This window comes from Orcinus orca, chromosome 9 (genome assembly GCF_937001465.1).
Source record: "Orcinus orca chromosome 9, mOrcOrc1.1, whole genome shotgun sequence".
In the NCBI taxonomy this organism is placed as follows: domain Eukaryota; kingdom Metazoa; phylum Chordata; class Mammalia; order Artiodactyla; family Delphinidae; genus Orcinus; species Orcinus orca.
Window position 1 is genome coordinate 22,201,959 of NC_064567.1, and position 142,736 is coordinate 22,344,694.

General features: G+C 41.1%; 2 protein-coding genes across 6 annotated transcripts; one reads left to right on the forward strand and one right to left on the reverse strand.

Moving 5' to 3' along the window:
• Positions 1-4,078: 4,078 nt before the first annotated feature.
• KLHDC10 (kelch domain containing 10) lies at positions 4,079-63,189 on the reverse strand. 2 transcript variants are annotated; one of them, XM_004272201.3, is made up of 10 exons: positions 62,775-63,189; positions 34,593-34,679; positions 19,347-19,568; positions 17,812-17,966; positions 16,464-16,612; positions 14,801-14,885; positions 13,872-13,938; positions 12,773-12,820; positions 10,829-10,968; positions 4,079-10,197 (listed from the first exon to the last, which is right to left on the reverse strand). In XM_004272201.3, the coding sequence occupies exons 1-10, from the start codon at positions 62,947-62,949 to the stop codon at positions 9,988-9,990; spliced, it is 1,338 nt and encodes a 445-aa protein (XP_004272249.1). In that variant the 5' UTR covers positions 62,950-63,189; the 3' UTR covers positions 4,079-9,987. The 2 variants fall into 2 exon arrangements, with proteins under 2 accessions (XP_004272249.1, XP_049570460.1); XM_049714503.1 differs by lacking the exon at positions 34,593-34,679 and having other exon boundaries at positions 62,871-63,048.
• A 12,046-nt stretch (positions 63,190-75,235) lies between these two features.
• ZC3HC1 (zinc finger C3HC-type containing 1) lies at positions 75,236-93,548 on the forward strand. 4 transcript variants are annotated; one of them, XM_004272202.3, is made up of 10 exons: positions 75,236-75,631; positions 77,114-77,225; positions 79,327-79,477; positions 80,254-80,337; positions 86,867-86,994; positions 87,999-88,156; positions 88,918-89,161; positions 89,988-90,200; positions 90,664-90,870; positions 93,106-93,548. In XM_004272202.3, exons 1-10 carry the CDS (start codon positions 75,486-75,488, stop codon positions 93,172-93,174), a joined length of 1,512 nt encoding a protein of 503 aa, XP_004272250.1. In that variant the 5' UTR covers positions 75,236-75,485; the 3' UTR covers positions 93,175-93,548. The 4 variants fall into 4 exon arrangements, with proteins under 4 accessions (XP_004272250.1, XP_012389348.1, XP_033288357.1 ...); XM_033432466.2 differs by having other exon boundaries at positions 75,446-75,631; positions 89,958-90,200; XM_033432467.2 differs by having other exon boundaries at positions 75,493-75,631; positions 77,114-77,243; positions 79,320-79,477; positions 89,958-90,200.
• Positions 93,549-142,736: the final 49,188 nt, after the last annotated feature.

Sequence of the window (142,736 nt, forward strand, 5' to 3'; positions counted from 1 at the left end):
AACATTCTTCCTCATGGCGCTTTCTAGCTCTTCCTGCTCATTCACTGGGTTCTTAAAATGGCTTTATCTAACTTTTCTATGTAAAACGTAAAATAGTATTCACATTAGCCCCCCACCCCGACCCGCACCCAGATGCAAGCTCCCTGAAGGCAGGGCCATATTCCCTGCTGCATCCCCAGCACCCGGCACTGCGCTCGGCACGTAGTAGGTGCTCAGTTAGGAACCGACCCAGAGGTAGTGAGCGCCGGACCCCCTCCACCACCACCACTTCTTTCCGGGTCCAGCCGGCTGGCGGTTGCCCGCTCCGGGAGGAGCTCCGCCGGCTCCATCCCCGCTAGGGGGAGGCAGGGGAGCCACCGGGACGGCTCTTCGCGACGCTTGAGTGCAGCACCAAGTAATCTTGCTGCGGACGGAGAAACTCGACTCTCGACTGCCCCGCCGTGTGTCCAAGGCCCAACCGGGCAAAAGCCGGGGCGGCGGGGGTCTCACTGCAGGAGTGGAGGTGGCGCGTCGGGGATCCGGCGTCCCTGAAGCTGTCACCCCAGCGCACCCCGAAGTCCTGACAGCAGAGCCCTTCCCTGCCCCAGCCCAGGGCTTCATTGCCCGGAACAGCCCACCCCCGGGCGGCTAGGGTGGGCGGATGTGGTTCTCCAGACGCCCTTCGATAAGGGTTCTTTCGGTAACGACTTGCTGCCTGCAGCCAGGCCCCGCCCGGCGGGTGGCAGTTATTACAGAAAACCTCTCGGAATTGCAGGCAGGGCGCCCCTTTTCTGGGCTTTGCGGTTCAGGCTAGCTCTCGTGGCAAATCCTCTGACTTGGCTTGTCTTGGCTTCGCAATCTGTGAATGGGGTAAGGCTTCCCCATCCTTTGAATTACCCAATCATTTACAGCCAGACTTGGTCAGAAGGGACCCAGATTTACGGTATCCTGAAGAACTAAATTGAAAGAGCTGTGAAATTCTGCTTTATAAAGGGGAAAAAAGGAAAACAAACAAACAAAAACCAAGAACACACTTGAAAAAACAGCAGCCCCTGCTGCAGCTCTTCTTACCTTCCAACCTGTCTTACAACTGTTAGCTCTTTTGTCTTTCTCTGGATACCTTTACATCTCTAATTAATGTGTTTCCTGGTTATTTGAGACATTCTGTATTTTTCCTTCCTGGTATGGAAGATGAGGATTTATCTCACTTCCATCACTCCACCTCTCCTGTCTCATCCTCTCATATTTAGTTTCTTTATTGGTTATTTTTATAATTTTAGTAAGTAAAAGTACTTCACCTTTATTTCTTATTCCTTCAACTCCAGAGAGCAACCTAATAATGCTTACTATGTGCCAAACATCGTTCTGAGCACTTTACATGTATCTGCTCATTTAAGGCACACAATAATGTCAAGAGACAGGTTATTGTTATTAGCCCCATTTTAGGGAAAAGAAAACTAAGGCCATTTTACTATCATTACTAGTGGTTTTCCAAGGGGGAGAGGAGGAGAATGTGGGTGGCCAGTCTGCCATCTTCACACTGAGTTCTAACAGAGCAAGTTTTGGGAAGCACTTATTCTGACCTTTGCTCTAGTTCCCTGTTGGGCAATGAAGTGTGACAGTGACAAGTAAGGTAGGGAGGTCTCCTGGTCATCTCAGCCAGTACCAGACAGTTAGCTCAGCTGTGGGACAAGGATTCCCAAATGTTGTAAACCAGCTAAATTGTAATCAACTGAGGAGTATGTTAAAATAACCCACCTACAAGAACAGAATCCTTGGGATTTGGGCCCGGGAATCTGTTTTTAACAAGCAGGCCTCGTGCTTGGAAACCAGTGGGTCATAGGTGAGTCTGGCAGCTGGCCTTGTTCTATTCCATACTCCATTTTCAGCACTCTTCCTCGGAGCCTGCAATGAGCAAGTGGGTACCCTTTACTGTGTCACTCACTAAGGAACTACCTGGCTTTTGCAGTAGACCTCCTATCAAAGTAGGATCAACGATTTTAATATGAAGATCAAGGTGAAGAGCTAATGCAAGTCCAGTCCTAGTGTGGATTCTCACGTATGATGTTCACCATTATGCTCCAGGCCTTTGGTCATAATCACAGAATGTTAGGTCTGAAAGGGACCTTGGAGATTATCTAGCCAAACTCCTCACTTGACAGATGAGTAAACCAAGGCCCAAAGGAAAGCAAATTGCATACAGAACTATTATGGACTGAGCCAAGAGCCAAGCCCTGGTCTCCCAATTCTCCAGGATGTCTTTTTCTAGAACTGTACTGTCTAGGTAGCCACTAGCCACGTGTGACTATTTACATTTAAATAAATTTAAATCAAAAATTAAAAAAAAAAGTTTTTTTTAGATTTGTTTTATTTTTTTATTTTATTTCTGGCTGCATTGCGTCTTTGTTGCTGCGCGCGGGCTTTCTCTAGTTGTGGTGAGCAGGGGCTACTCTTTGTTGTGGTGCGTGGGCTTCTTATTGCAGTGGCTTCTCTTGTTGCGGAGCACGGGCTCTAGGCACACAGGCTTCAGTAGTTGCAGCACGTGGGCTCAGTAGTTGTGGCTCGCGGGCTCTAGAGTGCAGGCTCAGTAGTTGTGGTGCACGGGCTTAGTTGCTCCGCGGCATGTGGGATCTTCCCGGACCAGGGCTCGAACCCGTGTCCCCTGCATTGGCAGGCAGATTCTCAACCACTGCGCCACCAGGGATGCCCTAAATCAAATTTAAAATTTAGTTTCTCAGTCACAAAAACCACATTTGAAGTGCTCAAGAGCCAGCAGCTAGTGGCTACTACATATTGGACAGTGCAAACACAGAACATTTCCATCATCATGGAAAATTCTATAGCCTAGGGCTGGTCTGGAACCTGGGCCTTTCATCTGAAGGTAGTTTGGGAACTGGATAGTTTTATCAATGTCTTCTCCCCTCAAACAATTACTGCAGAAGAGTAACTCAAGAGAATGTGGTTGTACTATTCAGTTAACAGTAGTTTAGTGATAGCATTTTGACAAACTAGAATTTTATGCATGAAACTGGCAGAACAAACCCACCCGAACCAACTAAGCCACTGAAAACTCCTCCTAAGCTACAATGGGTCTCATCTAAGAACCAAATCAGATACTAACATGAGTTCATTTTGAAGCTCTGGCTGGTTTAAAAGGTGTAAGGTCCATTTCTTATTCCTGGGAGGTCTGAGGGGAGTATACTTTTGAAGAGACAGGAAAAATAAACCAAAGGAAATAAAATTGCTCTGCATAATAACTGTAAAATGTTAACTGTAAGGTGGGCTGGGAAGGTTTATGAATTAATTAAGGGGCAGAAATTATATCTTTTCCTCCTTGTGGATTTATAATATCTAAGATTATTCATCCCGGGAAGGTGTATTTGATCCAAAAGTTTGTCAATGGAAACACTGGAAAACGAAAGGTGCATGTGCAATTCTGGATGGGAGACCTTAAAAGTGACCAGACTTGCGAGTGTCCACCCTACTTCACACTTAAAGAGACATGAAGAAAAGTACTACTGGGAGAGGGGATCTCATTAGAAGTGAAACTACACAAAGCAGAGGTCTTGGAGAAGGAAGCATCTGGAAGACCAGTTCCAGAACTAGGAACTGTGGTTTCATTCCCAAAGGACCTTGGCGAAGGGCTCAGATCCTCCTGGGGCTTTTCCCTTGAATCATACAGATAGTCGTGACTCTGTATGTAAAGGTTCACATTCTTCCTCTGAATTCCCTGTAGCTCCTCCAACCCTTCAGAAGTCTTGATACATCCATATAAACTTGTGTGGAGGTGGTCTGGGGAATATATGGGAGGGGGCAGTAAAAGGGAGTATGCCTTGCCCCACAGTTACTCCCTTGCTGATGTCCTGGAGGGAGCCACGTTGCGTTGAGTGGATTACGTGTGTCCAGGAGTTGCAGAGGGGGAGCAGAGAGAAGGCGCCCACAGTGGGTGGGTGTGAAAGGTAGACGACACAGAGAGAAAACTGGACCCTGTGGGGTGGTAAAGGGAGTGGCGGAGGTAGGTTGGACTGACGCTTGGGTCATAGAGGTGAGCTCACATACACAAGTTACTGTCAGACAATCAAGGTGGCCTTGAACCAAATAGATCTGGATAAGATTTATTGATCAGATTGTTTTAGAAAACCAACAGCAAAACACTGACAAGATACATAAATACAGACTGGACATTTTAGGGTAAATTCACTATATTTCCTACCTGCTTGTAGGAAACCAGGTAAGGTGGGAAAAGCTGTCCTGATCATATGGCATGCACACCAGACTGCAAAAGGACTTCCACACTATTTAACAGGACTGTGGCAAACAGCTTTAAAGTAAGGCAAGCATCGTGTGTGGCCTAAGCATACCCTGTACCAAGAGCCAAGCCCAGGCTCGCCTCAGAGACTGCATGTGAGTGAGGTTTCCCTTTCTTGCCTAGTTCTTCCAGAAATATCCTCATTGGCAGGTGCCTTTACAGGGAGATGCCTGGCGCTGTCCCTGCTCAGACTCTGTGTACAAGGAAGTGGCTTTAGAGAAAATCAGTGTGTTTCTGATGCCTCCTTTGTATTCTAAATGTGCAACTAGTAAAACAGCAATTACTACAGCTTGGTGAAACTGCCTCTGACTCACCCTGTACAGTGACTAAGCAGGGCCTTTTAAAAACTTCTAAAAAGTGAAAAAAATAAAAGATAAAACATGAAAGTTATGTTAAAAAGATGGTACCACTTTTGAAGCACAACTCAAAACTTCTTTCCATAACACCAGATGAGGGAAGAGGTCGCTTTCCACCAAATCTAACGACCTTAGAAGGGAAACGCCACTGCTGGGCATGATCTGGTGGCGATGCACACAGAGGTTACAGAACTCTACCAAGCCTACCTCAGGCCCTGCCAACGCTCCTAGAGCCCCGAGGCATTTGGGGAACCTAAGCAATTTAAGCGAATGGTGACCAGTTTTGGAAGCTTATGATCATAGGACCATAAACCCTCATCCATCCTGGAGCTCAATGCTAGAACAATGAAGAATGAGGAAATTGACTTTTTGTGCTATATCAGAGTGCTGGCAGGTGGACAATTCAGTAACCTATGCCACCTTCTAAACATCTTTAAGACCACATAAAAACAAACTGGTTTTACAGAATTAAGACCAACGTAGTCTTAGAGGATAATTCAACCTTTCCTACAAGCCAAGCTATGGGTTGTAGGAAAGGTTGAGGCTCCTTCAAGAATAGTGGAAAAGCAAGTATTTGCAAAGATCCAAAGAAATGTATTCAAATGATGGGATTTCCTCTGCATCATACACAGCTTTTTTCTTCCAATATGTGCTAAGAGTTCTTTGGTGGTTATAGGAGAGACAGCCTAGAACTCAGGGCAGGAGACTATGCCAAAGCAGAAGAATGAAGAGTGACATCTAAACTCACCATTAACCACTGTCATCAGGTTGACCACCTACAGCTAACTGGGCTGCCTATATGTTTGCTGGTTTCTAGCCCCTCCGTGATTCCTGCTTTTCAATTTCTGACTACACATTAGCCCCACTCCACTGAAAAGGAGATGCTTGTGGGAAAGGGTAGGGAGAAGGAAGAACTATAAATCAATCAATTGTTTGATAGAAAAGTTGAAACACTGATTATCTATGGATTTCAATTATCTGTGCTTTACTCTGGGTAATGAAAGGTCACTGTTAATATACCTTTTGCTTAGAAATGTTAATGTTTATTATTATATTTTTAAATCTAGCTATGTAATGGACACGAATAGCTTAGAGCAAATTTTTACATCATGTCACCAGGGCCCTGAAAAAAGAAGATTTGCCAGTAGAAAGGGTTTCAGTTTGGCCCCTGAACAGTTAAAATTTCAATCTATTCTATATTGGTTTATAGATTTTCCAGAATATGGAAAATACCTTATTAAATGAAGAAAGCATCATTTTCTTCATTTAATAAAGTATTACTTTCACAGATAAATTAGTATATACATGGGAGAACTCATAGTATTAAATATTAGGTTTTAATTCTCCATTTAGAAAACTCCTTACAGGTAGACTTCCTTGTTCCTAGGCAAAGAAATGTAAGAAGATATGCAAACATGAGATAGTACAAATATGACTGGGGAAAAGTCTCAATTCTAACAAACCCGAGAAACAACAAGTCTCTAAAGAGTTGGAGTAAGGAGGCACTGGACTTGAAAGTCCAGCTTTACCAAGAGTTGGCCTAAGCCAGCCAATCACATCTCAAATTTTTGGTATAATTTGACTCTAAAGTAATGAGCTGGCTTCCCCAAGACAGATACAAAATAGTAGTCTACCTGCTTTATAGTCACACCTTATATATAATCTGTATATATCCATATGTGTTTCTATATATTGCACTTAAACTTATAGGACTGCAGTAAGATAGCTGGGAGTACCTCAAAGAGGCAGAGAAGCAGCAGGCATAAACTTTCCTAAGTCAAGTAACAGTGTCAGGAATTCAGAGTGCTGGTTTTGGATATACTAAAATGCCTGGTGACTCCCTATATAAAATTCTAGTCATCTACATTTAAGTCATCATACACACAGTCTCATTTGGCATTCAGAACACGTGCACATGTGTGGTTCTATAGCACTCAGAGCTGATCATACTACATCATTTTCACTAGTGTTATATTAAAAGAAGACACTTTAGACCAAAGATATGTACTTTTATGAAAACGTCACACACAAGGTCTTGGATGTCAGGCCTCCAAAGTCTACCTCAAAGAATACCGCCTTCAAAAGGTTTTAAAAAGGATGCTAGGGGCTTCCCTGGTGGCGCAGTGGTTGAGAGTCCGCCTGCCGATGCAGGGGACAGGGGTTCGTGCCCTGGTCCGGGAAGATCCCACATGCCACGGAGCGGTTGGGCCCTGAGCTATGGCCGCTGAGCCTGCGCGTCCGGAGCCTGTGCTCCGCAGCGGGAGGGGCCACAGCGGTGAGAGGCCCCCGCACCGCAAAAAAAAAAAAAAAAAAAAAAAAGATGCTAGCAAGTGTGGATTGAACCAGTCTCTCTTTCAGCTCTCTGTGTCACAGAATTAGAGACCTGCTTATATCCCAAGGACTATGGAAGGATAAGCACAGAGGCTGAACATTCAGTCTTTGATCCCTATAAATCCAGGACATTGTAAATAGAGCTGCAATGAACATTTTGGTACATAACTCTTTTTGCATTATGGTTTTCTCAGGGTATATGCCCAGTAGTGGAATTGCTGGGACATGGAAGCAACCTAAGTGTCCATCAACAGACGAATGGATAAAGAAGATGTGGCACATATATACAATGGAATATTACTCAGCCATAAAAAGAAACGAAATTGAGTTATTTGTAGTGAGGTGGATGGACCTAGAGTCTGTCATACAGAGTGAAGTTAAGTCAGAAAAAGAAAAACAAATACCATATGCTAACACATATATATGGAATCTAAGAAAAAAAAAAGTCATGGAGAACCTAGGGGTAAGACGGGAATAAAGACATAGACCTACTAGAGAATGGACTTGAGGATATGGGGAGGGGGAAGGGTAAGCTGTGACAAAGTGAGAGAGTGGCATGGACATATATACACTACCAAACGTAAAATAGATAGCTAGTAGGAAGCAGCCGCATAGAACAGGGAGATCAGCTCGGTGCTTTGTGACCACCTAGAGGCGTGGGATAGGGAGGGTGGGAGGGAGGGAGACACAAGGGGGAAGAGATATGGGAACATATGTATATGTATAACTGATTCACTTTGTTATAAAGCAGAAACTAACACACCATTGTAAAGCAATTATACTCCAATAAAGATGTTAAAAAAAAAAAAATCCAGGACAAAGATCCTTTTGCCACCCTGGGTAGTGTGACTTGTTTAATTATGGACAGTTTCTGCCCAAACATCCAGAGACTAGATTGGAGTCATGCAGCAAAGCTTTGTTTTGAACTAATGGAGCTGCTCAGACTGACCTGCTCTGGAGAGAGCTCCTCATTGGAACAAGCCTAGCAGTGGGTGGCAAGAAGTTAAAGGCCAGACTGGTCATGGCAAGAGGGGGATGGGGCCTCTGGAGGAGTTGCTGCCTTCCCTGCTTCCCCCCTACCCCCTCATTCCCCAAAAGGACCCAAACTCACAGATGAAACGTTGTTACAAGACCTTGCAGAACACAGGCTCTATGAACTCAACCCCACATGGATGGGAGGTTATAATAAGGCCTGGAGGTTAGGAGTCCAAGTCTAGAGGCCACATTCTTCTCTTCCCCAGAATTGAACACTAGATGGTAACTTTTTAGCCATAACTCAAAGGTGATTTTCAATCCACACATGAGCCTAAGAGATTCCCTTCTGGGACGAAGGGAGAAGAATAATTTTAAAAGCTAAGCGAAAAAGAGGCACTTAAAGCAAAAACATGTCCCTAGTCTCCCATCTGAGTCTCCTGTTATGACGTAACCAACGGAATGATCAGCACTGTGCCCTCTTGCACACCTTTAGCACCTTTCATACACCGAAGGACTTCCAACTGCTCATGTCTCAGTGACCACTCTAGCAGCCTGATGGCAAAGCAAGTAAAAACTTAGGTCATTTCTTTTTTAGAATTAAAATACAACACAAAACAAACCAGAACTAAAATTTCACACCAAAAAGTGAATGATCCTCAGTTTCATTCCTTCCTCATGCTAGTTTTAAAAATGATACTTAGTTCTTCAGGAAGAATGACCTGTGGCTTTTCCCCAAGACCTTTTATCCAGTTACTAGGCAATTACTCACAGCACCATGCACATTAAAGCAGACAGAAAATGAGGCAAAAAGCTAAGAGAAAAATCAAGGGCCAACTGGTTTTCTAGAGATAAAACCCATTGCCTGAGAATACGGCAGGTGCACGGCCCAGAGTGAGAAAAGAAAACAGTTCTGGAAGAGATATGGGAACATATGTATATGTATAACTGATTCATTTTGTTATAAAGCAGAAACTAACACACCATTGTAAAGCAATTATACCCCAATAAAGAAAGAAAAAAAAGAAACAGTTCTGAAAGGAAATGGCCGATATGACAGTCAAAGTTCACAGCCCAGAGCAGAAGCCCTCCCTGCCCTGCTCTATTCAGGCCTCTCACGAACTTACATTTATGTCCCACAGCATTTATGCCACACACTTAGGGTCTGCAATTCCCCACAGTGAAGTCAAAAAGATACTTGAAACCATTAATAAGCACAGGAGAATTTCAAAACTGCCCAGAACGAAGAACTGTGACCACCATAAATTTCTTGATTTGACATGTTGTTGGTGCCATAATTTCTAAGAGCAACGACAAACAGCACAATTACAACACACAGTAAAGTCTTTAGACAAGTCAACTCTAATCACTGCTGGCACCATAAGGATGAGAAAAGAAATCACTAATCAAGAGCTGCTGAGCTGCTTAACTTTTCTCCAAAGTCAAAGGATCGGTTTGGGTACCTAGGCAGCAAGACATCAACCACCGCTGCCATTAGATCCAGCTACTCAGTTAGATGTACCTTTGAAAACAGGAAGTTAAACATCTAGCTTTCCCTATAATATGCAAGAGTCTCAAGGTTAGCCTTCTTGTTCTATCCCCAAAACTTCTTGTTGTTGTTGCTGGATTTAATTTTTTAAATTTTATTTTTGTTTTTATCGATGACGTTGCTTTAATTTATAGAGCACTGCCTGACAGGGTCATATCCCTAGAGTTCCTCTAAAATTTTCTTTATCTTATCTTAATTCATAACATTATTAAGGTACTTTCAGACTTGCCCTCAACTCCATCAAGGAAGAGGGAGTATGTGAGTATGTGTGTGTGTACTGGGGCAGAAGGGAGAGAAGCAAAGAAAAAAGCACGAGGGAAAGTGAGATTCCATAAACTTAAAACAATTTACAGAAAGGCATCTGATGTATTTTCTGAATAAGGCCTTGATCAGGGTAACCAATCCTCTCTGTAGCACATTCTACACTGCCCATAAATAAAGGAGTCTCTTTAAATTAACATTTCCAGTATCAATGAACAGTCCAGAAATCCTCATTTCAAGCGCTCGATGAGTCCCTGTGTGAGTCCAAGGTGCAGAAGCTGTGTCCGGGAGAGGTTTGCTAGGTTGGGGAAGGCCGCAAGCAGCTTCTCCCACGCCAGTTCCAGCAGGCTAGGAACCACCAGCCAGATCTTAAACAACGACCCAGTCCGTTTATTTTCGTGGATGTTCACCACTCCTCCATGAATGTACATGCAACCAGCCTATGAACAAATGGCAGTCAAAAGAGGATAAATTCACATGGGAGAGAAACAGGTACTTACGCTGAAGATTCAGCCAAAAAGTTCATAGTAGGCTGAATTAGACAACAGGAAACAGAAAAGTTTCTCACTGATCCCAACACAGTGCAGAGATCAAGAAAGGCTTAGATACTGAAGGAGTTACTAAGGGAAAAGCAAGAGGCTGGTTTTACTTCAACAACAACTCCAACAACGGTAAACTAAGACTATATTAGGCATCCCCTGTGCCCAGTACTAGGGTACAAGGTGAAAATAAAGGTCTTTGCATTCAAGAAACTAGTAGAATCTTCAATAACATGGCATCTTGGGGGTAAAACTGTTCTGCCTTCCCAGGAAACACCTTTGATGTCACTGTCAGGGCCTGAATGCCACATGTAGCATTGCTTTTACATTTATGTTGCTCTTTTAAGCTTGTATTATGATGGTTTTTCTCCCCTTTTCTCAGAGGAAGAGCTAGCTTTGGAAGAAAGGTTTTAAAAACACATTCTTAATCCAAGCTTTGCTAATATCAGAATCTTCTTTTCTTGCTATATCTCTAAAAATATCTCCTTATCATCTGCAACTACATAAAAAAGATACGAAAATGAAAGCTTACTGGTGTAACAGCTGCACAGTGAAAATAAACTGGCTCTGGCATGGTAGCTGGGAGCTTTACCCATTGAAAAGTCTGCAGATTCAGCTTCCAGATATCTCCCAGGATCACTTCTCCATTATAGCCCCCGCAAATGAACACATCTATCAGGAAAAGAGAAAGCCAAAATCACACAAAGGAAAAGGGCCACGGTGACAGCATGTCCTGTAGTAGCTCTCACGGCTAGGTGACACGGGACCAGTTCAGTCCCCATACCATACAGGACTCCAGCTGGCGGGCCACTCATGCTGCTGTCCTGTCCCTCACTAAAGTTCGGACACTATGTTGGGATCTTTGCTAGGGCTAAGAATGCAAGCCTCTGAGGAAGCTTCATGTCTAGGTTCTCAACTACAGGTGCCAGGCATAGGAAGTGAATGAGCAAGAAGGTTCAGGGAAAATAAACAAATAGGTCCAGGGAACAAACAGGAGTGCACATGCTCTAACGAGGAAGATGGCGATGCAGCTCCAGCTCATTGATGCCATGCAGGACTTAGGGTCAGCAACTGCCAGATCTTCCAATTTTTTAAAAGACGCTGGAAATCCAGATTTTTTGAAAAGTGAAACATTTTGATTTTTAAATATTGGCCACTAATTCAAAAACTGTAATACACACATGAGCCAAAGAGAACACATCTGCAGGCCACCAGGCTGCAAACTCTCCTTTTAAATAACATCCTGAAAAGGATAGACATTTTTCTGCCCATAGAGACAAACATTCTCTACTTAGACAATTAACCTGCAATGTTCAGTTTGGGGGCACAAAAGAGGTTTTTCCAAGCTTTCTTCAGCCCAAAGAGGACAGTTTGAAGTCCCATTTGACCTGTACCAGTTATTTATGTCAGGAACAAAACCTTCCCAAAATCAAAGGTTTTTTTTTTAATTATTGTTCTTGTTGTTCTTTTTGTTTTTATAAAGTCAGTTAGTTATAACTAAGTAGACAACATGTAACAAAGGCTATGTGAACCTTCAAGCTAAATGCACACAACTATAGCTGAATTCCATTTGTATGGTGCCTGGACTCAAAGAACCAAATGAATACACGTGTTAACTCAAATCTAGATCAAGTTTAAGTCAATACAATTAAACTATAAAATACACTGGAAACTTTTCTGGCTAGGATTTAAAAAAAGTATGGATCCGTTCTTAGAGAGGCAAAGCTGAACAACGCCACTATCTATAAATCTTGTCCAAAGAGCAGAAGCATAATAAAAAGCACCTCTGTACTAGAGATGGCAGCATAATCCTAGTAAAATCTGAACTAAGCTGCTGAAAGGATACAGGCTATCAAACTCATTTACACACACCTTCCTCCCCTCCAAAAATTTAAGGTGGTATATCCAACTATAAAATAAGCTGTAAATTAAAAGACAGGACGGTTGTCCAAAGAGGAGTCATTTATCACACTCAGATAAAGTAGCTGCAGCTGCTTTCTGAAGCCATACAATGCTTGTGTTGTAATATGGCCAAAGAATGCGCTAAGAGTTCTATCTGGTATCAGATAGAGAAGAGAATAAACTTAATGAAATAACACTCTGAAGGAGCCATTACAATTTTAATACAATGTCTACCAAGGTTTCTACTGTATGTCAGGATTATTAGTGTTACCCACCAAAACCAGAGACATCTGTTGAGGTGGGGTGCTGAACGATTAGGTGGTAGAGTAAAAGCTTATTTATCACTTATTTTTGAGTTCTGTGATAACTGAGGGAACCCAAACAATACATTCGTTTACTTTATGAAAATTGCTGAGAGACGCAGAACTTTATGGATTTCCCTTTAAGTCTAAACTAAAAGAAATAGACCCTCCCCAAAGTTATGCCTCTTTTAAAGAGTTATCATTAAGAAATAAAATAATCTCAGTATGTACAATTACAAAAACGGAACCAGCCTGTTATTTAAAATCCTTACCATTTTTTATCTGAACACAACTGTGACACCTTCGGGCTGCAGGAAAACCTGCCAAACACATAAATACAGAAATTCCATTATTCACAGAAAGACTGGGAGTAATGGTGATCCGACACAGCAAAAGACATACTATGAACAACTTGCTTAAAACAATCCCTTTGTTGCATTAAAGCAAACATTGACTAGTCCTTCCAATCCTGCCTTATTTCACACTAGAATAAAGCCATCATAAGTTTCATCATAATGATATAATGTTAAGGTGTCAGGAAAACAAAGTGAGGTGGCAGTGGGCAGGGGTTACTAGTGGCTTTCCCAAGCCCTTTTACCCACAAAGAGACAGGTAGATCTTGATTTAAGGGCCTACTTTTATCCTACCCAGATTTCCCCTCTTCCACAGAATTCACCAATCCCCATTAAAAGTCTGTGCTCATGGGCTTCACTGGCGGTACAGTGGTTAAGAATCCGCCTGCCAATGCAGGGGACACGGGTTCAAGCCCTGGTCCGGGAAGATCCCACATGCCGAGGAGCAACTAAGCCTGTGCGCCACAACTACTGAGCCTGCGCTCTAGAACCCGTGAGCCACAACTACTGAGCCCACGTGCCTAGAGCCTGTGCTCCGCAACAAAAGAAGCCACTGCAATGAGAAGCCCGCACACCGCAACGAAGAGTAGCCCCCGCTCACTGCAACTAGAGAAAGCCTGTGCCCAGCAATGAAGACCCAATGCAGCCAAAAATAAATAAATAAATAAAATTTAAAAAAATGAAATAAAAAAAATAAAAGTCTCTGCTCAGTTGCTGAGGAAGAATAATAATTGGGCTAAGGAATACAAGTAATTTCTTTTCTTTTTTTCTTGGCCACGCCGCACAGCATGCGGGGTCCTAGTCCCCAGACCAGGGATCGAACCTGTGTGCCCTGCAGTGGAAGCTTGGAGTCTTAACCACTGGATCGCCAGAGAAGTCCCACAAGTAATTTCTAATACCAATTTAACAGATATTTTTCTTCTCATATAATGCAATAAAATTCCTTTTTCTCTTTCAGAACAAGTAAAACTATAAAATACATTTATTAAAGATAAATGAATCAATATTTTAAATTTACCTATTTTTTCATGGGGTTTTGTTGCAATTTCCTCCCATGCATTCGTTTCAAGGTTATATGCATGAATCTTGGAGAGAAAAGAAAAAAAGAGGATACACAAAAAATTTTAGCTAGCCTGAAAACTGGATTTTTCATAACAGCCTGTACAAACATATTCTTGGTTGAAAAGCCTTCTTTTCCTTTGCTATTCTCTGATCTTTCCTAATTCTAATATAAGGCAAAACATTAAATGAAGCAATTGAAAATTAAGCACATACATAATTTTATTATTTTTAAATCATAGAAAAGAATGAAGAAAAAAGTTGGAATTCTGCAACTTGCACATTTTCTACAATGAACATGTATCATTTTTATAACAGAAGAAAGCAAGTGTTGGTAAGAAAACACGGAACTGCAGTTTTGACAAAACTTGAAAAAGACCATTAAGGTTCCCAATCAGGAGCTCTGAGGCCTACAGATTTCCCCTGGGACATATGGATTTAGAAATGCCACAGAGACAGATGAATCAAAGCCCTTCAGAACGCAGCTTTCTAAAGGTAGTGATGTGCAGTCCTAAACATGCCTGTTCTTTTTAGATACACAGCACTGACAATGAGAGGGATGTGACATTCTGAGAATCCTGGTTCCAAATCTAATTAGTTGCTCCATTTAACCTACTATTATCTTTCTTTTAATGTCTTTTCTCATCTAGCATAAAGAGATAATTCTAATAAAGTATTTTCAGTGCGTAATTATGCAACTGTCAACTGGAAAGCATATCAGAGGCACAGAGTTCAACCTTATAAAGAGCGTCTAACACAAAATAGGTGTTGATGAAGAAACTGCTTGAAAATTACAATATCTACAGTAACAGAATTGTTACTTATTATGCTTAGTATAACACATGCCTCTCTCTAGCCTTCTTCCTCTCTCTCTCTTTTTTAATATACCTTGTTTAAGGAATAAGCTGTCCAAGAAGTACCACCTCCCAAGATGTAAATCCTCTGCCCATCATGTGCAATTTCATGTCTGTATCTGAAAATATACAATAAAATACATTTATAATTATGGGAAAAATGATCTACCTAAGATTTGGCTGCAAGACTTTTTATTGCATCATTATTTATAATAATAAATTATTGGAAATAACCCAAATGTTTAATAATAGTGAATTGGTTAAATAAATTATACAATATATAAAAAATGGATTAGCATGCAACCAATAAGAATGTAGGAACAGAGGATGGTTAATATACTGAGAACTTCTTTTCATGTCATTAACTGAAAAAAAAAATCAGTTATATAAGAGCAGATAGGCTATAATCCTACTAAGAATTTATAGATATACAAATATGCACAGAAAATGACTATAAGGATACATGCAAAATGTTAACCCTGGTTATCCCTGAGTTTAGATTTTGCTTTTTATTTTCTTCATTTTGCTTATTGGTATTTTCTAGATTTTCTATAATCTTTTTGTGATAACTTTGTATAAGGGGGGAAATTATTACAGTTTTAAAAAGTGATTTGCCTACATTTAATTAGAAAGCTTAGACTATGGGCTTTCAAATTAAGACACTTATTTAACAGATATAAAAATATCAGAAAAATTATGCTACATAAAACTGTGAATATAATATGAAACACCTACCAGAACTTTTATCCAAGCAGTCTAGCTAAAAGCTGAAACAAGTTATAATATGTCCATAAGATGATTCAAAGAAGGCAACCATGTGAAAATGCTTTGAAAACAATCTATTTCCTCCTTTCCCTGGAGGCCCTGGTGCTGATAAAATAAATTACATCAAAATTGCTCCCCATACGAAGCCAGCTCCCAAGTCCTCTCATGGTAGTTCTGCAATAATCAGCCCACTAAGATACTACAATAGAAATAAGTCTTCCTTGGCACCCATATGTCGTTTTTTTAAAGGCAACAAAGACATAATAGTCTAAACAGTGAATAAAAAATTATTTACTGTCTTTGCTTTTAAACTAGAGGGCAAAAAAACCTCTTTAAGTTTTCCAGTGAGTTCAATTCTAAGAAGAGGCAACTGCTATTAGGAAAAAAAAAAAGTGAAAGATCTACGACTGCTACTAGAAGGCAACTAAAGAGAATCATGTGATGTTTGAGTGTTTAACAGAGCACTTAAAATAAATGACCTTCCCTTCCTTTCTTCCATCCATCCAACCAACACTCACTGAGTACCACTATGGGCAAGGCACTGTGTTCTTACTGGGGATACGGTTGTAAGCAAATAAGCCAAAGAATCCTAATATGCAAGTTAAGAAGGGAAATCAAAAAGTAACTAGAATGTAATTATTTTGCCTGTAATATGAAATTTAGTTACAATTGTTACCACTGGTTTCACTATTTTCCTAATGCAGGAAAACTGAAGTACAAGAGGAAATAACAGGAAAAAAATTCTTTAATTCAGAGGGAGATATCATTCCCTCACCAGAAGATCCTTCTTTAATGCTGAACTGGGATCTAACAGCCAGTTAGCTATTTTAACTAGGCCAAAGGGTCTTCTTCAAACCATACTGCCAATATTCTGAAAAAAAAGTAAAATCTTAGCAAGAAAGAATAAATATGCTTTAATCCTAGAATCTCACCTCTCTTCTGGTAGATCACAGGATAGGTTGTTTGGTTTCAGTTGTGTCCACTCTCTGGTATTGAGATCTAATTTGTGCAGGTCTGTGCTGTAAATATAGCCAGTTGTCCCTCCAAAGACATAAAGGGAGCCATTGATGATAGCCATGGCCTGGATAATGAGGAAAGGTGAACGAGACTTCCTCGTTAACACTTGATTGAAGAAGAATGTAACCTTATTAGATATCCCCAAATCAGCTTTTATGAAATTTTCTTGTATTTTTTAACTTTCTAAAAATCAGACCCTTAAAAAGGACTAAAGATCTTAGAGAAACAGAGATTATTTTTAGAAAAGTTACCTTTGCTCAACTGGAAAGAAAGTTCTATCTAGATAGGCAAAGGGCGTCAGATGATCCTTAGGGGTCCTAGCCAACCAAAGAATTTATAGATCATGGACATGAGCATTTCCACTGAAAGCTGCTTCACTTTCTAAGCAGTCTGAAGAAAAATGCCCTTAAGGAGAAGGAGCAAATATGAAAATAAGGCACCAGAATCCCTTAAGTAAGAAGTCTAGAGGTGGCAGTCCCCCAAACTTGACATTTTCCACCAGACTCTTCTCAGTGTAAGTTTTGCTATTGTTATGGTAATTTCTTAGAGTTTAAATGCCTCCTGTGGTGGGATATGGTCATCCAGTATGTGCCTCACACATAGTTCAGAAGCTATGTATCAGCACCAGTGCCAGCCAGTGCTAGTTGAGAAAGAAGCCACAGCTTTGGTTGTTTTAAGCTTAGCCCATTACTCTCAAAGGGTCCCTGAAGTATGGTGAGTTGTTTTCCTACCTTTTTAGATACAACTTTTCAAACCTAAGGTTTGAAGCACTAGAACCTAACTGGAAACTAATTTCTACATAATCTGTGTTTTAGCTCAGATCTGTATAAAAGTCTCTTAACATCACTGCCTTAGCAAAGACCCAGTGGGACTCAGTAGATAGGGATCATCTACCCTATTACTTAGGTTAGAAAGCTCTTCAAAGCATCATAACACTCTAAAGAGGATAGGACCTGGGCCATAAATAGCCAAATCTCTCATTGGGGGTGGGCGAGGTCCTGACATTTACAGAAACCTCCATACAGGTCTAGATCATTGATCTTAATCAGAAACAAAGAGTAAGGGGAAAAAAAGGAAAGAAGAAGGCAAGCAACCAGATTTACAAACTACAATTTCACATCAGAACTGAAATATCAAATAGTAACCACAATGAATTTATTCTCCGTTAACAAAAATTGGTGGCAATATAAATATTCTGACATTGTTCCTGGAACTAGAAAATCTGAACAAATACATCCACAATGACTGGCTATAGATTGGTACCTGTCCATATATACGACTGGGTTTCTTCCCCCGACAGCTGAGTAAAGCCCATCTCTTATACTTCACGTTACAGACATGGACGTCATTGCCGTTGCTCTCACCAAATGGGATGCCTGTTCCTCCAAACACCAACAGGTTGTTTCCATGCAGCACAACTGGGAAAGGAGAAGCACAAATTTCATTTTTGTACTGGCTACCTGCAATGTGTTCCCACATTAACCCAGAAAATCTGAGAAACTCAAAAATGTCCGCTTTAATACTTTCAGAAGATAGCTCAAACCACTGACATACAACTACTACAAAGTTTTACAGAAAAAGATCTAATTCACACTATTTCACATAGCTCACTGTCTGATATGTGACATGTATTGTGAAATGCATGAAACACTGTATATAACAATACAGAATGATATGAACTACAATCCACCACTGCTGCTTAACACAGTTCAAGTACACAGTAAAGCAAAAGAAAATGAAGGATCATCGCTGCCTTAGCAAAGACCCAGTGGGACTCAGGATGAAGGGATAAAAGGACCATTCGGTTTTTGCCAGGGGAATGATCTCTACATTTTAAATCATAGTTTCTGTCATCTTAATCCTCCACCAGATAAAAAGAACACGAATATCCTGCTAGTAACTTTCTGCTCCTGTCATCACACACACTTGTATATACTTTTTCTCTCTCTGATGGCAAATATTCTGAAAATACTGCTACTGTATTATTTCAGTGACTTTTTTTTTTTAAACCAATTATTCAATTGATGTAGTGTAAGAGTCAACAGCATGAGCTCTGGTGCCCGTGAGAGCTGGGTTTAAAGTCTCGTGTGACCTCAGGAAAGTTATTTAATCTCTCTAAATTAATCTTCCCAACAACCCTATGAGGTAGGAACTATTATTATCTTTTCCATTTTTATAGATGATAAAATAGAAGTGGTGAGAGGTTTAAATAATTTGTTGAAGGTTTCCTAAAAAGAACCTTGCCAAGCTAGGGTTCAATCCCAGGCAGTCTGGCTCCAGAGCTTGCACTCACAGCCACTGCCCTTCGGGCCTCTCTAAAGCCTCAGTTTCCTCATCTGTACAATGACGATAATTCCAGTGTTGGCATCATAGAGATGTTGTGAGGATTAAACAGATACCACATGTGAAGTACTTTGCTCAAGAGCTGCAAACCCCATTTGTTGGTCTTCTACTACATTTTGCCTAGCATATATATGATACTTTATGTTGAACCCTCTGAGATATTATTAATTCCATTTTATAGGTAAGGAACTAGAAGCTAAAAATCATCTGTCAAGTAAATGACATACAGCTAAGTTCAAACTCAGGACTATCCAGCTCACAATTGATTCTGAATCACCATGCTATAGTACTGACACAGTATTATCACAGGAAGAGTCTATCCATTAACAGGGTTTAATTATATTACTATTATGATTTAGTATTATTAAACATTATTAACAAGGAAAACATGTGACACTGAGCCAGACCTCTCAGACATTTCATAAAGTCAAAAGTTCAGAACTGCTGGCACTCACGTGACATAGATGCCAACTCTCGGGGCATGTAGCCATCTGTGCCCATCTGGTGCCATACTCCTGTAGCAAAATGATACCTCCAAAGCTCCCTGAAGAGAGGATAGTCTTCATTATCTGGCCCTCCTGATTCATCATAATCTGGGTTATAACCTCCAAACACATACAGATTGGTATTATCTGCCACACAACGATGTCCGCTTCGTGCTGGTGGAGGTCTGTGGCCTAGGAGAGAAGAGGACAGCTTTCCGCAGATGACCCAGCACATTAAAAGCACAAACAAAATTTGGCAACAAACATTTCATCTTTAAAAGGAAATCAGGGAAAATTTATAATGTGGATGTACTTTTTATTTACTTAGGTTATTTTATACATTCACACATACTACTTAGGATTTTAAGGAGCTAGTCTCCATTTCTATTTCATAGGACTATTTTCAGATTTTGATAACTGTGAAAAGATTTTTCCCAAGGGAGGCAAAATAGCATCATAAACTTGAGAAAATGGCTGGTAACTTGGAGTTTTCAAGAAAAGAAGGCGGAGGGGTTTAATAATCCAAAAGCTAAAAGGACAGATTTTCTATTTTCTTAGAGGAGAAGAAAACACAGGCCAACGAAATTAAACTGAAAATATTAGAGAACTACATAAATATAATCACAAATGTGAATGAGTCATGTATAAATAAAAATACACATACATAAAACCTGTGATTTTTCCACAATATATAATTACACACTTAAAAAGAAAACTGGCTTTCAAAGAGTTATAGCAATGTCTGGAATTTAAATACCACTCCAGACATTATGGTAGTTAACAAAGAATATCCCTGTATTTATCTCAAAGAGCATCTTTCATCCTATTAAGAACTTTACTGAGAAAAGCTATTTCAGGGAATTTCCTGGTGGTCCAGTGGTTAGGACTCGGTGCTTCCAATGCTGGGGCCCCGGGTTCAATCCCTGGTCGGGGAACTAAAGATCCCACAAGCTGCACAGCCAAAAGAAAGGGAAAAAAAAAGCTATTTCTACAATTTGTATTTGTAAGCTTTCTGAAGTTTAAATTATGTCAACTAGTTTACTAAAAGTTACTTCAAGATTATTTTAGAGTAAAAAACCCCGGGATTTACATTACTTCTATTATCCTTACAATTTTTACACCAGTCTACACAAACCCTTATATAGCTACAAACCAAAGATGCTTAAATACACACTGGATGGAATAAGCTACTATGGTCATCTGTTATCCTACAGATTTATCTACTTTCATATATTAGGAATAGATACTAGTATAATATTAATATTTATGACAATGCTGGACACCTAATAAACATTTGTTATATAAACATTTATTACCAGCCTAATATAGGCCTCACATATTTATACTTTAAATCAAAATCCCACTTCCTACGGTATGCTTTTAAACAAGAACTGAAAAGAAATTGCACAGAGCTAGAAAAACTAAAAACCAAATGAACAAACCACGAATCACCCAATCACTTAATTCCAACCTGTTGGTCCTGAGAATCTTTGATGGCTCCTTACTGCTCAAGCTTGAAGTCTTCAAACAACAATTCAGAGCCTTTCCTGATCCTGATCCCTCACATTCCTGCCTGTTTACGTCTGTCTCTCTGCTTAGAAAGTCGAGTCCTTCCCTTAGCCCTTGGCCTGGTCTACCTAGCCTTCAATGCCTGGAAGTTCCCTGGTGGCCTAGTGGTTAGGACTCTAGGCTTTAACTGCCATGGCCTGGGTTCAATCCCTGGTCGGGAAACTGAGATCCTGTAAGCCGCGCAGTGCGGCCAAAAAAAGAAAAAACCTACAGCCCTTACAATTCAGTACCATACCACTCAAATAATAAGACAGACATGGACAATTAATAAGACGATTACACCATAACTATGTAAATACATAATAAATATAATTTTAGGCAAACTATAATCACTGAGGAAATTTACTCACAAGCTGTGATTTACCTCAAGTGAACTCAATTTCTCTTTCTAAAAATCTTGAAACACAGAAAACGTGGTGTGGAAGAAAGAGCAATAACTTCTACAAATATCTAGATTTGAATCCAGGTTCTTTCTAACTGCTTCCTTGAGCAAGTCACTGACCCTCACTGAGTCTCAGCTTCTTCATTTGTATGAATGGATTATTATTCCTGTACTTTACAGATTTATTATACTTGCTATTATGTTAAAATGTTTATTGGTTAATAATATATGTATCTTCCCAGGAGGCTATAAGCTATTTGAGGGAAGAGGAATTATTTGCATTCACCTTTCTATTACCAAACCTAAGGCACACAGAAAACACTGAACAAATTTACAAATTTAATTTTTCTCTACTCATTTAGTTAATATTTATTTTTCTTCTCCAAATAATTCTAAGTTTCTAAAGGGCAAAAATCATGTATAGCAATTAGCCTGTATCACCCACAACACCTAAAACAGGGATATATAACAGACACTAGAAGTTTCACTGATACTAACTTCAGGTCAAAGTTAACAGTAACAGGGATGATCAAAACAGTGTAGAGCTCTCAGTGGACTTTGATATTGTGCTTAAGAGAGATACAATTTTGGGGATAGGGGTTGGATTATGCAATGGTCTTCTCAAAACACAAATGTTTCTAAGAATTAGCAAGACAAATTTTAAGAAAAAAAACAGAGTTGCTATGGTCAACAGACAGGAACTCTAAGAATCTCTATAATGTCATTTGTTTTATTACCTGGAGACAAAAGATACTTTTTGAAACTGCTTTTGGGCAAATATGAAAAGACATACAGTATATTCCAGGATTTTCTCTAAACGACTGTACAACGGAGAAGACATTCCATTCTAAGTTTACTGCCAACTATTTTTGAGACAAATGTAACTCACATGGATTAAAGGTTGAGGAGTCAATGAAAGATGATTTTATATTTACCCACTCATTCATTCATTCATTAAGCCAAAAATATTACTGGACGCCTCTACATACCAGGTACTGTACTAGTTGCTGAGGATACAATGGTAAGACCATTACTCTTTCTGTCCTCTGCAGCTTACAGTCTAGTCCTGCGCTGTCCAACACAGTGGCCACTAGCCACATATGACTCCTAAGCATCTGAACTAAGGCTGGTTCAAACTGAGCTATGCTTTAAATGTAAAATATCCCCTGGATTTCAAACACTTAGTATCCAAAAATAAATGTAAAGTTACTGATTTTTATATCTGAATATAGGTTGAAATGACATTTTTGATCTCTTGAGTCAAATAAAAATTAAGATTAATGTCACCTATTTTTTACTTTTTTCATGTGGCTACTAGAAAATTTAAAGTTTTGTGGCTCACATAATATGTCTATCAAAAGTGCCTGTCTAGCTCAATTGCTGGCTTCTGTAAATAATGCCATTATCTATGCAAATTAAACTGCTGGGTAAAGAGCATCTGATCAACGTATGATAAATATTATACATCCTGTCAAGAAGTCTTATAGCTAGGAGTAAAGAGGTAACTATTCTTTCTCTTTAGTCAGTAACTAAAGATTTCTTTGTACATATTTATAGTCCAAGAGTGACTAACATATTAGAAAGCCATATTTTATTTTGAATAAATCATGGGGATTTATCAGGGTCAATGTCACGGAGACTACACATTAATTTTCATTATAAAGAATATAGCATAGGCTCCTCAACCTTGACCAAAACTTAACTGGGTTTTAGATTCTTAAAGTAGTTCTCTGAATCTTGTCCCAAATTCTCCATGTGCAAACCCCACTTTCCTAAAAAGTACTTGCTACTAATAAAATCAGCCACAGAATTAGGTTACCTGATTGAGGAACTCCAATTAGAAAATGCAGAAGTCAAAAATTAAAACTGAACCTGTGGGCTTGCCTGGTGGCGCAGTGGTTGAGAGTCCACCTGCCGATGCAGGGGACACGGGTTCGTGCCCCAGTCCGGGAAGATCCCACATGCCGCGGAGCGGTTAGGCCCATGAGCCAGGGCCGCTGAGCCTGTGCATCCGGAGCCTGTGCGTCTGGAGCCTGTGCTCCGCAATGGGAGAGGCCACAACAGTGAGAGGCCCGTGTACCGCAAACAAAACAAAACAAAACAAAAACTGAACCTGTATGCAGAGGTGAACTCAATACCCAGAAGGGAACATGCAGCTGAGGGAGTATGTACCTGTGGTAACTGAGCCATCTTTTTGCTTCAGTGTGCTCATCATGTGACAATGATGAGCACACTTGCTCTTTACCCCAGGGAGTAAGCCAGAGTTTACTGTAACCAGGGACATGGGCTTTAGTTTGCAGCCCAAAGGAAGAAGCTGTCCGAGATAAGGCAATGATGAGGTTGCGCCAATGTTATTACTGTTACAAATAATTTTGTAACAAAGCTTTCTTTATGTAGATTTATATGCAAATGTCTAAAAATTTCTGGAAACATAATTTCTGGGGTCAAAGGAATATACACTTAAAATTGACACAGATAGGGGACTTCCCCGGTGGCGCAGTGGTTAAGAATCTGCCTGCCAATGCAGGGGACACGGGTTCGATCCCTGGTCCAGGAAGATCCCACATGCCGTGGAGCAACTAAGCCCGTGCGCCACAACGACTAAGCCTGCGCTCTAGGGCCCACGTGCTGCAACTACTGAGCCCGCGCACCTAGAGCTCGTGCTCCACAACAAGAGAAGCCACTGCAATGAGAAACCTGTGTACCACAAGGAAGAGTAGCCCCCGCTCACCACAACTAGAGAAAGCTCACGCACAGCAATGAAGACCCAACGCAGCCCCCCCAAAAATTGTTACAGATATAATATTGTTATAGAGCCATATTGCTTTCCAAAAAGACTGCAACAATTTATACCCCCAACAACAGTGTATGGTAGTGCCTATTCCTTTATGCCCTCTTCAACCTTTTTAGTTTGTGCCAATCTGATGGGTGTCAGGTTACTTTGTATTTCCCTGATTTTTACTAGTTCACATGTTTATTGGCCCATTTGTATTTCTTCTTTGGGGAATTGCCTGATCATATCCCCTGTCCACTTTCCTATCTATTGTGTTGCCTTCTCACAGATTTGTAGAAATTATTTATTTATTCTATTTCTTTCTTCCAGCCTGCTATTGGGCTTTTAATTTTGTTTATGGTCCCCTTTACTGCATGGAAGTTTTTGTGTAATTGAATCTCTCAATCTTTTCTTTTAAGGCTCCTTTGCAACAACAACAAAAGGCTCATTTGCTTTACATCTCATTTAGCTCTGCATCATTATAAAATTACTATTCTTATTTATTTCTAACAATTTTTTAGTTTTGATTTTTAATATTCAGAACCTGAATACATTCAGAACATATTTTTGTGTATTTTATGAGGTAGTAGGGCTCTAATATTTCCTGCAAAATGGATAGGCTATTGTCCCTAAACCCCTTATGGAAAGTCATCCCTTCTACACCGAAATGAAATGCCATCTTTATTGTGTACTAAATTGACATGTTCTAGAGTAGAATTAATAAAATCCCAATATCCAGGTCTAATCACCTTGGACGCAAAATCTATTGCTCTTTAAGAAGGCACACAATTAAGACACATCACACAATCTTAAATGCGAAAGCTTGCAAATAAAGTAGCATATAACATTTTTGCTTAATAAGCCTATCACAAGATGTAGCCACCTCTAGATGTGCTATAAAACATTTGTGATAAAGCCATTGTAAAAAAAAAATTAAAACCTTTATTGCTAAAAGTATTAACTAGTTATATATATCATACAGCCTAAATGATAAATTCAGTTTAACTTAACTGGTCCCTTCTTTCCAAATATAAAGCCCAGCATTACCTCTACCTGAGAAGACAGGTCTTCTATTGTACACCTGGAAGCCTGGACAGGAAAGCCGGGGAAGACTGGGCCAGCTGGTTCCTATCCCTGACTGGTACGTAGACCGTTTTACTACTCCCAGAGTCCAAGCTGCTCAGGCAAAGGCCATCCATCCACAGCAGCACACAATATTCTTGGTTATGTAAGCATCTCCTGCCACAGAGACTCCATACACTGTATGAGATTCATATATAAAGATCTGGCTTCTTAGGGCAGAGTCATCTTAAGTCTAAGTTGGCAGCAGTAAAAGAAACTTGCTTTGACAGACTTTGGTGTTACCATGAGTTAGTTTCAAGTGCTGAGCAAAGCATACTGGAGACAGCTGTCACTACATATCAGCCTGGGCTTCTGGGCTCTGTTCAGTCCCACTGTTTATTTATTGATTCCTGTACCATTACCACACCGTTTTAATTACGAAAGCTCTGAAGTATCTATCAACATCTAGTAGGACAAATTCCCCTTTGTTACTCTTTTACAAAAACTTCTTAGCTATTTTCCCCTATTTACTCTTGCATTAGGTTTTAGAATCAGTTTGTTAAAATCTGTAAGAGGCCCCTTGGGCAGACACCATCTTATCCAGGTGATCAAAGTTAACATCACCAGTAAAGGGACAAATCAACATCATGTGCAGTGAAATGAACACAGCATTACTTCCGTAGTATTCCAGCCAAAAATGTATAAGTTGAACGTAAACATGAAAAAACACAAGACAAACCCAAACTAAAAGAAATTCTACAATATGACTAAGTCCCTACTGTTCAAAAATATTAAGGCTAAAGATACATGAGAACTGAATGCAACACATGATTCTGGGACTTTATTTTACTATAAAGGACATTATTGGAATAATTGGCAAAATCTGAAATGAGGTCTGTAAATCTGATGATAATGTTAATTTAATCCATTATTTATAGTGTTAATAGTGTTAATTTCCCAATTTTGGTACTTGCTCTGCAGTTACATAAGAGAATATCTGTTTTCCAGGAACAAACACCAAAATATTTAGGGGTAAAGGAGCATAGTGTCTGCAGCTTAATCTCAAGTGGTTCAAACAGAAAAACAATATGTATATGCATATGTATTACAGATAGCGAGGGGAGAAAGGGAAGAGGACAGGAGAGAGAGAGGGAGCAGGATAAAGCAAATGTGATCAAATGTTAACATCTGGGGGACCTGGGTGAATACAGGACAATTTTTTTACCATTCTTGTAACTTCTCTGTAAGTCTGAAATTATGTCAGACTAAAATTTAAAACTAAATTTTAAGCACGTCCCTTGAGGATTTTACTTGAGATGACCCATGAAGAAATATAGTCTCTAGCCTTTTATCCTCATCTTTTTGATATCATCAGTATAGTTTCATTGTTTTCTTGTTTTTTATTCCTAAGTACCTCATAATTTTCTATATAATTGTGAATAGATATCTCTTTTATTTTTTAATTTCTTGTTGTTAATATACAGGAAAGTAATTTATCTTTGCAAGTTTAAATTTTATCCAGCCAATTTTCTAAACTCTAATATTAGTTATCATTAGTTAATTATCTTGAATTTTACATCAGACAATCATATCATCCTGTTATTAAAGACAACTTTCAGTTATTTCTTTCCAATATATGTACCTTTTAATTTTTTCTTCATTGTATTGGCTGAAACCTCCAGAACAAGGTTGAATAGTGGAGATGATAATGGGCATTTTTGTCTTGTTTTTTACATTTTTAATGACGATACTGGTAATGTTTCACTATTATACATGATATTTGCTATTGGTTTCTTGTAGATAGTCTATCAGTAAAATAAAATTTCTTTCATTTCTGGATGCAAATTTTTTTCTTAACCAGGAATGGTTTAAAATAAAGTCTTCATTAAAATGTATGTATAGAAAAGTACATATATCATAAGAGTATAGCTTGATGCATTTTAATAAAATGAACACACTGAGTATCAAATTTTATTAAATGCTTTTGATAACGGAAAAATCAAACTGTTTCTTTTAACCTTTTAAAGTACTAAATACATTCCACAGATAAACCCAATTTGATCTTTATTTTTATTTAGATTTATCCCTGCCATCATATATATATATATATATTCTTAACCATTCTTTCTTATGATTTCATTTTCCCACTTTTCTAATTTTACTGAAATAATCAAGCTTTCTTTTTTCCTTTCCTTTTTCCCTAGAGAGATCTACATAGTATTACCCCTAATATTTTTTAAAAACCCATAAATTGGTATTTCTCTAACAACAGAGTAAACCACGTCTGGAAAGAACTTTGGCTATTAACAGTGGTTACTTCTGGATAAGGGAATAAGGTGAGGAGTAAAGATGCGAAATGGGACCTTGCTTTTTTAATTTAACCTCTTTCATTGTGAAATACAACACATGTATAGGAACATAATTATAAATGTATAGTTTAACAAATTATCAGAAAAGTAACATGTTGTCATCATCCAGGTCAAAACATAGAATACTGCCAGCACACAGATGCCCTCTTACCTGCCCCTTTTGATCACAACCCTCTCCAACCCACCTCCTTCACTTCCAGAGGAAACCTATTTCCTCATTTTTATGGCAATCATAAAACCTGCTTTCTTTTAATAGCTTTATTATACCTAAGTATGCATCCCTAAACAATATTGTTTATTTGGGCCTAGTTTTGAAGTGTATTTGTATAGAATGGTATAGTATGTTTCCTTTATGGGATCTTTCATTCAAAATCATGTTTCTGAGATTCATCCACATTGCTGGGGTTAGAGGTAGTCTGTTCATTTCCATTGCCAAATAGTATTTCTTTGTATGAATATATACCACAATTTATCCAGTCTATGTTGCGTGAATGGACATTTGGGTTGTTCAGATCGGTGGCTCTTAATGCTGCTATAAACATTTTTGTACATGTTTTCAGGTGTACAGGGGCCCATATTTGTTGGCTATAAATGTAGAAATGGAATTTCTGAGTCATAATGTATGGAAATCTTTATCTTTACCAGATAAAGGCCAAACTGGTTACAAAATATTTAGTATTAGTATCATCATTCTTTTTAGTTTAGCAATTCCTGTGAGTTTGTAGACCTAGCTCACTGTGGTTTTAACATGCATCTATCTCATTAGTAGTGAGGTTGAGCACATTCTCACGCTTGTTGGCCAACTGGATTGATCCTTTTGGGAAGTGGCTGCTCAAGCCTTTTATACATTCTTGTACTGAGATGTCTTTTTCTTATTGATTTATACAAATTTGTTATATATGCTTGAGATAAGGACATTCATTTTTCACCCTATATATTTCCATATTATTTGAATTTTAATAAGCATATATTACACCTAGAAATTCTAAAATGAAAAATTATAAGATCTTTAGCAGAGTTTTACTTTCTTCCTATCCCCAGTTTGTTTAAATCATCTAAAATGTTAGTTACAGAATGTTATATATATATATATATATACACACATACACATACATACACATATACTAGATTTACATTATTCTTCTATATATTTAGAAAACTTTTCTTATCAATTATACCAGGCTTCACAGTCCCTGTATTTAGACACAACTCTTAAGTTTTTCTGCTTTTTTTATACACTACTGCTTCTTATGCCCAAACCTTCCTTTTTCTTGGATTTTTCATTTTACTGGGAACACCTCTTCAAGTAATTTTCTCAAAAAGGGTGTGTTCATAAACTTTCAGAGTTCTTATTTATTTTGACCTCCATTTAGACATTTAAATATTAGTGAGGCTGGGTACAGTTCTGTGTTCAAAATAATTTTCCCTCAGAACACTGAAGGCACTTATCTTCTAGCAAACTATGTTGCAGGTGAGAAATCTCAGTCTTGAGTCTTTCTATGTAGCCTGTTTTCTATCTCTGGAATCATAAGTAGTTCAGTAATGTACAGATAGATGCTTTTTGCTTTTATATTTTTCTAGCTTGTTCCTTGGTGGGCCCTTTATACTTGAAAACTCGAGAGTCTTTCTTCAGCATAGGGAAATATTCTTTATTTCTTTATTTTCTCTTTTCCACTGTCTTTCTTTATGTAACATTATAAAATGGATACTGGATCACTTAGATCTATCCTCAAAGTATAATTTTCCTCATGTACTTTCTCTTTTTGTCCTCTTGCTTTACGGTCTGTAAATTTCCTTTACTTTATTTTTGTAAAAATTGGTCTTAAGCCTGTGTATTATTTAATCCTCCAACTGCATCTTTATTTCAGCAAGTTTCAATATGGAACTAATTCCTTAACCATTCCTTTTTTTTGCATGGCAGTTGTCTTTTTATTTGTGGACCCAATTCTCTCTTGACTCTGAGGAAACCTGCTGTGATCAGAACAAGTTTAGTTTCCCTAAAATGTCTGGTAAGCCTTGATCACTGATTCATATTAATAAGTGAAGGACTACATTGATTAGTATTCTAAGAGATAATGAATTTCCTCCACAGTTGTATTACTCTGTCTCCAAACCTCCAAATGGGAGATGTGTTTGATTATGGGTGTCTTCAGGTAAGTGGTACATTCACAGACAGGTTTCTCTTTAGAAGTGGAGAAAAAGCAGTTTTTCTAAAATAAGGAAGGCTGTATTTTGTTAGCATGGTCGTTTAATGTACATCAGTCCTTGGTGGAGTTTGCTTTCTTCTCCTCCCCCTATTCCACCCTCCTCATCCAATCTATTGTGGAGGTCCATTACCTAAAGCTCTGCTTTGTGCGCACACTCTTTCCAATCCCAGTCCATGAAAGCACTGCCTGTTCAACCCTCCCCTAAACAAATCCCCTACTTTGCTTGAAGAACTGTTCTTAGAGCTTTATCTTAGAACTAATGCCATTGCCAGGGAGGGAGGGAGAGAAGTAGGAGAAATAACAGTTCTGAAGGCAGTCCCTTAATTACTTGCCCTGCTGTTCCATCTTACCCCTACCTGCTCCCTCCTCCTACACTTGCTGATTCTAGGCTTGAGTTTCAGGAAAGGAGCTCTTTAGGAAATTATCTGATTTCCAGCGTGCAGCAGGAGTACCTATTTGGGGTTGCATTTTATTCTGTTCTGGTTTCTCAATCACTAGAATTCCAACTGCTTTCTGTTACCCTGAAATTCCTCAAATTTGCTGGTATTATAACAATAGCAAGAATGACAGCAGCTAACATTAAGTCAACGTTGGCTAAACAGACTGTCAGTATAAATATTTGTTATCCTGGTCTTTAGCTAGTTGACAAGCTAGAGTTAAGGCAATTAATTTGGCTTGTTACGCTGACTTTGTTTCTGATAAATAAAAGTTTTCAATTATGGAAAAAAAAAAACATTGGCTAAATGTAAAAACTCTTCTTAGTGCTTTGCACATATTACCTCTCTTGATACAACAAACTTAGGAGGTTGATACTATTATCATCATCCTAATTTTACAGATGAGGAAACTGAGGCAAAAAAAAAAAAAAGAATAAGCAACTTGTCTAAAGTCACACAGTTGGTAAATGGCAGAGCCTGGATTCAGACATAGGTAATCTGGCTTCAAAGCCTCCCTTTTCTGTTTTTCAATATAGTTATGATTCATTCTTTTTTGTAGGTCTGCTTTGTCATTTTCAGTAATAAGTGAGAAGTATGGGAGGGTAAATGGGTGTAATCGGTCTATCATTTTGTAATGAAAACACACTGTTTTCACTACACTGATACTGTTTTCACACCACTTATAATGGGTAGCAACATCTTTTAGAGAATATGCAGGATCTAGTGAAGGAATCTAGCGACAGAAAATGAGCCCTATGAAACTGTTTAATCAGAATCAAAAGAGATAATGTGTAGTAGGAGTCCCAAAACGAAAGGCTTGAAAAAGTGGCAATATCAAAAGTATAGATAAGTTGTTTTAAAAATCTAAGGAAACACTAAGTAGCATTTTCGTATTCTCAGCAACTTATTAGTTTACTGTCACCACCACCAGAGAGAAGTTGAGAATGTACTAAAATTTTAGTCCCATCCTATTCCCTGACAGCAGCCTTACAAATAATTCAGTTCAACTCAAATACATATGATATACCTACTACATGCACTGAGCTACAAACTGGAGATAAAGAAATGAAAGGCACTGTCCCACTGTCCCTGCCCTTACAGAGCTTACAGTCTATGGCAGGCAGGAACAAGTAAACAAATGACTATAATTCAGTGTGGTAAGTGTTATGATACAGGCAGATACACAGAGGGTGCAATCAAAACAAAGAGACAAGCCTTCCAAGGAGGTTTCTCTAGAAATAACTCATAGACTGAGTGTTCAAGGATATGCTATTATTGGCTTGGGGAGATTAAACTGAATTTATCATCTTTTCTCTCAATCTGCTCTTCCATCCATCTATATAATACCTGGTAAAGAGAAAATGGTCCACACAGAAAGCTGGAAGCTTTCTTGACTTTTCCCTCCTCCTCTTGAATTGGTCATCAAGTCTCATCTAATTCCACTTCCTTATATTTCAAATCAATTAGCTACTCTCTATTCCTACTAAATATAACTACCTTAGTTGCAGCCTCTTATCATTTCTCACCTTGATAACTCTAATAACCCTAACTGGTCTTCCAATTAAATCTCTTCATTAATTAAATAAACTGATCCTGAAAACTCCCCTTGGGTGGTGCTCCACTTGATATGGGCCCTCTCCAGCTTCTTCTTTCGACACTCTTTCCCACTCTGCCAAACTTCCTACAGTTCTCTGAAAGACCGTGCTCTGTTTTGCCTAACTGCCTTTATTTAAGCTGTTTGGTCCTTGTTTTGGTCCTTGTTTGAGATGTTCCAACCTTCCCCTGTTAACACATACTCAGACTACTCAATACATCTCTTCTGAGAAGTCATCCTGATGGCTACTTATCTTCCCCTGTCCTTCCCACATGCTGAGTCAGGTACCTCTTCTGTGTGCTCCCATATCACACTAACTCATCAGGACACTTACCACAAAGAATTACACTCAAATTATTCTGTAATTGTTTCTTTACTTGATTCTCTATAATCTAAATGATTGAACTAGCACAAAGCCTGTTACACAGGAGGCAATCAAAAAATACTGAAAGAATGAAAGCATGAACAAACGAACGAACGAGGTTAGTTAAGTCTGTGAAATCTGATGAGATAACCAAAGGAGATAATGGAGAGGACAGAACGTTGGAGCAATACCCATCTCTAGTGAGTAGGAAGAAAGAAGCCAGTAAAGGAAACAGAATGAACAATCAAAGAGGCAGGAAGAAAACATCTCAGATTGTACAGCAAAGTATAACCCAAAAGAAGAGAAAACGTTAAGAAGGTACAGGTGGTCAACAGATCAAACACTACAAACAGGTCAAAGAAGGTGAGGACTAAGACAAGGCCACTGATTTAGAAGCGGTCACTGGTGATCTTGCTGTTGCTAATGCTGAGTTTACTCCCGCCTCACTCTTCTCAGCACTGTCAGAGACCATCTTCCTCAGAAATTTTTTGAGGCAATTTAGGGCTTACGAAAATAACCAAAGATATGAAACTTACCTGTGCTAATCTCTTTTTTCCATGATTAAAATATTGAAAAACAGAGAATATAAAGAAAATAAAATCCCACCATCCAGATATAATGTTATTTCACTATTTCCTTTGTTTTTTATGTTTATATTTGTATAAAACTGATATTATATTGAATTTTACATCCTAATTAAACAATTTCTTAATTATACTTAAATTTAGTCAGCCCCCAAGTTAGCCTTCTCATTGTAAATCAAAAAATTAGTATTCTAATTTTTAAATAGAAAAAAGAAAAATTTTATCAAATTAGATGTACTGCTTGGCTACGTGTGCACAATGGTTTTTTTGGTCACATAACACTAAAATTACCTATTAGTTTCTATCAATAAAATTATTTATGCTAAAAGGTAGCATAGCAGGAATTCCATGGCGGTCCAGTGGTTAGTACTTGGTCTCTTCACTTCCATGGCCCGGGTTCAATCCCTGGTCAGGGAACTAAGATCCCACAAGCCACACAGCGCGGCCAAATGATAAAATAAAACAAAATAAAAGGTAGCATAGCACCCTAAGTATGTTATCTTGACCCATTTAGGCTAGATTTTTTTTTTTTTTCATGATCTGGACCTTGGCCACTAAAAATAGGTTAGGCACTAGATATAGAAACATCTTTAGCTGCTGCAGGTCTTTTTTCTAGTCTTTTTGTTTTTTTTTTAAATAATCTCTTCAGTCAAAATTAGATACACTGGGGGCCTTCCCTGGTGGCGCAGTGGTTGAGAGTCCGCCTGCCGATGCAGGGGACATGGGTTCGTGCCCCGGTCCGGGAGGATCCTACATGCCGTGGAGCGGCTGGGCCCGTGAGCCATGGCCCCTGAGCCTGCGCATCCGGAGCCTGTGCTCCGCAACGGGAGAGGCCACAACAGTGAGAGGCCCGCGTACCGCAAAAAAAAAAAAAAAAAAAAAAAAAAAATTAGATACACTGGCTTATAAATAATAAGGTCTAAACTATAACAATAAAAACGCTTGTCTGACAATTTATTATATCTAGAAAAACAGTATGAACCAGAGTTTTCAACCCTCTTCTGAGATTTTCTTTTTTCAGTAGGGAGTATGTTTTACTAGAAGAAGTAAAAAATAGAAAGAATGAAACATTTCTAAAAGTAAGAATTACTAGGTCAAAGGATGTGAACATTTTCAAGGCTTTTGATACATATTGCCAAATCAAATCCAGAAAGGCTGTGTCAAATTTACACTTCCTTCAATATATGAGCTTCATTTCCCCATACCCTTGCAACACTGAGTATTCTTATTTTTAGTCTTGCCAATCTAATAGGTAAAAATGATAACCTTATTATTTTAATTATGTTTATAACAATAGTGAAAATAAACATTTGTTCATATTTATTGAGCTTTCTTTTTTACAAATTGATTATTCATGTTCTTTTACCTATTTTTCTAGTGGGTATTTGCTTTTAAACTATTGATTTATAAGAGCTCTTTATATATTCATGATATTAACCATTTGTTACAAATATTTCCCCCTTTTATCTTTTTATTTATGGTTTCTGACATAAGAGGTTTTTAGTTTTATAGTCACATAAATTTTATTTCTTTCTTAAAATCATATTTAGAAAATTATTTCCCATACCCCATATTTTATAAATTATTCAAAGTTCTTTTTAATATGTTTACAGTGGAATAATACTGACATCAATGAGATGATTTATTTCTACGACCTAATACACATTAAGTGATTCTAACTTCCTAAAACTTATAATTACAATTCCAACAGTGGTCACTATGCAACACAGGTTTAAAATTAAATTCTAGATTTTCTTTCATCCAATTTTAGCTGTTTAGACAATTTTTTAAAACCAGAGTTTTGAGTTTAGAAAATTCATTCAAAGTTCCCTTTAACCCATACGAAGCACAGTTCTCTTGCTAGTTATCACCCACCTCTCAAAAACCTGTTAGGGATCCTTATGATGGGACAGGACTGAATGAAGCGCCTCCTAACTGGGTCCCATCGTATTTTCTTCTTACCTGTTACCACAATTATCAGCAATAAGTCAGACACATACAACACATGGCAAATAATACATAGTAACTGTAGTTATAAAGACAGAAAAACAGGAAACAAAACAATACTTGAATACAGAAAGAAGTGATGTAAAGTAGCATTTAACCCTGTTTCGGAAGTCAAAACAAAATTTAATTAATACATAAGCAGTGATGAAGGTTTTCAACTCATCCCCAAAAGAATAAGAACAATTGTGTGCACCATTTTTCAGAATTCTGGTTCAACAGACATGCATTCAATAATCACCAATGCCATCTTGTGGCAAAAATTCACCAGGAGCTTTATAAACAGATTAGAAACGATGACATTTTTACAAGTCAGTGAATGTTAAAAAGAGAGCTCTGACTAAAATTATTTTGGCATAACGTAGGCTCCTGTTCTCTTCCAGGGTTGGTATTCTTTTATCAGTTATATGGTTAAGAGGATAAAGCAATGGGCACCATTCTTTAAATATGAAATAAGCTGATCTTGCTATAATTAAAATTGTGTGGTAGCAACCAAATAAAACAAACATTTAATATCGTGACACTTCCACTGTGGGGGGAGAAAAAAAAGGAAATTCCTCTGCCTTCACAGGAAGCAAATTAACTGCACATTAACCCCAATTAAAACTTGTTTTCTTATAACATAGAAGAAAAGTGCAAAGCATAGTAGAAGTGTTAAATGGAATAATTTTGTCTCTTCCCAAAGGTTTGATAGCTCCCAAAGACAGCTCTTACAAGCAATAAAAACAATTAACACTGGTATAGAATTTAAAGTTTAAAACAGCTTCTACAAGTGTTATCTCATTTGATCCTCACAACAACCCTGTATGGATTCAATAGTCATTTCATTAAGCACCTGCTATGCCTTGAGCCCTGCTAGGCTCCACGGTAGCCAAAGGAGGCTATGACTCCTAGCCTCAAGAACTCATGTGAGGAAGGCAGATGCCTAAACTAATAATTACATTACAGTGAAGTAATTGCTATAACAGGGGCTATAAAAACACTTTGAGGAAGATATTATCATCTTAATTTTACAAGTAAGGAAGCTAAAAAAAAATTAAGTGACTTAATGCCAAAGCCAGGAGTCAAGCCTGGGCAGTTTGACTCTAACACCTGCCTTCTTTCTACTATACCACACTTAACCTGTCTCAAATTCCTTGGAAAGCATATAGTTTTTGGTTTTGGCAATTGGAAATATCTGAGATGTTCATCAGCAAGGTCTGGTCTGTTTACTAGAGCACTTGTACATAGAGATACATAAATTCAGTGTAATGAAATAGCATTACCTGCACATGTATACTTAATATTGTGGTGGAGACAGACTCGTGAGCAAGGGAAAGAATTATTTTGCAAAAGAGTTGCAAACAGGTTTATCTATTAATCCTCCAAGTCTTTTAAATCAGTAGTTCCCAAATGCTGGTCTACAGACCACTGGTGGGCTAAGGTGAAGATTCACCAGTCCAACACAAAATGAGAAAAATATGGACAAGGCAATGAGTTTTTAAAAATGCTAAAATGTTCCATTTAAAAGTCTGTCCTTTTTTCAGAAATTAGAAACTTTTTATTAAATATTCTTTTATTTTAAGAGATGAAGAAGATAGAAAATGGTACTTGATTTTGTTTTTTAATATTCTTTCTCGGAAAAATAAAAAACTTGCAAGCCTATATGTATCCCCAAAATATACATATATTTAAATTTATAGGTTTATGACATCCAAAGACTGGAGAAGCACAGCTTTAAATCAATACAATATTTGTTGATCACTCATAAGTCCAACATTGTCAATCACACTATCAAAGGATACATAAGATGTATAAGAAACTTCCCTTGCCCTCAAGAAGTTTATATTCTAATTAGGGAGACAAGACAAACACATAAAACAATTAGATAGCAATACAAGACAGAATATAACAAGTGATTAGCTTAAAATTTGACATTTTTATGTATCAAAAGCATTAAAATGTACATACCCTTTGACCCAGCTATTCCACTTCTAGGAATTTATTCCTAAAGAAATAATCATAGATGCATGGAAAGATGTATGGACAAAGATACACACTACGATATTATTTATAATGGTAAAAAATTAGAAACACTTTCAGTGTCCAATGATAGGGAGATGGTTAAGTATGCTAAATAAACATATTTAAATATATTCATATTCTATGTACCACTAAAAAAAGTACATACAAGAATATTTACTAACATGAGAAAACATTCACAATATATTGCAAATGAAAGGTGCAAGGTACAAAATAGTAGCAGTGCATGATACCATATCAACAAAGAAAAAAGTATATATTCATGAAAAATACAGGCAGGATATACATCAAATTTTAATTGTGGTTATCTTTGGGCAGTTATTATGAGTGATTTTGGTTTTTTCTCCTTAGTGCTGGTGTTTATTTTCCAAGCTTTCTCATTGAGTAGGCATTACTTTTGGACTGGAAAAAAAAAACAATACCATATTACTTTAATTTTTTTTTGAAGCTATGATAAGAAAATACTATAAAGAAACATACCAAAGTATTAACAGTGGTTATGATTCAGGTTGAGGATTATCACCCCTTTTATATTATCCAAAAATTCTAAGACATATTGTTTTATAATGGAAAAATATAAAACAAATTTAGATAACAGTGAGGGAGTAATACTGAAAATTATTGAACCAAAGTTGTAATCAAAAATCCTTTTTGATGTTTTCTCAGAGCTCTGTCAGACATCTTTGGCCTGCTTTTCTCTCAGCAACCAACATAAGTCTGTCACAGGCACAGGCTAATGTTGACTCTACAGAGGTTATTCACCCAAAGTAGGCACTAAGTTCAGAATCCATATTTTCTTCCTTCAGCCAAAGAGCAGAAAACAAGAGAAACCAGCAACATAGCATACATATGCCTCTCCAATTTCATGTAAATATATTCCTGAAAACTATATTTGTTCTTGAAGCTTTAATTTTTATATATTTGAATGCCAATGTTCATTTGTGATTGCTTATACTCTTCAAAACAAAAACCATAATTTTTTCAATCATTTCATCAATATTTTATTTTTTGCTAGCTTTTCAATTTTTCCTTTTTATTTCACTATAAATATGACATAGTCATTGACAGTCAAGATGGTAGGCTGAGCACACTGCAAGCAAGCTCCCCTCTCCCCAAAGCCCCACAAGTAACACAAAAGCCATTTAAAAAAAAAAAACACCTAGGGCTTCCCTGGTGGCGCAGTGGTTGAGAGTCCGCCTGCCGATGCAGGGGACGCGGGTTCGTGCCCCGGTTCAGGAAGATCCTACATGCCGCGGAGCGGCTGGTCCCGTGAGCCATGGCCGCTGAGCCTGCACGTCCAGAGCCTGTGCTCTGCAACGGGACAGGCCACAACAGTGAGAGGCCCGTGTACCGCAAAAAAAAAAAAAACCAAAAAAACCCCCAAAAAAACTATAATCAAAAGAAAGCAAGAAATGGTCTTAGTCAATCACTGAAAGATGTAAGGCTGACAGAATCAGCTTAAAGAAGGAAACCACAGTGCTATACACCCAGAGTAGAGGGCTACTGCAAGTGATCTGAACAGCCCTCAGAGTAAACTAAGCCCAGAGGTGGAAGACAGCAGAAAGAACTGAAATAATTTATAGAATTTACAGCATAACTGGTTAGGGAGTGGCATGGAAGTTACAAAGCAGGTCAACCTCTCCCACCATTTACCATTTTGGTTCAAGCATTATAGAATAGAGGTACATAATTTGCTCCTAGATGGGAACAGTGGCATCAAACAAGAAAGGTGTCACTCCCCAGGTAGGAACAATGAGTAATAAACCCTTGGATCAGAAAGACAGGACAGAGCCCTGGGTGGATATTAAATCCCAGGAAAAAGAGGGGACAGACACTAAAGAAGTCTGGCAATTGGTACGCTCCATCTCATTGCACATTCCATCTCTACCCACAGTCAGTGGAGACCTGCTGCAATAAACATATGTAACATTCACAGGAAGGCTAACAAGGGCTCTCAAATAAAGGTGAATGAGCACAAAACCAAGACCCAAACATGAAAAAGTTATTAATGTGACAAGCAGAACTCGTACCCAAAGAAGGAGAGTTGACAAATTAAATAGAATAAAACCTTAGACTAGGTACAATTACTGCCCTGAGATATGCAAGATGATAATACATTTATTTTAAAAGAAATAAATTGGAACTCTTAGAAGTTAAATTTTGATCATTTAAATAAAAAAACTAATTAAGGACTGAAAAAAATAAAGAACAAATTAAATTAGTAATCTAAAAAATGGAGCCAAGAAATGCACCAGAATATGGTATAGAAGGAAAAAGAGGTGGGAAGCATTTTAAGAAGTTAAGATATAAAAGGGGATTGAGCAACTACTATCAAAATGCCACCTGCCTTTTTTTGTAGAAACGGACAAGCTAATCTGAAACTTCATACAGAAACACAAGGAAACCAGAAAACCAAAACAATCTTGAAAAAGAACTAAATTGGAATACTCACATTTCCTGGTGTCAAAACTTACTAAAAAGATATAGTATTCAAAACTGTAGTCCTGACATAAGGATAGACATGTATATTAATGGGACAGAAATTGAAGGGTCTACAAGTAAACCCATGTATCTATGGTCAATTGATTTTTTTTAACATCTTTATCGGAGTATAATTGCTTTACAATGGTGTGTTAGCTTCTGCTTTAAAACAAAGTGAATCAGCTATACATATACATATACCCCATAGAATAGACTTATGGTCAATTGATTTTTGACAAGGGTGACAAGATTACTCAACGGGGAAAGCATAGTCTTCAACAGATGGCCCTGGGACAACTAGATATACTTTAAAACCTAGAATTCTGTATCTACTCAAACTCTCAGTCAATTGTGGGAGTGAAATTAAGAATTTTTTTTTTTGGCTGTGCTACATGGTTTGCAGGATCTTAGTTCCCCGACCAGGGATCAAATCTGTGCCCCCTGCAGTGGACGTGCACAGTCCTAATCAGTGGACGGCCAGGGAATTCCCAAGACATTTTTGAATGTACAAGGACACAAAATTTTTGCTTCCCTCAGAGTTCTAGTGAACGAATTACTCAAAGATATACACCTGGAATTTAAAAAAATAATCCAAGAATAATAATCAAGGTATAAGAAAAGAGTAAGCAGAGAAATCAGTAAAGTAAGTTTAAATAAGTGCTGACTGGAAAACAAAACAAAACACAAAAGCTTACTAACATTCAAAACCGTAATCTCAGTGATACCGACAGGAGTAATTATGAGGGTAAGAACAAGGGCTGGAGAAGGGAAACCAGGTGAATGGTAAAGTCCTTGTCTTGTTCAGAAGAAAGATCCAGAAAGTGATTAATACAGATACTGATAGAAAATATAAATTTAAGTATTATGTAAAAAATTTAAGATGGCTTCACTCCAAACATTTAAAGAAGACACAAATTCTTTCAGAGAATAGAGAAACTCATTTATGAAACTAGTAGAACCCTGATAGCAAAGTCTGATAAAGACATTAAAGATCATTACAGGTCAACATCCTTTATAAACACAGGCACAGAAATTCTAAACAAAATATTATCAAATCAAAGTTACATAAAAAGAATAATACATCATGGCCAAGTGAAATTTGTTCCAAAATTGTGAGGCTGTTATAACGTTCAAAAATCAGTATAATTCACCACAAAAACAGAATAAAGAGAAAAACTACGCAATCATCTCAATAAATGCAGAAAAAGCATTTGATAAAATTCAACACCAAGCCAACTGGGGGAAAAAAGAAATTTATGCTTACACAAAACCTTGTACGTAAATGTTCATAGAGGGACTTCCCTGGTGGCGCAGTGGTTAAGAATCCGCCTGCCAATGCAGGGGACACAGGTTCGAGCCCTGGTCCAGGAAGATCCCACATGCCGCAGAGCACCTAAGCCCGTGCGCCACAACTACTGAGCCCGCGCTCTACAGCCCGTGCTCCACAACAAGAGAAGCCACAGCAATGAGAAGCCTACGCACCGCAACAAAGAGTAGCCCCCGCTCACCGCAACTAGAGAAAGACCACGCGCAGCAACGAAGACACAACACACCCAAAAATAAATTAATTTTTTTAAAAAGATAAATAAATAAATAAATGTTCATAGAAAGTTCATTCATAATAGCCAAAACCTGGCAACAACCTTCCAATGAATCAGAATGGGTAAATGAACTGTGGTTCATCCATACCATGGCAGACTACTCAGTTACCAATGAACTAACAATTGATGGGGGCAATAACTTGAATGGCTCTCAAGGGAATTATGCTGAATAAAGAAAGCCAATGTCAAAAGGTTACATGATTCCACCTATATAACATTATTGAAATCACAAAATATAGAGACGGAGAACAGATTAGTGGTTCCCAGGGGCTTGCCAGGGGGAGGTGGCTATGCCTAAACAAGGGCACATGAGGGGCCCTTGTAAATGGGTCTGTTCCATATCTTGTCTAGGTGGCCATGCAAATCTATACATGTGATAAAATTACACAGAACTCAATACAAACACATGCACAGACACACACACAAATTAATGCACGTAAAACTAATGAAATCTGAGTAAAGTAAGTTGATGGTATCAATGTCAATTTCCTGATTGTGTTACTGTGCAGTAGTAACAAGATATCTGGGAAACTGGATGAAGGGTGTATGAATCTCTCTGTATTATTTCTTACAATTGCATTATAAATCTACAATACCTCAAAGTAAAAAGTATGAAAAATTAAATAAATAAAAACCAAAATGCAGAGGAAAAAAACCTGACTATGTTGATATGGGGCAGATTGCATTCAAAATGATATATCTGAAACAATTATGAATATTTTAACAATTAGAACTATTGATAGAGAACATGATCTAAGAATTCTGGTTTAGGTGATATGGTCCTACTGCATTATACAATTCAGTATCTATAAAGAATTTCAAAAGAGAAGCAAATTAACACTGTATTCAGAATCACTGCACAGTTGTACAGACTGCTTACTGCACGAGAGCTCCATGCCAAGTGGCTAAATTGGGACTAAAATCCAGCCTGCACTTTGCTGCCCAATGTACTCACAGAACTATGTCTACATGCACCATGGCACACTTTGCGCTGGCAGTGACCAACTTGTTAAGTGAATGACTTTCTTTTAAACATAAGAGAAATAACATTTATTGAGTATCTATTCCTAGCACTTATATACACTCATTTTTAAATTTCTGCCTTTGCCTTTCAAAATAAGATCTGAACCCATATCTGAGTTCTTCTGTGCTGCTCGGGTATAGAGTATTCCTCAGGAGGCTTCGGTTCTGTCTCAAATCCTTTTTGAAACAAAGTGGTGTATAAATTAATACAAACCAAAATATGAATTACAGTACAATATTGTACTGTTATGGCTTAATTAGTCATGGCATTATATATATGTATGTTTATGTGTGTGAAAACAGCTGCATTCCTTAATAAAAATACTGTTCCAAGAACTCATTTAAATCCTCACCACAACTCTTAGATAAAATTATGATCCCCAATTTACAGATGAGAAAACTAAGACATAGAGAGATTAAGTAATTTGACCAAGGTCACTTCGCTAAGTAAGCAAGTAAAAACTCTGGGATTCAAACCCATGCAGTTTGGTTCCAAATCACTCTTAACCACTCACAATAATGCTCATAGTCACAATTCAATCTGGCACCTGAAAAAGTATGTCTGACAGAGGCACTTGATAAATACTTATTAAATGAATGAATGAATGAATACTATGGCAGTAATTCTCAACCAAAGGTACACTCTCCCAACTCCCTAAAGAAGTTGCTCTCCTCTCCCAGGATTCTGGTATTATTCTCCATTATACAGTCATTCCTTGGTATCCACTGGGGATTGGTTCCAGGACCCCCGAGGATACCAAAATCCTAGGATGCTCAAGTCCCTTCTTCTATAACATAGCTAAGTGTTTCCACACAACCTACTCGCACATTCTTCAGTATACTTTAAATCCTCTCTAGATTACTTATAATACCTAATACAATGTAAATGCTATGTAAGTAGTTGTAAATACAATGTAAATGATCTGTAAATAGCTGCTGGAGTGCAGCAAATTCAATTTTTGCTATTTGGAACTTTTATTTTCCCCAAATATTTTTGATCCGAGGTTGGCTGAATCCATGAATACGGAACCCGCGGATACAAAGAGCCAACGGTATCATTATACTGCCACTTAATTAAGAATAAAAACCTGGGACTTCCCTGGTGGCACAGTGGATAGGACTCCACGCTCCCAATGCAGGGGCCCCGGGTTCGATCCCTGGTCAGGGAACTAGATCCCACATGCATGCCACAACTAAGAGTTTGCATGCTACAACTAAGGAGCCTGTGTGCTACGACTAAGGAGCTGGCAAGCCGCAGCTAAGGAGCTGACAAGCCTCAACTAAGGAGCCCATGTGCCACAACTAAGGAGCCCGTAAGCCACAACTAAGACCTGGTGCAACCAAATAAATATTTTTTAAAAAAGGAATAAAAACCATAGTAAGTCATAGCCTATCACAGACTTCTTTCCTCCTATAAAAATGAAGTAATCACAGCACACTGAGAGACATCTTCAAACCTTAAGATATTCTTTGTCATTTTGGTTTATATCATTAGTTATTAAAGTATGACTTTACTGAAAAAACAGCCTTGTAGGGTGAGTAGTTTTGTCTTTGGGGGAGGGAGAGAGCACAGGAGGAGTTGTATCAGGCTCAAACTGTTCCAAAAGGCAGATGTGATACTGAAACCACTGTTCATAAATGACTGAATTCTAAGTTATACTATCCTTCCTTAGAAATAGTAAAAACGAAAGAGGCTAAAAATTTTACAGATTAAAAATTAATCAAAAAGTATTATAATTCATAAACCTATGTTAGATTAAAATATTAAATCGGGACTAACAAACAAAAATTCTAGGAATACTCCTGACTTAAAATAGCGCCATCACATTCCTAATGTTTATGAATGGCTGCCAAGACTTTGAAATAAAGTTTTAAATAAAAACCCCACCCTTTGGGACCAGTTTCATCTTTTGATAGGAAGAATTAACTATAAGCACACCACAAACTATATGTATACTAGATGGTCTCTAAAGCTCTAAAAATTCTACAATTTTCAGTGGAATCAAAAATGCTCTAAGAATCTTAGAACTTACCCAGTGCAATGGTTCCTGACATGCTGACTAGACGGCTCGTTGCAAGCTTATTAAAAAATATAAAAATAAAAACAAAAACAAAAAAAGCAGATTACCAGGTCCATCCCAGGTCTGGTATATTAACTTTGGTAGGGAATCAGGTTCTATTGAGACTAATTAGAATTATTGGCTCTCTTCCCAGAAAAATGCACATATATGCTCACAATTTTACATACGATATAATCCTCTGAAGACTATTCACAGACTTTGAATTGAGGGACTCCAAGTTAAAAAATTAAAAGAATTTAACCCAGAATGTTACAATTGTTTTCAAAGGGTAGTTAAATGGAAGAAGGAATAAACTTATTCCATATTCTAGCAGAAGACACAACTGGGAGAAACTCATAAAGTTGCAGCTGAATTTAAGGCAACAATTAGAGCCAACAAATAATCTGACAGCTCTCTCCACAAATAGGCAGCCCATTAATTTAAGAGGTCAAAATAAGTAGACCTCTTTAAAATAGAGGTTAAAAAGATTAGAGGTATTGTGGAAAGGATTCCCACACTGGGTAGAAGATAAGGCAAGATGACTTCCAATGTCTTTTTCAATTTTATGATTCTAAGGAATTTTAGAAGAGGGGAAAAGGGAAAAATAAAAAGTCAATCTTAAAACTTTCTTTTTTACTCCTTATAGGTTGTTTTCCACATTTAAGATTAAAAGAAAAAGTCTGCATTTGCGCTCTATGTTACCTGTGTCGATGTGCCTGTCTTCTTTATTTTTTAACTGAAGTATAGTTGATTCACAATGTTGTGTTAATGTGTGCCTGTCTTGAAATGTAAACCACAGCCAAAGGATCTGTTTTTCTTAATTCAATATTGCCTCCTTCCTTTTTATCTCAAGCAGAACTTCATTAACAAGCAAACAAAAAAAGCCTATAGAATATATCCTACAACCCTAGAAAATAACCCAATCAGTTTCTTTACTAACAACTATGTATTTGAATCTTAATTATACTGAAATAAAAATTTATAGTAATAATTCACTCAAAGAGCCAGACTACATTATTTGATCTTTTCTTGTACTCTATAACTTGAGTTTCCAGAGAATAACCCCTCTCCCCAAAAACATCCCTGAGAGACAGAGGAAAAAAAAAAGACTATATACTGGGTGAGTATAGATGTAGGAGATTAAATATGAAAAATAGATTTTTAAATCAATACATTTTGGCAAAGCCTACTGATCTAAAATTTTGCAACCTCCCTCCTTTAAGGAGCACCAAAGATGGGTAGCTCTTTAGAGGTACAGAGTCCATGCTCTTTCTGCAAGTGAAACTGAGAAACTAGAGAGAAGGAAATCCACAAATTCTAATAGTTAAATGAATGTACTCAGAAATGTCATTTATTACTTTTACTATGCATTCTGTTCCTTGATTAAGACTAGAAAAGTGATCCGTTTTGAAAGTGAAGACACAGCTGTTCCCTTCTCTCAGGTAGCCATTTTCTGTTGGCAATTGCAGTGTCTTCCTAAAAAAATACCTAGACTTGACCAAAGGCAATGAGAACTTGTGTTTGAACTTGTGTTCAAATCTGGCAAAAAGCAACAAAACATTCACTAAATAACAAAATTTTAATACCAGATATTTTTAAGAACTGTTTTTAAAAGTCCAATATTTAGAAACAAGCTATCCTGAGAAACTGATAATAATCCTGTTATGTAAAAAGCAGAGGAGCCAATAAGAACATCTTAAATGCAAAACTAAAAGATGCCAGATATGAATACAGCCAAAGTACACATGATTTCTAGTAAGACATTTGCATGAAGCATTATATTCAGAAATAACAGCTATTCTTTTTTTTTTTTTTTGGTGGTACACGGGCCTCTCACTGTTGTGGCCTCTCCCGTTGCGGAGCACAGGCTCCAGACGCACAGGCTCAGCAGCCATGGCTCAAGGGCCTAGCTGCTCCGCGGCATGTGGGATCTTCCCAGACCAGGGCACAAACCCATGTCCCCTGTATTGGCAGGCGGACTCTCAACCACTGCGCCACCAGGGAAGCCCCTGGAAATAACAACTATTCTTTACTCAGAAACAAAAATTTCAAAAGATAACATTTCACAAGAACATTTACATTGAAGCATTTTTTCTATAAGTGCACAGATCAGTTTTGGACTTAAAATCATAATTGAAAAGATTTTGATGTAGCTTTAAGAAGTTATTTCTCTCCCTGAATGGTTTTCTCAGTGTTTTCTTTTTATATGCACGTTATTAAAGCTAAATACATTACCTCTTTCTAAGGTACACAGTTCACATTATAAAATTCATATTCCTGCATCAAGTTTGTGTGTTTGTGTGTGTTTTAAGGAATTTATTTTATGTGACACCCAGATATTTGTGGTTGGCTTTGGTTTGATCAATTACACATCTGATTCAAATTAACTGAGTTGACAGTTTGCTGATGAAACCATATAGCAAGAACTACTGTGGGTAAAAAGGGAAACAACTTTTTCAAAAAGTACCTTTCAACTCCAATGACTATCTACCTCATTTTTTTTTGGCTTAATTACTTCTAATTTCACTATCTAGTCTTATAGACAAACTCAATGATCACACTTTAGATAAAGCTTGGAGCAAGTTCACTGACAGTATAGCATATATAAAAAGGAAGAGTATTAGATCGAGCTGAATTCTAAATGCAACAGGAAGCCACTAAGGATTCTGATCTTGGAAGCAATAATAGTTATGCTTTGGGGAGATTAATCTTGTTTCCGTATATAGAATGAAATAGGAAGACTGAGAATGACAAAAACATTACAGGTTTCCCCTGTTATTCTAAAGTAGAGTGTTCCTAATGAAACATTTCCTAAGTCGAAATGGTGTAATGCACAGAAGCAATTACCTTAATTACCTTTGTGCTAACCGATGCACAAAATAAACCCTGAAAAAGCACAGATGCTCGCAAACACAGTGCAAAGCTATACGGCTCGATGCTGAGATGATGAGTACAGTTCCCAGGGAAGGAGCTTGGCAAGGCCACTCATGCTGCTTGGGGTGCACCCTGCCTCTATAACAGCTAGCTGCAAAACAAATGCTGAACCAAGTTTTGCTTTTCACCTTTTTTTTATAAAAGTGAAAACCCTCTTCAGATTTCTTTCAGTTAGTGAAAACAGATACTCTCTTAAAAATGAAGTGGCGTGGGCTTCCCTGGTGGTGCAGTGGTTGAGAGTCCACCTGCCGATGCAGGGGACGTGGGTTCGTGCCCCGGTCCGGGAAGATCCCACATGCAGCGGAGCGGCTGGGCCTGTAAGCCATGGCCACTGAGCCTGTGCTCCGCAACGGGAGAGGCCACAACAGTGAGAAGCCCGCGTACCAACAAAAAAAAAAAAAAAAAAAAAAAGAAAGAAATGAAGTGGCATAAAGCAAACTTTGTAAAAGCAGGGGATACCTGTATTAATATAGTCCTATTTGAGGCACTGAAGGCCTGAACTACAGCAGAACTGGGAAAGACAGGCAACAGAGACGAGGATGGCACAGTGGTTAAAAGCATGGACTTTGGAACCATCCTGCTGTATCCAAATCCTGTATCCAAATCCTGGCTCTGTCCCTTGCTAGCTATATGGCCTTGGACAATGTCTTATCCTCTGGGTCTCAGCTTCTTTCTCCATGAAAAGGGGACGATAACATTACCTACTCCTCATTAGGTTATGAATAAATGTTTATAAAAGTGCTTAGCTAAGAATATTATTTGGGGATAAAGCACAAGGACTTAAAGACTAGCTGGATGGGAAAGCTGAGTAACATAAAGAGATAAACTATAAGTGTGAGTTTTTAAATTCTGTAACTTAAAGAAAATTTTAAAAACACAGATACTATGGGCTTCCCCAGTGGCGCAATGGTTGAGAGTCCGCCTGCCAATGCAGGGGACACGGGTTCATGCCCCGGTCCGGGAAGATCCCACATGCTGCAGAGCGGCTAGGCCCGTGAGCGATGGCCACTGAGCCTGCGCGTCTGGAGCCTGTGCTCCGCAACGGGAGAGGCCACAACAGTGAGAAGCCCACGTACCGCAAAAAAAAAACAAAAAAACCAGAAAACACAGATACTAAAGGGTAAGTTGGCAATATTTATCACTATGCATTGCACAATGCTTTTAAAGAGTAAAAGACCAGAGACAATTTAAATATCTATCAATTGTGTGGCTGGCACCTTGCTGTACACCTGAAACTAACACATCATTGTGAATCAACTATACACCAATAAATTTTTTTTTTTTAATTTGTGTGGCTGGTAAATTAGTGTACATCCATACAATGCAATACTTTCAGCCATTAAGAAGAATCAGATCAATCTAAATGCGCTAATATAGAACAGTCCCCAGAATATATTTTCAGTAAAAAGAAAAAAAAGAGGAAAAAAGGGCAGGTGCGGAAAGAATACTTTATGTTCTACTCTAATTCGTTTAAAAATAAAGTTAACATACACCTATATGCATGTATATGCGAATTCTAATTCTGGCAAGATACACCAGAAACTAACAGATGATACCTCTGGGGAGAGACTAGAGAATCAAGGATCTAGGGAGAAAAGAGATTTTTGTCTCCCTTGTATACTATTTGATTTTATCATGTGTATGCAGTGTTTTTTAGTTTAAAAAATATTAATGAAAAAACAATGACAGGCAGGGAAGGTTGAGTTCAATAGTAAGAAATCATATTTACATATTTAAGTGAACATAATTTTATGTGTTCTACAAGTTTGCCCAGTATAGATTCTGGTAACAGTCTAATGATCTGGGGGTTCAAAGACACTAAAGGCTTTTTTTAAAAAAGATGGTCTTAAAAATAGCTCAGGGAGAATAAACAAAATGAACCTTAAAAAGTATACAGGCTGGGGCTTCCCTGGTGGCGCAGTGGTTGAGAGTCTGCCTGCCGATGCAGGGGACACGGGTTCGTGCCCCGGTCCGGGAGGATCCCACATGCCGCAGAGCGGCTGGGCCCGTGAGCCATGGCCGCTGGGCCTGCGCGTCCGGAACCTGTGCTCCGCAACGGTAGAGGCCGCAACAGTGAGAGGCCCACGTACCGCAAAAAAAAAAAAAAAAAAAAAAAAAAAAAAGTATACAGGCTATTAAAAACTAGGCTGCATTTCAAAATTCTAAATTTTTATGTCAGTTTGTGATTTGAAATTCTGAATATGGTTTCCCATGTTACATATAGTTAGTAAGTCTCTAGGCCACCCCACAAAAGCCTACTATACCGACAATGATAACTACAGTACCGCAGTAATAGCAGTACAGAGTCCACCATTTTTTTTTTTTTTTTTTTGCGGTACGCAGGGTCCTCTCACTGTTGTGGCCTCTCCCGTTGCACAGGCTCCGGACGTGCAGGCCCAGCGGCCATGGCTCACGGGCCCAGCCGCTCCGCGGCACGTGGGATCCTCCCGGACCGGGGCACTAACCCGTGTCCCCTGCATCGACAGGCGGACTCTCAACCACTGCGCCACCAGGGAAGCCCCGAGTCCACCATTTTAAAACCTTATTTTACTCAAGTTCTCAGGCACATCTGACAAGGTGAGCTCTCCCTCCTTGGAACAATTTCTTCTCTTGGCCTTTGTGAAACCAAGCATCCCTGCTTTTCCTCCTATTTTACTGACCTTCCTCACTTGCTTCTCCTTTCCTTCTCACCTTCAAGAGTTATAGTCTTCTGCCGCTATTTCTATTTAATCTTTCTTGGTGATCTCACCTAATTCAGTGACTTTAAATACCATCTGTATGCTAAGAATTCCAAACTTTATATCCTGAGCCTCCACCTCTCCCTTGAGTTTGATTTATATATGAAGACTGCCTCCCTATATCCTCTACTTGGAGGTCAAACAGGCATCTCAAGCTTAACACAGCCAAAACAGAACTCTCGATTGACCCCTCACAATCCTGCTTCTCTCAGTCTGCTCCATCACATTTAATGACACCATCATCCATCAAGTTGCTCAAGACAAAAACTTCGGAGTCATCCTGATTCCTCTCTTTCCTTCATATTTCACAGTAAATCCTGTTAATGCTACTTTCAAAATATATCTCATACTCAATGACTTCTCACCACCTATACCACTGTACCCTACTCCAAACCACCATCATCTTTTTAGGAGGCTACTGCAATACTTTTCTAAATGGCCTTGATGCTTCACTTTTACCAATTCCCACAATCCATTCTCCACCCGGCAATCAGAGAGAGCTTTAAAAAATGTAAATCACATCACATACTCCCCTGCTTAAAACTGTCCAATAGCTCTCCTTCTTAGAATAAAGAAAGGTCACAAATTCAGTTTTAGACATGATAAACTTGAGGGGTAAAAGCCATATAAGCGCAGACATGGAGAAAGCAAGTATTTGGCCCTCAAGAGAGATCCGGGCAGAAGTTACAAAGTGACCCTACTTATTAGCATATGAATGAAAAAATGAAAACCATGGATTTGGAAGAGAATACCTAAAATAAGTTGAAAAAAGAAGGGCAGAGGCAAGGGACCAAGACTTGAGAACTCCAATAACTTAAAGGTCTGGTAAAAGAAAAGGGATCAACAAAGAAGACTAAGTATGAGAGGCCAGACACGTAAAAAGAAAACCAGACCTGATGCCAAGGAAGCCAAGGAAAAAGGACGTTTCAAAATGAAGAGAGATCAGGTAAGATGGAGACTGAAAATCAACCACTTTACTTGAGAACATATAAGTCATTTGTGACTTTAGCAAGAGCTACTTCAAAGACAATGGGGAGATATGGCAATGAAGACAGCAACTCTCAGTCAATGCTGTCACGAACTTGGTTATGAAAGAAAAGGGAGAGACCAGAGATATAAAGCTTGAGAAAGCTCAAATTCTATAGGGATGATTTGATGGAGAGAATGAAGTTGAAGACACAGGTAAGTGATAAAAATGTAAATTTTCTGAAAAGGCAGGAAGGGATGGAATCAAGGCACAGATGGAAGGATGCAACAACTATTCTGATAATACTAAACATAAAATTGTACTTGGAAAAAAAGTATTTGGAAAAACCATACAAAAATTGTATGTGCTAAATTCCTAGATTAAAAAAGTGTATTAGACTTATGTAATGTAATGTAAAATAATCTAAACTCAACTCTTTTGCATGAATAACTATAGACATTGACAATTACTAACTCATTCAATAAACATTTAGTAAAAGTCTGCTATAAGTGGGGCAGTGTTCTAGTCTCTGTGGAAGGTGACAGAGAATAAGACATTATTTTTGTCTTTAAGAAGCCCATTGTTAGTAAGCAGATAAGTGTGAAAACAAATACTTGCAATTCAGTATAATTACTGTAATCTTTTGTATATAGAAAGGAAGGTGGTGACACAAAGAAGAGGCACAATAGCATGGACTGTGAAGTCCAACAGACTGGGTCTGAATCCTAACTCTGACATTTATTAGCTGTATAAACTTTGTGCAAGTTGTGTAGCTTCTCTCTAAGCCTCAGTTCCTCATCACAGAAGGGGATGAGAAAGTTAATTACCTCATAAAGTTATGAGAATTAAATAAATTAATACCTGCAAAACACCTTGAACAGAGGCAGATACACAGTAACTACTCAGTACAAGTAACTTATTTGTATTAAAAGAGAGAATAGAAAAAAAGCTGTATAAAATATACTTGGGTGGGTCTTAGAAGACAGTAGGAGAATGGCAATCTAGGAAGAAAAACCGTTATGTGCAGAATCATGACACAGTGTGGTACTGCAGGAAACTGCAACTCAAAATCTCTCCCAACCTAACTTCTTCCAAGAATTTATGGCAACTAACGGCAAATAGATCTATAGCTGAAATATAAAATGAAAGACATAAATGGCGAGGCTGGAGAGGTAGAAAAGGACAGACAGAAAAGTTAGAGGAAAAATTGACACGACTTTATGACCAATTGGATAAGGAGTGAACAAAAGAAAGGAATCTAATGTGATTCTCAGATTTCTGGCTTGATTCACTAAATTGATGAGGTAGCCATTAAATTAGAATAAGGAGCATAAAGGGAAGAACAGGTTTGGCAGGAAAGATAATGAAATTGTTTTCAGACATGCTGAATTCAAGGCACTCATCAGTCATTTGGGTGGCAATGGCAAACAGGCTAGGAAAAGAGGTCTGGATTGGAGACAGATTTGGATGTTGTCAGGATAGTAATGATATCACCCAGGGGAAAACGTAAGAATAAGGAGGGAAACAAACAAACTAACATATACTCTTGGATGTCAATACTAAGGGACAGATAAAGAAAAACTAATGAGAAATTCAAGCAATAAAAAGGATAACTAAGAGCTCTTTAGTAACTAAGAGGAATACAGACGTGTCTGGTTATGTATTCCCAGGCTTTAGTACAGGAGGTAGTCAAAATCAAAATCTAGAGAAACTGGGTAGGATGAAGACTAAGAGATACTAATGGATTTGTCAGTTAGGAAGTTATTATCTTACCAAGAGCAATTGAGTAGAATGATGCAGGTAGAAGTGAGACTGCAATAGACTGAAGAGGAAAAAAAGAAATTAAACAAGAGAGTCTATTCTTTCTGAAAGCTTGGCTGTGAAGGAAAGAAGTAAAATAGCACATCAACTAGAAAAAAGCCTAAAAAGTTATTAATATGATAAATTGAGAAGAAACAGATTCTACTTGATAAAATAACAGAAAACATAAATGTTTATGAGTAAAACATTTAAATATAGAACAGCTTTAGGAGAATCCCAAGTTGCTACTAGTAATATGTACTTATTTATATTGTATTAAATAAAACACAATTCACTGATAAAGAACTAAAAGGAAAGCAAAATATCAAAATGTTGACACAGTTGTCTTTATGTGGAATTGCTATAGATAATTTTCCCCTTGTTTCAAGTTTTCAATATTTTCCAAATTTTAATAATGAGCTTGTATTCCTTTTTTTAATCAAAGTATAGTTGATATACAATATTATATATTTTACAGATGTACAATATAGTGACTCACAATTTTTAAAGATTATAATCCATTTATAATTATTATAAAACATTTGTTATATTCCCCATGTTGTACTATATATCCTTGTAGCTTATTTTCTACCTAATAGTTTCTTAATCTCCTACCCCTATATTGCCCTTCCCCACTTACTTCTCCCCACTGGTACCCACTAGTTTGTTCTCTGTATCTGCTTCTTTTTTTGCTTTATTCACTAGTTTGAGGTGTTTTTTTAGGTTCCACATATAAGTGATGTCATACAGTATTTGCCTTCCTCTGTCTGACTTATTTCACCTAGCACAGTGCCCTCCAAGTCCATGCATGTTGCTGCAAATGGCCAAATTTCATTCTTTTTTATGGCTGAGTAGTAATCCATTGTATATATAAGCCACAACTTCTTTATCCATTCATCTGTTGATGGACACTTGGGTTGTTTCCTTATCTTGGGTATTGTAAATAGTGCTGCTATGAGAGCTTGTATTCCTTTTATAGTGGTGGTGGTAGGAGGTGGAAGACAATAAGCTTTACCAAAATTAATGATACTTCAGGGGCAGAAAAGACTTAAGTGATTCTAACTTGAGGAAGATAGATAATAGAGAAAGATGAAATATTAGCAGGCAGAGAGCAGAAAAGAAATGGAAGGAAAAAAATAAAACCAATGCAGAAATGAAATCTTCATTGTAAGTAGCACAAAGGAGTACAAATACTGTTGAAAACACAGTAAAGGACCTGGACAACAGGACTGAGAAAGGCAAGCAAGATATAACCTAAATGGGAAGGAAATCCAAAAAAGAGGGGATATATGTATAAGTATAGCCAATTCTCTTTGCTGTACAGTAGAAACTAACACAACATTGTAAAACAACTATACTCCAATAAAAATTTTTCTTTAAATACTGTTTTCACCCCCCCAAAAAAAGATATAAACAAACTCTGAAAACCATAAAATATTGTTGAAAGAATTAAAGAAGATCCAAATAAATAGGAAAACATCCCATGTTCAGGGATTAGAGGACTTAACATTATTAAGATGGTGGTATCTCCAAACTGATGTACAGATTCAACACAATTCCTATGAGAATGCCAGCTGAGTTCTTCATACAAATTGACAAGCTGATTCTCAAATTTATATGGAATTGCAAGGGACCCAAAATAGCCAAAACAAACCTGAAAAAGAATAAAGTAGGAGAGGGACTTCCCTGGTGGCGCAATGGATAAGACTCTGTGCTCCCAATGCAGGGGGCTGGGGCTCAATCCCTGGCCAGGGAACTAGATCCCCCATGCATGTTGCAACTAAGAATTCACATGCCACAACTAAGGAGCCCTGGAGCCACAACTAAGGAGCCAGCGAGCCGCAACTAAGACCCGGTGCAACCAAATAAAAAATAAATATTAAAAAAACAAAAAGAATAAAGTAGGAGAACTCACATTTTCTGGTTTCAAAACTTGTTCCAAAGCAACAGTAACAGAAGCAGTGTGGTACTGGCACATGGACAGATATTATAGATTAATGGAATCAAGAATCCAGAAATAAACATGTTTAAAGTCAACTGATTTTCAACAAGAATGCCAAGACCATTCAATGGGGGAAAGAACAGTCTTTTCAACAATGGTGCTGGCACAACAGGACAGTCAGTTAGGATAACCTTTACCACAAACCAAACATAAAAACTAACTCAAAATGAATCAAAACATAAGTGTTAGAGCAAAACTATAAAACTCTTAGAAAAAAACAAAGGGGTGAGTTCTTCATGACCTTGGATTTGGCAAAGTCTTAGATATGACACCAAAAGCAAGAGCAACAAAAGAAAAAAAATAAGATAAATTGGACTTCATCAAAATTTAAAACTTTCATGCTTCAAAGAACACAATTAAGAAAGTGAAAAGACAACCACAGAACAGGAAAAATATTTGCAAATCATATACCTGATAAGGGACTCGTACCTAAAATATACAAAGAGCTCTTACAATTCAATAATAAAGACAAATAATCCAATTAAAAATTGAGCAAAGGATCTAATAGACATTTCTCCAAAGACATACAATTAGTCAACAAGCACATGAAAAGATACTCAATGTCAACCATACCTCAAAAAAAAAAAAAAAACAGAAAGAAAGGAAGAAAGCAGGAAAGGAAAGGAAAGGAAAGAAAAAGAAAAAGTGCTGGACATCATTAGACATCAGGGAAATGCAAATCAAAAACTACAATGGGATGCCACTTCATTCCCACTAGGATGACTGAAATCAAAAAGTCAGATAACAACAAGTGTTGACAAAGATGTGAAGAAACTGGAACCCTCTTATACCACTGGTAGGGATGTAAAATTCCAGCCACTTTGGAAAACAGTTTGACAGTCCCTGAAATGATTAAACATATAGCACAGAGTTACTAAATGACCCAACAATTCTATACCTCGGTATATACCTAAGAGAAACGAAAACGTATCTCCACACACAGATCTGTACACAAATGTTTACAGCAGCATTATTCATAATAGACAAAAAGCGAAAACAATCTATATTTCCATCAATGGATAAACAAAATGTGGTATATATCCATACAATGGAATATTATTTAACCAGAAAAAGGAATGAAGTACTGATACCTGCATCAAATGAATAAACTTTGAAAATAGTATGGAAAGTGAAAGAAGGCAGTCACAAAAGACTCTATGATTCCATTTATATGAAAAAGTCCCTAATAAGGAAATCTATAGAGACAGTAGACTATGGTTGCTTAGAGCTGGGATAGTGGGTAGGGGAGGATGGGACAGGAGGATAAGGGAGTGACAGCTTAAAGGACACGGGGCTTCTTCTTGAAGTGATGAAAATGTTCTAAAATTGACTGTGGTAATAATTCCACAAATCTGAATATACTAAAACCCACTGAATTGAACACTTTAAATGGTGAATTGTATAGTATGTGAAGTGCATCTCAATAAAGCTACTAAAACCACAGGAATGAAAATGTTAAAGTTTAAAAGGACTAACCACTATTGTGCCAAAGAAAATAAATAAATAATTGAACTGCAAAATATTTAGAAAATAACTACAAGAAGCCTACAACCTACAAGACACAACTCAAGTAGTATTCAGGAAAAAACTCATAATTTAAACACTTAGAAAGAATGAAAAGAACATTAAGCAACTAACATAAGAAGACAGAAAAACAACCACAAAATAAACCGAAGGAAACCTAAAGGAAGGATTTAAAACATGAAAGAAAAAATAAGAAAAGAGAGAAAAATAATAGAACTAATTTTTTTAAAAATCCAAGAGTGGGCTTCCCTGGTGGCTCAGTGGTTAAGAATCCACCTGCCAATGCAGGAGACGCAGGTTCGAGCCCCGGTCTGGGAAGATCCCACATGCCATAGAGCAACTAAGCCCATGCACCAGAACTACTGAGCCTGTGCTCTAGAACCCACAAGCCACAACTACTGAGCCCGCAAGCCACAGCTACTGAAGCCTGCGTGCCTAAAGCCCGTGCTCCGCAACAAGAGAAGCCCCTGCACCACAACCAAGAGTAGCCCCCACTCACTGCAACTAGAGAAAGCCCGTGCACAGCAACGAAGACCCAACACAGCCAAAAGTAAATAAATAAATAAATTTATTAAAAAAAAAAATCCAAGAGCTGGTTCTAAACAAAAACAAACCAAAAAAAGGGCAAGGCCTCACATGTACAAAATAAGAAGTGATAATGAGTAAAGTGATAATGTAGTCACAGACACAGGAAATTTTTTTTTAATCGTTAAAGAGTATCTTGCCTACTTCACACAAATAATTTTGAAAACTTAGATGAAACGGATTATTTTCTAGGATAATATAAGCTAGCAAATCTTCCTCTCAAAGATATAAACTATAAGCAGTCGAATTATCATAGAAGTAAGGAGATAATTGTCAAAGAGCAATTCTCCCCCCAAAATATTCAAGGTCCAAGTAATTTCACAGGCAATTCAACCAAATCTTTAACTTCAATGCCATTTAACTGGACAGGGAAAGACAAAAGCATAGAAAAAGAAAGAAAAGTTTGAAATTACTTTTATGAAAGTGGCATAATCTAACAAAGATAAAATACATAAAAGAAAACTACAAAGCAATTTAGCTTAAGAAGAATGATGCAAAATTTCTAGATAAAGTTTAGCAAATAGAACCCAGCAGCACATTTTAAAATAATAATACACAATAACAAAGTGAATTGATTCAGGAAAGCAAGGATGGTCCAGTAATAGTAAATCTACTAGTACAATTCACCACAATAGTAACCAAAGGAAAAAAATTACATAATTCCCACAGAGGCTAAATTTTCCTTCCATATTTTAAAAAATCTTAATAAAATGGTAAGAGCTGACTACTTCAACATAATATGTGTACTTCAACCTAAAGTCAGGTCTAATCTTAACAGGAAAGCCGATGCAGGGGACACGGGTTCGTGCCCCGGTCCGGGCAGATCCCACGTGCCGCGGAGCGTATGGGCCCGTGAGCCATGGCCACTAGGCCTGCGCGTCCGGAGCCTGTGCTCCGCAACGGGAGAGGCCACATCAGTGAGAGGCCCGCATACCGCAAAAAAAAAAAAAAAAAACTCGAATTGATGTCAGGAATAAGGCAAAGATCCACTACTATCTTATTGTTTAATATTTTTGGAAAGTACTAGCCAAATCAATTTGACAAAAGAAAGAAATAAGTATAAAACCTGGAAAGGAGGAGATAAAATTATCTTTACTTGGTAATGATATGATTATTTAGCTGCAAAACCCTAGAAAAACAACTGGGAAACCATTACAGATAGTATGAGAATTCCAAAGGTGGCCAGGTACAAAATTAATACTCAGAAATTAATAGCATTACCATATTCAAACAACAAGATAAAAGACATAATAGCAATAGAAACCCCATTTACAATAGCAACAAAAAAGATAAAACACCAGGAATAAACATAAAAGAAATGTGAAAGGTCTACATGAAAAAAACTTTAAAATGTTATGAGGGCTACAAAAGAACTCTTGAACAACAAGAAATGAATGTACACCCTGTTCCTGAACAGGAGACTGAACCTCAAAAAGATGTCAATGATCTCTAAATCAGTTTACAAATATAATGCAGTATCAATAAAAATACCAAAAGATGGGGGAGGGGAGCTCGATAAACTAATTCTAAGTTTTACAGAACAAGCAAAGAATATTCAGGAAAACTCCAAGAAGTAGAATGAGAGAGGACTATAATCAAAGAATGGGGTCACTAGGTATAAATAGGTAAACTGATCAATGAAACACAATAAAAAGTCCAGTAAGAGTGCCAAATTATATGTAGGAACTAAGTACACCTATAGATAATATTTCAATACTGTGATAACTGGGTAGCCACCTAGAAGAATAGTAAATTCCTACCTGAATACTTTACATAACTTAAATTTTGTATGAATAACTTAACTTAAAAATAAATTATAAAATTACCAGGAAAAACACAAGAATTTTAATTAGAAATAATATTGAAATAGGAAAGGCCTTTCTTATGACAAAAAACCCTAAAATCCAAAAAAAGATTAATAATTACAACTACAAAAAAACTTTAATTTCTGCTGAAAAAATATACCATAAACAAGGTTAAAAGCTAAATGAAACTGTGACAAATATCTGCAACACATAACCAAGGCAACTAATTTCCGTAAAACAGAGCTCCTATAAACAATATTAAACATCCCAGTAGAAAAATGAACAAAAAATATAACCAGATGAATAAGAATGATAAGCAGATGTTATAAATAAAGGAAACAAATATGGCTGTATGGTTCTTATACAAAAGATGAAGAAAAATATACCTTTTAAATTGGCAATGTAAAAAAAGTTTAATAACCCACAACGTTACCAAAGGTATGGAAAGCCAGAACTCCAGCACCAATAGTGGAACACAAACTGGTACAACGTCTCTGAAGGGCAATTTGACAATATCTATCAAAATTTAAATAGCACATATCCTTTGACCCAGCAATTGTACGTCTAGCAATTTACTCTAAAGGGATATTAACTGTATCATCCTTTGGATTAGCAAGACTGTAAACGTTTTAAATGCCCATCCAAACAAAGAAATGCTACCATTTTTCTCCCCTCCTACACTCACACACACACACACACACACACACACAAGCCAATTAGCTTGGGTCAAAGGAAGAAGGAAAATCTGCCTTTTACCATTTGTACCATTTGTATCTTATATCATGAACATATATCACATTGAAAATTTTTAAGTTAAGATTTTCAGTATTATTTTTACCCAGCTTTACCAATTGTTGTATTTTTCCTCCTCTTTGTCAGTTTTCCAGTTCCTACATTAGCAACAATGTTTAACTGTTTCCCCAAGAAACACATGGCATTTACTCAAATTCACACAGTTAAATCACAATAGTAATGTGGGTTCATTGTCCCCATGATCTCCTTGCCCCTGAGCTCTACACCTGCATACTTATTCTACAGAGAGCACTGTCCCTGTGCTTTACTGTGTATATGGAGATTATGAGTTAGGAGAAATCCAGGACTAAGAAGCTATGAATTTCTTGGCCCATGGGGCAAACACATAATCACTACTGTATTTTACGAGACAGAAAAAAAGTAAGAAGCTGCTCAAACAAGGTTTCACAAAACATTATTTGTGCTGTCACCGTGGATGCAGAGTCTAGTCCACTATTTTTATGTTTAAGAAATTGATTGTATCCATTTGTCCAGAGTCAATGGGGCTACAGGGAATTGAACCACACTAACCAATCACATTCACAAGAACTTAGTTGCTTACACATAATGCCAATGTATTAATTTAGAATTTAAGAATATATATGTGTGTGTATGTATACATGTATATATACATATATATTTGATGTATATGTGTATATGTATATATAAAGAGTAGCAAATCATGCATATCAAGGAATCACACACAAATGGTAATACATGCCCAAGGAGAACCACATGATAGCATGAGTGTGTATAGGGAGAAAAGAACAAATAGAAGGTCAGAGAAGACTTCCCTGAAAAACAGTGTGATCAAGCTGAGATCCAACGGAAAATAAGTTTAAAAAAAGAACAGGAGAGGGCTTCCCTGGTGGCACAGTGGTTGAGAGTCCGCCTGCCGATGCAGGGGACACGGGTTCGTGCCCTGGTCCGGGAAGATCCCACATGCCGCGGAGCGGCTGGGCCCGTGAGCCATGGCCGCTGAGCCTGCGCGTCCGGAGCCTGTCCTCTGCAACGGGAGAGGCCACAACAGTGAGAGGCCAGTGTACCGCAAAAAAAAAAAAAAAAAAAAAAAGAACAGGAAGAGTAAGAGGGTTGCTGGATGATGGAATAGTAAGTACAATGGCACTGTGGCAGAAGGGAGCATGATCTAAGGAGGCAGAAAAAGATCAAAGAGCAAGACAACATGATGTAGGGTTATCTGGAGAGCTAGAGAGGGGCCAGACCATGCGGTGGCTTTTGGGCCATGTTAAGGACTTTTGCCTCATCTTAAGAGCGATGAAAAGCTAGTAAAGGGTTGTAAGCTGAGATGAGAACAGACTTGTGCTTGCAAAAGATTAGTGTGCTGTACACACTGCAGGGTAAGAGTAGAAGCAGGAAGACTGCTTAGAAAGCTGGTGCAGGAGACCTAAATCAGGGATGATGGCAGCATGGACTGCCACAAATAAAATAAATAGGACTTGGTGACTGATTACACCTGAAATGCAAGGAAGAGGAAACCCTTAAGGAGGATGCCCAAGTTTCAGGTGTGTATAACTGCAGGAATAAAGATGCTATCACTGAAAGAGAGAACACTCCAAGACCAGGTTGTTTTGATTTTATTGTTTTGTTTCTTTGGGGGCTAGAGAGAGGGTAGATGTGCAAAAAAGTAAGAAAGGGTTCTGAGTGCCCAGTATCTGAAAATCTTGCTAGAGAAGGATGAAAAATGGAAAATGGGATTAGAATTCAAAGGCGGGAGAAAGTTAGTTCAAAAACTTATTATTTTTTAACCTCCATGGTCAACCATAAAACAGGCCTAGAGATTTCTACCCCTCCCCATCACCTAAAATCTTTTTAAACATATCAAAATAAAATCTTTCAATCAAGGGGAGAGGTAAGGCTTAAACTGCAATACTTGTAAAAATAAAGAATTGGTGTGAAAGAATTTCAAAGTATATACTGAAACATCAGATGTTCTTAATTCTGAGAGTGAAGAGAAGACAGAGGCTTCCTACTTGGGAAAGGAAGAATTAAGTGCCAGTCAAGGAGAAAAGAAAGCAGAAAAGAAGAGCTGATGGTTCCACTGCATGAATTTTCACAGTTTAAACACATTTATCTTTACCTCTGGGCAAATGGGTGTTCTTGGCCTTGTGTGCTAAGAGAATGCAGAGATAGCTCCACACCTAACCCCCTTTTCAGAAATTATGGCCTCCACTGCCATCAGGTGGTGGCAGTGAGGAAGTGCACCAACCAGTTTCTTCGAGCCTATATGAATGCCTATATGAAGCCTATGGTATAATTAATCTAAGATCAAAGACCTAAGATTGCAGTAGTAGAGGACAAACTGGTTATAGTCTTTGGTAACAGATTTATCTTCTAACCTGTCAATACACAAAAATGAAATTTTTTGCTATTAATTTGGGGTAAGAAAAAAAGATTTCTCCTTTTTTTCATGTTAAAGAGCATATATTTAGCAATTTTAAGAATACCCAGTCTGATACTATCATCTCAAATCCAACTTTTGGTGTATTATATATTTGACTAAAACTGCTTCACTGTTAATTTTAATGGCACATATAAATGGTGCATTTCTAGCATACATCAATAACCTTATCACAAACACAAGCAATTGTCTCATTGAATATGCAAAATTCCCTTTACCTTCAAATTAATCAAATAATAATTTTTTACTACTTGGAAGTACAAGGCATGGTAGTAAACACAATTCAAAAACCCTCATATTCTCAAAACTCATCAGCTAAACAAATATATCACTGGTAAAATCAACTTCAATCTTATTCACAAAAAACATGGTGAAAGATTAACACACATTCTTGATAGTTCTCGTCATGGTAAAAATAAGCTTGCCCAATATAATACCTGACATTCTGGGCAGTACACCTTTATTCTACTATACTGAATATTCACTTACAAATGTAGTTCTTTAAATTTGCTGCACACACACATCGATTTGATTTGTCTGTCTTTCAAGTCATTTGAACACAAGGACACAAGGATAGGAAATCGTAGGCAAAAACGTGAAATAATCACACTGGGTACATTTTTCCAGTTCTCAATCAGCTGTTTTCATATGGTAGACACTGCATAATTTTGTCACTGAGTATATTCCTGATCTTCATTTTCTCCCATTAAAATCCATACACACTATCTATTCTGTCTCTGTACCTTCCAAAATATTAATAATTCAACTAGTTTTCCCTAATTCTCTTGGTTCTGTTTCCCACCCACCTCCCACCCACCCCACTTCCTCCTCCTTTCTTGTTTCAGAATGCCTAACTCTTACACACTCGAGGTGGTTTTTTTTTACAAAAATCACTCTTTGGGATGCTCTTCCCTTTTCTCTCCTTAAAAATATTTCCCACAGCTAGGCGCCAATGTCTTTCTTTTACAAGATCAAACTGCGGAAGAGGACGAGACTGGGAATCGAGTAAGCGAAACATCTGAGAATGTCAATGAGACAGCGGCCTCTCCTTTGAAAAGAAAACACAACTCTCAGCACAGACCTTTCAACAGAGCAAAAATACTTTTTATTTTCCGCTGTGTTCCTGTTCCCTCCCCGACCTCAAAGACACCTTTCCTTTTCTCTAAGCCCCAGTCGCTTTGCTATGCGTGGGGCCTGCCTTTCCTCCTCCCAAGGAAAAGAAAGACAGGGAGAAAAGGAAAGGTAGCAATCACCTTCCCGCCGCGCCCGCGAGCTGTCAGGATCGTGCCCTACGACTCACCTGGCAGGTGCGGCCGCCCGGAGAGTTGCACGAAGCGGTTGAGCTGGCCGGTCCCCCGACCCCCGCTGCCCCCACTGCCCCCGCCGGCCCCGCTACCTCCGCCGCCGCCGCCGCCACCGCCTGCGGCGCCTCCTCCCCTCCGGCGGTTCCTGTCCCAGCCCTGGGCGGCCGACATGACCCGCTAACGACGGCTGCAATCCGATCGCGGCAGCCCGTGGCCCGGCGGCACTAGCTGAGGCTCCTTCCTGGGCTCCTCAAGAGACCCGGGAGACAGGGGAAGGGGGAGCGCCCTGTCTCACCAGCGGCCAATGACTGACGGACTTGGTGACAGAGAACCAATGGCCAGTCGTCTTCTTGGTAGGTGGAGGGAGGCGGGGAGAGACGTGGTAACCATAGCTATGGCTAAAAAAAAAAGTGGGGGGAGAGAAAGGCAGAAGCAGCCACTCATCACTCGCATCCACCGCGCTAAGCAAGACCGCGTCGTGGTGACTCCTGCGGGATCAGGCGAGCCAATCGAAGGCCGAGTGAGAGAGGCCACGCCTGCAGAGAGTCCCAGTGGCGACTCCAGGCGTGTCAGGATTCAGGAACGGGACGCGCACATAATACAGATATTTTGAGGCAGTACTGTGTTCTGCCAGCTTTACAGGCTGAGATCCCTTTCCCACACTACACAAAGAGCTCTCTTCGAGGGGAAAAAAACAGGGGGCGGAGTCAAAGCTTAACTGTAAGAATGAGGTTTCATTTGTCTTGTCTTTCAGTCGACTGGCGGAACTCCTCCCTAATTCAATATAAGCCACGTCCCAGGCAAACAGTTTTAAACCTGGTTAACAAACATGGGAAGATGTTCAAGCTCACCAGTAATCATAGAATACAAATTAAGACCCCAATGAGAAGCCGTTTCGGGCTTATTACGTTAGAAGGATTGTTAAAATAACACCCAGCAGTGAATTAAGAGTCCCAAGAAAAATGTTCTTTCATAGATGACTGATGGCTATGTAAATGTTTTTGTTCAAATTCCTTTTTGCTCATAGAAAATTTGAATCAGCTGGAAGACAGGAACAGGTACGGAGGATCAAGATCAAAGAAAAATGTAGATGTACAGATCAGGAATTCCTATTGTTCCAAAATTAAACAGAAAATTTGGCTTTGAACTTACTGGGCACAGTGCAAAGTGGGAAAATAGATTGTTCACTGACGTTTATGAGTGGTAAGGGAAAACCATATTAATTCCTCAAGGGAAACAAAACTTTTCAAGATTCTTAGATCTGGTGGATTTTTTTTTTTTTTTTTTTTTGCGTGACGTTTCATGTAGGAGAACCTTACGTGATGAAAAGAAAAAAGAAAATCTGCTGGAGCTGAGGATGCGTATCCTCTTGGTGCAAATTTCATGTCCCACTGGCCCCGCCTCCTTATTTTGCTACTTTCAGGCCCTGTGGGCAGGTATTTTACCCATGAAGCATTAGAAAGCACTGCTTACAAAAATGTTTGAGACCTGAAAAAAAAAGTCTATGGCTCTAAAATATGAAAATCAAAATTAATCAATATTAATTTTTATAAAGAAACTGTAGCATTAACCAAATAATAGATGAAGAAAATTTTCTTTTTATAGGAGTATTCCAAGTAATAAATAATGAGTGATAGACTATCACCATTTTGCAATCTCTAATGAATTCAGAGATCAACCCACTGAGCATCAACCAGTGCTGTTATCACAAAAAGAAAGTTGAAACATACATGACTCTAGAATGTAAACATGACTATGAAGTAGTCTTGTAGGAAAAAATTGAACCTGAATCCCATCAGAGGTCTATATCTAACCACCAATTTATAGGAAATATGGAGGACAGAGGAACATTAAAAAATACTACAGAGATGCAAAAAGCAAAATCCAGACTATGGATATTCTACAGGATAAACAAGCAAATTTCTTCAACAAAAATTCCAGAGGAAAAAGATTTGAAGGGAAATAAAATCTATAGATTAAAAAGAGACTTGTGATGATTGTATAACTCTGTGAATATATTAAAAATCTTGACTGGCATTGGTTACACAACTTTGTTAACATATTAAAAACCACTGAATTGTACACTTGAAAAGGGAGAATTTTATGTTATGTGAATTATATCTCAAAAAAATTTAAATAACATGGGAGGAGTGGATGGTGAGATAGATGAAACAACACTGACTTCATCTTAAATCAGTAAATTATATGTTATGTGAATTATATCTCAATAAAGCTGTTTTAAAAGAGAGCAACTTAAGAGGTATACCAACGAATTGCAATAACATTCACCCTTTAGTAGCATTACCAAACCAAACTTGGGTCCACTCACCCATGCACAGTAAAGCCAAGGAAGGAATGTGCAGCGTTTACTGCAGATGCCGAACAAGGAGTAGGGGCAGCTAATGCTCAAAAGACCTGAACTCCCAGACGGATTTTAGATAAGGGTTTTTAAAGGCAAGGTGAGGGAGAGTCACAGGGTGTGTGATCAGCTTGTGCATAATTCTCTGATTGGTTGATGGTGAGGTAACAGGGGGATGTCACAGGGGTTAACATCATCAGTCTTCAGGCTCCAGCCTGTCTGGGGGCTAAGTGTTCATGGTCATCATGCAGTTAGCTTCTTCCATCTGGTGGGGTTTACAGTATCTGTAAAACAACTCAGGAATGCACATCAGACACTGTCGTCTATGTCCTTCAGGGAGGAACTAAAGGTTCTGTGACTACACTATATGGCTGATCTATTGTTTAAGTTGTCACCAGTTCTCCTGGCCCAACTGCTATTTTTTGTTACATGTTCACATTCTTCCAGACATTAACTCTTGAGCCAGCCTTTTGTGACTTAGGGGAGGCCTGAGAGACTAAAGCTTTTCTACAAACAAGCAGCAGGCAGAGGACATGGTGTGGGGGTCAGGGGGGGTCTGTCCTGGGAAGACCCCTAGGGTGCAATAGTAAGCCTTATGTGAATACTGATTCATAAAAACTGGGGCAAAAAGCATGGGTGAGACCACTAGAAATCTGAACACTGAATATTTTATGACATAAAGAATTGTTAATTTTTAGGTGGAATAATATTATTGTGGCTATGTTAACAAGAATCCTTTTCTTTTTTTTTTTGTGCCACATGGCTTGTGGAATTTTAGTTCCCCGACCAGGGATTGAACCCCAGCCATGACAGTGAAAGCACCAAGTCCTAACCACTGGACCACCAGGGAACTCCCCAAGAGTCCTTATCATTTAGATATACATACTGAAATATGTGTGGATAAAATTATATAAGTCATTTATTTGCTTCAAAATAATATAGGAACCAGCAATTCCACTCCTAAGTGTATACCCAAGAGAAATGAAAACATACGTCCACACAAAGATGTGTACATTGCTGCTTATAGCAGTATTATTCACAACAGCCCAAAAATAGAAAAAACCCAAATGTCCATGGACTGACGAGTAAACAAAATATGGTATATCCATACAACGGAATATTATTTGGCAATAAAAAAGTGGAATACTGATACATGGATAAATGTTGAAAGATTATGCTACGTGAAGGAAGCCAATCACAAAAAACCACATATTATATGATTCTGTTTATTCAAAAATGTCCAGAATAGGCAAATCCATAGAGAAGGAGATTGGTGGTTGCCAGGAGCTGGGGGGAGAGAAGAAGGAGTACAGGGATTCTTTTTTTGTGTGTGTGCGGTACGTGGGTCTCTCACTGCTGTGGCCTCTCCCGCTGCAGAGCACAGGCTCCGGATGCGCAGGCTCAGCGGCCATGGCTCACGGGCCCAGCCGCTCCGCCGCATGTGGGATCTTCCCGGACCGGGGCACGAACCCGTGTCCCCTGCATCAGCAGGCGGACCCTCAACCACTGCACCACCAGGGAAGCCCAGGGATTCTTTTTAGGGTGACGAAAATGTTCCGAAATTAGATAGTGGTGATGGTTACACAATTTTGTGAATATATTAAAAATCACTGAATTGTACACTTGGAAAAGTGAATTTTACGGTACATGAATTATATCTCATTAAAAACAATTTTTGATAACACAATCTTTATCAATCCTTTTGATAAGGCGGGAGAAGTGGATGGGGAGCTAGCCCACCTTTGTATATGTTAAAAATTCTTCATAATAAGAAGGAAGAAAATCTACAAAAATAAAATGATATTAACCAATCAACTGAAAACCATCTCATATAGTTACATAAATATATAACCATTTTAAATTCCAAGAACAAAATGAAAGATTTATTCTGAACTAAATTTAAAATTATTAAATTATTTTAAAAGCCTTTTAGGACTTCCTGGTGGCTCAGTGGTTAAGAATCTGTCTGCCAATGCAGGGGACACGGGTTCGAGCCCTGGTCCAGGAAGATTCCACATGCTGCGGAGCAACTAAGCCCATGCGCCACAACTACTGAACCTGCACTCTAGAGCCCGCAAGCCACAACTATTGAAGCCCGCGTGCCTAAAGGCCGTGCTCCACAACAAGAGAAGCCACTGCAATGAGAAGACTGCACACCACAATGAAGAGTAGCCCCCGCTTGACGCAACTAGAGAAAGCCCTTGCGCAGCAATGAAGACCCAATGCAGCCAAAAGTAAATAAATAAATAAATTTATTATTTTTTTTTAAAAAAAGCCTTTTAAAAAGGTTACAGCTGATTTTTAACATGGAGTGTGGGTACACTGATGAGTATCAACATGCTTTGGAGAGGGGCCTTCAAAATAAGTGCATGCAGACAATATATACCCACTAACATGATATAATATGAAGTACACAATATCACCTATGGAGTAATTATGCCAAAAACATTAACTTGAATTAATGAAGATATAAGTGCTAATGTCCAGTTTATAGGAACTTTCAGGGGACAAAGGAACAAGTTAAATGGCATGTGAAATGATCTAACAAATCCAGAGGGACAGTCTCCATAATAGCTAGACTGATCTTGCCAATAAGTCAGTCATAAAAAACAAAATGAAATAACACAAAAACAAAATGCGAGGGTGGTAACCCCTAATGACATAATAGATCTAAGCAATGATAATCAATGGCTGCTAGCACAGCAAAAAGAAACCAGCAGACATTATGTCGATGAAGTATTCTTACAAAAAAAAAAAAAAAACCCAGAATCTGAATAAAGTCAAAGTTTTAGCTCTAACTACCAGTTCACAGGAAATAAAAGGACAGAGAATATGTTAAATGATATCTTAGGGATGTAACCTGGAAAATATATAATGTGGAAAACTCTACAGAACAAATAGCCTGTTTTCTTCACCATTACATTTCAAGGAGAAGGAGAAAAAGGAAACCCACAGATTAACAGAGTTTTAAGAGACATATCAACCAAACGTAGTGTTTGAGCCTTGTTTGCATTTTGATTAGAATAAGCCAATTTTTTTTTATTGGAGTATAGTTGCTTTATAATGTTGTGTTAGTTTCTGCTGTACAATGAAGTGAATCAGCTATATGTATGCTATATCCCCTCCCTCTTGGACCTCCCTCCTACCCCCTCCACCCCACCCATCTAGGTCCTCACAGAGCACCGAGCTGAGCTCCCTGTGCTTTATAGCATGCCAACTTTTTTTTTTTTTTTTTTTTTCCGGTACGCGGGCCTCTCACTGCTGTGGCCTCTCGCGTTGCAGAGCACAAGCTCCTGACGCGCAGGCCCAGCGGCCATGGCTCACGGGCCCAGCCGCTCCGCGGAATGTGGGATCCTCCCGGACCGGGGCACGAACCTGTGTCCCCTGCATCGGCAGGTGGACTCTCAACCACTGCGCCACCGGGGAAGCCCTGGCCAATGAACTTTTGACATGTGTGTCAAGTACACTGAATGGGGAAATAATCTCTTCAACAAATGGTGCTGCAATAACTGGATTTCCAGAATAAAGCTAGACCCCTAACTCACGCCATATATAAAAATTAATCCTCAGTGTATCAATGACCTACATTTAAGTGCTAAAACCATAAAACTATTAGAAGAAAACATAGAGGTGAATCTTCATTATCTTGGATTTGGCAATAGATTCTCAGATATGACACCAAAAGCATGAGCAACAAAAGAAAAAATAGATAAATAGGATTTCATCAAAATTTTAAAATTTTATGAATCAAAGGACATTATCAGAAAAGTGAAAAGACAACCTACAGAATAGAAGAACATATTTGCAAATCATACATTTGATAAGGGTTTAATATCAAGAATACATAAAGAACTCCTAAAACTCAGCAACAACAACAAAAAAACCCCAATTTAAAAATGGGCAAAGGATTTGAATAGACATTTCTCCAAAGGAGGTATACAAATGGCCAATAAGCACATGAAAAGACGTTCAACATCATTAGTCATTAGGGAAATGCAAATCAAAACCACCTGAGGGGCTTCCCTGGTGGCACAGTGGTTAAGAATCCGTCTGCCAATGCAGGGGACACGGGTTCGAGCCCTGGTCCGGGAAGATCCCACATGCCGCGGAGCTACGAAGCCCATGCACCACAACTACTGAGCCTGCGCTCTAGAACCCGCACACCACAACTACTGAAGCCCGCGCACCTAGAGCCCGTGTTCTGCAACAAGAGAAGCCACCTCAATGAGAAGCCCGCGCACAACAACGAAGAGGAGCCCCCACTCGACGCAACTAGAGAAAGCCCACGGGCAGCAACAAAGACCCAACACAGCCAAAAATAAATAAATTAAAAAAAAAAACACCTGAGATACCACTCCACATTCCCTAGGATATCTAAAATCAGAAAGATAGACAATAATAAATATCAGTGAGGATGCAGAGAGTTTAGAACACTCATACATTGCTAATGGGATTGTAAAATGGTACAGCCACTTTGGAAAATAGTTTGAGAGTTAAACATAGAGTTACTGGGCTTCCCTGGTGGTCCAGTGGTTAAGACTCCACACCTCCAATGCAGGGGGCGTGGGTTCAACCCCTGGCCTGGGAACTATGATCCCACATGCCACGCAGCACGGTCAAAAAAAACCCAAAAAACAAAAAACAACATAGTTACTATATGACCCAGAAATTTTACTCCTTGATTTATATGTAAGAGAACTGAAAACATATGTCTGCACAAAAAACTTGTACACATTCATAGCAGCATTATTCACAATAGCCCAAAAGTGTAAACAACCCAAATGTCCATCAACAGATGAAAAGATAAACAAAATATGATATATCCATACAATGTGATATTATTCAGTCATAAAAAAGGATGAAGTACAAATACATGCTACAACATAGATGAACCTTGAAAACATCATGCTCAGTGAAAGGAGCCAGACACAAAAAGCCACATATTGTATGACTCCATTTATATGAAATGTTCAGAACAGGCAAATCCATAGTGATTAAAAGATTAGTGGTTGCCAAGGGCTGGGGGAAGGGAGGAATGGAGAGTGACTGCTAATGGGTACAGACAGGGTTTCTTTTTGAAGTGATGAAATGTCCTGGAATCGGATAGTGATAATGGCCGCACAAACCTGTGAATATCCTAAAAGTCACTGACAGGTACACTTTATTAAAGGGTGAATTTTATGTTATTTTAGTTATATATCAATAAAAAGTAGCCCATAAGAATTCAAAATGTTTGATAACTGTGTGCCCAATTAAAAGCCTATTAAGTATCATGTTTTATAGAAACTAAATTTTCACTATAAATATAAATTTTGCTGTTTGATAATTTTTCTACTTCATGAAGGAATTATACTAGCAAACATCGTATGTTTGACTTAAGAGGAGAGGTCCTACATAGCATAAAAAGCTTATCCACATACATTTTTTGTATATTCTCACCTGAAAAAAAACACAATAAAGACAGTCTGACAACTGGAGCTATCAGCAGAGCTGTCTGCTTCACAGGGACAAACAAAATGGATAAGGTGACCCTGAGAGGGCGATTAACATGATGAAAGTTTTGGGGGAGGGCACATGGGACCAAGACCATGGAAAGGAGGGGAAGGAAGCAGGATTGAGCAGGTGGAGAGGCTGGACTGTGATGCAGTCTCAAGGAAGGCCCCAGGAGACCCTACTGGAAACTCTAAAGCTAATGGCCCTTTAGCATTGTCCAGAGTTGGGGCAAGGGGCTAGGCCTTTTATACCTCTGTCTTGATCAATCACTGGATGAAGGATATCCTTGAGAAAGCGGGGTGGCGACCTCAGGCAAAATGGCCCTCTCCAGTCAATAACTCCTAAGGGAACTGACAGCCAAGGGTTTCCTGTTGGTGGGGCAGTGGCTGGAGGAAATAGTTCCTCATTCCTGAAGGGGGATCTGGGTGGTGCATCACTGCCTCCACCACCTATACTAAAATGCTTGGGAAGAAAACTAGGACTTACCAAGAACCTACTGATATGTGCCAACCACTTTCATAGACGTTATCCCATTTAATCTCATAACCACAGGTCCCTCAAGGTCACAAGGTGAGTGATGGAAGTGGGAGGAGGGGCCATCTCTGATTCTAAAACTCTTTCTTCCACATCACATTTTCCAAGTGACTCTTTGACAATTGTAAGTTTCAAAAGTATTTATTGACTCATGACTTAAAATTGGCATTTTCTGAGCATCTATTATGTCCAGGCACTGGGAAATTATAGAAAAAAGACAAAATGTCTGCCATACACAAACATGCACACAAATGTACATGTGTATGTGTGGAAATACACATGTAAATATGTAAACATATATGTGTGTGTATATATATACATACATACATATGCATATATATGTATGTATATATATACACACATACTTGTTCAGGCCAAAATCTTGGAGTCCTCCTTGAAATCTATTTCCTCATATGCTATGTATAACCCATCACCACGTCCTGTTGTTTCTAGCTCCAAAATGTACCTTGAATCTGCCCACTTTCAGCTATCTTTGCCCATCATCATCTTTTGCTGGGGTTTCTTTAGCAACCCCCTAATGGTCATTCTGTATCCTCTCTTGGCTCCAATCCATTCATCACCTAGTCTTCAGAGTGATTTTTCCCAAAATGCACAACTGTGCATGCTACTGTGTTGCTTAAAGTCTTTCAATGGCTACATTTGGCTTTTAGGATAAAGTCTAAATCCTTTAGAAGGTTAACATACATTTACTTAACAATTATTAATTGAGTACTCTGGTCCAGGCACTGTTGTAAACAATGGGAATACAGCAATAAACAACAACAAAAACCCACAAAAACTCCTACTCTTATGAAAATTATAAAGATTATACTCTAGTGGGGATGGGGAGAGACAGAAGTAAACATAATAAGAAAATTACATATGCTATAAGAAGATAAGCACTATAGAGAAGAACAGAGCAGGGTAAGTGGAAGAGGAATTCCAGGTGTCTGTTTGGGGAGGGGAGGAGTTGCAAGTGTCTATAGAGTGATGTGGGTAGGTCTCACTGAGAAGGTCACATTTGAATAAAGAAGTCACAAAGAATTGAAGGAGGTAAGGAAGAAAGTCACGTGGGTGTCTGGAAGAGCCTTCCAGGCAGAGGGAACAGGGAGTGCAAATGTCTCAAGGCAGGACTACATCTGGTAAGTTCAAGGCCTAGTAAGGAGGCCAGTGTAGCTGAAGCAGAGGGAATGAGGGGGAGAATGGAAGATATTGGAATCAGTGAGAATAGGTAATTTTTTTCAAGGAGTTTTGCTGTAAAGAAGAGCAGAACAATGGAGTGGTATCTGGACGAGGAACTGCAATCAGAGGTTTTTGTTTTGTCTCATTTTGAAGACGGGAGAAATAATATCTTAATGCTGACGTGAATGTTCAGTAGAGGGGAGAATCACTGGGCAATGTCCTTGAGTAGGCAAGAGGGGACTAGGCCGAGTGTACAAGGTTGGCCTTATGTAGGAGCACAGACTACAGCAAGCTTTCTCAATCTCTACACGTTTGACATTTTTGGGTGAGCTAATTCTTTGTTGTGAGGGGCTGTCCTGTGCACTGTAAGATGTTTAGCAGCAACATCAGCCTCTACCATCACCCCATCTGTAATAACCAAAAGTGTCTCTAGAAATTGCCAAATGTCCCCTGGGAGGCAAAACTGCACCCATTTGAGAGCCACTGATCTATAGTAACAGGAGGAAAGGTAAAGTACTATCAGAGGATAAGACAACCACTCAATATATGAAATGAAAAGACAAAGCTGCATTTATTGCTTACTATAGGCAGTGAGAGTCATACTTGTCAGGCACATGTTTAGAGAAGACCAAACTGCTAATCTTATATTGGATTAAGAGAAAGTGGGGAGTTCAGGGATTGGTGACCTTTCAGAGGTCTAAGTGTGTTGACATTCTCTGCAGAAGTGATAACTTGCATGAGAATATTGTTGATTGGTTGGCACTTGGAGGTGTGTGTACTGAAATGAGTCTGGAATTGGCTGATTTTCAGAATCAATGGGTTGTCTCTGGGCTTGCAAAAGCATGTTCACTGGGGTGAGTTATCAATAGACTGAACTTAAAACTGGCTCTGATTTCTGGCTACTACCATGGGAATGTGGGAACTTAAAAAATTCTCAGTATTCCACATGCTAGTGGGTAGATGTGGTGGTGTTAATTTGTGGAAGTTTTCTTCTGATTGCTTAAATTTTTTAAGTGAAATAGGAAACAAGGACATCAGCAGACAGGGAGGATGGATTCGAAGAGACACTGAAGATTTGAGGAGAGAAATATGAAAGGCATCTATGAAAGTAGGAGAGGAGGTACACTAGGGAAATGTAGTATGATTACTGGGCAGAATTAAGGGCCCACTTGAGGTCGACAGTACAAAGAGAGACAAGTCAGAATGCCATGCATTTTTTCTTTAACCGTATTCAGCTGACAGGGTGCAGGAGCAGAGTGGTGGAACGCTGAACTCTACTGTGATTGAGGTTTTGCCAAACGAGTACTACAAAGCAAAAAAGGTCCAAAGAAATTGAGAGTACATTCTAGAGGATGTATTATTTTCAGCTATATATTTTGCTTTTTTATGACATTGTCAAAAATACTCAGTAATAGAAAGAATAATATAATGAATTTCCATGAGTCTATCACCCAAATCCAACAATTAAAAACATTTTTCATCATGGGATTTCCCCTGTGGTCCAATGGTTAAGACTCCACGTTCCCAATGCAGGGGGCACAGGTTGGATCCCCGTTCAGGGAACTAGATCCTGCATGCATGCCGCAAGTAAAGATCCCGAGTGCTGCAACTAAGACCTGGAGCAGCCAAATAAGTAAATAAATAAACATTAAAAAAAATTTTTTTTCATCTATTCTCCTCACATTTTCTTTTCCTCCAGAACTTTAAAGCAAATCCCAGACGTCATACTAGTTCACCCATAAACACCTCAAGACGTATCTCTTATAAGTAAGGATTTTTTTTGGCCACGACACGAGGCTTGTGGGATCTTAGTTACACAACCAGGGATGGAACCTGGGTCCTCAGCAGTAACAGTACCGAGTCCTACCCCCTAAACCACCAGGGAATTCCCAGTAAGGACTTTTAAAAACCATAATCACAGTGCCATTATCACATATAACAAAACTAAATAAGTCTTTAATATTAACTAATTCTCTGTCCATATGCAAATTTTGCAAAGGAATGATGATAATGATTGGCATCGAACTGAAGCTGGCTAAGGAGGGAAGAAATAAGGTGGTGGTGTTCGGAACAATGGAAAGGCTGAGATCAATAGGCTGAAAGTCCTGGTGGGCGGGAATAACTACTAAAGTTAGGAGCCCACAGAGAGTGAGCTGGCGGGGGGTGGGGGGGGTTGGGGGGTGGCCCCACTTTTACCTTTGCCCATTGCTCAGTCACATCAGTCTCTTTTTTCTGTTTATTATATGAGGCAGACTCCTTCCAGTTTGGGATGCTGTTAGAGTCTGTGTAGATCTCTTTCCCACAATCTCATCTATTTTAACTCCAGCACAGATGCTCTCAGGAGAATCTGTAGACTGAATTAGGTCCTCCTTTACCCTAACCCTAACCCTTGGGATTTCTTTGGAGCACTTGTAATTTCAAAAGTTCAGGAAAACGTATTTTTTTAATGTCTAACTCCACTAAAAATTACGTCTCCTTTATTCACTGCTGTCATTGCCAGCGCCGAGGACAGCGTCAGTAGGACACCTCAATAAATAATTTTTGGACAAAGCAGGGAAGAAGTGTTCGATAACGGCAAACGCCAGACTTCTAAACCCACCCGTAACACGGTTTCTAAGGATTCTAAATTATTTACTCTCAAGTGACTGTCGCCATTCCCTCACATGTAAAAAGATAAACTTAGCAGAGTCTTATCAGTTAATTACCTTAAGACTAAATTGGGCCCCTCAACCCTGCTGAACTCGGAGAGACAGCGCTCTAAAAACCTCTTATCAAGCCAAGTATGCTCTTACATAAAGGAAACGACTAATCTTGGTGTTCAACCAGAGCCCTCCCGCGAGGGTCTACCTCGGTTTTGTTTGTTTGTTTGGGCCACGCCGCAGGGCATGCGGGATCTAAGCTCCCCGACCAGGGGATGGAACCCACACCCCCTGCAATGCAAGCGCGCAGTCTTAATCACTGGACCGCCAGGGAAGTCCCTACCTCGTTCTAAAATGGCCAGGAAGGGCTGGGCCCGGCGGTGACGCCCGGCAGGTTGCTTGGGCCAACGCGTGGGAAGCCAAAAGAGGATCCTAACAGCTCAGAACGGAAGTTCCTGAGCCTTCACACGCGCCGGGAAGGAACTCGGAAACGGACCAAGATGGCGGCGCCCACTGAGGGGCCAACGTTTGCCGCGGGGGTCGAAAAGAATTGTAGTGCGGTTGTTCGCTCCCCAGAAGAGACTCCCCAGAAAGTCCGACAGCTGATAGATGAGGGGATTGCCCTGGAAGAGGGAGGCGCCGAAGTGTGAGTCCGCGAGTCCACCCTGGGTCTGGCGACGGCGGATTGGAGAGGGTTTGGGGGACTCAGGCCAGGGTAGGATACCCTGGGTCTGTAACTCGGGCGATGGGAATGGCTGCGACTCGGGATCTTGAAGAGACTGAGGTTCCAGTCGCTCAGTCGGCTTTAATCTTCTGCTCGGGAGGTACTGGGCGCAATTTTGCCTTAAGACAGGTTTTGGGAGGAAGGAAAAAGAGGACCGCGAACTGAATATGCGCACCTGATTTCTCTTAGACTTCTTAACCTTTTTAAGTCCTAGACACCTTTGGCAGCCTGGTAAAGTTTGTGAACACCTTCTGAGAATTATATTTTTAAATGCATAAAGTAAATTACATAGGATTATAAAGGATACCAATTACGTTGGAATGCAGTTACCAAGAAGTAAAAGAAAAAAAGTGATGCAGTAAAACGCTTCATTATTTAAGAGTTAAATAATATCTAGTAATAGGTCTGTTATCTACCATAATTTTGAAGTAGCGAGAGCATAAACGGTATTTCAAAACATGTGCAACAACCATAATGTGGTGACAAAATACCTGTGATTTCCATTGATGACAAATTTACAGATACTGCTGATGCTACTGTGGTTTTTTAAATTATCTTCATTCATAATGGAGGGAAATGCTACATTTCAGTTAGAGGTTACCAAAATAAATGTCATTTTTTTCTATCCAAGTTTATGGAAGCTCTGAATTTTTTCCAAGATCCACACCTCCCTGAGGCTGTCACTCTCAGAAGGATTCTTAGAATAAATTACTTTATTTTGAGTTGTAATACTTGGTGTAATCTTACTTTTATTAAAATTACTTTTGTCTTCAGCAGTTCCTCCCTCTAAACTTCCCAGGTGCTGTTGAAATGCCTTTCACTGAATATAAAAGAACTGTTTTGCTGGTTTTTTTCTCCTTGAATTTTTTCATTAAATAGCTAAAATTCTTTACTTTGATTTAAATTTTCAAATTAGTTCCTTTCGGGAAGAAGTGCATAGCAAGGATCAATCCAGGTAGAAATATCAAAATTGTCATTTTCTGCTGTTAAAATAGTTAAATTTCTAAGATGGTTCAAATTGGATAATGCACAGAAGCCTTGAGTCTTATTTTGTGTTTACAAAAATTATGCAAAATACTGTTGGGGAGCAATGAGTGAGGTAGCATAGTTTGCCAGTATAGGATTAGTGGAGCATGGTCAAGGTAGAAATTGCTTGAAACTTAGTTATGGCCAAACTGTAGAGATTTGAATGCCAGTCTGAAGAATTTGGATTCTGCTTAGTAAGTATTGTGAAACTATTGACAGTGTTAAACAGAAAAATTACCTGACTGAAATGATATTTAGAAAGGTTAAAATCCAGAGTGGCGTGATTGATGATACAATGTGCAGAGAAGCTAGATAAAAAACTTTTAGGCAAAGTGATACCTTGAAAGGATTACCAATAGTTCTGCCACTTTATTTTAGGAAGGACACATCTGCCACACTCCAGTCAGTTAATGGATCACCGCGAGCAGAAGAACCTCCATTGGAATCTAGAAGCAAAGAAGCCTTCTTTAGCAGAGTGGAAACCTTTTCTATATCCTTTTTGGTTTGAGTGAGTTGCACTTTCTGCCTGCTTCTGGAATTATTCTCCTAGGAGTAACACCACTTTCTCTGATGTTTTTAATTTTTAGAATTAAACTTGGTAAGAAATTTGGCTGGAGTTCCATGGGCTCTTCACAGGGATAGTTCACAACATGGCAGCGGGCTTCAGTCAGAGTGAGCAAGCAAGAGAGAGCAAGATAGAAGCTAGGTCTCAACTGACATCACATCACTTTTGCCATTTTCTATTTGCTAGAGTGTTTTTAATTTAAAGCAATTACAGACTTATAGAAAGATTGCACAGGTTACAAAGAACTTCCATGTGAGTACTTGAAAGTAAGTTGCCAAAGTGACACCTCATTACCCCCAAATATTTCCCACAAACAAGGACTTTCTCTTACATAACCACAATGAAACCATCAAAATTGGGAAATTCACATAATAAATTACTGCCATATAACCCTTACATCATAATCATTCCATCAATTGTAGTAATAATGTTCTTTATAGCAAAAGGATCCAGTTGAGAATCCTCAGTTTTTCCTTGAATTTCATGACCTTGATACTTTTGAAGATTATAGGCCAGTTATTTTATAGAGTGTATCTCAACTTGCATTTGTCTGATGTTTCATTATGATTAGATTCAGGTTATGTAGGAATATCACAGAAGTAACGCTGTGTTCTCATTGCATCCTGTCAGGTGGCACATGATTTTGATCTGTCCCTTTACCCTCGATCATCATTTTGATCAATTGATTAAGGGAGTGTCTGTCCTGTTTTCCATTGTAAAGTAGCGTTTTCCTCCTTTGTAATTAAACTTTTGTGGGGATGTGCTTTGAAACCATGTAAATATCACATTCCTCATCAAACTTTATGTAACTTATTGTAGCAGCATGGGCTCATGATTTCCTTTTTTATTCAATGGGTCATAATCCATTACTATTATATATTTTGAGATTCCAGTTGCCCCTGATTTGGTGAGTGGGAGCCCCATGTAGATGCTCTTTACACCCCACTTGGCTACAGCACCCCAAGGTAGGCCCCCCTCTGTATGGACTCCCTCTTTACCCGACTTGGCTTTATTTTTTTTGGCTTTTGACACCATGCGATGAGCTGTCTCCCCACCTCCTGGCTTAATCCTCTGCCTTGCTCACCACCTGGTGGCTTTAGGACTGAATTGTTCAGGAAGGGGAAAGTATTTTAACCATGCTTCTACTCCTGTTCCTTGGATTAATTCCTGATATTGACAAAGCATTTAAAATCATTTTCTTTTGTTGTTTTTTTGTTCCCATTGGATATAAATTGATTGCCACTTTGATATGATAATTATTTATTTAACTTAAGCTAGTTAAGTGATTCTATTACTTTTATTCTACATAATCCAAACTCCTTTAACATTTATATTTAGATTCTGTTTCTAGCCTTCAGTCCTCCTTTTGCTGCTATTAGAATGTTTTCAAGTTCCTATATCCCTTGTAAAAATATAGAACTTTCCTGCCTCTTTTATGTTTTATCCTTTTTTTTTTCCTGTGCTCTGTAAAACAAGAGCTCTATAGGTAAAATAGAAAAAGCTGAGTGTTGAATATTAAAGATCAATAAATATTTTAGGACATATTTCCCATGCACATACTTACAGATGCTCTTGATGCTCTCAGCTTACTTAAAACACACATACCACACACACGTTAGTATATAACAATCAAATTTGGGGTAGGGAGGAATAATGAATATTATTAATTTTACTGACTTTATTCTTCAGAAGGCAAAAGTGGATGTGATACAATAGGAGAGCAGAGATGAGTGATAAAATATTTCAGCTTGTTTGACCTTCACCATCCCTTACTGCTTAGGCAAATCCCAGTGCTTTCACTAGTGTTTTCAAATCCCTAGTATTTCATATTAAGCAAAAGCAAATGGCTTTTCTACTGTACCCCACAACCAATAATAAAATAAACATTTTAAACATATAAAATGCATAGGGCTTCCTGTTGCTTTTCCTCTTAATGTGTTTATTCCTATATACATTGAGTTAAAGTTTTCATTTCTGACTTGTTCATTTTAATGTACATGCATGTTGTTTTTCTTAATGTGAATACTCTTTGAAATGGGCAGGTAAGCCCCCTGAGCTGTCTCCACTGGTCTGTGCAAAATATGGCTGGGTCACAGTTGAATGTGATATGCTGAAGTGCTCCAGCTGTCAAGCTTTTCTCTGTGCCACTTTACAACCAGCTTTTGATTTTGACAGATGTAAGTATAAAGTACAAATTACATTTTTCTCCATATTCAAAAGACATCTATACTAGGTTTTTCTTTTTTTTTTTGCGGTACACGGGCCTCTCACTGTTGTGGCCTCTCCCGTTGCGGAGCACAGGCTCCGGACGCACAGGCTCAGTGGCCATGGCTCACGGGCCCAGCTGCTCTGCGGCATGTGGGATCTTCCCGGACTGGGGCACGAACCCGTGTCCCCTGCATCGGCAGGCGGACTCTCAACCACTGCGCCACCAGGGAAGCCCTATACTAGTTTTTCTGAAATGACCAGTCACTTGTGTTTGATCAAAGAATGTGTACTTCTGTATATAACAAGGTGAATTTGTGATTGTCTTCACCCTAATTACTAGCTTTAGTCATTACTTTTTTTTTTTTTTTTTTTTAAAGCTCAGCTACTTTAGAGTGAACCTGACTTTGTGTATTCTGGGAAACTAACAGCAGTATGTTTATTTTATAGTTCCGAAATTTATACTTAGGCTAAGAGACACAGGACTTTTATGAAGGCTCACATTTTGGAATGCCTGCCTTATAAGATACATGATACCTCCTTTGTTATTGCTTTCAGAATCTTGATTTAGAACTTGTTTTGTGAAAAATATTAAGATGATTCAGTTGCTAATATTTCATATCTTTAAAATTTTTCTGAGTTATTTTAATTCTTAGTTGTATCTATACTCTTAAAGGCTTTTGGTCATTGGATTTTGAATCTATATAAGACATTGTTTTTAAGGCATTGTTATCTATTCGGGTTTCAGATAAGGAACGATGTGCTGAGCTGAAGAAAGCCTTGTGTACTGCCCATGAGAAGTTCTGTTTCTGGCCAGACAGCCCCTCTCCAGGTACTTATTTACAAAATTTCCCATTTACCATCTCTTCTTGGTCAATGCGGGGTTCTTTTGTTTTGTTTTTTTGCTTGTTTGTTTATTTGTTTTTAATTGGGGTATAGTTGCTTTACAATGTTGTGTTAGTTTCTGCTGTACGGCGAAGTGAATCAGCTATATGTGTACATATATCCCCTCTTTTGGATTTCCTTCTCATTTAGGTAACCACAGAGCATTGGGTAGAGTTCCCTGTGCTATACAGCAGGTTCTCATTGGTTATCTATTTTATACATATTAGTGTATATATGTCAATCCCAATCTCCCAGTCCATCCCCACCCCTGGTCATTGCGTTTCTCATATTGTCTATTTCTTTGAGAAAATCTAGCCTTTGAAGTTTCTTTTTCCTCCTGTCTATTTGCGCTTTACAAGAGAACTAATATTCATTCACTTATTGTGTTATTTATTAAGTGCATTTGACATGCCAAAGGTTTAATCGTACATACATTATCCAATTTAATCCTCTCAGGGGCCCTGGGAGGTAGATATCAACCTGATTTTTAGGTGAGGAAACTGAGAATCAGAAATCTTTTTTTTTTCTATTTTATTTATTTATTTGTTTGTTTGTTTGCTTATTGCTGCATTGGGTCTTAGTTGCTGCGCACGGGCTTTCTCTAGTTGTGGCAAGCAGGGGCTACTCTGTGTTGTGGTACGCAGTCTTCTCATTGCGGTGGCTTCTCTTGTTGTGGAGCACGGGTTCTAGGCACGCAGGCTCAGTAGTTGTGGCTCGCAGGTTCTAGAGCACAGGCTCAGTAGCTGTGGCGCACGGGCTTAGTTGCTCCGCGGCATGTGGGATCTTCCCGGACCAGGGCTCAAACCCGTGTCCCCTGCATTGACTGGCGGATTCTTAACCACTGTGCCACCAGGGAAGTCCCAAGAATCAGAAGTCTTAAAACCAGCTAGTGAGGAGCCATGACCATGGTTTTATCTGATCTCAGACTCTCTGCTTTTCCCACCAGAGCAAACAGCCCCATGTTCTACCCAGGCTTCCTGGTACACTAATGGCACTAACGGTGGCAGTTAAATATGGTTCAGTTGCTAAAGAAGACTCACAGGACCCCACATGAGAGTGATTACAAATCTACAGTTTATTACAGTAAAACAGCACAATATATCAGTAGCACTGAAGTAAGGATATCATCACAGCCAAAGACTGCCCCATGGTAAGGGGTCTGGAGAGGCCAGGTGCAGGCTCCTCTTGTCCTTCTCGTGTAAGGGCTGTGGCAGTACGCACTCTCTCTCGAATCAGAAACCACTGATGTGTGCACAAAATGCTTCAGAACAAGGGAGCCCAAGACGTAGTCTCAAGTGGGATTTGCTTTTATTTTGCTGGCCGTGTTGGCATATTCCTGCTGAGTAACCAGCTTCAACAGCCGAGCCCGCCAGGGGGCTCACCAAGACCAGGGACAAAACTCTTTGGACCCATGTTTACAATGCAGCACTATTAATTCATATATTTCATGCTTGACAGGAAATCAGCTCCATGTAGGTATGTTTTTTATTTCAGTAGGACAGCTCAGGCTAATTCCAGGGTCACTGATGCCCAGGAATATTCCATGAGTGACCACTAAGAGGAAAAAATAGTTGGAAAGTGACCGTAGAGTGCCATCTACTGATATATGAAGAGGTGATGGAAAAGGAATTATTAAGAAATAAAATTTTTAAAGTGAAAATAACTGTATAACAAGGATTTCCTGCTGTTGGCCTAGCTGTTTCACGGTGTAGTATAACAAAACTCAGTCCTATGCATATTTGAATCTTCTCTATCCAGTGCACCCAGGGCAGAGATAGATTCTCTATCTGCTAAGACGTATGTTGGTGGTTGCGAACTCTTGCTACCATGCACTCTACTTTCTTTTTTTTTTTTGCATTTTAATTTTTTTGTACAATTTTTAAAGGTTACTTTCCATTTATAGTTATTACAAAATATTGGCTGTATTTCCCATGTTGTACAATACACTCTACTTTCTTGGTCCCATTTGTGACTTCAGCTACCACCTACTTGAAGACTTCTGACTTCTATTCAGATCTCTCTTTTGAACTTGACTCATATTTTCAACTACCTTCTAAACATTTCCACTTAAAATCTTACAGGTACCTAGAACTCAAAATATACAAAACTGATTTCTTCATCTTATGCTTAAAACTTTATTCACTTCTTATGTTGTCTCCATCTTGGTAGATGTTACTTACCTCCCCCTCCAGTTATGCTACCCAAAAACCTGAAAGTCACCTTAGATGCCCCTCCTTATCATCACCAGCTGGTCCTATCCATTCTACCTCCTAAATAGATCTCAAATATGACCTTCCAATTATATCATCCCTTGATTTGTTTTTTGTTTTTTGGGTTTTTTTTGCGGTACGCAGGCCTGTCACTGCTGTGGCCTCTCCTGTTGCGGAGCACAGGCTCCGGACACGCAGGCTCAGCGGCCATGGCTCACAGGCCTAGCCGCTCCGCGGCATGTGGGATCTTCCCGGACTGGGGCACGAACCCGTGTCCCCTGCATCAGCAGGTGGACTCTCAACTGCGCCACCAGGGAAGCCCCCTTGATTTGTTTTTTTAACATTCAAGAGACTTTTGTGTGGAGAAAAGAAAACCTCATCTATTTATACTTTAATGCTTGCATTTATTAAGCGTATCTAATAAAATTGTGAAGGTAATTTTTTTCTAACATTTACCAATAATTACAAACTAAATTAAATCACTGTAAACATTTTAAATTACAATTACTAATTTATTAGGACTGATTATTTTGAGCATATCATATACTTTAAAGTAGACAAAATATACACGTACATTAATTGTAAAACACATATTTAAACTTATGTGAAGACATTTTCATGATGGGATTAATTTCTTCTCTGTTCACTCTTTTCCCTTCATAGGTTTTTAGTGGTACTTTCTTAGGGTTGTAACAATCAGACCAAATCCTGAATTAGAAGATGATCAGATAGGTGTTGGGACCTGGTTTCTTCTCCCAAGTTTTGTTAAACCAAAGCCACTGGTCATAGGACGTGTTTCCGTTTTATTATTAAACCTCACTTTTTTAAAGTCCACACCTTTCTCATTGATTTCAGTTTTTTATTACCTGACTTTTCTAGTAAAATGATGCATCTTTTAAAATTAATGACTTTTTTGACCTATTTGGTTGCTTGCAACAACTTTAAATAATTTTTTAAAATTTATTTGTTTATTTTTGTCTGCATTTGGTCTTCATTGCTGTGCGCAAGCGTTCTCTAGTTGCGGCGAGCGGGGGCTACTCTTTGTTGTGGTGCACGGGCTTCTCATCGCGGTGTCTTCTCTTGTTGCAGAGCACGGGCTCTAGGCACGCGGGCTTCAGTTAGTTGTGGCATGAGGGCTCAGTAGTTGTGGCTCACGGGCTCTAAAGCGCAGGCTCAGTAGTTGTGGCACATGGGCTTAGTTGCTCTGCGGCATGTGGGATCTTCCCAGACCAGGGATCGAACCTGTGTCCCCTGCATTGGGAGGCGGATTCTTAACCACTGCACCACCAGGGAAGTCCCAACTTTAAATAATTTGATAAACTCTTAAGGAATATTTTGTTACCCTTGAATATAGAAAGTGTCTCTTTGTTTTATTTTTAACTTCTTGAGTAATTTCTAAGATTGTGGAGTGTTTCAAGTATAGAAAAAATTGTAGATAATAATAATATAAGAAACATCTCTGTATCTACCACCCAACCCCACCTAATACTAACATTTTGCTATCCTTGCAAAACCACCCCACCCTGCTTTCTTTCTGTTAATCAGGAAGAATTACAGATACAGCTGTGTAGTCTTCCCCAATCTCATTCCCTGCCTCCCTGTCCTGTAATAACTACTATCCTGAATTTGGTGTCCATGATTTGCTTACATGGTTTCTATGTCTACAACATTTACATGTATCTAGAAGCAATATATATGGCACTATTTATTTGTTTTAAAATTTTCTATGAATGTTATCATTCTATATATATTCTGCAACCTACTTTTGTAGGGGGAGTCAACTTTTTTTTAATTAATCCATGTTGTCACATGTAGCATGTTTGAAGCTTTATAATAAGTAGGGCCATCTAAAATTTTAGTCTTCTAGGAGATGAGGGATAGTGTTTATCTAGTTAACTTTCCATTTGGGAAAACTAGCTTATTCATTTTAGAACCTCTTGTCAAACCATCTTTGTACATGATTGTTGTGTGTGACTGTAACTCGAACACTCTTTTTCCCAAGTTATGTGTCATCACAAGTGCTAATCAATCCTTCCTGTACTTGGTACACTTCCTACCTACTCTGATTCTATTTAGCATATTCTCTCTTCCCTTCTCTGCTTACACAGATTTTGAGCTTTTAGATGTATAGATTACTGTTTTTCATAAAATTTGGGAAGTTTTCAGTTAGTATGTCTTCAAATACTCTTTCTGCCCCTTTCCCTGCCCTTCTTCTGTGTCTCCCATTATGCAGATGTTGGTGTGCTTGATAGTGTTCCTTCATTCAAAATTGATGCTCCTTCTCTCCATCCTTATGCCACTCATATCTTAGAGGGATTACTACTTTAAATCACCTTAATGTCTGCTAAGCTTATTTCTTTGCATCCAGACTGACCCCTTAGTCTCTGCTCTAAACTAATACATATTGTCTATAATATCACTTTCACTTCTTCCTTTTAAAAAAATCTTCCAGTAGTTTCTCATCACATACATTAATAAAATCATGGTCTGGCTGCTGTCTATACTTTAACCTTCTCTCCGACTAGTCTCCCCACAGGAATACTGTGTTCCAACCCTGTGAGACTATTTAGAATTCCCCACGTGTGCTATCCTCTAGGGCTTTACTTTTACACACTGTTGTTGGTCTTTCCAATTCAGCTTAGACCTGACGACTTCTGAGAAACCTTTCCTGAGACTCTGCTTTTTAAACATAATCACAGGGACTTCCCTGGTGGTCCAGTGATTAAGACTCCATGCTCCCAATGCAGGGGCACGAGTTTGATCCCTGGTCTGGGAACTAAGATCCCGCATGCTGCACAGTGTGGCCAAAAAATAAACATAATCACAAAAGTACTATCACAGCTCTATCCAAAAAAATCAGTAATTTCTTTTTCTTTTATTGTTTATTTTTCCAGCTTTATTGAAGTATAATTGACAAAATTGTAAGATATTTAAAGTATGCAGGGGGCTTCCCTGGTAGCACAGCGGTTAAGAATCTGCCTGCCAATGCAGGGGACACGGGTTCGAGCCCTGGTTGGGAAAGATCCCACATGCTGCGGAGCAACTAAGCCCGTGTGCCACAACTACTGAAGCCCGTGTGCCACAACTACTGAAGCCTGTGCGCCTAGAGCCTATGCTCTGCAACAACAGAAGCCACTGCAATGAGAAGCTCGCACGGCACAACGAAGAGTAGCCCCTGCTCGCCGCAACTAAAGAAAGCCCACGCGCAGCAGCAAAGACCCAACGCAGCCAAAAATAAATAAATTTATTTTTTTAAAAAGTATGCAATGTGGTGATCTGATATACATATACACTGTGAAAGGATTTCCCTGCCCCCATCAAGTAAATTAATTCTTTTTTGAAAATTGCGTTATGGGGCTTCTAGGAACCAAAGTGTAGTATTAGAGTGAGATGATAAGGATTTTAAATATTAGGGCATTTGATTCTGGGACCAAAGAAATTGTAATCATTTTAAGACCAAAAGTACTAGAAGTTTAGCTCTATCAAATGATATTAAAAACCATACTGTAATCATTTTGTTGTTGAGAAATAAAAATCAGTACTCTGATAACTGATCTTTTAGCATCAGAAAATTAATATTATTTAATAATAGCAAATATCTATTGGGTGCTTCCATGGTGGCACAGTGGTTGAGAGTCTGCCTGCCAATGCAGGGGACACGGGTTTGAGCCCTGGTCTGGGAGGATCCCACATGCTGCGGAGCAACTAGACCTGTGAGCCACAACTACTGAGCCTGCGCATCTGGAGCTTGTGCTCCACAACAAGAGAGGCCGCGACAGTGAGAGGCCCCACGCACCGCGATGATGAGTGGCCCCCGTTCGCCGCAACTAGAGAAAGCCCTCGCACAGAAACGAAGACCCAACACAGCCAAAAATAATAAATAAATTTAAATATATATATATATCTATTGGTAGGAGTAATGAGAAATCTGTAAATTATGTGAGATATTGTCTCTGCCCTTAAGGAAAATAAAACATTACTGAGATTAAACCTAAAAACAATACCTAAAACAATCCTAAAAAACAAGTGATAAATAATGATAATAATGATGAAGTAACTGTGATACGTAGCACTTACTGTACACTGGGAACTATTTTTAGCACTTCAGTTACATTATTTTAATTGATTATCACAAGTCTAGGTGTTATTGTTAATTTCTTAGTATCATCGAATATCATCAATTTACATTTCCCCTGTTGTTCTATACATGCTTATTATTTTTTATAATTTGTACCAATATAATCTCCCAGTTTACTTTTTCCACAGATCGATTTGGGATGTTGCCATTGGATGAACCTGCGGTTCTTGTTAGTGAATTCCTAGATCGTTTTCAAAGCCTTTGTCACTTGGACTTCCAGCTTCCTTCCCTGAGGCCAGAGGACTTAAAAACTATGGTGAGTTTTTCTTGGCTAGCATACAGTGGCGTTCAGTTGTCGCCAGCGTGAAGCATTTCTTTTAATGACAAGAGGCTACAGATAGCTAAGAAGAGAACTACTTGTTTGTCTCTTAACTGACCTTTTTCAATCTCTACCGTTAAAGAGGACTTGAGGATTTAAATAAGTGAGTTCCATTTAAACTTTCAGATATGATTCTTTAAGTGGCGTAAATTCAATTTTATCTCAATTTGTTACTGAAACATTTAACAGAAGATACTGAAATGTGGCTTCATATGGTTTATCGCATACTATTTTCCAAAAGAAAGTGCTGGAGAAGTTATAAACTCCCTTTTCCCTTGTAAATAGAAATTTTGAAATGCTCTGTCCTATCTGCACTTTGAAACTGAATATTTACTGTCCCATTTCATCATCCTGTGGGTATTCTGTCAAGACAAACTTTACTGTAGGAAATAGAAGCTATTATTTTGCTTCTTCAAGTTGAGAAGCTATTATGGATTTTAGCACCAAACTGTTAGCCTCTGATGCCTATTATAAATGTCCTCCTGTCTCTAGTCAATGAAAGTTTTTTCACCCTGTCATAATGCTTTCTTATTCTTAGAACAAAAGTAAAGACTGTGGCAAGGTCTTTTGTGGTGTCAAAAGTAAATTCATTGCCAGGCCAAGAAATTAGTAGTAGTCTGTTGTGATTTTTTGGGTTTGAAGTTTACAGGTTTCAGGGAAAATATGCAATTGGTAATTTGAAAACAAGTTAGTACTAAGAGAAGATGTGGTAGTTCCAGAAACACTGCTCCCTTTCTCAATCAGCAGATCCAGGGCAGTTCAGAAAGCTCCTGTGTTATACCTTAGCCTGTGCTGGAAGTAAGTCTTCTCCAATGAAGAGAATTGTCTTCGTGTTTGTCATTTTTTTCATGATTTTTGCCTTGTACCACCTAGGTACATCATTATCTATGACTTTTCATGGTGGTTGAAACTTTAAGTCTTTTCTCTTGATTCCTTTGTAGTGCTTGACAGAAGACAAGATCAGTCTTCTCCTGAACCTGCTTGAAGATGAACTTGATCACGGAACTGATGAGAGAAAAACTGCAACCAAACTAGGTTCAGACATCATCCAAATCCATGTCACTGCCTGTATTCTCTCCATGTGTGGCTGGGCGTGTAGGTTAGTGAATTTGCCTGGGGACATAAACTGTGACAACATTATATACCCACACACAGCAGTTACTCCTAGCATTTGGAGATCACATGGTGTTTCCTGTGAGAAAAACAGTGACAAAGAAAAACTAAGGGGGTGGAGGAGGGATAGAAAGAATTAGCAACAAAACCAGAATTAGAACTCAGGAATTCTTGAACACGCCTGAACTTTGTTTCTTTTACTATCACTTCCCAGCTGGGAATTCGTGTTCCTATAAACAGTGAAGCTCCTTTCTAGTTTTAGAAAGGAAAAATCAGTTTAATTGATAGGAAGTACGGAAGGAAGCACCAGCTGGAATCCTCTAGGCCCCAAGTTGGTGTCTGCATTCCAGCTGCTCAGTTCAGCAGACTCCCTCTGAGACAGAAGACTGTCAGACCAATTTTGATTTACTTTAAATATGCTTTCTTTGGTAGATTAAGCAATACTTTTCATTTACACAGAAAAACTTTAAAAGGGACATGAGAAATTTATAAAACTTACCTTTAAAATAGGCTTGCCATAGAGAGCATGCTAAGACCCCTAGATCTTTCTGTAGGAAATACGTGAGAGATGATGAAGCTGGGTCCTAGGATCGGAGGACGGGGCCCTGAGAGGAGGTGGTTCCCAGTCCCCTGGCCTGTTTCAGAGATTTGTTTGATGAGATGAAGCATACTCACAGATCATTATGCTTAGTCCCTTGAAAATGTTATCCTCTGAGAAAACGCACTTTTTTTTCTATTCCTACCTAGTTCTTCGCTGGAACCCATGCAGCTCTCCCTGATAACATGTTCACAGTGTATGAGGAAGGTGGGGCTCTGGGGCTTCCAACAGATCGAGTCATCCATGACCGACCTGGATGCGTCCTTTGGTCTGACCAGCTCCCCCATCCCAGGCTCTGAGTGCCGGCCAGAGCGCTTCTCTCTGGTGCCTGAGTCTCCTCGGAGGATGATGACTCGGAGCCAGGATGCCACGTTTTCCCCAGGCTCAGAGCAGGTATAGACTTAGTTGGCTTGTTTGGGGTGGACTTTTTATTTATTTTTTCAAATTTTATTCTGTTTTTTAAAAAATATTTATTTATTTGGCTGTGCCGGGTCTTAGTTGCAGCACATGGGATCTTCGTTGAGGTGTGTGGGATCTTTTAGTTGCGGCATGCGGGCTCTTAGTTGCAGCATGTGGGATCTAATTCCCTAACCAGGGAGCAAACCCGGGCCCCCTGCATTGGGAGCGTGGAGTCTTAAGCACTACCACTGGACCACCAGGGAAGTCCTAGGGTGGACTTTGTTTTTTTTGCAGTACACGGGCCTTTCACTGTTGTGGCCTCTCCCGTTGCGGAGCACAGGCTCCGGACGTGCAGGCTCAGCGGCCTCACGGACCTAACCACTCCACGGCATGTGGGATCTTCCCGAACCGGGGCACGAACCCATGTCCCCTGCATCGGCAGGCGGACTTTCAACCACCGCGCCACTAGGGAAGCGCTCAGGGTGGACTTTTTAAAAACAGCATTCTTACCAAAAGTGTTGTTGGCAGAAAAGTTGGAAATTAACTTAGGTTGTATAATTAACTTAGGTTAAACTTCACTTATAACCGCATTGACAAGAATATTACAGAGTGGCTTTATCACCAGTTGCAATGGAGATGCTAAATTCATTATTTTGTATAGAAATCTAATATTCTTTGAAGAGTTTAGTTATGTAAACAGTTCAGAAACTAAATTCTTATAGTTTTAAAAATATAGCTTTCACATGCTTCTAGAAATATTTCTCCTGACCGTAGTCATTAATGTCATTAGGGTACTTCCATCATCTCCCCTTTCCTTCAGGCTGAAAGGAGCCCAGGTCCCATTGTCTCTAGAACTCGAAGCTTGGACTCTTCCAGTCCTGTTGACCGTCCTGAGCCAGAGGCCGCTAGCCCCACCCCCAGAACCCGCCCAGTGACACGAAGCATGGGAACAGGAGACGCCACTGGCCTAGAAGTGCCATCTAGTCCTCTTCGGAGAGCCAAGCGGGCTCGCCTCTGCTCTTCCAGCAGCTCGGTGAGTCTGCCTGCATGTGTGGAGGCCCCTGAGCACAGCAGCACCCAAGCCCTCACCATGCAGCACAGAGAAGCAGGCATGAGCTGAGACTGGTCCTGTGGCTATAAGGAGGCCATGAGAATAAGTTTAAAGGTGGGACAGTTGGGTGACCAGAGGGAAAAAAAATTTAAGGGTTTTGCCATTTGTTTCTTTGGGACATCTTCTGGCAATGTAATAAATTTGTCTTGCCCAAGGGACAGTAGTGAGAAAAGAGGATAGACCTGATAAGGGATGGTTTAACACAAAGGGAGTAAAAGAATTTTAAAAGTGAGAGGGAAATATATAGGCGAAGTTTAAAGGAGAACGTAAAACTAGAAACGTGGGCATTGTGAGATTCTAGAGTTGACAATTTATAGCAATGCCTCCCTGAACTTACATAGTATCTGCCCTTCATTAACACGGATTCCTCTTCCTCCTCTCTCAGGACACATCTTCCCGAAGCTTCTTTGATCCCACTTCTCAGCATAGAGACTGGTGTCCTTGGGTGAATATCACATTTGGAAAAGAAACCAGGGAGAATGGTGGAACTGAGGTAGATGCCAGCACCCCGGCAGAGCCAGGCTGGAAGGCAGTGCTGAACATCCTCTTGGCCCACAAAGCATCTAACCAGCCAACTGAAACCGACTCCATGGTGAGATAAGCCATTGCCCTGACCATGTGCAGCACTTCCTGTTTATGGGATGAGGAGAGGAGGCTGGTCCTATAATTAGCACCCTGCCTGCCCACAGCTTTCATAAGTCAAGGTAGACACAGTCTGGGTTCATCCTAGAGAACAGGCATGGGACTGGTTCATTCTTTCTGCAGTTTAGCATATGGCATTCCACCGAATTCTGATAAATTCTTTGTCTTCTCCACTCAAATGACTCGAAGTAGAAAAGGAATACAGAAACAGAAAGGGATAACAGGCTGCTGCTAGTGTTGCAGAGCAGCTGCTTTTTCCATCTGAGTTACTGTCACTTGCACTTGGAGCCTGGCCAGTTAACTTAGCTGTCAGGATGGAGCACTGTGCTCCGCCACCACGACCTTGATTTCATTCCTTATGGTGGGCACGTTACTTTGCTGTGTTCCGCGGCCCCTGTGCACTGACCCTCAGCTGCCATCACAGTAATGACTGCTGCTGGTGACACTTGTGGGTAAATGCAAACCCGTCATGACAGCTGAGAAAACAACTCAAGTGTTTGCTCTGTGCAAAGGACGGAAGTGAGAGGAGGGTGGGCATTAAGGAATCACAAAAACTGCATTCTCTTTCCTTTACTGGCTCATTCCCAAATTTGCCATGTAACTTGCTTAGTGTAAATATAATAATTTCTGACCTCTGTTCCCTCCAAGGACAAAATAAAATAATACTTGCCAGCAGACGTTTATCAGAAGCATTCCCAGATTCATGGTTTTGTAGGGTCACAGAATTCCACTGGAGGGAGCTATAGTGATGCTAGACGCCCAAGAATGTGCATTCAGGGGCTTCCCTGGTGGCTCAGTGGTTAAGAATCTGCCTGCCAATGCAGGGGACATGGGTTCAAGCCCTGGTCTGGGAAGATCCCACATGCTGCAGAGCAACTAAGGCCGTGCGCCACAACTACTGAGCCTGCGGTCTAGAGCCTGCAAGCCACAACTACTGAAGCCCGCATGCCTAGAGCCCATGCGCTGCAACAAGAGAAGCCCGCAATGAGAAGCCCACACACCGCAACGAAGAGTAGCCCCCACTCGCCGCAACTAGAGAAAGCCCACATGCAGCAACGAAGACCCATTGCAGCCAAAGATAAATTAATTAATTTAATTAATTAATTAATTAATTTATTTATTTGGCCGTACTGCGTGGCACGCAGGACCTTTGAAGGTCCATTTTAACAACTGTCTTTTAAGATTCCCCACAGCTGCTGTGACTGGGAAGTACAAAACTTAGAAGCTCTGCAGTAAAGGATCTTGAAGTTAGAAAAAAGTTTATACTATTTTTCAACTTAAATCTCTCAATTGTGTCACTGTATTAACTAACTAAATTGCCCTCAGTCACAAGTAAGAGTTCAAACTTTTCCCTCCTGGAACTTTATTTTATTGAGACATTCAGCCACAAAGAGTATAAGAAAACAGTGAAAATGTCGTCTTCTGTCAGAAATTAGAGTGAACTTTATGGATTATCTTGCTAGATATGTTTGTGCTCTCACTGAGACCCGGTGCTTTTCACTATGACTCTCAAAGGCAGAGAGAACCACATGTTCTGCTTCACTGAGAACTTTTATCTTTTAGTGAACTGTTTTGTCTCCCTGTAACACCATTTCTCAGAATCTCAGGTCACTTCACAGACGTGATCAAGTGGCAGTGAGATTCTTCCTATTATTAGCTCTGCTGGCTAAATCATGAGTCTGAGAAGGCCAAGGTCATAGTTTAAACTCTTAAGGGTCATTTAACTTTGTTTCATTCCTTGGCCTTAGATTATACTATTAGCACCAGCTCGGCATCTTGTAAATATGAATCCTTGTTCACAAGAGATGATGAATAGGGCCAATTCAGCATCACAGACGCGAAATCAGTGCAAAATGTGTGCTGCACTGATGCTGGGTCACAAGTGTCATCCTCACATTCAAAGATTAGGACACATACGGATGCTTGGAGGAGGACATAAGCCGTATTTTAGAGGCTCCAGAGTATGTTAGCAGTAATCTAACAGTAGACTCAAGCTTCTTGATTTTTAGTCTGGCTTTAGGTGTATATTATATGTAGCACAATATAAGATTAACTGGTTTTACTCACTCCTAGACATATGTAGATCATTGTGGGAGAAATTTACAGACCACACCTTAAAGCTATTACCCATCCTTTGTCTCTATAAAAGAATTTAATCTCTAATAATGAGCTTTTCTATTTATAGAGTCTCTCTGAGAAATCAAGGAAGGTGTTCCGAATATTCCGGCAGTGGGAATCTTTATCCTCATCCTGAAGATATTCCAGCCCTTCCTGCAGAGAAGTGGAATGAGTGGCTTTGAAAAATGAAGCCTGAATTCCCTTTTGAGCAGCTGATGCTAAGTTTTTCTCCATTCTGGTTTAATCATAAGGAGCCCCTGCCCTTGCAAAGGCATGTATGTCATCATCTGCATCTGACTGAGGGGAAAACCTGTTTGCAACACAGGGATGTGGGCTGGGAGAGGTAGGGCGACCCTGGCTCTGTTCAAGGAGTGCGTGGTTCCAAAACTCAACTGAGGACCCAGGACTTGAGCATTTTTAGTGTCTTTAGTGGGGGCAGTGTTTTGAGGACTCTTATATCCCAGGAATACATCAGTATGTGTTAATAAAATATTTGTTAAGATTCTCACAGCTGGAGAACTGTTTTCCTCCTTGTCTAATGGGCTGACATAAAGGAAGCTGAGACTGAGAAAACTACAGTGGAGCAGTAAACAAAGGCAAAATTTCAGTTTTCAGATTGGCTGCAAAGCCTGGAATTTATTTGTGATTCTAGTCGAAGAAGTATTCCTAAACCAGAGGCAAGACGTTGTTCATTATATCACCAGGAGATCTCCTGATGTGTTATAGTGAATGGTAAGCTGATAATTTTCTCTCTTCACTTTGATAATAACAGAATAAGAGACTCTTCAGAAGAGACCCCTCTCCATGTGCCTTCTAATGCAAGGCTCCCCTGAGTGGGGCTCCCCAAGGCTCTTTCACTGCTGGCGGAGAGCATTGGTGTCCATGGTGGAGAAGCTGACCCTGACCTGCCCCAACTGAATAGACTACCCATTGAGAAAGTGAGCATGAAGGAAACTAGCTATTCTCCAGAATGTTGTACTTTCTTTTAGTGACAGTGGTTGGTTGGTTTTATAACTTCTTTTATACTGAAGTATTTTAAAGAACATAGGTAATATAATATTCCACCCATGCTAAACTTTAGGTTATATCTCTAAAAAACAGACCATTTTTTCTATGTACTACAGCCAACAAAAATTAATAATCCCTTAATATCATCTAATACCCAGTCCATATACAAAATTCCCAATTGTTCCAAAAATAGCCTTTACATTTTTTTTTTTTTTTTTTTTTTTTGTGGTACGCGGGCCTCTCCTGTTGCGGAGTGCAGGCTCAGCGGCCATGGCTCGTGGGCCCAGCCGCTCCGCGGCATGTGGGATCTTCCCAAACCGGGGCACGAACCTGTGTCCCCTGCATCGGCAGGTGGACTCTCAACCACTGCACCACCAGGGAAGCCCTTGTCCTTTACATTTGATTTGTCCAAACCAGGATCCAATTCAAGATCATGGGTTGCATAAATCTCTTTAGTCTAAAGGACAGTCCCTTTTTCTCATATATGTCAGATTTTAAATTTGTCATTTTTCAATCCTGACTTTTTAAAAGGGTAAATAGTGTTGATATCTTTCCTAAATCAAGCCTTCCTCCGTGGATAAGCCTGTTAGAGGCTGCTTCCAAGTTATTTTTCTAGGGGTGCTCTTTTGCCTTTGGCACTAATGACAGGCTTGACTGTTCATTCTCCAGTCTCCATGGTCCCCTTAGAGGCTGGTTAATGGGCAGCTCTCTAATGTTACAGGAATGAGACTTCTGGCCCAGGGTGGGAAGCCATTTGCTGACAAGTGACTATGTAGAAGTCTGCTCACTAGAAGCTCATAGCCTCTAGATCACGATTTCTTAAGGAATAGTGTAAAATCATTAACACAAGGTATTCAAATGGACTACAAGCCTAAGTTTCAGTTTATAATAATGTGGGGTTGTTTCTTTTGTCTTTCCATTACAATTTTTGATTTTGACCTCCCTCCAAAAGATGTTTTTACTTTTCTTTAAAATAGGCAAAGTTCCACACTTTTTTTGGTTTTGTGTTTTTTCAATCATAAATGGAAGCAGATTGGGATAGACTTGATGTGACTCAAGAAACATTAAGTTTCTTCCATGTGTGTGGCACTGTCCAAGCCCTTATGTAATGCAAAGTTGAGTGACCACCTGGTTTTCACCCTCAAGAAGTATATAGTCCAGGGGTTTCCCTGGTGGCGCAGTGGTTAAGAATCCACCTGCCAATGCAGGGGACATGGGTTTGACCCCTGGTCCGGGAAGATCCCTCATGCCGCAGAGCAACTAAGCCCGCATTCCACAGCTAGTGAAGCCTAGAGGCTGTGCTCCGCATTGAGAAGCCCATGCACCGCAACAAAGAGTAGCCGCCGCTCGCCACAACTAGAGAAAGCCCACACGCAGCAACGAAGACCCAACACAGCCAAAAGTAAGTTAAAAAAAAAAAGAAAGTGTTTATAGTCCAGGCTGGAAGATATGTTTGTACATAAATGTTACACAAGACAAACAGTGCTAAATACTCCAGGAGTATAAGAGAATTCTCATCTTTTGAATATAAGGAATTGTAGAGAACTGGGGGGAAGGTGTGGATTTGGCCTGGGCCTTGGAGATGAGCTGGAGATATATGCTCCATGAGGACAGGGACCTTGTCTGTCTTGTTCATCATCTCAACACTTAAAACTGCCCTGCACATGGTAGACACTAAATACAAGGATATTTGAGGCTGAAGGAACATTGAGCAAATGAGCAGAATTTCATATGTTCTTTAAAGAGCAGGTATTCTGCTGTGGCTAGAGCTTTCCTTGAGTAGAAGAGAAAGGATAAAAGAATACAAGTTGGGCGACTTTGGAGTCTGAGGACTTTGGTCTTGAATCTGTGGGAAAAGGGAAGCCGTTGAAGAATTTTTGAGCAGGGAAATGACATTCAGGCTCAGGAAGATAATCCTGGTGTCTATATAGCATGCAGTAGGGGAGACAGGAGTCTGAGTGAGGTGTGATGGCAGGAAAAATGGATGCCTTGATAGAAATGTCAGTGGTGACTTCAACGTCAGTTTGGGCGTGAGGAAGAAGGGAGGAGTCATGGATGGTCTTGAGGTTTGTGGCCTGCCCAATCAAGATAGAGAACTCAGGGCTTCCCTGGTGGCGCAGTGGTTGAGAGTCCGCCTGCCGATGCAGGGGATGGGGGTTCGTGCCCCAGTCCGGGAGGATCCCGCGTGCCGCGGAGCGGCTGGGCCCGTGAGCCATGGCCACTGAGCCTGTGCGTCCGGAGCCTGTGCTCCACAGTGGGAGAGGCCACAGCAGTGAGAGGCCCGCGTACCGCAAAAAAAAAAAATTGAGAACTCAGGTGGGGAGGGAAGATAGTAGTTTTATTTTTAACATTTTGAGTTCAGATATGTAAAAATATCTGTCTAGAAATGGTGTTTTAGAGGTCAGGAGAGGAGGGTTCATTGCATTAAAGTCAAGGATCATTGTTTCAAATGCTCAGAACCTATAGAATCTAAAGCCACAGAGAGTGATGCTGTCAACCTCATCATCTCGCAAGGATCTTAATGCCAGCCTGTTTAACAGTGTACCTGAGGGCTCCACACTACCTGTCAAGTTTATGGTGAATATACTACGAGGCTGGACTGAGTATACTTTCAAATAGCAATGGGTGGTCTCAGATGGGGTGATGATTAATTTTGTGTGTCAGTTTAACTGGGTTAAATATGACCAGATAGCTGGTAAAACATTATTTCTGGATATGTCTGTGAGAATGTTTCCAGAAGAGATTAGCATTTGAGTTGGTAAACTTAGTAAAGAAGATCACCCTTGGACTTCCCTGGTGGCACAGTGGTTAAGAACCCGCCTGTCAATGCAGGAGACGTGGGTTCAAGCCCTGATCCAGGAAGATCCCACATGCTGTGGAGCAACTAAGCACATGTGCCACAACTACTGAGCCTGCACTCTAGAGCCCGTGAGCCACAACTACTGAGCCTATGCACCACAACTACTGAAGCCTCCGTGCATAGAGCCTGTGCTCCGCAAGGAGAGAAGCCACCAAAATGAGGAGCCCTCGCACTGCAATGAAGAGCAGCCCCCGCTCGCCGCAACTAGAGAAAGCCCGTGTGCAGCAACGAAGACCCAATGCAGACAAAAAAAAAAAAAAAGATCACCCTCAACAATGCAAGTGGGCATGATCCAACCCACTGCGAGCCTGAATAGAACAGAAAGGCTGAGGAAGGGCAAATTTGCTCTCTTCTTGAGCTGGGACCTTCATCTTCTCCTGCCCTGGGACATCGGAGCTCCTGGTTTTTGGGCCTTTGGAGTTGGACTGGGACTGAACCATTGGTTTCCTGGGCCTCCAAGCTTGCATATGGTGGATAATGGGACTTCTCAGCCTCTGTAATCACTTGAGCCAATTCATATAATACACGTTTCTTTATATGTATCCTACTGGTTCTATTTCTCTGGAGAATCCTGACTAATACAGATGGGATTGAGCTCATGAGCTTCATTTCCCAAAGTGTTTGTTCTCTTCCACACACTAGGACATCACTTCAACCCCAGGCTGTTATTCATTCTTCTTGTGGGTTGTTCCTCTAGAAGTGTTTGGTTTGACCTTTCTGGTAACCCACTTTTCCTGATTTGATTATTTGAAAAATAATTTTTTTCTTTTGGCAGACTCTTTTAAAGAAGGAAATTGCCTAAAATTTTTATTTGGCTACTTTACTATCTTAAAGATAGCATTATAAATCATCATTATAAGGAATTTTCCCACTTGTACCTAGCCAGACCAGGTAGCTTATGGGGATACTGTGTAATCTGTCTCCTGCTGGCTCTCTCGCTAGAATTTCCAATGCCTTCCTTTCTACCTCCCAGGTCAGAACCTCCTTTTGCAGTCTTGGTCCCAGGGATCAAGGCAGGTGGTGCCTTGAAGACCCCCAGCTGTTCAAGGCTATCCAGTCCTGCCAACCTTCAGATTCTCCAAGTATTATTTTTCTTTACTGAGACCTCTTGGATTCTATGTTTTGTTTTCACAAAAGTTGCATTTCCCATCCAAGTAGACTATTTTCTCAGAGGTTAAGACTGGAGCTCAAAGACATTTAATAACAAACTCTGTCATACAGCTAGAATGTGGCAGAGCCACACTTAAACCCATGTTCCCCAGCCTTCTGTTCCTTCCATTATAATACAGCTTGGAATACCTTTCAGCACAGTGAGTCTAAGATTTTCCTTTCCTGAACATAAAGTCGAGATCTGCCTCTCACAGCGGAAAGGAATCTCTTACAACCATTCATGGGACACCAGTATCCAGAATGAGTTTCTTATCTGGCTCTTTTTCGATTTTAGCCAACTTGAATAGACTTACCAGGGGGAACATTCTCTTTGGGGGCTTTCCTCATTTACTCATCAAACTCCTAGACCAGCTGTGGCTGCTTCAGAGCCAGCTTTTAAATCCCTTGCACCCTTTTCCATCTTTGGAACAGAAACAGCTGCATGTACAGCTTGACCAAGGGCAAAAGTACAAACACTTCTTCCTCCTCAGTTTTCCTTGCTATTTTTAGTTTTATTCCTATTCTGGGTTTTCTTTGGCTTTATATAGCTGTTATCTGGGTCGAGTGACCCATGCCCTTGGAAGTGAATGCATCACCCGAGCCCTTTAATTAGAGACCATCAGTCTATCTTTATCCCACACTCTCTTTTCTCTCATTGCTTCGTGGCTGAAGTGTTGGTGGTGGTTACTATTTTTCTCTCCACAGAGCCTCTCTGGTTGACTCGACTGTCGTGTCACTGAAGCCAGTTAGGAAGAGAGGGAAAGGGGAACATGTATGAAGGCCTCTAGGGAGGACTGGTAGGCCATGGAGATTGGTCGTGTATCCGAAGATTATCCAAAGATTCAGACCACCTTAGTATACTTTTCAGCTTTTTGTCCTTACTTCTGTCAGCTACCTAGCAATATCCTAGGATGAGATATGGGGAAAAGATGGACTATTTCCCAGGTAGGTCAATAAAAGCCCTCAAAAGAGTTAAAGTAAGGACATAAAATGTTAGACCTGGAAGGAATTCTAGGTTTACCTCCAGGTCCCTCACTGTTCTCATGAGGAAGCCAAGGTCACAAAGGCAAAATCATTTTTAGCCTCCCCATCCATTTCCTAGCTGGTCTTGTCCAGCTTAACAAAACCAAAGGAGGAGAAAGAAATCTTGGGTGGCAGGATGGATTTTGAGCCATTTTGAAGTGATAGGCAAATACTGCAGGTGGAGTCTGCATCTTAGACCTGAGAGAGGAGAGAGGAACAGTCTAGAACAGGAGAACCTCTGAAAATTGATTTTACTACTACGACAAAAAGCTGTCACTCCAAGTATATATTAAACACTGCTTAGTGTTTAACCAAGCACTGTTCTAACACTGCCTCTAAAGCCTGTGTTCCCAACACTGTACTGTCTGTCTCCTAACCGGGAACCTAGTTCAAAAGAGGGAAAGTTGGACTTCCCTGGTGGCACAGTGTTTAAGAATCCGCCTGCCAATGCAGGGGACATGGGTTCGATCCCTGGTCCGGGAAGATCCCACATGCTGCGGAGCAGCTAAGCCCATGCACCACAACTACTGAGCCCACGTGCTGCAACTGCTGAAGCCTGCACGCCTAGAGCCCGTGCTCCACAACAAGAGAAGCCACCACAATGAGAAGCCTGTGCCCTGCAATGAAGTGTAGCCCCCGCTCACCACAACTAGAGAAAGCCTGCAGGCAGCAACGAAGACCCAACACAGCCAAAAAAAAAAAAGTTACATACATGAAAGATGTTCGATACATAGTTACTTATAATAAGAAGTTGACAATAACCTAAACATCTAACAATTGGAGGGTGATTAACTACATAGAGTTTAAATTGGTGGAATATAATTTAAGCTATTAAAATGGTGATTGTAATGATTCCGTTGATGTGGAAAGTTGTTTGCAATACACATGAAAAACAATGCCGGAGCATATATCTCCACTGTGATTTATATACCCATGACTAGAAGACAACTTGAGAAAATGAAAAGCCAAATTATTAAAATGGGATTATGTAATTTTCTTTGGATTTTTTGGTCATACATACTTTAGTGCAATGAAAAATTTTTTGTGTCCTTAATCTTTTTAATTCTATAACCAGTAGTCTGTGGCCTAGCAAAGATTTCTGGTAAAGTTTTTGTTCCCTCCTTAATCCAAATCTAGAAGTTTTTATATTTTGTTCCTCCTGTACTTTTTTTTTTTTTTTTTTTTTTGCGATACGCGGGCCTCTCACTGTTGTGACCTCTCCCGTTGCGGAGCCCAGGCTCTGGACGCGCAGGCTCAGCGGCCATGGCTCACGGGCCCAGCCACTCCGCGGCATGTGGGATCTTCCCAAACCGGTGCAGGAACCCATGTCCCCTGCAACAGCAGGCGGACTCTCAACAACTGCGCCACCAGGGAAGCTCTCTTCTGTACTTTTTGTATGCATTTGATATAGGATAGGTGAGAAACAATAGAAGTAACTCATAGCTTGAATTTAGCTTGAAAGCTGCCAAATATATTGCCTAGTTTTGGTAAATGTTTTTATGCAAACAAGTAAAAAAAAAACCATTCTTGGTAATTTATTAGCTCATACTGGATATCATTTTACACAGTTTATAGACTGGGCAGGAAAGTTACCTGTTCTATATCATATAGAGTAAGTCCCCTACATATGAACGAGTTCAGTTCTGAGAGCACGTTCGTAAGTCCAATTTGTTCATACGTCCAACAAAGTTAGCCTAGGTACCCAACTAACACAATTGGCTGTATAGTACTGTACTGTCATAGGTTTATAATACTTTTCACACAAATAATACATTAAAAAAAACACAAAAAATAAACACATTTTTAATCTTACAGTACAGTACCTTGAAAAGTACAGTCGTACAGTACAACAGCTGGCATACAGGGACTGGCATCGAGTGAACAGCAAGAAGAGTTACTGATGAGGAGGGAGAGAAGAGGGGAGATGGTAGAGCTGAAGGACCGTCAGCAATGGGAGACGGAGGGCGAGCTGCAATTTCAATCACGCCTGACTTTGATGGCACAGGTTCTGGTTCCTTTCTAGATTTGATTCTATCTACCCTCTCGAAAAGAACGATCCAGTGATATCTGGGTAGTAGCTCTTTTTTTCTCACCATAGATGACACGGTAGCACTGTATCGCATTCTGAATGGCTGCTGCAACCTTCGTGTTCCATTCTACGTTCTGGTCCTGTGCCTCAAAAACTAACATTGCCTCCTCAAATGAAGAAAATCCTCTTGCCACTTCCTGCATCATGAATCTCTTTGGCTCTTCAGTTACTTCTTCCTTTTGTCTCTCTTTGTCCTTTCTCTGGGCCTCCGATTCCATTTTTTTGCTTCGATCCACTCTCTCAATTATTTTCACTTATGTTTCCATCGTTATTGCTTGGCACTCCTTAGCAGTAACAGCGACATCACTGCTGCTTTTACACTTGCTTCTGGACATCCTGGGCTTGAAATAAAGAAGGGTACTTCTGTTCTCTATACAGTACTGTACAGTAAAGTACACAAAAGCACAACCACTTGTAGAGGATGCACGCATGTGACAATGTACGCCAGACACGTGAACTAACTTAATGTGATTGGACATGCGAATGCACATTCGCATCTTTGAAAGTTTGCAGCTTGAAGGTTTGTATGTAGGGGACTTACTGCAGTAATAGAGGAGACATGCCCTCCTTTCCTCCCTTCCTCTATTCACCTTCAATCCACCTTCTCTCAAGTGCAGAATCTAGTTAATCCTTTCTGAGCTGAGTATCTTCATAGCTGTTAAAAAAGAAATGGGGGCACACCCATGTTCAATGCAGCATTATTCACCATAGCAAAGAGGTGGAAGCCTAAGTGTCCATGGAGGGTGAGTCAATAAAGAAAATGTGGGGCTTCCCTGGTGGCACCGTGGATAAGATCCGCCTGCCAATGCAGGGGACACGGGTTCGAGCCCTGGTCTGGGAAGATCCCACATGCCACGGAGCAACTAAGCCCATGCGCCACAACTACTGAGCCTGTGCTCTAGAGCTCGCGAGCCACAACTACTGAGCCCACGTGCCACAACTATTGAAGCCCACGTACCTAGAGCCCGTGCTCTGCGACGAGAAGCCACCACAATGAGAAGTCCAAGCACCACAATGAAGAGCAGCCCCAGCTCGCCACAACTAGAGAAAGCCATGTGCAGCAACAAAGACCCAACGCAGCCAAAAATAAATAAATAAAGTTATAAAAAATGAAAGAAAGAAAATATAGGAAATATATAATGGAACATTCAGCATGAATAAAAATTTTAAAAAGAAAATCCTGTCATACTCTACAGCATGGATGAGCCTTGAGGACATTCTCCTAAGTGAAATAAGCCAGTCGAGAAAAGATGAATACTGCAAGGTTCCACTTACATCTAAAAGAGGTATCTAAAGGAGTCAGACTCCTAGAAACACGAAGTGGAATGTGGTTACCAGGTGCTGGGAGGGAGGGGGAAAGGGAGAGTTGTCCATTGGGTTTAGAGTTTTAGTTTTGCAAGAAGAAAAAGTTCTAAAGATCTGTACACAACAATATGCATGTAGTTAACACTACTTACTCTCAAAAATGGTTCAGATGGTAAATTTTGTTATGTGTTTTTTTAACCACATTAAAAAGAAATGGCCACTTCTACTGCCACCAACCTTTTCTATGTACAGAGCAGGATCACAACTTGAACTCTGTCCCTTTCATCCTCCCAGTCTAAGTTTCGGCAGCATCGTTCATCATCCCTTTTCCTTCTGTTGACATGTTTGCGTATGTCTTTGCTTTGAGGCTCTCCAGCTGTGCCATGGTCCTGGTTTTCCATGAGCTTGAAGTTGCTCTTTCTCTAATATGGGAAGAAAATGGATGTGAAACCAGATGTGAGAGCTTTCTTCCGTAGATCCAAAGAAATGAGATGTCAAGCGAAAGGCAACTTATCAGATACTAAGTGACTAGGAGCCATCTCCCCTCCCTAATTATCATGCCACATAAGGAAGAGTAAGTCGCACAAAGTAGCTACGCAGAGTCAAGATCAGGTATGCTGAGCAGTAACGCAGCAGTACCTACCGGAGCCACTAGGTGGCTGCCGTGCTCCACACCTGACTTCCCTACTGAGTGACATTGCAGAGACGGGATACCTGGCCTCCGCACTTCATTGCTAATCACTAGCAGATCAACAGTGGGGGACAGTACAGCACTTACTTTTTCAAATGGCTTATTCTCATTTTCAGCATCATTCCTACTTTGTCCTTATTTGGTTACAGGTCTTCTCCTAACCAAACTTCTTTGAAGGCTGAAGCTGCCTTGTTTCTACCGTAGGCTTATATAGTGTGGAGCGAGAGAGACAGACTGAAAGCACTGAGATGGGTGGGACAGAGATAAAGGGAGAAAATGGAGCCACAGAAGGAAAAAAGTTCCAAGGTCAGGGTTAGGACTCTGTGTCCAGGATTAGGGGAACAAGTAGCAAGGACAAGAAGCTGATTGAATGGGAATTCAACAGCAAGAGGAAACCCAGGGCAAGATAAGCCATTGGCGGGGCACATTGGCACACATGAGGCAGCCCTTCTGAGGTGGCATCTTTGTGTCCCATCTCAGCACTGGGACTAGGGGCTGGGTCACCCCAGGGCCAACCCACAAAGTTAGGCAAGCCACTAATGAAGCTTTGAGGACATGTTCTTCGAAGCACGGGCCAGAGTGGTGTGTCACCAAGGCCACAGAGCAGCTGGACTCAGGAGATGACCCTTGTGAGGATTCCAAAAGCTGTGACTCAGCTAATTAACCCTGACTCGCTGTAGCACTGAGCACAACGAGGTCATTGTCTCCACTGAATTGAGTGGGGAAACTGAGGTGTGGAGTGGGGAAGCAGCTTTGCTCCATTAGTGGCACCAGGCCCTGATCAAATGCCCATGAAGCTGCCCTTGAAAATCAGGAGCAAATACTTCCCAGAGGGCGGTACAGAGGAGGAGGAGGAGAGAGGGACATTTTCTTCGAGCTACTTCCACGTGGAGCAGAGCCATACAACTCGACAGTGTTATGTAAAACAACAAGGAGTTGCAAAGACTACTTGGCCTCACCTGCTGCTTCTACAGTGGGGAATTTGAAGGCCAGAGTTGGGGAGTGAGGGCCAAGGTCGCACACTGGGTGTTGTGGCTGCACCAGGCCTGGAATCCTGAGGATCCATGCTCAGTCCTCTTGCACTACAGCCCCACTGTCAGCAGAAGAGGCAGTAACATGGAGTGTAAGAGCACTGGCTCCAGATCCAGTAGGCTGTGTTCAAATCCTGGATCCCCCAGGTTACCTGTGTGCTTCTGCGCCAGTGACTCCGTGCTTCAGTTTCTTCATCTGTAAAAAGGTAATAATGCTAGTTGCTATGTCATAGGGATGTTTGAGAATTAAGTGAGATATGTGAAGTGTTCAGAATAGTGTCTGGCATGTAGTAAGTGCTCAGTAAATACTAGCTTTTTAAAAAAATATTATTTCGATAAGGCAGGCATGACAATCCTTAGCTGCACACCTAGCCACTCAGCCACCCTATTGGCTTCAGCTCAATGCTCTCTCTGGCGAAGTTTCTCCAGTTCGCCTGGTCTCTTGGGTCTCCTGAGGGCAGAGAGCACTGAAACAACAGGTGTTGGGGTCAAGAGGATAAGACATACCAGAGCCTCTGCACCACACGGTTCTTGCTCTGAGTAGGGCTCTTAGCCCAGCAGCCTCTGTGACATCATCAGACAATGCAGGTGCTGGTGAGTCAGCTCCAAGCCCCGCTCTAGACGCATCAGGAAGCATCTTGGGCAAGAAGACACAGACCAAGAAAACCACATTCCTGCCAGTCTCCTCGGGTCCTAGCTCTGGGCCTGGCAAGCCCACCCTCAGAAAGTGGTGGTGCAGTGATGACAGGAGAGCTAATTACAGTCATCACCGTGCTGGGGTAAGAATACTAGCTTGTTGGTCCAGCGCAGCTTACCTGAGTCATCCATCCTGTAGCCTGTAGCCACCTGGGCCTGGAGCTGGACCAGCAGGCTGCTGGGAGGCTGGAACACCTTCTGCCTCCTGCGCTGGCGAATGCCAGCACTTTCTGCTTGTTCTTCCTTCAGAAAGCAAGTCAAGGCAGTTTGGCCTCAGAGACACAGCTTCAAACTGAGCGAAGAGCCTAGAGGGTCCTTGACAACATGCCAAAGGCCCCAGGACCCATCCTGGGATGAGCAGAACCAGACCTGAGGCCTCAGAGCCTTCGGAAAATCACTTCCAGGGACCAGAGATGAAACCAAAAAGTAGAAAACGGATGGGGCGGCAGCTTCCTCCTCCCTCCATGCCACCCTTTACACCACTGAGCCACTTCTGTGCTCCACTGGCCCTGGGCGGGGAGTGGGGCGGGCAGGCACTCTTGCCAAGCCCCAGCACTCCCCAGGCCAACCCCACAGATCCGCAGTGATCTGAGTCACCTCCCACTAGCTCAATCTGGGGTTTTTGCAAAGTAAAATGAGGAAGAAAATAGGAGCTATATTTCACACACACACACATTTAATTACAATAGAATCAGATAATACTTTTTCAGAAGGTATGATAAATGAGAATGAAAGTCCCCTGTTCTCTCTCTGACTCAGTGGGTGGGGGAGACAAGAAGGACATGACAGAGGAGAAAAGGTGTGGGCCCCTTCTGTGGGACCAGGAGGAAGAAGTTTACAGCCTTGAGGTGATTTCCATAGTGGGGACCATCTGTGGCACAGCTGGTGAAGGGAAACCTGAAACGGCCTAGTGAAGACACCTATGGATGGGACAGGAGTCACAGGAAGTAATGCGTGAAGGCAGTAATCCCGTGGGCCTAGGTATGCGGCTCTCCTCCAGGAAGGAGAGCTAAAAACCCCATAAAACAAAGCACTGGTCAAGAGGCCAGCTTCCCTGGGCCCTGGGGGACCTGAGGTGGGGATTGCGTCAGGCTCACTCCCCACAGCTGTGGCTATTGCTGGGCTCCTTCTCCCCAAGAAACTGGAGGCTTGATGGTGGCGCCCCCTGCTGTGCAATCCGTGAGAACTTAAAGCCTCTGCATTTCCATTGCTACCCATTGCCCCTCAGCTTTCTAGTTTGGCAGGAAGTGAGGCTGACTGACTGTCCCCTGAGGGAAGGGAGAGGCAGGCGGGAGGGGGAAGACCTAGTTCTGACCTGGCGGCCTAGAACATGACCTCAGTCTCCTAATAACTGGCTTTCTGGTTAACCTGCCAACCTAGGGTGACTCCCAGCCCTGACCTTTTCAACAGCCTTATAAAGGATATTGAGGCCTTCCCCAGAGCAAGCTTGCCATGAACACCAAGTGAAAGCTGCATGGTCTTTTCGGAACCAGCCTCAGAAATTACATAGAATCACTTCCTCTGTATTGTATTGGCTACAAGCAAGTCATGAAGGTCAACTCAAATCCAAAGACAAGGATCCCCACCTTCCAAAGAGAGAAATGTCACACAATTTGAGGACATCTTTTAAAACACTACACCTCCCTTGTCAACTTCTCTGGGATAAAAACCTTAAAGGTTAAGGATGTAAGTGAATCCTTCAATTAGAACAAAGGTATGAGAGAGAGAGGCCAACTTCCTGAAGGTAAAGGGATATGTGAAGTCTTGGAATGCAGTGGGATCATCTATGTGAGTTCAAACAGGACATCTAAGGAGCTCAAGGATAGAACTCAGGCTTGAATACCATCAACTTAGTCAAGATTCATCCAAGGCAACCTACTGAATGGGAGAGAATATTTGCAAATCATATATCTGATAAGGGATTAATATTTAAAACATATAAAGAACCTATACAACTCGATAGCAAAAAACCAAATAATCCAATTAAAAAATAGGCAGTAGGGCTTCCCTGGTGGCACAGTGGTTGAGAGTCCGCCTGCCGATGCAGGGGACACGGGTTTGTGCCCCGGTCCGGGAAGATCCCACATGCCACGGAGCGGCTGGGCCCGTGAGCCATGGCCGCTGAGCCTGCGCGTCCGGAGACTGTGCTCAGCAACGCGAGAGGCCACAGTAGTGAGAGGTCTGCGTACCACAAAAAATAAATAAATAAATAAAAATAGGCAGTAGATCTGAATAGTCATTTTTCCAAAGAAGACATACAGATGGCCAACAAGTACATGAAAAGATGCTCAACATCCTTAATCATCAGGGAAATGCAAATCAAAACCACAGTGAGGTATCACCTCACACCTGTCAGAATGACCATCATCAAAAAGACAAGAAACAGCAAGTGATGGCAAGGGTGTGGAGAAAAGGGAACCCTTGTGTTCCCTTGTGTGCTGTAATTCCCTTGTGTTCCCTTGTGTGCTGTAATTAGCACTCCCACTGTTGGTGGGAGTGTAAATTGGTGCAACCACTATGGAAAATATGGAAATTAGTATGGAGGTTTCTCAAAAAATAAAAAACAGGACTACTATATTATCCAGCAATTCCACTTCTGGATATTTATCCAAAGAAAACAAACAGTAATTTGAAAAGGTATACGCACCCCCATGTTCATTGCAGCATTATTTACAATAGTCAAGATATGGAGACAACCTGTGTCCATAGAGGGATGAATGGATATATATAAAATAGAATCTTATTCAGCCATTAAAAATAATGAAATCTTGCCATTTGTGACGACATGGATGGATCTTGAGGGCCTTATGCTAAGTGAAATAAGTCAGACAGTGAAAGACAAATACCATATTATCACTCTTACATGTGGAATATAAATAAATAAAACTTAAAAAACGAAGTTCATAGACACAGAGAACAGATTGGTGGTTGCCAGAGGTGGGGCTTGGGGGATGGGAGAAACAGGTGAACTGTTTCTGTTTTGTTTTTTATTTCAAATAGAATTTTTTTTTAAAAAAAGCAGATGAGTCTCTTATTCTACATATCTCACCATAAAACAAGCACTGAACTCATGGCTCACTCACGAGCTTTTTTTTTTTTTTTTTTTTGGCAGTACACGGGCCTCTCACTGTTGTGGCCTCTCCCGTTGCGAAGCACAGGCTCCGGACGCGCAGGCTCAGCGGCCATGGCTCACAGGCCCAGCCGCTCCGTGGCATGTGGGATCTTTCCGGACCGGGGCACGAACCTGTGTCCCCTGCGTCAGCAGGCAGACTCTCAACCACTGCGCCACCAGGGAAGTCCACTCACGAGCTTTTTAAAGATCAGATGCCAAACAGGACATCTATGATTTAAGAAACTGGGTCTGGAGTTGTCTACTCAAAATTAGAGTTGGAGCCAATAACAGTTTATGTCCAAAGGAAACAAAATTGAGTCAACAACTAAAAATAAAAATTGTTCCCAGAGACTTTGGCCTCAGGACGTTGGGAAAGGTAATACATCTGGGTCAGAATAATGTACACAAAGGAATTTTCTAGCCATGATATGACATTCTTACCATTTCTTTCATAGTTCCATGTCTTTGGGGGATGGGTTACATTGTCAATTGACTTAAATTTATTTAGTACTCTTTGTGCTGTTGTGGTTATCCTGTTATATTTCCCGAATCTTGAGAAAAGTTCATACATGTTTGTGCATGTTAAAAGAAGTGTCACTATAGCTATATATGGGGCCCCAGATGCATCAGGTCATTGTACCCTTTCCCATAAATAAATATATACATATACATATAGATAGAGAGATAGATAGATAAATACCAAACCAACACCAACCTCCACTTCTTTTTCTTTCTTTTTTAGCTTCAAACGATAGCCATTTTTTTTAATTAACAATTCAACTTGCAATCTCAGAATACACTTCAATTTAACAAAGGTATGCAGAGAGATTTTATTCCAAGGTGTCCTCCCCAAAAAATTAAATCAGTAGCACATAGTACTGCAGCAATTATCTCCAGCAGATTTAAATTGGGGAATATACATTGACATGTCTTTTGATATTTTAAATTTTTTGTAATATTATTTTTATTATAGCTTTTTAGATAATTAAAACTATATAAAAATTAAAAACTGTAATTAAACATTTGAAATGTTAAGAGCTGTGTAGAATATACCTTAAACTCCTCCTCTCCCCATTCTATGTGTGGGTGCGTCTGCAGTGTGTGTGCACATTCCACTTCTTTTTCAAATTGAGACTTGTATCCTACACTGAAACCCACTTCTCTTGTCCAACTCAGGTTCAAATATTGTTATTTTGTTGTTCAAAACTATCTCCTCCACATAGATCCTTGATTTCCTCTGATATCTCGTTAAATAACTTTTCTATTTCTTCTCTCTGATATGTCCAAAATTTTAATCTATATTGACTCTTCTAAAGAATTATGAATTTTTTAAAATAAATTTATTTATTTTATTTATTTATTTTTGGCTGCATTGGGTCTTTGTTGCTGTGCGCGGGTTTTCCCTAGTTGCGACGAGTGGGGGCTACTCTTTGTTGCGGTGCACGGGCTTCTCATTGTGGTGGCTTCTCTTGCTGCGGAGCATGGGCTCTAGGAGTGTGGGCTTCAGTAGTTGTGGCACATGGACTCTAGAGCGCAGGCTCAGTAGTTGTGGTGCACGGGCTTAGTTGCTCCGCAGCATGTGGGATCTTCCCGGACCAGGGCTCGAACCCATGTCCCCTGCATTGGCAGGCGGATTCTTAACCGCTGAGTCACCAGGGAAGCCACATGAATTCTTAAGAATGAAAGAATTAGAGAATTATGAAATATTTCTTAATCCTCAGAGAAATTTGATCTATATATTTTTTCTTTTCTTCATACTATATATTTCCACCAATTCTTAGTCAATAATTATCAACTTTATCAAAACCAATGTACTTTTTTTTTTCTTTTTTTTTTAGATGTTGAGGGTAGGAGTTTATTAATTAATTTATTTATTTTTGCTGTGTTGGGTCTTCGTTTCTGTGCGAGGGCTTTCTCTAGTTGTGGCAAGCGGGGGCCACTCTTCATCGCAGTGCGCGGGCCTCTCACTATTGCGGCCTCTCTTGTCGCGGAGCACAGGCTCCAGGCGCGCAGGTTCAGTAGTTGTGGCTCAGGGGCCTAGTTGCTCCACAGCATGTGGGATCCTCCCAGACCAGGGCTCGAACCCGTGTCCCCTGCATTAGCAGGCAGATTCTCAACCACTGCGCCACCAGGGAAGCCCCAAACCAAAGTACTTTTAAAATTGATATATAATTGACATAACACTGTGTAAGTTTAAGCAGTAGAATGTGTTGATTTGATACATTTATATATTGCAATACAATTACCACCTTTGAGTTTGCTAACACCTCGATCACTTCACGTAATTATCTAATTATCATTACTTTGCACTTTTTTTGTGGTGAGAATAATTAAGATCTAGTCTCTCAGCAATTTTGAAGTATATAATACAGTATTGTTGACTATAATCATTACACTGTGCATTAGATCTCCAGAATTTTTATATCTACTAGTTGCAAGTTTGTTAAAAAATGAAGATAAAAAATAAGGACTTAATTTGGGCATGGGAAGTGCTACCATGGGAGGGGGTAGGGGACAGCAGCTGGGGGACAGCTGTGTCAAGAACAGGAAAAGAGCAGAAGTGAGAGATGGTGGTGGAAAGTCAAGGACCAGGGAGAAAGCCCTGAGAAACGAGACCGAGCAGCCCTGGGGCTATGGGTTGAAAGAAAGAAGTGAATGAGGTGGTGACCTGGGCAGTGGACATTCTTTCCTGCACCTTCTGGGGTGCCTGCAGGCCTGCAGTCAGGGCCCCGCCTGCCAACTGAGGAACAAGATATTTGGGGTCCCAGGTCGTGCGGGCCTCAGAGTTGCTGCCTGCTGAGCCAGAAGCAAGCAGCAGAGGCCAACAGACTGCCGTGAATGCCAGAACTGACACCACCTCTGCGGAACAGCTCACAAAGCCCAGGTTTTGGGCCCATCCTAGGCAAGTAAGACAAGCCTTTGAGAAAATTCTGATTTTTGCCCCCTCGACTGCCCAAGCCGGAAATTAGTGCCACCCAGGATCCTCAGATCTTTTGGGGAGTCCCGAAGGGGTGCTTCACACGTGTCCACAAGCCAGTCTGTCACGGGGCATCTTCCGGCAAGATCTTTGTCTCTGGCTTCGGCTCCCACTGGCCAACCTCACAGACCCCTAAGCCACTTGAGGGAGCCAAAGCTGCCATGCTTCGGGCACCCCAAGAAGTTGAGTTCCCTGTCTTTGTGGGGACGATAACCCCCTCCCCAATTCAGCGCCAACATTGTCAGTGCACCCCAAAGCTGCAGTGCACGGTCCAATCTCAAAGCCCTTTGTTATCGGTTTGGTTAGCTTCTGGCTCTTAGCCCTCAAACATGAGGGCCTAATCCGAGACCAAGGGTCTGACGGGGAGGGGACACCTACCTGGTCAGCCCTCCTTCTCTCCACCGACATCCTCCCTCTGCCCTCTTCCTTTGGCACCCCAAGGCTGTTGTCGCTTCTTAGAGCCAGGACACAAAAACAGCTCCATTTCAGAAGAAGCTGTTCTTTATGTTTCTGTATCTACAAGATTGATTTTAGTGCTTTTTCCTGAAACAAAAAACTGGGTGCCCTCAACGTATACAAGAACAGCTTTCCAATGAGAAATTGGTTTGGATTGTTCCCCTGGGCTCTGAAAATCTCAGGACTGAGTTTCAGCAGGGCACAACATTACATAATGGTAGGAGGAACAAACAAGACGAGGCACGCATTGAGTGTTGAAAGATGTGAAACCATGTGTAAGATCATGCTGATCTCTCAGAAATTCTCAGCTGTTTCATCCACCCTCTGCCACGTGGATCTTCCCCAGTGCTATCTTCCCAGTGATTGGCACAGAGAAAGTGCTCAGGAAGGATTTTTTGCATAAATGAACGTTTATAGTTGGTGTAGGTATTTGAAGGCAGAACTTTGTATTGCAACCCTGGTGTGGGTTGAGGGGTCCCATTCTGGTCCCTCGAAGAAGCTACTTTGAAAGGGGTCTGGAAGACATGATTTGCCCTCCTCCTGATGAGAAGAAGTCAGACTGGTCTACGAAGTGGGAGGGGAAATTACCCAAGGGCTGGAAAGGGGAAATTCGGGGCTATGTTTAGGCTGAGAAATGAAGAGGGGAACCATGTGCACCACCAAGTACGCAGCCTGACTTTGATAACATTAGGAAAAATTTGACGCAACGTGCACTTCTATAGCTCCTCACCGTCTCATTTAATAGGTTCAAAATGGCACAGGTAAATGAGAGAACTGATGTGGAAGTGCTTGGGTTTTTGTTTGTTTGTTTGTTTTAATTAAAATAAGGGTAACTAACCTTGCAATGAACTTTACCTTTCACAAAACCCTAACCCATACAATTGTCTCATCTGACCCTACAAAAACTTCATAGAATTAGGTAAACATATATTAGTCTCACCTTCCTTTTACAGATGAGAAAAGTGAGAATTGCAGAGTCAGTAAAGGGTCTATCCAACTCAGAGCCCTGTCCTCTTTCTACTATATGTATTTTACTTTGTACTGATTGCGTTACAACTCTACGAAAGGCAATTAAACAAAAAGATCTTTTTGAAAACTCCTTGTAAAACAAAGCTTTATGTATACACGAAGTGTTTTTTTAGTTGTAATACAGCATATTATCAGGGCTACTGCTGGTCCATATGAAGTCTTTCTAGCAGAGTATGAGCTGTTTGTATGGTGAACAACCTGCCCAGCAGTACATGGTGTATCTTTGGGATATGGGAGAAGGTAGTAACGGATGTGAAGTCGCAGACTCTGGGGGTTTAGCTCCAATTCTTCCCCTATTAGCTTTGCAACAGTAAACAGGTCATTTCGCCTCACTGAACTTCAGTTTCTACATCTATAAAACTTAGATATTAATTATGCTGTTACCTTTATCACAGTATTATGAGATTTAAGTGAGTTAAGATACTACAGGAATGTTGTTTTACAGATGAGGAAAGACTTGTCCCAGTCTGTATGTATATGTATGCATATATCTATATATCTATAGATATAGATAGATATAAAAACTACAACTGTTTTTTGCCTTTTGATCTTATTTTGTTTTATGGGGGAGGGGGTGCTGGGGATGTGCATATTTCCCCTTAGTATTCCAGGATAGTGGACTAGTCATCATCCACCCAGAACACATTTCCCTTTCTTCCTTCCTAAAAGGACTCAGCTTTTCTTGGATCCAGGGGTTGGCTTGTGTGTCTACCCCCCAGCATTGGAAGGTAAGGGCTCTACAGCCTCTTGTCTTTTAAGGGTGTGTACTTACCCTGTGGGCAGAGCTGAATGTGCAGACCTTGCTGGCTTCAGGGCTGGGATTTTGCAAGGTGGGTCTCTGAGGACCTTTATGGTCTGGGCCTTGCTTACCCTTCATTCAACAAAGATGACGATCAGAGTTTGGGTCTGAGCTCAGAGAGGAGAAGACTGAGAAACGAGCATATCTGAGGGGGAGTCAAGAGTTTTAATTTCAACATAGATAACTTTGAGATGCTCATTAGAAATCCATGGCAAGACAGCATGAGAGCACTTAGGACCATGGGGTTCACCATTCTGTTCTCCTTACTTTTCTATATATTTGCATTTTTCCATAACAATAAAAAAGAAAACAGTTCAGCATATGAGTCTGGAACTCCAGGAAGAGCTGGAAACTTCTTACAAGACGATGTAAACTTGGAGGTCATCTGAGTATACTTAGTATTTAATCATGGGCCTGCAGGAAGGCACCTAGAAGAATTAAGGAATCAAGCCCTGGGAACTCTGATATTTAAAAGTCAAGAAGATAAGAGATGGACGGACACAGAAATGAAGAGGGTGTGTCCTGAAAGACAGGTGACGAAGGAGTCTTAAGGAGGGAATGATCAACAATATCGAATGCTCCTGACCATTTGAATAAGATGAGGACTGAGAATTGGCCATGGCCTAGGCAAGCGGAGTGATGGGGACAAAGTCCTGACTGGAAAGTATTAGAAAGACCAATGGGGGGAGGTGAAAAAGGGAGACAGGTATAGGTAACACCATGATGGGGTTTTGCTGTAAAGAGAAGTGGAGCGGTAGCCAGAAGAGGACTCTGCTTGCTTTTTGTTGCAAGATTAAGACATTACCGAATGTCTTTATGCTGATAGGAATGATCCAGTAGGGGTGGAAAAACTGACGATGAAAAGTGCTGCTACAAAAGGGAGAGAGTTAAGTGCGGGAGCAAGGTGTTTGAGTAGAAAGGAGGGAACAGCGTCCAAGCAAAAGAGAGCAGCAGGGGGCAAGCGGCTCTCTCCTTCCTTCACGGAGCTCGGGTCTGCTTGTGAGCCCTAGAGCTGCTGGGACCATTTGCGGCTGCCTGAGGATGAAGTCTGTGCTGAAGGCTGGAGACCAGAGAGATAAAAAGAACCGAAATGCTCTCATGTGGAGGGGTCCCTGGACCACTAACCTGCAGCTTGCCCTGCCCCAGGACCTGCTGTCACATGAGATGGTAAACGACCTCATTGTTTAAGTGGGCTCAAGTCAGGTGGTGGTTGTTGTTTTAACTTTATTTTGTGATAATATTACTTAGAGAAAAGTTGCAATATTAGTAAAGAAAACACCCATATACTTTCCCCAGAGTCACCAATTTTTTTTTTTTTTTTTTGCGGTACGCGGGCCTCTCACTGTTGTGGCCTCTCCCGTTGCTGAGCACAGGCTCCGGACGCGCAGCCTCAGCGGCCATGGCTCACGGGCCCAGCCGCTCCGCAGCATGTGGGATCTTCCCGGACCCGGGCACGAACCCATGTCCCCTGCATCGGCAGGCGGACTCTCAACCACTGCGCCACCAGGGAAGCCCAGAGTCACCAATTTTTAATATTGTGTGTGTGAGTGTACACACACACTTGTTTTCTGAACTATACTAGAGTGAACTACATGTCTTGTGTCCCTTTATACATTAGACCTGTACTTCTTCAGTGTATTTCCTATGAACAAGGATATTCCCCTACATAGCTACGGTCCAGTTATCAAATTCAGAAAAGTTTACATTGATGCAATACTTTTATTTAAGCTACAGTCCATATCCTAATTTTGTCAGTAGTCTCAATGATGTCCTTTATTTATTTCTTTTTGTAAATTTATTTTATTTATTCATTTTTGGCTGCATTGGGTCTTTGTTGCTGCGTGTGGGCTTTCTCTAGTTGCAGCGAGCAGGGGCTACTCTTCATTGCGGTGTGCGGGCTTCTCATCGCGGTGGCTTCTCTTGTTGCGGGGCACGGGATCTAGGTGCGTGGGCTTCAGTAGCTGTGGCTTGCGGGCTCTAGAGCGCAGGCTCAGTAGTTGTGGTGCTCGGGCTTAGTTGCTCCATGGCATGTGGGATCTTCCCGGACCAGGGCTCGAACCCACGTCCCCCTGCACTGGCAGATGGATTCTTAACCACTGCGCCACCAGGGAAGTCCCAGAAAATTTTATGTTATGCATATTTTACCACAATTTAACCCCCACACACAAAGTGCTTAGAACAATACTTGGCATATATAAATGTTTAATAGTTGTAAGCTATTATTATCATCTCTCATATTACTGCCTTTGTTAAAGCTTAATAGATGTCAAAGAGAGTGGTTTGGAGATCACAGTCGTCCAAGGCTGGACCACACAGATCCAAAAGTATGACATTGTCAGTGCATCTGGGGTTGATCAGGCTCAGGAAAATTGACTCGTTAAGTCAATTCCCTAGAAACTGATCAACTAGATCTTCAGAGGCACATTCTAGGAAAGCCTCCTAGAAAAACAATCTGTTGTCTAAAAATTCCTTACCATGTGGAATCAGAGATCACGGGTCAGGAGCATTTAACCACTGGTGGCATTAGGGACTGGTCGCTTAGGGTTCCATCACCCTCTGCAGGGATGGCTTTTGCTGCCAGTTATATTGCTCAGGGCACCCTCTCCCTGGGACCTGTCACTAGAGATCACAACAACTAGTGTTTTTGCCCTTCAACTTCCTTTTTTCCAAACTGCAGGTAGATTTCCCCACACCTATACCCTGATAGGACAGTCTGTCTTTAGTCAAGTTTACAAAACCATTAACTCACTTACAAGCCCTTTTAGTTCTAGATCTGACACCTTTGAATGGCCTTGAGGGTTTCCCAAGTCTTCATCAGCAACACAACCCATTTTGAAGGGAAATACTTTTGCATCTGGGGAATGTGTTCATTTTCATTTCTCTGGGCAGGTAACCATCTCCAAATTCTGACGATACCCCACAGACATACACTGCCTACAATCTTCCTTTACTCGTTACAGCTCCTATTATTACTTGGTGTATCATTTCATTCACTCATTTAACAAGCATTTATTGAGCATCTACTATGCGTCAGGCACTGTGCTAGGTGCTGGAAATACAATAGTTGGCAAAACAGACATGTGCCCTCCAGAGCAGACAACCTACTGGACAAAAGATGACCATAGGCTGTGAGATTGACTTTCTAACCAACATGCAGAATTGAGACATCAGCTCTCTTCCAACTGCCCCAGCAGGAGATGAGCCCCCTCCCGCCCACCTCTAACAAAGCTACCGCTGCTCAGAAGGGTTGGTTGGTTTTGTTTTGTTTTGTTTTGTCTAGCTTTTCCCATGAAATAGCTTTTAGAGCCTCTGGTGTATCTTTTGAATAACCTCAGTGGTGGCAAAGGCCTAAATGGTTTACAGCAGATCTGACTTTCAGAAATAGTTAAAAGGCATGAAGAGTTAAGTCTGGCAAATAATTTGTGTGATAAAGTAGGTAATAACATTGTGGGTAGAAAACAAATTTGTTTTAAATGTAACTCTCTGGTGACTGATTCTTGTCATGCTCAAAAACTGCCTCTGGAAGCATCTCCAAAGCTGGAAAGCCAAGCATGTTTGCAGCCACAATGGCATCACTGTTCGGCCCTCCAAAGGTGAAAAGGGCGACAGTTATTTGTATGTGAAGTTCCAGAGAATGGCTGGGTTGTTCACTCCACAACCTTTGAGTTCTTTTTAAAGTTGAGTGCCTATGGCTCTATTTTTGTATCAAAAACAATCTCATTATTTTATTGTTATGAACTCCCAGGAGGAGGAAGGGGCCTTAAGCAGCATCTTCCCAGCCCCCAGTCTGTGCCAAGCACATTGAGGACAGTTTAGTGCCAGGGTGATGGCCCAGCCTCAGGTGCCAGATTCAAATCTCAGCTCAGTCCCTTGCTAGTTGTGACTTAAGGCAAATAGCTTAGCCTCTCTCTGCCCCAGTGTCATCTTTAGAATAGGAATAATAATAATTGGGACCGGGTTTCCCTGGTGGCTCAGTGGTTAAGAATCTGCCTGCCAATGCAGGGGACACGGGTTCAATCCCTGGTCAGGGATGATCCCACATGTCACGGAGCAACTAAGCCCATGGGTCACAACTACTGAGCCGGCGCTCTAGAGCCTGCGAGCCACAACTACTGAGCCCACGTGCCACAACTACTGAAGCCCGTGTGCCGCAACTACTGAATCCCGCGCACCGCAACTACTGAAGCCCCCGTGCCACAACTACTGAAGCCCACGCACCCTAGAGCCCGTGCTCCACACTAAGAGAAGCCACCGCAGTGAGAAGCCTGTGCACTGCAACGAAGAGTAGCCCCTGCTCACCTCAACTAGAGAAAGCCCATGCACAGCAACGAAGACCCAGCACAGCCAAAAATAAATAAAATTTTAAAAAAATTTGGGACTGCCTTGTAACAATTGCATAAGATAGTTGTGAAAATGAAATGAGTTAGGACATTGTAAGGCATTGAGAACAGTGCCAGGCACACGGTCAGGCTCAGTAAGTGAATGAGTGATTTCCATTGATGTTAGTTCTTTGGGAGCAGGGACCAGGCATGCTCTTTGGGTCTCACTGTTCCTAGCATGGAGCTATCAATATGGTACATGCTCAGTAAAAACTTATTCCAGGATAAAGTGCACACACACACACACACACACACACTTCCAAGAGCTCCGTGTCCTGACATACACATCTGTTTAAGCTCCCTTCATCTTGGGTACTTTCCCTCTGATGTCTCCCCTTCTGCCTAGGTGCAGTCAGTTGTCTGCTCCCTGGCAGGTGGACAGCAGTGGGGGGCTGGAAGCAGGGTGAGCCAGGGGTGGGGTGGGAGCAGGAAACAGGGCCCTCTATTTTAAGCACTTGCTTCAGCTGTTCCAAGGGGACCATCCCATCACAATTTAAAATAGGGCCCTCCAGGTGGCCAGGGCAGGCTCTCAAGGCCCACTGGGGCCCAACTGACCCATCATGGCAGTGAGGCAGAACCCTGCATCCTGCCGGCCTGACTAGCTGCTCCGAAGAAGAGTGGCTTTGTTTTGGGGTCAGGTGGTAGAGCTACTGCCACGGTGGGAGCTGCCAGGGGCAGAGCTAGAAAGAAGGCTGTGGCTCCCAGAGAGCTGCAATGCCTCAAGGCCTCTCCATCACCCCGGAGGGCCTCCGGATCCCTAACCAGCTGGCTTCTCACTGGCTTGGTTCTATTTTTAGACACTTACAGTAGGTTGGATTATCTCCAGTCCTGAACAGACTCCCAAGGCACAGCAGAACTTACCGCAACTCAGGCCATGTCTGTCTCTTCCCCAGAAATGACCAGAAATCAAAACACATAAAGATCACAGTACAGGGTGGAAGGTCAAATGTCCAGCTGCCTCTTGGAGGGCACAGGTCTTGACTTGTGGTGACTGCTTCCTCTTCATGCTTGATCTGGCCCAACTATACCCAAACAGAGAAGTGGCCACAGTCTCCCAAGCCTCTGCCCCTCACAGGTCCAGGCCTCAGAGCAGCTGAGTCTGGCCCTTCCCGGCCTTCCTCAATTCAGATTCCTCCTGCAGGCCCTGGTCACGCCGTTCTCAAAACACAGGTGGCTTGTTAAAATCAATCACCTGGGCAGCTTGTTAACAATCCAGATGCCTGGGCCCCATGTTAAACCCATTAAATCAGAGTCTCTGTGGTGGAGGCAGGTGTCTGAATTACTTAAACAAAGTTCCAGGTGATTCTGATTCACACCAGACTCAGAGTCAGTGCCCTCATCAGTCAGGTTCTCTTTGATCCTCACTTCCTTGTTTGATTGAAACTGGAAACCCCTGAGGCTCGGACTGGAGCCACATGTAATTTCTGCCTCTCTAAAAAGTGAAGTTTTCTGTTGAAATTATGCAGACACCAGATCCCCAACATGAAGAACTTCCTAACTGCCTAGGATTGGCTTTTTCTGAATATCAGACTCTGCTTTTTAAATATAAAACGTGAGGGTTATTAGCAAGAGTAACAGAGTCAGGAGAGGTGGCCTGATCTGGTTCATTTATACAAGAAGTATTGCTTGAGCAGTTATTGTAAGCCAGACATGATTCTAGGCACTAGGGGTCCAGCATTGAACAGGCCAGACCAGGTCCCTACCCTCATGAAGCTGACATCCTAGTGAGAGAGACAGTCAATAAATGAGCAAATAAATAAATAAGATAATGTCAGGCTGCAGTTGAATCAGGTTGATCTCCAGCACAAGTTACAGAAGATCCCAACTAACCAGGCTTAAATGATAAGGGTGATTTCTTACCTTACATTATGGACTGAATTGGCCCCTGCCCCAAATCCTTATGTTGAGGTCCTAACACCCAGTACCTCAGAATATGACTATATTTGGAGACAGGGCCTTTAAAGAGGTGACTGAGTTAAAGTGAGGTCTTCAGGGTGGGCCCTGATCCAATGTGACTGGGGTCCCTATCAGAAGAGGAGGTTATGACACAGACAAGTGCAGGGGGAAGACCATGTGAGGACACAGGGAGAAGACATCATCTGCACGTCAAGGAGAGAGGCCTAAGAAGGAAGCAACCCTGACACTTTGATCTCAGGCTTCAAGTCTCCAGAAGGGTGAACAAATAAATTTCTGTTGTTTAAGCCATCCAATCTGTGCTACTTTGTAATGGCAGCCCTGACAGACTAATACACCTGCTGAGGTCAGACGGCTCCCGGCTTGAGAAATTCAGGGGCTCAGGGGCTTCATCCCTTTCATTCCTTCCACCCTTCTGCTCTGCCATCCTCTGCCTGGCCCTCAGCTCCTCACTTGGCTATAAGTTGTCTGGTAAAGTTCCAGGCATCAAACTCAGACAGGACAACACTCTCCCTGGAAGGAAAGAGGCACCGTTCCATGCCATGTATCTCCTCTGCAGAAAAATAAAGCCTTTTCCAGCAGGCCCCCAATAGATTCTCCTTATATTTCATTTGCCAGAATGTCATCCTGTGTTTAGTCCCAAACCAAGCACTGGCAATGGGACTGGAAGCACGTTAGATGAATTAGGATTCACTCCTGAGATGAATGGGGGTGTAGGAAACATCACCTGAACAAAATTAGAGTTCTGTGGGCAAGGCAGAAGGGGAAACAGGCTTTGGGGAGGCAGCTAACTGTGTCTGCTATGAAGTGTTCTGCAGAAAATAAATGCAGGCTGATGTGATAAAGAGTGATAGAGGCGGGGAGAAGTTGACAGGGTTAGACCAGGAGGTCGGGCAAGGCCTCTCTGAGATGATGTTTCAGCTGATCCCCGATTGACAGGAAGGAGCCAGCAAGCAAAAACTGGGGCTCAAAACATTCCAGGCAGTGGAACTGTAAAGGCCTGGAGGTAGAAACAAGCTGGGTGTATTCCAGCATCAGAAAGAAGTAGAACTATACTGCCTCCAACAAGACCTTCCCTTCCCTCCTCTCCTCCCTCTCTGCCTCAGTCTACCTACCTGAAAGGGGGGTTTAGTGAAGGTTGTCAGGCATATCCATGTGCCTGAGTCATCACCAGGGTGGACACCAGTCTGGCTGCTTCCACAACAATGTCACAAGAGCAGAAAGCCCTGGAACAACCAAGCAGGTGTTCTCTTCCAAGAAGGATTGGAAAACTCCAAATGGAAGCCAGTCCAAGGGTCCTGGTGAGCAAGTACCTGGAGCTTTGAGCTTTCCTTCAGGGGCAGAATTTGCAGTTTGATGAAGAAAAAGACATATACTTTGAGAAACGTGTGTGCAGGTCCTCCGAGAAAGTAAATTTCACATGCCAACTGTCCACATCCCCCTCCAACTCATTCACATCACTTCTGCCTGGGCAGGGAGAGGCGGGGAGAGTGTAGAGAGCAGATCCCAGTCTCTCAGAACTCAGGAGTGTGCATCCAGCATCAGGGAAAATGTATGGTCTCACCGGATGTCAGGCTGGAAGGGATGTCCGGGATTATCTGTCTGCCTGCTTCATGAACTATTTTTCTTTTTTCACTTAATAATATGTTTTTGTATTCTCATTCTTAAACAGTGAGCAGAAAGCAGTCATAAATAGAGTCAAAAAGGTAAAGTCCCACTGGCACATCGATACAGCCACTTTGGAATTAACCTTACCTCGTCAAGTTGGGCAGGCCCATACCCCGTGGCCCAGCAATCTCACTCCTAGGTACATACCCAGAGAAACTCATGTGCTTGCACCAGAAGATGGGTGCAAGGATGCTCGTGGTGGCATTGTTGGTAGGAGTGCAAAACCGGCAACCATGCAAAGGCCATCCAAAACAGAATACCTCTGTGAATGGTGGTATATCCAAGTTTACAATACCTCAGTAAAATGAATGAATGATAGCTGCACTCATCAACATGGGTGAAACTTACAACACTATTGAGTGATAAAACTAGTCCGAAAATACAGCATGATTCCAATGGTTCTAATTATATAAAGTTTAAAAACAATCAGGTAGGGCTTCCCTGGTGGCGCAGTGGTTGAGAGTCCGCCTGCCGAAGCAGGGGACACGGGTTCATGCCCCGGTACGGGAAGATCCCACATGCCGCGGAGCGGCTGGGCCCGTGGGCCATGGCCGCTGAGCCTGCGTGTCTGGAGCCTGTGCTCTGCAACGGGAGAGGCCACAACAGTGAGAGGCCCGCGTACTGCAAAAAAAAAAAAAAAATCAAGTAATGTTTAAGCATACATACATATATGGGAAACTAAAAGAAAGTGGAGGGAAGAGGTTCCCATTGGTTGGAGGAAAAGGAGCACAAAGACATTGGTGGTGTGCCCTTCATTAGGTGGGATGGAAGGTGCATTGGTGGTCATTTTGTAAAATTGTTCTTTAAGAAACTTCTGCTTCTGTAAAGATGGAGTAGACAAACTTTTCCCTATCCTCCCACCGCTATAACTAAAAGGCCTGGACATTAAATAAAGAGAAATATAAGAAGACTTTGAAAGGTGGAGGGAAGAAGCCCAGCCAGTTGGGGACATCAGACCTCCAAGAAGGACACGCTCGTGTGCTCCCTGGATTTTCTGTTGCCTCCTGTACCCCAGAGGTGGAGGTAAAGGAGCCAGCAACCAGAATCGTGAATGGGCACAGACAAAAAAAGCCCCAGCACACCGTGCTCTCCCTATCCAAAAGACCAGGAAAGGGACAGCCCAGCAAGACAGAAAACTCGCCAGATAATAACTGCTACTCCAGTGCAGTGCTGCAGAAAAAACTGATGCTCTCACAGTCTGCAGGAGGAGAATGTTCCAGGTTCTTTTGGTTACAAGAGACAGAGATTCTTTCAAGAGAGAGGAAAGGTGGGGTGTTGCTGAAAGAGGAACCCAGGAGAAACTGGACCAGGCCAGAAACTGACGGAGCCCTCTTTTTTTCTCCTAGATCTCATGGCATCCCTGTGTCTCGGCCAGCCTGCTCTTTCTTGCCGCACCCGCAGCCCAGTGCCCTGCACCTTTGCACAGTCCCAGCTTGAACATGACCTCAGTGGCCCTCCCACTCCACAGCTGCTCTACGTGACAGCAGTTCTTGGCACAATCTTCATGTCTCATCTCTGTCCCTGCCGCTAACTGCCTCAGTCTCTCAATTTTCCAACTTCCAACAAAGAAATCAGAGTGGCTCAGTTTACCTTTTTGAGGCAGCTGCCAGTGACAAGTTGCTGGGCAGCTTATGGATTGTTCAGTATGCAGCTCCAGTCCAATTAATTGTGGGCACGGGTAGCAGAGTCCTGTCCGAAATATGGCTTCTTAGAAACTCTAATTCAAATAGATACATGCACCCCAATGTTCACAGCAGCACTATTTTTTTTAACATCTTTATTGGGGTATAATTGCTTTAAATGGTGTGTTAATTTCTGCTTTATAACAAAGTGAATCAGTTATACATATACATATGTTCCCATATCTCTTCCCTCTTGCGTCTCCCTCCCTCCCACCCTCCCTATCCCACCCCTCCAGGCGGTCACAAAGCACCGAGCCGATATCCCTGTGCCATGAGGCACAGCAGCACTATTTACAATAGCTAAGACATGGAAGCAACCTAAATGTCCATCGACAGATGAATGGATAAAGAACATGTGGCACATGTGTGTATATATATATATATATATATATATATATATACCATATATATGTATGCAAATAATGCCATTTGCAGCAACATGGATGGACCTAGAGATTATCATACCACGTGAAGTTAGAAAGACAAATATCATATGATATCACTTACATCTGGAATCTAAAATATGATACAAATGAACTCATTTACAAAACAGAAACCAGCTCACAGACATAGAAAACAAACTTATGGTTACCAAAGGGGAAAAGGGTAGGGGGAGGGATAAATTAAGAGTTTGGGATTAGGGGTTTCCCTGGTGGTGCAGTGGTTAAGAATCTGCCTGCCAATGCAGGGGACATGGGTTCAAGCCCTGGTCTGGGAAGATCCCACATGCCGTGGAGCATCTAAGCCCAGGAGCCACAACTACTGAGTCTGCGTGCCACAACTACTGAAGCCTGTGTGCCTAGAGCCCATGCTCCACAACGAGAGAAGCCACTGCAATGAGAAGCCCGTGCACTGAAACGAAGACTAACCCCCACTTGCCGCAGCTAGAGAAAGCCTGCACACAGCAACAAAGACCCAATGTAGCCAAAGATAAATAAATAAAATAAATAATTTTTTTAAAAAAGAGTTTGGGATTAGCAGATACCAACTATTAAATATAGAATGGATAAACAACAAGGTCCTACTGTGAAGCACAGGGAACTATATTCAATATCCTGTAATAAACCATAAGGAAAAAGAATATATATATATAATTGAATCACTTTGTTGTACACAAGAAACTAACACAACATTGTAAATCAACTATACTTCAATTAAAAAAAAAGAACGAATTATGGCCCCTTCAGTGCCTATGAGAATAGGCTTCTTCCCAGACCCACATGGAAGGGTGGGTCCGTCAAATATACCAAGTGTAGACGTAAACGAGTAAACACATAAATTATAGTAGACTATAGTTGGTGCCAAACAATGAGCCGAGGCCTAGGTGAACCCGGGCCTGAGAGTCAGGGAAAGCTTTGCAAAGGAAAAGATCACGTGAAGGAGGAGCAGGGGTTTGCCAGAGAAATATGGAAAGGAGGGCATTCCAGATGGAGGAATGTATGGGCAAATGGAAGCTGTTGTCAAAGGTCGTGACCTGTTCAGAGCACGGAGGCAAGTGCAGGGAGACTGGAGCGAGAGTGGGTGGCAAAAATGGGAGCGAAGCTGGGAAGACAGGTGGGATCAGACTGCAAATGACTTTGTATGTACACTGAGCTAGGGAGTTGGGGTTTTATCCCATAGACAATGGGAGCCAGTATATGTTTATTAAGCAGGGAGGTAACATGATCCATTGTTTTCTGGAAGTAGGTTCCAGGTTGCTCATAGGATCACCACTTCCTGCCATGGTTGGGCTCTGATACAACATCAAGGCTACTGCACTGGGCTCCTTATCCCATGGGGGAATGGTCTTTCTTTTGTGATGGGGGCCTTCTGTCCCCCCACTCCCAAACCCACCAGAAATATCTATACATGTCTCCAATTGTGAATGGGGTTCTAGTAGATATCCAGGGGTTTTATGGGGTTTTTGACCCAAGGGATGGGCACCCCATATTTAAGAAGACAGTAAACTCGGTAGCAGTGTAAAGGCTTAGATTAGAGGGGAACTTGGAAGAAGAGGGGTCAGTTAGGCAGCTGCTCTAATCGGCGAGATCCAACCAATAGGTAAGGAAGACCTAACCCAGGCTAGCAGGAGAGGGAGTGTGGCATGAGAGACATTCTCCAGGTGGGACCCATGGCACTTGCTAACTGCTGAGGTGAGGGTGAGGCAGAGAGAAGAGGCATCTAACCTGGGTGAGTGGGAAGAGAAGGGTGCAAGAACACACACAGGGGACCCTGGAGAACGAGCAGGCTTGGGAGGAAGATGTTGTATGAGGTTTTGAGCATGTTGTCCGGAGATTTCTAACAGGCAGTTGAAAATGTGGACCTGGAGTTCAAGAGAACAGTCTTCACCTTTGCACACCCCCTCCCCACTTCAATCTATTCTACGTGTTCAGTAAACAAGTTAAAGTTATGTGCTCCATCAATATAACCACAGCTGGTTTTGATGTCCTTCAGATCCTTCACTCAAGCTGATGTCTGGATCTGGAACTGTGGTCTCTGCCCAGGAGGGATTGTGATTCTGTATCTTATCCTTCAAAATCTACCCCAACATTTGAGTTTTTTCTGTTCAGTCAACTCACAGCACCTCCTCTTATCCTTCCAAGTTACCTGAGTGCTTCTCCTTTCTGTGACCCTTTTCTTCAGTAACAGTCCTGCAGCCTGGGTGAAGAGCCCAGAGGGTGAGTTTCTCTCAGCCCTCTGGAGAAAGGAAAGGAAGGAGCAGGTGTAGAGGGTAGCAGTGGGAGTGGCCGCGGCTTTAATTTACTCTCCCTCTAGCTGGTCTTGAAACCTGTATGTGGATTCCCTTGCCTTCCTTAGGCCCATAGTGGGGATGTCTCTGATGCTTGGGTAGAAGTTCCACCTTGGAAAGCTTTACTCTACCACCTCCCCTGCCCCCAAGAATTTCACGCACACACACACACACACACACACACACACACATGCACACACGCACGCACACACAGGACCTGGAAAGAGGTTATAGCGGCACTTAGATCAGGTTCTCCCGTCAAGTTTGGGAGATGGAAACAAGCATTGCTCTCACCCCCCCACCCCACCCCCGCTAACTATTAAGTCTCTGCTTCTATTGCTTCTACCTTTGGTGCCTCCCTGTGGCAGATACCGCCCCTCCTCCCATCACCTCCCTAATCCTCCCCTCTTTCCATGCCTTCTCTAAGCTTCTTCCGGCCCTAGAGCTCCATCCCACACAACTGAAGAGGTTGGGTGTCTTAGTCAGCTCAGGCTGCTATAACAAGATACATAGACTAGGTGGTTTAAACTACATTCATTTCTCACAGTTTTAGAGGCTGGGAAGTCCAAGATCAAGGCACTGGCATATTAGGCGTCGGTGAGGGCCCTCTTCCTGGTCCCCTTCTTGCTGTGTCCTCACATGATGGGGAGAAAAGGCTCTGGTCTCTTTATCTTCTTATAAGGGCACTAATCCCAGCATGGGGGCTTTACTCTCATGACCTCATCTAAACCTAGTTACCACCCAATGGTCCCACCTCCAAACACCATCACATTAGGGGTTAGGTTTTCAACATGAATTTGGGGTGAACACAAACATTCAGCTCCTAGTACACAGGCTCTTAGATTGAGCATGGGAGAAGAGTAGGGTTTCAAATACCAGTGCTCTAATATTTTTGACCCTGTCACATTCTACTTCAGAATTTTATCTCTGCACATGTTTCTAAAACCATATAATGACCTGCCTTCCTTTGATTGGTCATCACTAGATTGGAAACTCCTTGAACACAGGTAATATGTCTAAATTAAATACATTTCAAGAGCCTGGTACACAGTCATCTCTCTATGGGAATCTCAACATCTAAGTGGATGGAAATCTGGGGTCATGGCCTTGCTTGCCTTGCTGAGCAGGGGTGGTCTACAGTGAGAAGACAGAGGTTCAGATCAGCTCTCCCACTCACTGTATGTGGTGGGCAATCCACTTTCTCTCCTCTAAAAAATTAGAATAAATAACACCTGTCCTGCATTTTTTTTACAGGGTTCCTGTGAAAATTAAATATGGAAACACTTGTAAAAGCCCTTTGTAAAGTGTGAAAAATCCTATACAACGTGAGATATTGTGATTATTATCTGGGGCACTGGAAAGGCAAGAGTTCTACAGATAGATAAAGGGGTTCTAAATAGATAAGATTATATGGCTACTCTGTGTGACTTAGCTTCTGACTCTGTCCAGAGTGTCTGTTTGCCTATTTTCTCAGCTTGCTAGTGATCCAAAGCCATACCAGCTTGTCTACCGTTTGGCTGGAGCCTAAGAGAGACAGAGACAGAGAGACAGGGAGAATGAGGGACGGAAGCAGAGATACATGGGCAGACCTCACCTGGCTTCAGGGCTGGGATTTTCCAGGGTGGAAAAGTCCAGAGGACTTTCTTACCCTTCTTCATTCAACAAAGAATGACTGTCAGGGTTTGGGTCTGAGTTCACAGAGAGAGCTCATAGTGAACTTTGAGATACTCTTATGGCAGCAGTCCTGAGGTCACCTGACCTACATGCAGACGCTGGAATATGGGATGCAGAACCTCCTCTCTCCTCCTTCCCTGTACTCCAGCCACATTAAACTATCAGGAATTCATCTAACGTGCTGTGCTCTTTAGGTCTCCCTCCTGCACCCCCACCTTTTTTAATGTGTATATATATTTTTAAAACTAATGTTTATTGGAGTGTAGTTGATTTACAATGTTGTGTTAGTTTCTGCTGTACAGCAAAGTGAATCAGTTATACATACACATGTATCCACTCTTTTTTGGATTCTTTTCCCGTATAGGTCATTACAGAGTATTGAGTAGAGTTCCCTGTGCCATACAGTAGGTCCCCATTAGTTATCTGTTTTATATATAGTAGTGAGTATATGTCAATCCCAATCTCCCAATTTATCCCCTCCCCCCCCACACTTTAATTGTGCTTCTTCTTCTCCTTCTTCCCAAATACCACTTCCCATGCCCCAAATCATGCCTTAACCTGGCTCACTTATCTGTTCTTAGGTCTCTACTAAAGGGTCGCCTCCTCCAGGAAGCCCTCCCTTAAGTCCTCACTTTGGGGTAGGTGTCCAGACTAAGCCTCCCACATATGTAGCAGGTATGAACTGTTCAACAACAACGAGGACACCAATTATATTACTTAAAACATGTTCTTGACATTAACTAGAACCACCTCAAGCCCACCCACCTAGATTGGAGAGAAGTTCGACACCAGTTGTTCCAGAGATGGATTCCACTCCCTTGGATCATCAGTCAACCCTGGAGTGCTTAGAAGGGGTCCCCCAGGCTCCCCATCCTCCAGTCGGAAGAGGCCCTGGTTGGCTGTGTTGATTCAGGACCCGTTCGCGACCGCCTCTTTGTCATTGTTGTTCCATGGATCCTGCAGCCTCCTGGTCCAGCTCCCTGCTCAGAGCTTAAGGATTTCCCCCATGGAGGCCGGCTCCACAGCATCTCCCCCGCTCCCCTAGGCTCCAAAAGCTCTCCCAACCCAGTTCTTCTTCCTAGTCCTTGAGACTCTCCTGGGGTCTGGCTGCTGCCCCTTTCCTACCCCCTGAACCTCCCACCCCTTTCTTAGATAATAAAATCTAATTTCACTGATAGGCGATTACACAAATGACCCTCACCGCCTCCTGTTATCACCTTCTGGATGTAAAGATTTCTCAGGACTCTGAATAGAGGCCTGCTCACCATCCTGAAAGGGGAAAAATGCCTTCCATTCCCTCCTACAGCATCCACAGCACAAAAGCTGATTCTTAATAGATTATTACTCTGCTTCATGTCGCACATTTACATCTCACCCTAACCGAAAAGAAAAAGAACGTTCACCTGTGCTGTAATTATGTGTGTTTCAGTCTCCCTAATAAATAGCCTTAGGCCGGTCTTGAGGAGAGATACCCCATATTACAAACCTTTGTATTCCCAAGATGAGTGCTTAATAAATGTTGGATGAATAAACGAATTGCCTGTAGAATTCAGAACTCAGTACAATATTGTACTTACCAGCTATGTTACAAGGATTAAATACCAAGGCCTGCTTAGCAGTCCCTTTTACTAACAAAGAACTCCTGCTTTTCAGAGTGTGATAGCAGCTTGTCTTCTAGACTGGGGACACGTTTGAATGAGGCAGAATGTTTGTACTGGAATTTTCTATCATATGTGGCCAAGTCTTTGCCAACTTGTGAACATCAGTTCCATGGTCGGTCCATAGACTTGACCTTCCTGATTCCAGGCAGTTAAGGGCCAAGGTGTTAATAATTTAGCAAATACAGACTCGAGAATATTTTCACCTGAGGAAAACATTGGAAGACCATTCATGTGGTTGGGCAGGCCTTTTGTTTCTTCATTTGTTTGTGTTAGTGTGTGTGTGGGTGGGGGGGGCTTGTCTTGTTTTTGTTGTGCTTTGTTTTGTTTTGGGCTTGCTCCATCAAAACCTTGGCTTCAGGGTGTTAGTAAAACTGACCAAATAATAAACAGCTGAATCAGTACACTGCCCCAGAAACCGAGGTGCCATGGGATGAAATGTTTCCACCTGTGCTGAAAATGAACATTATTAGCCCAAATGACCACGGCAAGTAGGGTTATTCCATCCCAGAAGGCATGCAGCCAAAGGAGGGCTCCTTGGCACATTCTTCTTGGTGCTTGTGACTCAAGATCTCCTTCCCTTCCCCTAGAAACAGAGAAGGGCTCGGAAAGGCACTTAGTTATCTCAGTAACAGACAGATTGTTATCCCTCAGTGAGAGGAATTTAATTCCAGAGATCTGTGTGTGGGAGCTCAAGGGATACCAATCAAAACACAGCAGGGTTTGAGAGTAAGGTATCTAATAACTAATAAACACTTATTTCTCCAAAGCAAATCATACCAAACACATTTATAGATTCTTTTCTTTTTTTCCCCGACTTAATTACTGATCTGGTGTACAGCTGGAATGCAGTGGGAAGCAAGCCCTCTGACTATAATCGAAAATACTCCCCTCGATGTTAAAGCAGCCACACTCAGGTTAGACGTGAGGCTGTCCTACCATAGTGACTTGGGCAGGGGGAGGATGAGCACCAGTAGGGGCAAATGGAGGCCTCCCCACAGGAGGGGCAACAGGGGAAACCAGCACACTATGTATCTGCCACACACAGAATCCAATGAGGAGGGCACAGAGCAGAATGGGGAAATGGAAAGAGGATGGGAATATTGGAGGATTGAAGGCCGCTCTGCCACAGGAATCCCCAAGGGCTTCCTTAGAAGGCAAGGAAGTCCGGGAGAAAAATTCTCCACATAAACCTGGGCAATGGCCACCTGAGATGGAACTGGAGAAAGGGGCCTGATGAAATAAAAAAAAGGAGGTAAAGGACTCCATCTAAGCAATGATAAACAAATCACTATTGAGCACTTGGGACTTCCCTGGTGGTCCAGTGGGTAGACTCTGCACCCCCAATGCAGGGGGCCTGGGTTTGATCCCTGGTCCAGGAACTAGATCCCACATGCATGCCACAACTAAGAGTTCAAATGCCGCAACTAGGAGTCTGCATGCTGCAACTAAAGATCCCATGTGCCACAACTAAGACCTGGTGCAGCCAAAATAAATTAAATGAATAAATAAATGTTTTTTAAAAATACCAATCACAAGCACTGAAATTGAAACGGTGATTAAAAATCTTCCAACAAACAAAAGCCTAGGACCAGATGGCTTCACAGGCGAACTCTATCAAACATTTAGAGAAGAGCTAAAAACTATCCTTCTCAAACTCTTCCAAAATACAGCAGAGGGAGGAACACTCCCAAACTCATTCTATGAGGCCACCATCACCCTGATACCAAAACCAGACAAAGATGTCACAAAAAAAGAAAGCTACAGGCCAATTTCACTGATGAACATAGATGCAAAAATCCTCCACAAAATACTAGCAAACAGAATCCAACAGCACATTAAAAGGATCATACACCATGATCAAGTGGGGTTTATCCCAGGAATGCAAGGATTCTTCAATATATGCAAATCAATCAATGTGATACACCATATTAACAAATTGAAGGAGAAAAACCATATGATCATCTCAATAGATGCAGAGAAAGCTTTTGACAAAATTCAACACACATTTATGATAAAAACCCTCCAGAAAGTAGGCATAGAGGGAACTTTCCTCAACATAATAAAGGCCATATATGACAAACCCACAGCCAGCATCGTCTTCAATGGTGAAAAACTGAAACCATTTCCACAAAGATCAGGAACAAGACAAGGTTGCCCACTCTCACCACTCTTATTCAACATAGTTTTGGAATTTTTAACCACAGCAATCAAAGAGCAAAAAGAAATAAAAGGAATCCAAATCAGAAAAGAAGAAGTAAAGCTGTCACTGTTTGCAGATGACATGATACTATACATAGAAAATCCTAAAGATACTACCAGGAAACTACTAGAGCTAATCAATGAATTTGGTAAAGTAGCAGGATACAAAATTAATGCACAGAAATCTCTAGCATTCCTATACACTAATGATGAAAAATCTGAAAGTGAAATTAAGAAACACTCCCATTTACCACTGCAACAAAAAGAATAAAATATCTAGGAATAAACCTACCTAAGGAGACAAAAGACCTGTATGCAGAAAATTATAAGACACTGATGAAAGAAATTAAAGATGATACAAATAGATGGAGAGATATACCATGTTCTTGGATTGGAAGAATCAACACTGTGAAAATGACTCTACTACCCAAAGCAATCTACAGATTCAATGCAATCCCCATCAAACTACCAATGGCATTTTTCACAGAACTAGAGCAAAAAATTTCACAATTTGTATGGAAACACAAAAGACCCCGAATAGCCAAAGCAATCTTGAGAACGAAAAACGGAGCTGGAGGAATCAGGCTCCCTGACTTCAGACTATACTACAAAGCTACAGTAATCAAGACAGTATGGTACTGGCACAAAAACAGAAATATAGATCAATGGAACAGGAGAGAAAGCCCAGAGATAAACCCACGCACATATGGTCACCTTATCTTTGATAAAGGAGGCAAGAATATACAGTTGGGAAAAGACAGCCTCTTCAATAAGTGGTGCTGGGAAAACTGGACAGCTACATGTACAAGAATGAAATTAGAACACTCCTTAACACCATACACAAAAATAAACTCAAAATGATTAAAGACCTAAATGTAAGGCCAGACACCATCAAACTCTTAGAGGAAAACATAGGCAGAACACCCTATGACATAAATCACAGCAAGATCCTTTTTGACCCACCTCCTAGAGAAATGAAAAGAAAAACAAAAATAAACAAATGGGACCTAATGAAACTTAAAAGCTTTTTCACGGCAAAGGAAACCATAAACAAGACAAAAAGACAACCCTCAGAATGGGAGAAAATATTTGCCAATGAAGCAACTGACAAAGGCTTAATCTCCAAAGCATACGAGCAACTCATGCAGCTCAATATCAAAATAACAAACAACCCAATCCAAAAATGGGCAGAAGACCTAAACAGACATTTCTCCAAAGAAGATATACAGAATGCCAACAAACACATGAAAGAATACTCAACATCATAATCATTAGAGAAATGCACATCAAAACTACCATGAGATATCATCTCACACCGGTCAGAATGGCCATCATCAAAAAATCTACAAACAATAAATGCTGGAGAGGGTGTGGAGAAAAGGGAACCCTCTTGCACTGTTGAGGGGAATGTAAATTGATACAGCCACTGTGGAGAACAGTATGGAGGTTCCTTAAAAAACTACAAATAGAGCTTCCCTGGTGGCGCAGTGGTTGAGAGTCCGCCTGCCGATGCAAGGGACGCGGGTTCGTGCCCCGGTCCAGGAAGATCCCACATGCCACGGAACAGCTAGGCCCGTGAGCCATGGCCGCTGAGCCTGCGCGTCCGGAGCCTGTGCTCCGCAACGGGAGAGGCCACAACAGTGAGAGGCCCGCGTACCGCAAAAAAAAAAAAAACTACAAATAGAACTACCATACGACCCAGCAATCCCACTACTGGGCATATACCCTGAGAAAACCATAATTCAAAAAGAGTCATGTACCAAAATGTTCATTGCAGCTCTATTTACAATAGCCAGGACATGGAAGCAACCTAAATGTCCATCAACAGATGAATGGATAAAGAAGATGTGGCACATATATACAATGGAATATTACTCAGCCATATAAAGAAACAAAACTGAGTTATTTGTGGTGAGGGAGATGGACCTATAGTCTGTCATACAGAGTGAAGTAAGTCAGAAAGAGAAAAACAAATACTGTATGCTAACACATATATATGGAATCTTAAAAAAAAAAAAAGGTCTTGAAGTACCTAGGGGCAAGATGGGAATAAAGACAGACCTACTAGAGAATGGACTTGAGGACATGGGGAGGGAGAAGGGTAAGCTGTGACAAAGTGAGAGAGTGGCATGGACATATATACACTACCAAACGTAAAATAGATAGCTAGTGGGAAGCAGCCGCATAGCACAGGGAGATCAGCTAGGTGCTTTGTGACCACCTAGAGGGGTGGGATAGGGAGTGTGGGAGGGAGACGCAAGAGGGAAGAGATATGGGAACATATGTATATGTATAACTGATTCACTTTGTTATAAAGCAGGAACTAACACACCATTGTAAGCAATTATACTCCAATAAAGATGTTTAAAAAATAAATAAATACAAATAGAAAAAAATAAAATAAAAGATATTTTAAAAAAACCAAATCATTATTGAACACCTGATTATATATGCCAGTGACTCTGCTGGGCGCCAGGAATGTATTGTAAGAGAGATCTGGTTTTCACCCTCACGGAGCTTCTAGTACTGTGAGAGAGATGGACATCAGTCAATTAATTCCACGACGACAGTCATGAACTTTGGCATTCCACAAATATTCTAGTCTCCTGGTACTGACCAGGGCCTTGCCTTTGTCACACCAGCTGTATTCTCCAGCTACAGCCAAAGACATATTCAGCTCGAACACAACATCCTGTAGATCTCAGAGGATATCTTTCTTACCTCAACGTCCTACAGAGGCAAACTGTTAATGAGCAAAATTAAGCTCATTTGGGATGGAAGGGGGTGTCATTATTTATTTAAATATTCTGGCAGTTGGCTGTCCAACCTTTCTGAAAATCAAGAATCTTACAGAGTTTTGCCCAGGAGTTCCACTTTATTTGAAATATAACGTAAGAAATTCTTAAAAATTAGTTGCACAAGCATGCAGTGTTAATTATAACAACGACAAGAAAAAGGGATATGAGTATCCATGAACCTATCAACAGTTAAACACATCCTTATGATGGAATAGTTTGCAACAGCTAAAAACAATAGGAGCAGGTACTCATGATGTAGTAAGTGAAAAAAAGTTGATACAAACTCATATATACAAGATACTTCAACTGTGTAAAAATATGTGAACATAAAAACAAAAATATGCCAAATATTAAGGCAGCTTGCTCTGGGAAACCAGATTAGGATGACTGTTACTTTTTTTCACACGTTCTAAGCTTTTCCCACTGGGAAGAAATCACTTTTAAAATCAGAAAAGGGTTATTACAAATGAAAAACAATAATTTCAGGCCTGTAAGCAGCTGAGGCTGAGTTTTGAATTCTAAGTTTTTCTTCCATTTTCCTGCTTCCTCCCTCTTCCCTTTGTTTCCATTTAAGGAACTAAGGGCTGGCAAGGTGTGGGTGAGCATTTGGTTCAGTAAGTTTTGAGGGGCCTCCTGGCACTCCTTGAAAATAGCAATCCCCAGGTCTTGGCTGCCCTCCCAGGGAGGAGAGCAGGTGACTCCATACACCACAGGGGCGGGGCAAATAGTTCTGTGACTAGCAGGGGAAGGGGGAGAGGGAAGGGGAGGAGGAGAGGGAAGGGGATGGGGAGAGGGAAGGGGAGGGGGAGAGGAAAGGGGAAGAGGGACAGGGAAGGGGAGGGGGAGAGGAAAGGGGAAGAGGGACAGGGAAGGGGAGGGGGAGAGGAAAGGGGAGGGGAGAGGGAAGGGGAAGGGGGAGAGGGAAGGGGAGGGGAGAGGGAAGGGGACGGGGAGAGGGAAGGGGAGGGGGAGAGGGAAGGGGAGGGGGAGAAGGAAGGGGACGGGGAGAGGGAAGGGGAGGGGAGAGGAAAGGGGAAGAGGGACAGGGAAGGGGATGGGGAAAGGAAAGGGGAGGGGAGAGGGAAGGGGACGGGGAGAGGGAAGGGGAGGGGAGAGGGAAGGGGAGGCGGAGAGGGAAGGGGAAGGGGGAGAGGGAAGGGGAGGGGAGAGGGAAGGGGAGGGGGAGAAGGAAGGGGACGGGGAGAGGGAAGGGGAGGGGGAGAGGAAAGGGGAAGAGGGACAGGGAAGGGGAGGGGGAGAGGAAAGGGGAGGGGGAGAGGAAAGGGGAGGGGGAGAGGAAAGGGGAGGGGGAGAGGGAAGGGGAGGGGGAGAGGGAGGTTAGCTGAGGCAGGGCAATGAAGTCTCTGGGGTGGGAGAAGCAGAGGTGGCTCTGGGGACTTTGCCTGGCAGCTTCCCTGTGCTAAAGACAGGCATTCCCACCAACTACTGACTGTGCTCCCTTTCCTCCCTTTCAAGGTAGGGAAGGAGTATTTGCTAATTTGGGGTAACCTAGAAATCAGGAATGGAACAAGGGAAATATCAAGGATGATAGATAAACCCTGGCTGAGTCTGGGCTGGGTGAAGTGTTGTACCCATCTGGTAATCATTGGTAACTGGTAACCAGCCTCATTGTTAGGAAGAGGCCAGGCCTGTGGTTCTGAGACCTTTAGTGTGTTTCAGAAGCTCCTGGGTAAGGGATGTAGGAGGTTTAACCCCTGTTTTAGTACTGGTCAAAAATCCTGGGCCAGGAGACAGTTTAGACAATGTAGCACATACTAGGATCCTTCCACAGTACAAGAGTGTTTCCTGTCTTTAATCAGTGCCAGTGAATATCAGAAAGTTTCCTTTTCAGGAGTTCAAAATTCAAGTAGCCCAGGGATGAACAGGGCTGCAAACAAAGGCACAGACAACAACTGAGGGCAGGAGGAGGAAGGTGAGGACTGGGGCCTCCTGGGGAAACTGGGATATTCTATTTAGAGGTGGGAAGAAAAGGAAACTGGCCTCAGGGGACCAGAAAGTCTACCACTAACTTCAAGGGAGACAGAGTTACTTATACGTCAAGGAGATGCAAATAATGAAGGGAAGGAAGAAAGATCTCTTAGGGGCTGGAGTGGAAAGGCCTGAGGGGGAAACTCTGGACACCCTGCTGTCCTTCCTCTAGCATGTGCTCTCATTCTCCCTTGTTGCCCTTTGCCAAATGATCTCCCCGTGCAAGTAAATTGGGCTTATTTCCCCAGAAGGGGCCACGAGAAGAAATAAGTTGTCTTCATGTTGTATCACTGACTCTCAGATTCATTCAACACATATTTCTCTGACCTGCTTCTTCCATCAATAATTCCCAAACATTTCCAATTAGCAGGCCACTTCAGGAAAGGCAAAACAGCCCTTATTAAAGCGTGATGTATCTCAGTGCTTGCCAGACTTTTTCACATCATGGCACACATCACGGTAAACTGTAATATTTATGTGACATGAAGGATAAACTGTGTGAGGCTGGACGCTGTCACCAGGCGCCAGCTGCTCCAGGGCTGTGAGGGTTCATCTCCTCCACACACCTGTAACCCACATGTTGGCACACTATTGGGAACCCCCAATCTGACACTTGGAGCCCAGCCACTAAAAAACAAAAACGCCTAGAATTAATAAATGGAAGTCATGTCTGTCAGCGACACAGCAAAGACCTAAACTACGTGTCTTAAGTATTGTGAGCACATTTTAAATTTATGTCCAAAGCAAAACAAGGACATTTTATTTAAAAAATATTTATTTATGTATTTATTTTGGCTGTGCTGGGTCTTCATTGCAGCGCACGGGATCTTCGTTGCAGCGTGTTTAGCCGCAGCATGGGGACTCTTAGCTGTGGCATGCGTGTGGGATCTAGTTCCCAGACCAGGGATCAAACCCGTGCCCCCTGCGTTGGAAACGCAGAGTCTTACCCACTAGACTACCAGGGAAGTCCCAAGGACATTGTAATATGATGTTGAAGTCCCTGGAGAGAGCCCGGGTGGTCTCTAGATGTCTACTCTAACATGGGGGGGAGTATGAGGGCTCATTATCATTACTGTAATATTCACAGGAATATCCTTTCCAACCACGACAGGTTCTGAACCAAATGAGAACAAGGCTGAGGAATGAGAAAAATTGAGATGAAAACATAGCTTTATTTCTGATAAAGCTGGATTGGAAAATGTGGCTGGTACCTACATCCAAACGGGCTTCCTATTTTTTCTACCCAGATTTAAACTTACCCACACAGTCTTCAGCAAAGCAGCTGGATTACTGCAGGGCAAACACCCCCATCCTTCCTGCCAAGACTGGCTGCTTACCCCATGGAGTGCGGGAGGTCTCGAGAATTCAAGTTATTTTTCCAGTACCATTCCCTCCCAGAGAAGCCAGCAGAAGTTTCTATTTAATGGGGCAAGGTAGGAATGCAGGCTGATGAAAACAGCCCAAAGAGCCTTTGAGGGTTTATAAACAGTTTACCCTCAAGTAAATGCAGAGTTTGACTAGGCTTCCTGGAAAACAGAGCTTGGGACAAAGCCTAAGGGTTAATGTTTCTGTGGAGAGGTTGCAAGCCCAGAGCAGCAAGAGTGAGGAAAAGAGGTGAGGCCGGGAAGGAGGGGAAGCAAACACAAGGTTGTGCATTATCAAACTGGCTACGGGCCCACAAGAAAATACACAAAGTTGCTCACTCACTCACTTGGGATGTCTCCAGGGATTGGAAGAGTCAGTTGGAGAGAAAGAAGCAGAGTGAGCAACTGCCAGTCCCTCCCAGTCTCATCTCCCTTTTTGGTCAAAGTTTACCCCCTGGGGGTTAACTCCCCATGTCTGGGCCATGTGAGCCCCTCTAAGCAGCTGCTGGGAAGCCAGAGGTTCCTGGAGGCCAGCTGGGTTGGACTTGGATGCTGTGCCCTGGCTCCCTTGGGGCAGTTGAGGTCACACCTGACAGGACAGCACAAGGACAGCAGCTGTGACTGCAGGGCTGCAGAAAGAAGCCAGCACCTCTCTAGCTGGGAGGCAGGGCAAGACGAGGCAAGATGAGACTGAAGAAAAGGTGGGACTTAGCCAATCTAGGAAGGTATATAAACTGGGTCCAGACAGTAACTCAGGAAAAAACTGTCTTTGATTCTGAAATTGCTCAGGCCCTTGATGCTCTGGGCAGTCAGATGTCTTTTGACTGCAACTCTGGTAAGCGCTGGTTGAAAAAAAGGATGTGCTCTCTCCTCATGATGAAATGATGCAACTGTCTGGAAGGGCCCAGAGGCCTTGCAAATTTGAGCTGGGCCTGCAACCCCAGAGAAGCCTGGACCATTGTTCTAATCGCTGACCCGACAGCCAAAAACATGGCATTGGAACAGCATCAGTTTTATTTTTTTATGTGTGTTGTGTCTTCGTTGCTGCGCGTGGGCTTTCTCTAGCTGCGGTGAGCGGGGCTACTCTTCGCTGCGGTGCACAGGCTTCTCACTGCGGTGGCTTCTCTTGCTGCAGAGCACGGGCTCTAGGCACGCGGGCTTCAGTAGTTGTGTGGCGCACAGGCTTAGTTGCTCCGCGGCATGTGGGATGGAGCAGCATCAATTTTAACTTATTTATCTCAAGCTATATATGGTTTTATTATATTTTTAGATATAATTCACGTACTTTAAAATTAATTCTTTTTTTTAATGATGTTGGGAGACTTTTTGTTTGTTTATTTATTTGTTTATTTTTTGGCTGCGTTGGTTCTTTGTTGCTGCACGCGGGTTTTCTCTAGTTGCAGCGAGCAGGGGCTACTCTTGGTTGCAGTGCGCAGGCTTCTCATTGCAGTGGCTTCTCTTGTTGCAGAGCACGGGCTCTAGATGTGTGGGCTTCAGTAGTTGTGGCACATGGGCTCAGTAGTTGTGGCACACGGGCTCAGTAGTTGTGGCGCATAGGCTGGGTTGCTCCACAGCATGTGGGATCTTCCTGGACCAGGGCTCGAACCCATGTCCCCTGCATTGGCAGACAGATTCTTAACCATTGCGCCACCAGGGAAGCCCCTAAAATTAATTCTTTTAAAATATACAGTTCAGTGGTTTTAGATCATTCACAAGATTTTGCAACGAGCAGCACGATTAATTTTAGAACATTACCATTAACCCCAAAAGAAATCCCATACCCATTAGCAGTCACTTTCCATTTCCCATTTCCCCCAGGAAATCACTAACTGACTTTCTTTCTCTGTGAATTTGCCTATTCTGTATGTTTCATATGAGTGGGATCATACAATATGTGGCCTGTTGTGACTGGCCTCTTTTGTTCAGCCTGTTTTCAAGGTTCATCCACGTTGTGGCATGTATCAGAACTTCAGTCCTTTTTGATGGCTGATTAATAGTCCACTGTATGGATATGTCACATTTATTTTTCCGCTCATCAATTAATGGACCTTTAGGTTGTTTACACTTTTTGGCTCTTATGAGTAATGCTGCTATGAACATGCATATACAAGCTTTTTGTGTTTTAATTTCTCATGGGTACATACCTAAAAATGGAATTGCTGGGTCATACATTAACTACATGTTGAACTTTTTGAGGAAATGCCAGACTGTTTTCCAAGTGGTTGTACCATTTTACTTTCCAACTGGCAATCTCTGAGGCTTCTAATTTCTGCATATCCTCACCAATACTTATTGGTTGTCTTTTTTTTTTTTTTTTTTTTTTGCAGTACGCGGGCCTCTCACTGTTGTGGCCTCTCCCGTTGCGGAGCACAGGCTCCGGACGCGCAGGCTCAGCGGCCATGACTCACTGGCCTAGCTGCTCCGCGGCATGTGGGATCTTCCCGGACCGGGGCACGAACCCGTGTCCCCTGCATCGGCAGGCGGACTCTCAACCACTGTGCCACCAGGGAAGCCCTTGCCTGTCTTTTTGATGATAGCCACCCAAGCGTGTGAGAAGTGATACTGCACTGTGGTTTTGATTTGCATTTTCCTAATGACAAATAATGTCGAACATCTCTTCACGTGCTTAGTGGCCATGGAGAAATTTCTGTTCAAATCATTTTCCCATTTTTTGCTGTACACCTGAAACTAACACAACATTGTCAATCAACTATACTCCAGTATAAAACAAAAAGTTAAAAAAAATCATTTTCCCATTCTTAAATTGGGTTATTTGTCTATGTATTGTTGAATTGTAAGAATTCTTTATATATTCTGGATAGTGTTTATGTCAGATAGGTTTGCAAATACTTTCTCCACTCTCTGGGTTGTCCTTTCGCTTTCTTGATATGTCCTTTGAAGTACAAAACTTTTAAATCAAAAAACATATGTTGATGCATATCTTTTTATTACTTTATGTATGTATATATCAATGTGTACTGTTTAAAACTGAGTTATAATTGACATAGCATTATATTCACTTCAGATGTACAACATAGTGATTTGATATATGTATATATTTTGAAATGTTCATTTTAACCAAGAAGAATGTGATTAAATCAAAGCTATCATGGTAGAGTTTGGTAACATCCCTCCCCACCTTCTGCCATTGTGGGCCAGTCAGCTGAGGGCACATTTCCTGGACCCTTTGCCATTTGACCACTGGAGTAAGGCCAAGGCAGCCAGAGCGCCCTAGGGAAAACCAAACTGCTTCCTGAGACATTGGGAGAAAGTCAGAGGAGGGATATTTAGAAAGGAAAAGGGAACAGGAGCCCCATTTGCTCACTTTTTTCTTTTTCTTTGCTCAACTAAGCAAATTCATACACCTCACTTTCCCCTAATGCAACTTCTTCATTTCTCCCCCTGCATAGCAAAAGAGACTTGGCAGGCATTGAGAGGAATAAGAAAAAAATGGCTAAGTCTTTTCAGACTTAACCAAAAATTTTTTAAGGTCCTGACTCAATGTAAAGTATCCCATGTGTAACCTTCCTGGTATTAGGCAGTTTTCCCCACAGTCTATTGGGGGCGAGCTGATGAGTTCCCCAGGTGCCCCATGAGAGCTGGGATTGGAATTCAGAACCCCAGATTTTGAGGCCATCTGCCTTAGGGCCAGAGCCTCTCCCTCCCTTCCCAGAGAGCCAGATCGGGGCGCTGCGTGTGGAAGCCTTGACTCCACACATTCTGCCTTTTTTAAGAGCAAATGTCTGTTTTAGGCACAGAAAATACAAAGAGGAATAAGACAGCTCCTACCCACAAGGCAGTAGGGAAGCTGCACCAGAAACAAGTAGCCACTCCAACCACATGACACACATGAAATAGAAGTGCTGGGTACACATGGGCCCTGGCAAGCCTGCCTGTGACTCCAGCAGGTGGCCTCAGATGGGCAGCTGTGTCTGCCCTTGAAGGGGACCTGGACGTGCTGCAGCCCCACAAGCTGGAGGAAAGGGCTAGCCCCACATTTGTTGGGGCAAAATGGGGTGTCTGCCCCAGAGAGGGTAAAGTAAGACATTTAGTGAAAAGAAAAGTTGTGGCTCTTCAAGGAGAGGAGAGAACAGAGGGTGCGAAAAGATGGGAGAGGAGGGAAGAGGATGTTTGGTCTACAGTTGTTCCTGCTGTGACTCGGAGCAACAAGGAAGAGTAGGACTTTTTTTTTAATAATACCTTTATTGAGCTATAATTCGTATACCATAAAATCCACTCTAAGTGCACAATTCAATGTTTTTTAGTATATTCACAGAGTTGTGCAACCATCACCAGAATTTTAGAACATTTTCATCACCTTGAAAAGACACCTGTGCCCCTTAGTGGTAACCCCGCCCCCCACTCTGCCTATTCCCCCAGCCCTAGACAAATACCGATTTACTTTCTGTCTCTATACATAGTTCTATTCTGCACATTTGACATAAAAGAAATGATACAATGTGGTCTTTTGTGACTGGCTTATTTCTCTTTGCATAATATTTTCAAGGTTCATCCAGGGTGAATCAATATTTCATTTCTCTTCACTGCTTAATAATATCTCACTGAACGGTTACACCACATTTTATTTATCCATTCATCAGTTGATGGACATTTGGGTTGTTTCCACTTGGCATCATGAATAATGGTGCTTATAAACGTTCGTGTACAAGTTTTTATATGGAGGAGTAGGACTTTCCAGTTAGTCCTTATCAATTATTTATTAACTTCCTCTTGTGTATATAGCACAGTGATAGGTGTAGGGGTGAGGGAAAGGATGTAGGAGGGCCGAGACCCAAAGAACTATAAATATAATTCCCCGACTGTCCTCTGACTAAAGAGATATAAAATCAAAATACATTAGGTGAACCTTCAGTGGATTCTGGCTCAAAAAAAAAAGCCGTAGAGGGGACAGTTAAAAACATCTGATTGTGACGGGCTTCCCTGGTGGCGCAGTTGTTGAGAATCTGCCTGCCAATGCAGGAGACAGGGGTTCGAGCCCTGGTCTGGGAAGATCCCACATGCCACGGAGCAACTGGGCCCGTGAGCCACAACTACTGAGCCTGCGCGTCTGGAGCCTGTGCTCCGCAACAAGAGAGGCCGCGACAGTGAGAGGCCCGCGCACCGCGATGAAGAGTGGCCCCCGCTCACTGCAACTAGAGAAAGCTCTCGCACAGAAACGAAGACCCAACACAGCCAAAAATAAATAAATAATTTATTTAAAAAAAAAAAAAAAACAGGAAAAGATCCCACGTGCCGCAACTAAGACCTGGCACAGCCTAAATAAATAATTTAAAAAAAAAAAAAAAATCTGATTGTGGACTGGAAATTAGATGACATTAGGGAATCATTGCTCATTTTCATATGTGTGCTAATGATATGGTTATAAAGGAGAATGTCCTGATTTGCAGGGTATGCAT

What these genes read in the sequence shown, in the direction of transcription:
- KLHDC10 (XM_004272201.3), bottom strand. Translation starts at nt 62,949, where the DNA reads ATGTCGGCCGCCCAGGGCTGGGACAGGAACCGCCGGAGGGGAGGAGGC. An exon ending in TTGTGTTCAGATAAAAAATG is followed by an intron (nt 10,969 to 12,772) that starts GTAAGGATTTTA and finishes TTTTCCTGATAG; the next exon opens with ATGTGTTCATTTGCGGGGGC. An exon ending in ACTGTGCAGCTGTTACACCA is followed by an intron (nt 10,198 to 10,828) that starts GTAAGCTTTCAT and finishes ATTTGTTCATAG; the next exon opens with GCTGGTTGCATGTACATTCA.
- ZC3HC1 (XM_033432466.2), top strand. Translation starts at nt 75,486, where the DNA reads ATGGCGGCGCCCACTGAGGGGCCAACGTTTGCCGCGGGGGTCGAAAAG. An exon ending in GAAGAGGGAGGCGCCGAAGT is followed by an intron (nt 75,632 to 77,113) that starts GTGAGTCCGCGA and finishes ACTTTATTTTAG; the next exon opens with GAAGGACACATCTGCCACAC. An exon ending in TCTGCTCTTCCAGCAGCTCG is followed by an intron (nt 90,201 to 90,663) that starts GTGAGTCTGCCT and finishes CTCCTCTCTCAG; the next exon opens with GACACATCTTCCCGAAGCTT.